Source organism: Hemicordylus capensis, chromosome 4 (genome assembly GCF_027244095.1).
Source record: "Hemicordylus capensis ecotype Gifberg chromosome 4, rHemCap1.1.pri, whole genome shotgun sequence".
In the NCBI taxonomy this organism is placed as follows: domain Eukaryota; kingdom Metazoa; phylum Chordata; class Lepidosauria; order Squamata; family Cordylidae; genus Hemicordylus; species Hemicordylus capensis.
The window spans coordinates 283,241,973-283,383,466 of record NC_069660.1 but is presented as its reverse complement, the minus strand read 5'-3'; the positions used below and the strand labels follow the sequence as shown (position 1 = coordinate 283,383,466).

At 44.5% G+C, this 141,494-nt stretch overlaps 2 protein-coding genes and 1 long non-coding RNA gene across 12 annotated transcripts; 2 read left to right on the top strand and 1 right to left on the bottom strand.

Moving 5' to 3' along the window:
• Positions 1-16,914: 16,914 nt before the first annotated feature.
• On the bottom strand, positions 16,915-43,709 carry NDUFAF6 (NADH:ubiquinone oxidoreductase complex assembly factor 6). Of its 5 annotated transcripts, XR_008307334.1 has the most exons (10): positions 43,405-43,709; positions 38,969-39,068; positions 35,691-35,813; positions 26,861-26,917; positions 25,792-25,894; positions 24,107-24,240; positions 20,965-21,066; positions 18,062-18,177; positions 17,372-17,428; positions 16,915-17,060 (listed from the first exon to the last, which is right to left on the bottom strand). XR_008307334.1 is itself a non-coding variant. In XM_053250890.1 (9 exons), exons 1-9 carry the CDS (start codon positions 43,614-43,616, stop codon positions 16,932-16,934), a joined length of 1,017 nt encoding a protein of 338 aa, XP_053106865.1. In that variant the 5' UTR covers positions 43,617-43,708; the 3' UTR covers positions 16,915-16,931. The 5 variants fall into 5 exon arrangements, 4 of the variants coding, with proteins under 4 accessions (XP_053106865.1, XP_053106867.1, XP_053106866.1 ...); XM_053250890.1 differs by lacking the exon at positions 18,062-18,177 and having other exon boundaries at positions 43,405-43,708; XM_053250892.1 differs by lacking the exon at positions 18,062-18,177 and having other exon boundaries at positions 38,965-39,068; positions 43,503-43,708.
• Positions 43,710-63,098: 19,389 nt separating this feature from the next.
• Positions 63,099-110,605, top strand: LOC128322120 (uncharacterized). Of its 3 annotated transcripts, none has more exons than XR_008305535.1 (3): positions 63,099-63,436; positions 64,336-64,492; positions 110,471-110,605. It is a non-coding gene; the product is annotated as an uncharacterized LOC128322120 (long non-coding RNA). The 3 variants fall into 3 exon arrangements; XR_008305534.1 differs by lacking the exon at positions 110,471-110,605 and adding an exon at positions 73,126-73,195; XR_008305533.1 differs by lacking the exon at positions 110,471-110,605 and adding an exon at positions 67,056-67,160.
• A 1,932-nt stretch (positions 110,606-112,537) lies between these two features.
• Positions 112,538-137,624, top strand: TP53INP1 (tumor protein p53 inducible nuclear protein 1). 4 transcript variants are annotated; one of them, XM_053249211.1, is made up of 6 exons: positions 112,538-112,780; positions 126,237-126,318; positions 127,468-127,555; positions 128,212-128,487; positions 130,226-130,619; positions 132,955-137,624. In XM_053249211.1, exons 4-6 carry the CDS (start codon positions 128,376-128,378, stop codon positions 133,199-133,201), a joined length of 753 nt encoding a protein of 250 aa, XP_053105186.1. In that variant the 5' UTR covers positions 112,538-112,780; positions 126,237-126,318; positions 127,468-127,555; positions 128,212-128,375; the 3' UTR covers positions 133,202-137,624. The 4 variants fall into 4 exon arrangements, with proteins under 4 accessions (XP_053105186.1, XP_053105185.1, XP_053105184.1 ...); XM_053249210.1 differs by lacking the exon at positions 126,237-126,318; XM_053249209.1 differs by lacking the exons at positions 126,237-126,318; positions 127,468-127,555.
• Positions 137,625-141,494: the final 3,870 nt, after the last annotated feature.

Here is a 141,494-nt window from a genome sequence, read left to right as displayed (position 1 = left end):
CCCTCTTTTTCTTTGGCTAAGAACAACCAGGAAGGTAGAAATGGGGACTGAGGCTCAATGGTAGAGTAGCAGCTTTGCATGTCTAAAACTGGAGAACTACTGCCATTCAAAGTAGACAACACTGAACTAAATGGACCAATGGTCTGACTCATTTTAAGGAAGCTTCCTATGTACCTAAGATTTGGATCAGGGCCACAGTGTTAAGATATCAGGTCTTAATAAATGTCACCTGCAGTTTTGCAGCTGATTTTGCTCTTACCCATATAAAACTCAAAACTTTAATCTTGGAATTGCCCACAGCCTTGTAACCACCACAGACACATTACACCTTGTGCAACCACAGCAGCCAGCCACACTTATGCAGTGTCACCAACCTCAAACCACATGCAGTCCTCACACAGCAAGAACCACACACACCCCCCATCTACACATCACACACACAAAACACATCTCTAATCACACTTTAGAGTTTTAGAATTACCAAACATTATGAAGAGGCTTTGATCAAGACTTAACGTTGACACTCTAAACAAATATCTAAATTATGTTTGCCCCCACCCATGCACACCATGTTGGTGGTTGTGGTTATGGTTAGTAACGTCTTAACTGATCCTGCCTAACCTGCGAACTGTTTGGCCTTACAGGGCCTCCTTCCTTTTCATATTCTTCCTCACAGATGTGCTCCAGTCATTACCTTCTCTTGTTCTCTCTCCTCCAAGTCCTTGCCCCCCAAATTCTGCCCTTTGAACTTTTCCCTCATGAGACCTGGATTTAACTCTGACGCATGGTCAGTAATATCACCTCTGGCCATTTTCGTTTATCAGTTAGGAATCACTTAAGGAGGACAATTCTGAAAGTCTGCTTCTGTGGATAATGTGCACCTTAATGTGGATGGTTCATTTGACATATTTGATTGATTGATTAACTGCTGTCAAGTCAGTGTCAACTCTTAGCAACCACATAGATAGATTCTCTCCAGGATGATCTGTCTTCAACTTGGCCTTTAAGGTCTCTCAGTGGTGCATTCATTGTTGTCCTAATCGAGTCCATCCACCTTGCTACTGGTCGTCTTCTTCTCTTTCCTTCCACTTTCCCTAGCATTATAGACTTCCCAAGGTTGCTGGGTCTTCACATAATGTGTCCAAAGTATGATAGTTTGAGCCTGGTCATTTCTGCCTCTAATGAAAATTCTGATTTGATTTGTTCTATGATCCATTTGTTTGTTTTCCTGGCTGTCTATGGTATCCTCAAAAGTCTTCTCCAGCACCAACGTTCAAAAGCGTCAATGCTTTTTCTATCTTGCTTCTTCAAAGTCCAGCTTTCACATCCATAGAGTGTCATGGGAAAAGCCATTGTCCAAACGATTCTAATCTTGGTAGGTGTAGACACATCAAGGCATCTAGTTATCCTTTCCAAGGCCTTCATTGCAACCCTACCAAGTGTTACTCTGTGGCATATTTCTTGACTGCTGGATCCTTTACTGTTGACAGTTGATCCTAAAAGGCAGAAGCTATCCACCACTTCAATGTCTTCATTGTCAATTCTGAGGCTGGTTGCAGTACCAGTTGTCATTACTTTAGTCATCTTAACATTTAGTCATAGTCCCATTTTTTCACTGTGCTCCTTGACCTTCATTACTAGAGCAGATCATCTGCATTCTCAGCTATCAGAGTGATGTCATCAGCATAGCACAGGTTACTGATGTTTCTTCCTCCAACTTTAAAACCACACTGATCTTCTTCCAATCCAGCTTCTCTCAGTATAGGTTCAGCATATTAGCTGAATAAAGAAGGAGAAACTAGACAGCCTTGTCTTACTCCTTGGCCGATTTGGAACCAGTCTGTTTCACCATGTTCCATCTGGACTGTGGCTTCCTGACCTGTGTATAAGTTTCTCATGAGAACAATGAGATGTTCTGGGATGCCCATTTTCCTAAGGATATTCCACAACTTGACATGGTCAACATAATCGAAGGCTTTTCTGTAGTCAATAAAGCACATATTGATGTCTTTCTGGTATTCTTTGGCTTTCTCAATTATCCAGCGTGCATCACCAATGATGTCTCTTGTTCCTCGGCCTTTTCTGAAACCAGCTTGAACATCCGGCATTTCCCTTTCCACGCAAGGCTCTAATCTGCATTGGATGATCCTGGCATTATTTTGCTAGCATGTGAAATTAAGGATATTATGCGATGATTTGCACAATCTGTTATGTATGTCTCCTTTCTTTGGTATGGGTATGTAGACTGACCTCTTCTAATCTGTTGGCCACTGTGGTGTTCTCCAAATTTGCTGGCATAGTTTTGTTAGAGCCTAGATTGATTCTTCTTCTGTTGCCTGCCATATTTCTGTAGCTATTCCATCGATTCCTGTAGCCTTCTGATTTGGTAATGACCAGGGTGCTGATCTAACTTCATCTTCATGTATTAGAGGTTCTTGCAAGTAGGGAATATCTTCTTGAGGATCTTGGGTGTTGACGGCCCTGCTGTACAGATTTTCAGTATACTCCTTCCATCTCTGTTTGATCCTCTCTGAATCAGTTACTATCTGTCCTTTAGCATCCCTTAACAAACCAAAGGTTGTTAAGGTTGGAACCTCCCTCTGAGTTCAGAGATATTTTGGAAAACTTGTCTTTTTTTTCCTGCGTGTTTCCATCCTCAGGGTCTTTACAGATGTTATTGTAATAGTGTTTCTTGTCTCTTCTAACAACTTTCTGAAATTCCCTATTAAGTTTCTTCATGAGGTCTTTATTTTTCTTGACTTCAGCTTCTCTTCTCTTCTCGGCAATTTCCGTCTGTTCTGACATATTTACCTCATCATAAATACCAGCAATTATGTTTATCATCCCTGTGTTCAGTGTAAATACATTCAAATTGTTTCACAGCCCATGCTATGCCTTCACTTTTCCTGGAAATGCCTGCTTGAACTGAATCCAGACTGTAATTTAATGCAGAGCAAACATTAAAACAATAAACTGTTTTTCTGCTTAGCCTCCCAGCAGAAAGTGGCTTGTGTGGACACCTAAGTCAGACATATCTGGTTTCTCCTTTGATATCAATTTCAAAAGCATAGTTGGATTATAGGCAGAAAAATCTTGTACTTTGCAGAATTTATTAGTTGATAATGTGAAATTGAAACCTATTCAAATGCTTATAAATGAGTCCGTTCAAAAACCTCCCTGGTTTCAGTATATTCAAATGGGTCCAATTGTTCAATACGAATTACATCGACAAGGAGAGAAACTTAGGGATTTGACTGATTTTGAAAAATTAATTTTAAAAAATCCTGATTTGCTTGGTATGGTCTATAAATTGTTATTGAAACATGAGACTGAAACAGAAAAAGTAAAGGTGTTTATGGTTAGATGGATGCAGAATATAAATAAAACAATTTTAGTGATTGGGAATATCAATGGAAGAAAGGTATTAAATTTACCCTCAGCAATAATTTGCAGAAAATGTTTTTTCGGAGGCATGTGACTCCTATGACTATTCATAAAATTGATAACAGTTTCCCAAAAGAGTGTTGGAAATGTAACCATTACATAGGGACATTTTATCATATGTGGTGGACATGCGATAACGCCCAATCATTTTGGAAACAAATACATTGTAGAAATGGAGCAAATCTTAGGTATCAGATTTCCTCTTCTACCAGAAATTTTTCTTTTAAGTTTGACAAAATCTTATATTCCAGTGAAGTATACTGAATTGTCTCTATATATGATCACGGCAGCGAGGAGTCTTTATGTGGCCAATTGGCGTTCTTCTATAATCCCCTCTTTAGCTGATTGGTTTATTAAATTATGGGACTATGCCTCTGTTTCCAAAGTTTCGGCTTACATGAATAGCTCTTCACCAGAATCCTTTTTTATTAACTTGGGAACCTTTCATAAAATATAATGTTCAACAAGGTTATTCTTTGTTTTCGAGATCTGGTTTTGATCTGTGATCTATGATTTCATGATTGAAATCCAGTTGGTGGAAGTTGTCTGTTATTTTTTTTATTTCTCTTTTTACTTTATCCTCACTATTGATTTTTGGCGTAAAACTTTGTATGCTTTGATTTCAAGAGATGGAATTTCTTTCTTCTCTGTAACAAAAAATTAAATTTAAAAAAGAGACATTATGACAAATAATGTTAAGCTAATTACATCATTTCATGGTTTTAGTTGGTGCAGAAGTTTCTTCCTCATAACGGACAAATTACAAATTCCTCCTTGCCATGATGTGTTCTCCTTTCACTTTTCTTTGGATTTCTTTTGATGGTTTCCTCTGCCAGCTCTTAACAGGCAAACGATGACATCTTGCAAACTACTATACACATATTAGCCAGAATGTAGTTTCGTTTCACTCTCCCTGAAATTTCCCGAAGTTCTATTCTTCTTCGCACATGGTGCCATGTATCTGTCATAAGGTTCATTTTCTGTTGCAATGATTTCATTTGCAAGCTCCTCCGGACTGGCACATGATTATCTGACACATTTAGCCTACTACAGGTCTCTTTTTTTACCCTTTTCTTTTTGAACAACATTTTATCAAAGTATTTTATCTGCTACAGCAGAAGAGACAAAATATGAATCTAGCTGTAAAAGCTAAGCCAAAAACTGCACCACAGTGTAACACTTACACAGCTATTGACTATAGGATATTTTCAAACTGACTCAGAAAATATATAGAACAAACAAAAAGAGAACATTATAAACAAGGCACAAACAGCAAATGACCAGTCCCAGCAGATTTCTTCTGCTGTTTGAAACTCCAGTATTAAAAATAATTTATTTATTTATTTGTACACCCACCTCAAACTTTGGTCTCTGGATAGTTTACAGCAACTCACATTTATATTCTCAAAGCTTAAATCTGGATGCTCAGGTTTATCTGCTAAGGGTCACAGACCTACAGAAACTTCAATTTCATTACTGGTTGCCCAATCACTTGTATTTGGCTAGTTGAATTCTGCATAATTTTGGTGTCCCATACTCTTAAAACCCATTTGGAGGGATAGGTATTGTACTATTTTCCCCACACCCCCACTCTCCGCCTGCCCCCCCCCCACACCATCTAGTGGCAATACAAATTTGAACCTTTACAGTTATCAGATCAAGCTTTTCAGATCCATGTGAAAAGGGTCAACTTAAGACTGGGAAGCCAGTGTGGTGTAGTGGTTAGAGTGGTTGACTAGGTCTGGGGAGACCCAAGTTCAAATCCCCATTCAGTCATGAAACTCACTGGGTGACTCTGGGCCAGTCACTTATCTCTCAGCCTAACCTGCTTCATAGGGTTGTTGTGAGAATAAACATAACCATGTACACTGCTCTGGGCCCCTTGGAGGAAGTGCAGGATATAAAATGTAAAAAAATAAATAATAAAATACAACTTGAGGCAAGAGGTTATAGAGCAGTTTATTATTTTAGTGGAAACCCGAGTCCAGTAAGTTTGAATGTAGGATCAAATACACCTACAAGTGCTTGGCTGCCCACATCCTTTCACAGTCGGGAAATGACTTGCCTAGCAAGCAGAGGTTGCTGGTTCGAATCCCCGCCCGCATGTTTCCCAGACTATGAGAAACACCAATATCGGGCAGCAGCGATACAGGAAGATGTTGAAAGGCATCATCTCATACTGTGCAGGAGGCGGCGGCAATGGCAAACCCCTCCTGTATTCTACCAAAGAAAACTACAGGGCTCTGTGGTCGCCAGGAATCGACACTGACTCAATGACACACCTTTATATACTATAGATGTGACCAACAGTGACTTAATTTATACTGAGCTTCTTTTAAGTCAACCCATTGATAGGCCGGCATTGCAAGAAATAAGGCGGTTCACGCAATCAAAAACAAGCATCCTATCGAGCTTTGGGAGAGGTGCGCACTCCTGATCTTTGATCATGTTTGAGCAAATAGGTAGAGGGAGGAGAGAGTGATCGTGTGTGTGTGTGTGTGTGTGTGTGTGTGTGTGTGTGTGTGTGTGTGTGAGAGAGAGAGAGAGAGAGAGAGAGAGAGAGAGAGAGAGAGAGAGAGAGAGAAGGAAGAGCTCGGTAGGACAGCACTATCCCACCCAGAGCTCACAACTCAGCATTTTAGCAAGATAGGAGGAAATGCTGTATCACACATGATTACTCCCTCTCCTCCTGCCTAGTTGTTTGCGCTCTCTCTCTCAATCTCTCTCTCTCTCTCTCACTCACACACTAGGAGCCCACACTGCTCCCGGAGTTTTCAGTCATGTGAACTGCCTCAATGTCTTCAAAACCTCCACCCGTTTCTCAGCCCAGTAATTTGTTGTTCAAAGGAAAGGTGAGCAGAATCAGGCCTGTAGTATGGGGGAGGAAGACTTTAACCCTCTTCGGATCCAGACTGCTTTTTCCCTAGCAAAATAGCAGTCACAAGGGGAAGGCGAACTATGTGTCAGAGGAAGGTGCAGTTTGGCTCCAAGTACAACTGCATGCTGGTGAGCATTCGATAAAGTGGATCACTAATGTGTCACTCTATTCCTTTTATTTGCAGCTGGCCCAGTTTGTTTCTTGGTAGGGCTGTCCTTAGAGAGCCCTGGTGGGTGCAGGGCCTGGGGCAAATCAGTCAGTGTGTGTGTGTTTGGGGGTGGTGATGTCCCTTGCTTTTAATTTTAATGGAGATTTTAAAAAACCAGGGCCCAGGGCAGTCACGCTGCCCTAAAGACAGCCCTGTTTCTGCCACTGCCAGCTTGCTACAAATACCATGGTGGTAACAGGGAGCTGTAGTCTTGTGGAGCTGGTCTTGTGGTAGCAAACATGACTTGCTCCCTTTGCTAAGTAGGGTCCACCCTGGTTGCATATGAATGGGAGCCTACATGTGTGAGCACTGCAAGACATTCCCCTTAGGGGATGGAACTGCTCCGGGGAGAGGATCTGCATGCTTGCATGCAGAAGATCCCAAGCTCCCTCCCTGGCTTCTCCAAGATAGGGCTGAGAAAGACTGCTGCTTTAGAAGATGACCCTGCTTTAAAATTATGGGTTAAATATAGGTTATACTTTTTACCCAGAAGGAAGATGACCCTAAATTTAAGACAACCCCCCAATTTCTAATATCAAATAACTTGGGGGGAAGTCTAGAGCCCATTCTCACGATTAAGTGAGAGGGCTTGAGGGTGGGCAGTGATGAAGGCAGCAGAAACTCACCTTCCCTACAGACAATCCCTGGAGTTTTGCTAGGTGTGCAAATCACATGCCCGGACAGTCCATGGCTGCCATGGGCAGCGCAGAGCTGAGGGGGTCAGGACACGTCATCCCAGCCCCTGGAAATCCCAAAATGCACCACGTGAGTGGTGGGGGCAGCCGGTGCTCACACACAAGCACTTAGCCCAAGTTCAGGGCATGCTCGTACCCTTAACCTCAGCTAACTGGTGGGCTTACTGCCGGGATACCACCGGGATTCGCGCAGATCCTGGTGGTTCTCTTGGGCGCCCAACCTGGTCTTGGATGCTCATGAGAACAGCCTCCTAGACTTGGATTAAGGCAAATACAGTAACTGACAATCAGTTAACTCCAGCTGCTGCAGGATAAGCCTGGAATCCACCCACTCTTACACTCATCAGTTTTTATGATTGTAGAGACTTCCCTAATCTCTTCTGCCACAACTGTGAATTTATTTTTACATGAAAGCTTCAAAATAGTGCTGGAAGTGACACCAGAAGTCATTTCCAGCCACTCAGCAAACACGAATATGTGAATTTTACCTATTTTTGTACTGTGGATAAAGAAACTGGGTCTCTAAGACCTGTCCACAGCAGTGGCGGCTGGTGATTCCTGGGATTTGGGCGGGGGACTGCACTTGACAGGGTAGGTGATAGGTGGAGCCAATTGTGGGCAGCTGTGGAAATGGAGCCAGGACTAGGCAAGTGCCTGAGCAACAGCTGGCAAAGTGTAGATTTGTAGCTAACAAGTGGGATCAATACACAAACATGCACACAAACCTCAATTGCTCATCAGCAGAGATACAGAGAAATATGGATAACATATTTAACAGGACAACAGTAGTGTGTAGATTTGTATCTAACATGGCAGGATCAAAACACAAGTGCGCACACACAAACTGTACAAGCCACAAGTAAAGCACAGACTAGCTAAAAAGGCTGCTTCTGTGGAGAGTAAATGCATTCTGAAGCCACCAGAGTAGCTCTGTCTGCCTGATGATTTAAATATACTATTAACAACCAACAACAAAGAACTCTGAGCCAGAGTGGTACAGTGGTTAGTGTGCTGGATTAGACTAACAAAATCCAAGTTCAAATCCCCATTCAGCCATGAAACTCACTGGGTGACTGAGACAGTCACTTATCTCTCAGCACAACCTTCCTTCTAGGGCTGTTGGGAGGATAAATGTAACCATGTGCACCACTCTGGGCTTCTTGGAGGAAGCACAGACTAAGCTCTACATATAGAAGTAAATAAATCTATATAAGCCACAGGTAAAGCAGAGACCAGCTACAAAAGTGGAGAACAAATACATTCAGATCAGATGTTACAAGGACAGCTCTGCCTGCTTATTTCAAAAATGCAGATAAATAATAGAAAAATTGCAGGCTTTTCAGTTATGCTTGCTGCAGCTATGAACCATCTTCTGTAACTTAGAGGACATGAAGCAAAGTGGACACCCTCTCCCTATTCCATACCTGCTCAACAGCTGGATGCCACTCTCTGCCCGTCTTGAGTGCCCACTAATTAGCCTGGGTGTCCAGCCTAACAAGCAACAAATGTTTTATTTATAGAGATCACTTCCTAAATCCTTGCCCAATGAACTATAACCCAGGCTATTAATATTGCAGACACTGGCCACAATCCAGAGAAAAACCTGGTTCGCTCTCAAATTGATTTTTCAATTCAAATCAATCTCAAATTGATTTTAAAAAATATTTTCCTTCCAGCAAAATCCATTCCTTCTCTACATGGAAAGCCACTTCTGCAATTATTTGAAAGGCAGTTTGGACTCAGAAATCCATGCATATGCCCTATAAGAAGTTTCTAGCTCCTTATGACAGTTTCTAATCTAATTCAAGAAACTTAAGTCTTGCTCAAGAAAACCAAGTCTTAACCTTCCAATGTTTTATGGCATGTCATTTTGGGAATGGGCCATAATGCTTTGAAAATAGATCAGATCAGAGAGCAAGGGAGAGAAAGCAGAGGTTGCATTCCTCCCCTCCAAACACACACAAAGCAGCAAGCAAAACAGCCAGTCAGCCTACCTGCTCTGTAACCAAAATGGTGATTGGATTCTTCTGCGTACCTAAAAGAAAAAGACTTGCCCACTCTCTAGGCACTCTGATTGGCTGTTTGATGAGTCAATCAGCCTAGTGCCTCCAATTGGTTTTTCACTTTGCAAAACCAAAGTGAGTATTTGTCTTTCGAGATTGGTGCTACCGTTGCCCACCCCCCAACTCTTAAAGCAGCAGCAGGTTGCAGGCAAGAGCAGCAGGGAACATCAGAGCGAGGCAGTAAGCCCACAAACTGTGAGCGCCGCCCACTTTGCCCATAGATAAGATCTGCCCCTGGTCCACAGATGTGCAAAACCACAGGAGCCAGGGCTGCAGGTAATGAGGGCCACCTGTATATCTCACAGGGTTTGTGTGAGGATCACCCCTGCCTTCATCCGAGTTCTGTGAAGGAAAGACAGGATACAAATCGGATAAAACTAGAAACAATAAAAAGGTGTTATGCTATCCTGCTGAAGCAGACAAGTCTAGGCAACCAGTTAACTAGTTTTAGGCATGTCTTTCATCTAATACACATAGCTTAAAGGCCTCTTATGTATTTGTACAGAGAGAAGCGGAATGAGGGGATATATTGAGCTACATTTGTGGACAAAGAATATCCAATGATGAAATATCTTGAGTGGGAATGATTCTAAGGGATCAGCCAGACTTTGAAGCTGGTGCATAGAAGCCTTTCAAAAGTATGAAATTCCTTGATTAATTCTGTAAACAAAGATGTCAAGTAGCATTGAGATCCTTTAGGCATCACAAAGTGAGCAATTATGCTTTTAATTACTCCCCACTCCTGTATTCCTACATTCCTTTCATGTTTACTGAAGTGCAATAGTCTCAGCTGAAAATGCTGATGCTTCAGCATAATATTATATGCTATTAAATATGCTAAAAGTATTCAGATGCACTTTTTGCAACACAAAATAGCAACTCCCCATATACATTCTTTTTGTATAAAATTAGTTTTATGACTACATTACACCATATCGTCAGCGTATTACATTCTGAATAGTGTACCACAGAGAACACACAATGTGCCAAAAATGATGCTAGGAAGTCACATATAAGCAAGTGCATAATTATGCAAGCATAATCAAGGGCGATCAGGCCCAGCTGCTGGTGCCCCCCCCCCCAATTTTTTCCTACACAATGCCCTTGTTCGGAGGCTTTGGACTGGTGTTGTGGAAACTGCCACTGCTGCACTGAAAACCACTTTTCAGAATGAAGGGGTGCTGGGGTTGGGGGGACAGCTGCCTGTCTCATAACATGGCACAAAAGGGGTAAAAGGATGCTGTTTGATAGTTGGGAAGGGGGCATAGCTCATTGATGGAGCTCATGCATTGCACATGTAACGGTCCTAAATTTAGTCCCTCCACGTGAAGCTGGGAAAGACCCTGGACTGAAACCCTAGAGAGCTGCTGTCAAATGTAGACTATACGGAGGCAGACGACTCTGTATCAGGCCACTTCATATGTGCACACCAACCTCTGCATTTGCCCAAAGAAGCTCTTGAGTTCCAGCCATTGAGATAGTATTGTACTAAAGATAATTCAATATTTTAATTTTCCCATGTGTCAAAGTTAAACAAGGAGAGTGAAGACACAGGATGTTTGTATGTGTGGTACAAGACAGTGGGGCTGGGGAGATAATAAAAGATGGCAGTATTAACAGATGAAGCTAAGAGAATGGGCAGGATGATTAACTTGAACAGGAGGAGAAATTATGCTACCCATTTTGAGATTGAGGAGTTCATGAATGAACTGGAAAAAATAGTATTCAGCCAAAAGGAAAAATGGATCACTTCATCCTCCTTTGATGCAATCTAATCCATGCTGAGAGTTTTATACGCCAGTCTCGGAATGATGGGGGATATTTATATGGGGTAGATTAAGGCAGCTTTCTCTCTCATGGGTCTGTTACGGAATACTAGATTGCAATAGCATTCCCAAGGTAGAACCTGAGAAGCGAGAGAGATGTTTATGTAGATGAGTTCAGAGGCTATCTGCATTTTGGCATGTGACTTTATTACTCTCTATGACCATACAATCTCACAAGACTACAAACTGTTGTAACTCCTGAGCTCACATCCTGTTTACTCACTCATTTCCGAGTTCTATTAGCACGTGAGACTTTGCTACTCTTCTTTCCAACATCAAACAACATCCCTCTCCTTCCTTCACCCCCTTATAGATATCTACAGTTGAATTTTCCACTTATATACCAGAAGGAGTGTCTTTATAAGCACTGGCATATACATTCCTGGTTTTTCATTGGGATTGCACAAGATCTCCACATCAAGATAGTTTAAGATCGTTTATTAACTGATCCACAAGGAATCAGAGGCCCAGTAGCTGTTTTGGCCTGACCAAAGTAGTAATGCTATAATTCTCTTGCACCAACTAAAGTGAAAAAACGCAAAGTTGGATTAGTGTCTCTCTCACACACACTCACACACACACGAAAGGCAGCATATAACTCAAAGGGGAAAGTGTTTCAAGTGAGCTTTTGAACTATACAGAATTATTTTTCAGGCATCAATAATCAAAGCAGTATGTTTTATCTCTGTTTTACCCTTGTCTAGGCTGCTGTTCACCCAGTAAAACTGAGTGTTCTGTAAGAGCCAATGCCAAGAAAGTGTTTACACAAGAAGCATGCTAAATCTAATTAAGGAACCACAATTGCTTCATATTTCCTGGCCGTACTTCTTGCCCTCAGTCAACCTTTTGCAATTTTTTGTATACCTCTGAAAGGTAAATGTAACTTGATCACTCTAAACAATGCCTGACAGTAATCCAAGCAACCCTGTTCTTAGTTAAGCCTTTCTACCCCAACCCAGCTTTATCAGTGTGGCAGCCACCTGACCATACAGAAGCCATTTTAAGTTTTTGCTTTGAGCACATATGGCAGAACAGTTTTGTAGATTATGAAAGCCTTCACCCAGCATTATTTTATTTAAAAGTATGTCTACCCCACCTTGCCCTCACCTCTTGCCTGTGGGCTTCTCAGGGGTAGCTGTTGGCCCACTTTGTGAAACAGGATGCTGGACTGGATAAGCCTTGTGCCTGATCCAGCAGGGCTGCTCTTATGTCCCATTGCAAAAGGCTCAATTAGGCTTACAAAAATAAAAATAAAAATACACAACTCATCAACAAAACCAAATAAAACAAGATCACACACCTCTACCACTGGCCTTTTTGGGACAGGCCCAAACACTGTCCCAAAAAACCACATGCTGGAAAGACAAGTCTGGCGAACACTACGCTTCTGAGGAGGGCATTCCACAACACACACACACAGAGCAGTTGAGAAAGTCCTATCCCACTATACCTCAGAAAATGGGGGCACCATCAGCTGGGCATCTGCGGCATGCAGTAACCAAGCGGGCTCATAAAGCAGGATGTGGTACTTAAGATATCCTGGACCCAAACCAACCTTGTCCCAAAATAGAAAATTGTTACAAATTCCTAACACAGGCACAGTTAAACATGGACTTGTGCCTGGAAAGGTGGGGAGGAAGAAGAAAGCAGAAGAGCCCTCCAGACAAGGCTTGTCAGAGCTTGGCAACTGAGTGCAGCCACAGGAGGCCCAAACCTCTGCAGTGGGGTGGAGGGCAAGGGCAAGGCAAGCAGCAGCCTTGGAAGGTGAAGACCGGCACTTTGGATTGGGCCCAGAAGTAAGTTGGCAAAACTGTGTAGCTGCTGGAACCACCTTGGAGTAATTGGATTGTTCCGTTCTGAACCAGATGATGCTCCTAATGCTTTTCAAAGGACAGTAGGTTACAATATTCTAATCTGGACGATGAAGGACTGTGGCCAAGTTAGATTTTGCAAAAAGTGACTGTGTTACGTCCTCTGCATCAAATTGCTCCTGTCAGCACTGTATGCTGGGAAGTCAGCAGCAGATTCTCTTAGCCTTGGGCTTCAGCGGGTAGACTGTGACCTCCAGCTGGGTCGCACCCTCAGGGTTGCACCACCGTATTTTTGCTTGTTTGTTGCTAAGTGTGAAGAAGAGGATGAGAACTATGCCTGGAACTGCTTTTCAGACTTCCTGGAATGTCATCACCTCTTTCCTTAAATTCTTCCCTTACAACCACCTTTTCCATTAAGCCTTTAGCTCAGCCCTAGTCCCTGTTCCAGACTGTAACTCAATAGCAGTTGAAATAGGTGTATATTCTTCCCAGTTACTCCTTGACCCTCCATCACCTTTCTCTTCCTCTGTGCTGAATTTTAGATTGCCAACTCCTCAGAGCAGGGACTTACCCACTCCTTCATAAAGCCCATGTCCCTTGATAGAACTAAACAAAATGACTGATGAGAAAAGGGAAGATAAAACAGAAGATGACAGCGAGAGGAAAGAACAGAGAACCATGTCTGCTGCCGTAGACACCCTGGAAGGAAGCTGCAAGTTAGAGCTATTGTCTGTGTGTCACTGCACATCAAGTAGCTGAAATGTGCTGCTTCCAGTTTCATGGGACTCTGCCAGCTGGGGAAAGGTGATGCAGAATAGGGTGTAAAGGAATTCTTGGAATTAGCCTCTTTAGTAAAGTATGAATCAATAACTGGGGAATTATAGCATTGCCAAACACATCGTCCAGAAAAAGACACATCAGTTCCCAAAGCCCAGCTTAGAAAGTTCTTTGAATTAAATGATTATTTTTGGACTTTTGAAGTTTCCTTCAGAGCAACAAACCCTGATTGAAAAAGCAAAAGGATCTTCCTCTTAGATGAACTCATTACATAGCACACTGTGCACTAAAAGCACAGGATGTTGTTGCACAACAAGGCAGCTGGGGAGATTAATCCCGATTAAAAAACTGGGGTGGGATTGAATGCAGAAGTTCATTCAAAAAAGGATAACTGCAAAGTATAATAGGATAACACAAGGATAACTGCAAAGTATAGAAAACAAAAACAGGTGTCAAATGGATACATTTTATAGAATGCAGGTAGGGTGCATTTTGGGCTTTGCCTTGAGCTGGGTACAGTCAATCATTTCCCAAGTTCTGACAGCTACTTCCCCTCTTAACAGCACAGCACTACCCACAGCACTAGTCCTAATCCACTTTTCCTGGCTTGATATGCTTGTACAGGCATATAGAAAGGGAGAACTTTGCTGTAGGGCAAAGTCTTATTTATTGCGATCCCAGTTATTCCTGCTTCTGCTACTCCAAAGCAGGTCAATACAAGACAATGGACTGGTGGGAGAGACTCATCCAGACTGCCAGCAGCTTCTAAGTGAGGTTGACTTGAGGTGGAGAGGAGAAGATTTCCCATACATATTTTTGCAAGTTCAGTTGAGCAGATGTGTCCCCCTCTTCAGGTAACTACGCTGCAAACTGCAGCACAAGACAACTGGTTAGCAAAGATTCACAATCACAGTTAACACAATTATCCTAATCAATGGCAGCAGCTATTTTTCCAATAGCTTTTTGCCAGAACAGTAGCTGACACCCTAAGTTACTCAATGGAAATCCTACTGAAATCTAATCCTTTGGTAGTACTATTGAGTAACTTAGTCTGGATGTCAGTCACTGTTTTTTTATTATGAGAAGTCATACCCTGCTTAAGTGGATCAGATTGTAGGACAGAAACCTCTGCACTGATGGTACATAAAATACACAAATGTAAACTAACATGAAGGCAAATCGTAGGCTTTTATACAGCCTGGGTTACTTTGAATATGCTGAACGCAGCCATCCTTAAAACACACATTTCTAAGGGGCATTGACACCTAATAAAGTATTTGGTACTTCTGTGTAGACTGTTCAGAAGGATATCACTAGGCCTGTATATGGGATGTTCCGATTCCAATAAAGCCCCTAGTGCCATGTGGTGGGGGTAGGCTTTTCACTGGAACCAGAGATGTCCGATGCTGGCCAGGATCGAGTGTGGGAATGCAAGGGGAAGTGCAAAAGGGATGCCAAGGGACTCCTTCGAAGCAATGGGAGGAACCAGTTCCCAGATATCTTTACACATCTCTTTTCTGTCCTCCCATCATTCCCACACTCACTACTGGCTTTCCCTTCACTTCCTCCCAGCCAACATCAGGGACCTTCAGTTCCATCACCACCCCTGTGTCACATATGAAAATACTGCCGAGGGAGAGCCACAAGGAGACTGCCCACCCCACATGGGAATGGGTGGTTACTACCAATTCTTCAACCTTGAAACATCCACCTCACAGGCCTAGTATGCATTACTTCTTTACTGTTATTTAGGATTGTATTCAGCTACCCAACCCAGCTGTGGATATCCCAGCATTCGTCTGGCTCAGATCTCTCCTCAGGTGCCTGTGGAAGATCAGAGTCCGTTCCTAATTGCAGAATGCTCACAAGTACAGTGTGTGGAGCAGCCTTATGCACTGGTCCATTCAGCCCGTTATTCTATATTCCAATTGGCAGAGGCTTCCCCATCTTTAAGTGAAGATATCAAGAACTGAGCCGGGGACCTTGTGTGGGAGAAGCATCTGTTCTACCACTGACTTATTGCCCTGCCTCATGTAGAAGCCTCCAAGAGGCATCCCACAGGGCTGATCGTTCTTAGCTTTGTGTTGTCCACTCAGAAAGCATTAGAGCTTTGATCTTCACTATTTTTCAAGTGGGGACCACTTTGGCAAAAAAAAAAACCCTTCAAAGGGAGAGCCATTTGCCAATGTGCTGACCTCTGCAGAATACTGTGCTTTTCTAAGCACTGGGAAGGCCCTTAAGAGAGATGGAGCCCTCTCTTTTTTATGGGGAAAGTGCTAGGAAAAACTATACTTTCTGGGGTTCTGTGCATGCCTTCCAAGATGGAAGGGGCTCAAGAAGGCTCAGTTTCCTTTAAAAGGAGCCACCCCCACCCCCGTCAGGTCCAGGGCAAAGTGCAGCACTGCATGGTGAGAATGGTAGTCTCTGCATGGTACCAGAAGGACTGTGCAGAGTATTCAGCTTTGGCCAAAGCTTCACACAGGCCCAATAGTTAGTCAGGAGTGATCCACGCTTAGGGTTGATGGGGGCTGTCACTGGCCTCCGAGCCTTACACTGAAGACCACTGAATTAGAGCATATAGAATATGGTGTATATGTACATTCGTGCATGTGTATAAACTATATATTTCAGAATGGATGTTTGAGAAGGCTCCCCAGAACATGTCACTGGCTTCTGGTTCATATCTGTTTGTACAGCTCCCCCATAAATCACAGAGTGCTCCAAAGCAGGCTGTTAGGATGCATGCAACAGGTAGCTTTCCCAAGCCTCCCTGTTTTCCCAAGTGTGCAATGAATATAACAGCAGAGGAAGAACAGGAGTTGACAACCTATGTATTTTGTAACAAAAGTGCCACTCCTACTACACTCCCACCAGTGTCTAATGATTACTCCAGTGTAGAACTAGAAGCAATGTGGTGTCATGGACCATGTTGGGCAAGATTCGAGTCCAGATCCTGACTCAGCAATGAAGTTCACTCTGATGCTGACCTAGTCACTAAGTCCACACTCCTAAACACACTTATTGCCCCATTGAACCAAGTGAGGCCAAGTAACATGGATAGGATTACACTGCACCTCTCCTAACATACAGTACTTCCCAGAGTCATAGGGAGGATAAAGGGGTGCCCAAAGCAACTTGGAAGAGAGAGAAAACAAACATGTAATAAGCAAGCCACCAAGTGGAAGGGGAGAAAAGAGAGACCACCTTCAATCCTAAATTAACACACTCTTTAATAAGTCTTTTTCCAGGATCTAATATACAAATACAGAGGTAGTAAGGTGTTCTTCCGATGCAAGCTTGGATTAAATATATTGAAGTCAACCTTTTGTATTTTATTTAAGTAGTCCTCAAGAGCTGCCTAGAAAAGAGAGAGACACATATTTTATTACGACATTAAGCCTCGTCTCAAGGTAATAAGAAGCAGCAGCAGCAGTCATGACAGGAAGAGATCAAACGTTTATTTAACCCCATAAACAGAAGTTGTCAATTTCAAAAGAGTCCTCTGGGGCATACCATTGCTTTGTGTAGTGAGCAGGTTTGCCCAGATCACAAGTGGCCCATGCTCATCTCTCTTGGAGTAGTCCACAAAGGACAACACTGCTTCTCAAGGCAAGTTCTCATGCCACTGGTTGCCCACGGGTGATGGGTAAAAATCAAAAGCCCACTTACTGTGTAGAGAAAGGCAGGAAATGCTTTAATGGGAACATTCTTCTTGAAGGACCTTGCCTGGAGAGAGACAGAGAGCATGTTACAATTCAAGGTGTGCCTCAAAAGTATGTAGTGTTTCCCAAGATTTCTCAAGAACTGGATGCCATCATGTCTGGACACACTGTCATACACAGTAAGATTTATTATGCATGTCAGAACAAAAGCCTGGCAGCAGAACAGGAGAAAAGACACAGAAAATTATTTGGAAGTGCTCCTCATCCCTCCTGGGACTGTTAGTAGCCTATGACTAGCAGAATCACCATGTAAACTATTCCTTTTGCACCACACATTTTCTTCCTGCCATACTGTCACCATGATTCATACCTACTCAATCCACTATCAAAACATTTACATCCATTAGCGCTGCAGTTACAATCCAAGCATGAGATCATGAGGCAGGCAGATATCTGATCTGTGCATAATCAGAATTGCAAGTTTGTACTCTGCTCCTACCTACCATGGGATCTACATGCAGATGCAGAGGTCACTAGAAGAGAGCACACTCATGTTGGGTTCTAACCAAGGTGATAATCAAGTAAAACCCGAGACTGGCTAAAATCTGAAAGTTGTGTAGACTGACTACAGACCAGACACAATACGAGCACATTATTTAAGTAATGCAGTAAAACAAGCCTGCAGTTGGCTACTCACCAAACAACTAGAAGAGCGGGGAACTGGGGAATTTGCTTCTGCCCCTTTCTAACTCTAACACAGCCATTCCTTCAAAGTGGAAAGAGCACCAGTCTTCTCCTAGCTGTCTGTTCATTCTATTGAGCCAAGACAGACAACCAGAATATCCCAGCTGGAGGAAAGCGCATGGCAACAGTACTGGGGTTCTGCACATGCTCTCCCCCACCCCCACCCTGCATGTCCTGCGACACTCGAAAATCTTCTTTAGTAAAGAGCCTCCTTAATTCTGCACTGATCTTTCTGCTGTTAAAGAGACACAGCACTGCAGCTAGGCAGGCTCGGACTGGCCCACAGGGCAACAGGGCATATTCCTGGGGCGCCCCGACTCCCACTCTTAATTACCCATTCTGTTCAAAACCCAGCACCCTCCCACATACATCCCACTGCCCTCTCAGTGCCCCCAGTCTGGCCGTGCAGCTGGGAAATCACCGCTGTGATGAGGTGAGAGAAATTAAGAAGTGAATAGGTTGGTTAGGAACATAGGAAAGTGCCATATACCGAGTCAGACCACTGGTCTATCTAACTGAGTATTGTCTTCACAGACTGGCAGCAGCTTCTCCAAGGTTGCAGGCAGGAATCTCTCTCAGCCCTATCTTGGAGATGCCCGGGAGGGAACTTGGAACCTAGATGCTCTTCCCAGAGCGGCTTCATCCCCTGAGGGGAAAATCTTACACTGATTACACATGTAGTCTCCCATTCAGATGCAACCAGGGCAGACCCTGCTTAGCTATGGGGACAAGTCATGCTTGCTACCACAAGACCAGCTCTCTTCTCCGTAAGGTTGTGCAGAGGACGTTGAGCAGGGGGAGAGAATGCACTAAGTACCCTGCAGGAATTATTAAAGGGAAAGAGTGAGAGACAAGCAAAGGCAAAGAGGCAACTCTAACTGTTTGCAAGAGTGAGGTGAGTATTTTGGCATCCTTCATAAGGGAGCTGCAATTTAATATTTCCCATTCTTTGTTACCAAGAACACCAATAAGAGGGGTTGCGGGGGGGTTTCAAGAAATCCTTCACAGAAAACAAGTTCTCCAATAAAAGGAATATTAATAGGCTGGAACTCAAACTGCAACAGATGTTAAGTCTTTTGTAAAAGTTACTCCTATTTCATAGATTCACAGAACTTTAAATTGGAAGGGTCTTCTAATCCAACCCCTGCTTAGCGCAGAAAGCGGCAACTGTATCCCCAACAGATGCCAGTCTAATATTTAGAACCACTCAAAAGACAATCCTCAGCCCTTAGCAGCAAAACCTCTAGAGTCAGACACGGAGAGGCAGAAGGAAAAGAGGATGAGTGAAGTAGAACATGCATTTAGTTCAGTTATACTTAAAGTCATCCTCACCTACTGAAAGTAAACTTAGGAGTGTGCAGTTAACCCTTATGTCTACTCAGGACTAAATCCCATTGAGTTAAGCAACACATTCTCTGAAGTGTATATAAGATTGCAGCATAAGCTAAAGGTTTCATAGGGAGTTTCTGAGGAGGGAGTTGAAGGAAGAGTTAGCATCACAGGTGGCCTTGGAAGGAGTTTTAAGCATAAGGGGCCACAAGGGGTAAGGGCAGAGTCATTTAAGGGAGTAGAAGAGTTTTGGATGGCTGAGGGTGGTGCAGCTGGAAATGATTCACCTGAGCAGGTATTTATGGGATGTGAAAGTAGAGAAGGCCATGGAGGGCTTTGAAAGTAACAAGGCGTTTGTGCAGGAGTGAATATGGAAGCAAGTAGAGGGATTTAAAGAGGAGCAGCAGCACCTTCCCTGTTCGGGGAAGCCACCAGACAGAGGTATGTGTGACCAGTAGATGCCCTTGCCTTTTGTCTCTTTGGGCAACAGTATCAAATCAAATTCTTTATTGCAGTCACAAACCAGTACAATAGTCATACATACACACAGAAGTCCAACAGAGTAAACTTTTAAAGCCTCCAAAAATGACGAGCCAAGAGTTCTGGGCCCCAAAGATCCAGGGCAAACTCATTTGAATGGCTAACCGCATCACAGCAGGAAAATAAAAAGGTACAAGTCCTGGTTCGTCAGATACTAGGTGAATCTGAAATGTGTTTGACTGTAAATTATTGCACTTAGCAAACCAAGACAAACTATTGGCACAGAATAGCTGAGAAACACAAAAACTAGTATTATACCATTCTGTCCAAAATGAAGATGCACACGAGGAAGGGGACGCAATCAAGCTGTTTTCAGGCATTACAGTGTTTAATAGGGCTTGCTCTGCAACTGTTAACATCAATTTGCAAAAAAAAATTAGAAGGCTCTTTGAAATAAGTAGAAGACTTATTGTGCCCTCTGCTGGCCATAAGTGAAGATAGTTCGTGACAGCACTTCACATATACGAACACAACAAATATTGTGTGTTACTGACTTCGGCACTGGCAGGCTAACGACGGGGGCAGGGGCGGCAGGGAGGAACGCTGCCGCCCCAGAATCTTTATCAAAAAACACAGCACCGGAGGGGGAAGAGCGGTGGCGGGGGTGGGTAAGTACCACCCCCCTGCCCTTAAAGCTACAACCCCCCTCTGTGCCGAACCGCCTCGGAACTGGACCGGTTCGGAGGCCTCCAGCATGGCCTCCGAACCGGTTCAGGCACATCCCTAAAGTGCAGATGGATTCCTATCCCCCCGAATCTTCTTTTTCAGAAGGGCACGAGGGGGAGAACAAAGAGCAAGCTGTGGTGAGGACCCAGGATATCCCCCCACTTCAGTTATAGCTGCACATCAAACACTATAAATCTAGGCCATATTTTTCACAAAGTTCCAGGCTATATATGAAGTCAGAAGAGAAGGGGCACTGTGCATACTCCGACTATGTTTACTACAATATTGTTTCAAAGCTTTCAATAAAAATGAGAAACTCACGTGTTCCAGATGAACATGTGCCTGACTGGCAAGGTCATATACAACATCTTTTACATTTTTCGCCTGACTGCATCTTATGAAATCCTCTTGTGAAACACCATGCTGATGCATCAGGAAGGGGGGGGGGAGAGAAAGGTAAACACATTTCTGGTAAATAAATTAAGAGGCAATCAAATGACTGCCCTGAAGGCATATTACAAGCATGCAGTTACAGTACAATTTAATTTAAGTAGTGCTTTTAATGTACTAAGTGCTTTGCGAAGTTTATCCTGACATTATGTGAGGACAGGATCCTAAATTTCTCTCAACAGAAAGAATAAGAGAAAGAAATAGCAGTCTTTTGGATGAGGGGCTATTACAAAGACCATTTTCTTAAACCTACTGTAGGATCTTTTTCACAAAATGGAATATTGTAGGTTACTTAATGTCAAACCTTCCAAAGCCTCTCTTAGGATACCATACTTGCTACTCATTTTAATCTAGTCCCGTTTTTGTTTTCTCCATTTCCATCTTGTCTGTGTGACATAACCAAGAGGGCATGTGTAGTGAATTAAAGCCGTTGTCTCAGAGCAAGCTCACGCGAAGGAAAGAAATGCTGAATCCTCCCTGCTGAGCTGCCTGGCTAGGCTCCTCCTAGAACTATTCTGTATTTTCAGGAGGTTCAAAATGCTGCCGCCACAACCCATTTTATCGACAGAGTTTGAACTTCCCTGGTCTTGGGGTGGAATCCTAGGGGAAGCTCTCTTTATTTTGCTGTTGGATATGTACAAAAATCTTCCACATGCAAGCCTACACATGGTGAGAAAACTGATAGTTTCTGACCATTTGAGGACATGTTTGCACCAGAGAAATTCCCCTTCTCCCCGAGTTAAAAACCAACTCGGAGAGGCTTATAAGAAGAAAAGAACTTAGAAATCAATTTTATTCAATTACTACAGACTGCTTCCATCTAATGCTTTCTCAGCTTTTAGATATAGTTAAGAATACTTAGTAGGATTACAAAAATAGGTTGTCTTAATGCATGCTTAAATGTTTACAGAGGCTTTTGGAACCGCCTAGGTGTATTGAGCATAGGCTAATGTTTATTTCAATTACGTTGCAGGTAAACTATTAGTATCCAGAACATGCAGCGCACACACAAAGCAATATAACATTCCTAATGCCCAGTCTGACTAAACAAACTGTTCCCTGTGCTAAACTTCCCAAAGCCATAAGCCCTGGCTTCTTGCCTTGAACTCACCAAACCCCTGATTAGAATTAAAGGATTCCGGTCTTTCAAGGATCTGCAGAGTTATTCTCCTGCAGCCAACCTCCATGGTCACATGTCCTCAGCACCTCCAACCTAGCTTCTTCTAACAAAGAACTCCCTTCTTCCTGGCAATAGCTCTCTAGGTCCCACCCACCTGGTGTGCTGGCTGAGCCCTGGAGTTCACCAGCCTGTCAGTCAAGACAGAATTCACTTAACTCTTTAGCAGGAGGAGAGGCTGATCCTCCTTATAGCATGCAATTTAATTGATAAGTTGTGTGTACAAGCACTACATCCATATTAGAACATGTATTTGTGTCTTACTATATTGACATATAATGAAGTCAACTGTTCTTAAAACACGCCAAGGGAGATGCCCAGTGTCTTTTATTGGTATTCTTTTATGTAGAACAGAAGCAGTGCTGCAATTTGTAACTGTTATCCAAGACCCTTCAACAATAGGGACATAGGAAGCAGACTTATATCGAGTAGGACCATTGGTTCATCTAGTTCATGTTCTCTACAGTGACTGGCAGCAACTCTGAGGTTTCAGGCAGGAGTCTCTCCCTCCCTGGAGACGCCCGGAAGTGAATCTGGGGCCTTCAGTAAGCAAAGCAGATGCTCTACCACTGAGCTATGGCCCCATCCCCTAAGAGGAAAATCTTACAGCAGACAATGCTCACATGTAATCACTCATCTGAAAGCAAACTAGGGCAGATCCTGCTTAGCAAAGGAGACAATTCATGCTCACTTCCACAATACCAGCTTTCCTCCCCATGAAAATATGATGATATCGTATCATGACCATTCATTTAGAGCCTGCTCACACATGCCATACATCCCTCAATATTTCATTTCGTAACAACTCAGTTGAAGGTATGAATTGTATCAATTGAGAAGTACCGTATTTTATGGACTATAAGACTCACTTTTTTCCTTGAAAAATATCCGCCAAATTTCAGGAGCGTCTTATATGTTTTAACAGTTTAATATGTTAAAACTCTGAAAAACTGGATTAAAATTAAGGTGCGTCTTATATTCTGTAGTGTCTTATAGTCCGTAAAATACGGTATGTGTTAGAAGCAATATAGAAACTCTGGAGCTGTTTGATCCCCAATGAATATTTCGTGATTGTCATTTAATGCAACAGTCAACAAGTAATTAACATGCATGTTTCTGAACAGGTTCTTAAGTGCATTAGCTTTTATTATGATTTGGAAGGAGGGAAGGAGTGCTAACTATTCATCACAAATCTGTCTCCCCTCAGAAGTGCTGCACCACATCCCTTATGACCACACTCACCCAAATATTACCGCCCATGTCTAGGGCAGGGCTGCACAACTTTGGCCCTCCTGCAGATGTTGGACTACAACTCCCATCATCCCCAGCAATAGCAGCCAATTGCACGGATGCTGGGAACTGTAATCCCACATCTTCAGGAGGGTCAAAGTTGTGCAGCCCTTATCTAGGAGTATCACAATGACAAAGTTTGTTATAACAATTAAGTTACAAATCTTTCAGATGGTTCCTGCTCCTGTACTGACTGTCAGAAGGCAGACAAGCTACATGGCAAGAAAAGTTCATTCAGTGAATGAGCTACACAGTGGAGTATGAAGCACAGGAAATAAAGATTACCCAACCACTGCCAAACTTTACATTAGATCTTGATGCATATAAATGAAATCTCATTTGGAATATGGACATCGTTACAGGTTCTATATTTATCTAAGCTTACATTCCCCTCTGTTGTAAGCTCAAAATGACTTACAGAAGTTCTTCCAAATACTAATGTTTCCATCTCCAAGGGGCTCACAACTGAACTAATTACATGCTTTGTGGGATTTTTAAAAAGCCTAACAAAATATTACTGGCTGGTTCCCAGCTATAGTGTCTTACCAGCATACATATGTCCATTGGCAGAAACACCTTCCTCTTGCTCGCATGGTAGGGAGTTGCTCTTAAGCAGGTTACAATGCCTTGTGCCTTCCCAATGTGGCTGGCCGCGTGGTCTGCATGGATATCCTTCACACCTGTATTTGTAGAAACAGACTTAGAATTCAACCATAGCGTGTGTTTCTCAGCAGAACTTATACATATACATGGTTAGGGCTGGAAGGGTATGTATAAGCAACACTAAAAACAGTATTTTGATTTGCAAGTTGCATAAGAAGAGAACTACATCTTACAGAGTTTCCAACCCGAAGTTTACCTTGTAATGCTAGAGTTAGAGTGGTTTGTTTGCTGGAAATAAATCAATAGACATAAGGGGAATTCTTAACCCTTTCTCCACCCACCGAACTGTCCCTGTAGATGTGCCCCTCACCCTGGTTGTTTACACTCATCCATTCCCCCCGCCCCCGTCAGATTCTGAGACTGGAAATAAGTCTTAAAAGCAAAAAGTGGCTGGAGGAGGAATTTGTAGGGGAAAACCGATGAGCACGAAGAATTAAATTCTCCCCTACAATACCCCCATGCTGTCCACAGTATCTGAAGAAATATGTGCATGGAAACACACATTTGCTGAAGTGTAGTTCTGCCTGCAAAATATAACTTTAAACCGATTTAAAGACCTTCCAATTTCTATCACATTCACAGTGTGACACACAGACTCAAGGGTGTTTTGCTTACTGAGCAGAGACTCATATTTAACAGGAGAGCAACTGCGCCTGTCAAACCCAGCACAGCCCCCCTCCAGAAGCTGCTCCTGGTGCCTACCTTGTGTTTTGTTTTAGATTGCGAGCTCTTGAGACAGGAAACTCTTTTACTATTTCTTCCTGTCTAAACCACTTTGAAGTTTTTAGTTAAAAACTGAAATAAAAATAATCACACACTTCTTACTTGGAAGTAAATCCCATTGTTTTGAAAGGTGCTTACTCCTTAGTAAATGTACTTAAGCAGTATAGTCTTCGTGTTACTCCCAGAATTGTCCCAATACTTATCTAGCTTACACTGATCTAGTTTTCACATTAAGACTCTCTCAACACAAACGAAAAATGGGGCTCAACAGTTAAAGCACTTCAGAAGACTGTTCTGAAGACCTATACACTAAAGAAACAATCTACTTTTCTAATTCTAATCCTCACTTTTCCACAGTGCTAGGCAATATCCAGGACAATGCAAGGCTTATCAATCCAAGAGTTCAATTCAATGCCACACAACAGCAGAAAGCATAGCATCAAGCACTAGACTCCCAGCACAAACAGAAAGAAATATTATTACACTTTTCATCTTATTCATTCTATTGAGGAACTCAGGGCAGCATATGCTGTGCCAACCAAGGTATGGCATACATTGTGCCATATTAATGACAAAGCTGGTTTTATACATAAGGGGGAGATGTTTGGTCAGCATCATTACCAATTAAGCACAAATCTACCAGTTAGTTCAGAGATCTAAGTGATTCACTTCAGGCCACCTTCGCAAAGCCCACATTTCTCTTGCAGTAGTTTAAACTACAGTGCTAACTTTGCTGTGTGAAACGGCAATTACATACAGATATAATGAACAGAGTCTTCTTCACACACACACGCGCGCACACACACACTGAAGTGCTGGACAGGATAAACCAAAGATATACCTACCGAGTGTTTCCAAAGTGAGATAAAGGAGAGCACTCTGAGTGTTTTCAGCATATGCTTCAAGTTCCTTGATATCCCGATATGCTCTTTCATCCAGATTTTTCTCCTAGGAGTTTGAACACAGAATAAAGCTATTGCACAATAAGGCTTTCCCACTAACCTGCATTGTCATATGGCTGCCAGCAGCAATGGCACCATATACTAGGTGCCTTCTCAGGTACCATTCATGTAAAACACAACTCTCATTTCCTACCCTAAGTATATTTTTAAAGGCTTTGAAATTCACATGAGGAAGAGTAGTAAGGCAGAACAATCATCTTTGACCAGCTGTGCTTTACCACTTTAATCTGACTGTACTATCAGCTTTTAAAAGCAAAGTTGTGGTTAAAGAATCATATCAGGCAATGGAAGGATGAAAACAGAAAATACAAACACAAGAACTATCAGTCACATAGCCTTTCTGAACATTTTTCAGCCTTTCAAAGACAAAAGAGCGTCTCTTCACGTTCACCATACGGAGTCGTCGTAATAAGAACACAGAACATAGGAAGCCGCCTTATACTGAGCTGGTCCCTCTAGTTCAGGATTGTCCACACTAACTAGCAGTGGCTTCTCCGAAGGTTTCAGGCCTTTCCCAGCCCTACCTGGAGATGCCCGGGGGACCTTCTGCTGAGAGCTGGGACCTTCTGCATGCAAAGCAGATACTCTGCCACCGAGCTACAGGGGAAAGTGTTAACAGATTACTCAGAAGACATACATGTTGAAAAGAAAATCTGAATATAATCCTCAAAAATTAGTTATTCAAAAGTTTATATCAGTTTTAGACCAGTTCAACTATCATAGCTACTCTCAAAGCATCCTAGGGGCTATATTACACTCATCTGAATTCTGTGGGGAGAAGAAACAACTGTTACACCTGCAGTACCACTGTAAAGCCCACACTTCTGTACTAACAGAAGTCTATATTCCTATATGGAGGCCAATCTTCTGTTTTCCCATGCTTTAAGAGCACAGGTCTCAAAAACCAAGTAAAAAGTGAACATACACTGATCATTACATACAAAAAACTTACCCTTTCATCAATAATCTTCATAAGCCATCTTTTGGTTAAGTTTTGCCTCTTAATTGCCTAGAAGGAGTTGAAAACAATGTAACAATTTAGGAGGGAAAGGACAAAGCATACCAGGATATAGATAGATCAGAACAAAAAGCCCTGAAGAAGATGCACAATAGCAGCTTTTATTAAAAGATCAGGGTTTTTTTAGTTGCACTTTGTTTTATTCTTTCTCTCACTTTTCAATGCAGCCACTGATGACTTATAGAAGACAACTTTTATATGAAGCAGCCACTAAAGCAAAGATTGTGAAAAGGTTAGCACTTTAAAATCAGACAATCCTGTTCCTTTGTTCTCCTAATAAATACCTTGAACTCATCAATCTTTCAGCCAGGTGCTTAATTAAAAAAAAATAGTTTAAGATGAGAGTTAAGATGCGATGTGCATCCCCAGTTGATGACCCATTTTGAGAGAAGCTTCAAAATACTAATGCAGGAAACATCCAATGATTTAAAAAGCATGTATTCTTCTATGATCTAAGTTTTTAAATACATTTTAAAAGGACAAGATTTAAGAAGAGACACCATAAGTGAATAGAAGATTTAGGTTTTATGACCGATAGAATAATGGGGCTTATAACAGTGGAACGAAGTTTCTACACCTCACTTTAACTACACAGGCCAGTATACAAGCTAGGGTTTCTAACTTAAGCAAACCCAGATGCCAACTCTGTCACCAACGCGATGCTATTACAGAACCTAACAACATTAGCCAGACCATCAGGGGCTCATTCATCTGCTTGTGTCACTATCATTCTCCAATGGAACATATGCTACCATCAGCAAACAGTAGTTCCTGATGAAGCAGACCATAATCCACGCAAGACCATGCATTGCCTCATCTCCTGTCCAATGCATGGATATACTTGTCTCTTGAAAACACCCCCTCTATTTATTTATTTATTTATTTATTATATTTATATAATGCCCAAAACTTGCGTCTCTGGGCGGTTCCCTTATAAGCATTTCATACAGGGCTTTTAAAGCCCTTTAGCTTTAAGTTCCCTTCCCTTATAAGCATCCCCATTTGTTGCTCAGCTACGAAGCCCACACCGCAAGACAGAGGAGCAACTGTGTGAGAGGAAGATTTCCAATCTGGGACTTCTCATAGCTAAATGGAACCTTGGTGCATTGAAACAGCATACTTTTGAAGTTGGAAGCATACAATAGGGGAAAAGCCATCACCTTCATGCCCTCTTTGAAAGCTTTCAAAAGTATCTGGCATGCCATTTTGTTGGAAACAAAATTCTGGACTAGATGAACTTTGCTCTGATCTAACAAGGAAGTGATATACAGGTGAAACTCGGAAAATTAGAATATCGTGCAAAAGTCCATTAATTTCAGTAATGCAAATTAAAAGGTGAAACTGATATATGAGACAGACACATTACATGCAAAGCGAGATAAGTCAAGCCTTAATTTGTTATAATTGTGATGATCATGGCGTACAGCTCATGAAAACCCCAAATCCACAATCTCAGAAAATTAGAATATTACATGGAACCAAGAAGACAAGGATTGAAGAATAGAACAATATCGGACCTCTGAAAAGTATAAGCATGCATATGTATTCAGTACTTGGTTTGGGCCCCTTTTGCAGCAATTACTGCCTCAATGCGGCGTGGCATGGATGCTATCAGCCTGTGGCACTGATGAGGTATTATGGAAGACCAGGATGCTTCATTAGCGGCCTTCAGCAATTCTGCATTGTTTGGTCTCATGTCTCTCATCCTTCTCTCGGCAATGCCCCATAGATTCTCTATGGGGTCAGGTCAGGCGAGTTTGCTGGCCAATCAAGCACAGTACACTGTATACTTTTCAGAGGTCCGATATTGTTCTATTCTTCAATCCTTGTCTTCTTGGTTCCATGTAATATTCTAATTTTCTGAGATTGTGGATTTGGGGTTTTCATGAGCTGTACGCCATGATCATCACAATTATAACAAATTAAGGCTTGACTTATCTCGCTTTGCATGTAATGCGTCTGTCTCATATATCAGTTTCACCTTTTAATTTGCATTACTGAAATTAATGGACTTTTGCAAGATATCCTAATTTTCCGAGTTTCACCTGTAATGCTGTGGATGGAAGGGGTATGGAAGGAACTGGGCATTCTTCACAAAGGCTTTACAGCAAGTTTACTGCTAGGCTTTACTGCTAACTCGAAGTTGTCCCCAAAAATGGATGGATATAAATCAGACTACACTAATGCATAGTGAAAAACCCGAATTCTGTGTGAAGTGCTCTTGATAGCTTGAAGGAACTTTGGGGTAAATCTGCCTAATATGTGCACACCCTCCATTCCGGAGGCGATGCGGGCTAAAGAGCTTTAAAAGCCCTGTATGAAAGACACCCTGGGGTGGTTTTTTTAGCACAATATTGTAGCTTTTTCATTACTGATCAGCAGAACCCCCTTGCAAAATTAGAGCAAGACAACAAATGTAAGAGAAAGGATTAAGAGGGAAAATACCACTCCTAGTCACTTCATGAGTATTACACCTATCTTGGGGCAGCTTCACTGGTTGCCAGTTTGCTTCCAGGTTAGATTCAACATACTGGTTTTGACCTTTATAGCCCTACACAAGGCAAGAAAGGTGGTGCCTGGGAGCTGTTGTCATCGGCTCCTGAAAAGATCATCTACAGCAGTGTTTCTCAACTGCCGGTCCACAGACCGGTGCCGGTCCACGGAGAATCGAATGCCAGTCCGTACGCAGATAGAACAGTCCCTGGACAATCTGGGCATCACCTGTGTGCAGCCACATCATCTCCACCCGTACCCCCCTGGGGGTTATTAGGTCCCCTTGGCTCTATCTGCTGCTGGGCAAGGGGAATTTGCTCCCTGGAAAAAGCCACGTGTGAGGTTCCGAACCTGTGGCGCTGAGAGTATTTTTACCCAGCGCGGTTCAGCAACACTTGGGACGGTCACTCCGGAGGGAGCGCCTTGAGAAGGGAGCGCTGGTGTCCTGATCAGCCATGTGGGCAGGCCGATCGTGGGCTCCCAGAAACAGCGCTCCTCGGCTGCAGTCACTCCTCACTCCTGAAGGAACGCATTGAGGAAGGTGGTTGTGGTGGCTTCTAAGGGAGTGCTTTGAGGAAGGGACGTGGGACAGGCTGGTCATGCAGAAACCAGCGCTCCTCAGCAGCAAGTTGATCGACCATGTGGCCGAGCAGGAAGAGACCAGCCAGAGAGTGTCCGCAGTCCCTGCTGTGCCACAATCGCCGCCCCTGTGCTCAGGGGAGTTGCGGCACAAGTCGCTCCTGGTTCCCCCGCGCTGCTGCTTCTGGCTGGGTTCGGGGCTGGAGGTGGGCTGCTGTGGCCATTCAGCACCAGAGAAGCCCCCCATGGTGGCTGCAATCTTGTTTGCCTTCCTCTTGCCCTCCTGCGATTTTGGCAGGAAGGGCCAGCAGTAATCGGCACGCTCCCTCAGGGTCAGTAGGCTTAAGGAGCTCTTAGAGGCCATCCCATTGGGGAAAAAGACAGGCAGGGCAGAGGAAGAGCGAAGGGGAGGTGGCGGATGGTAAGGAGAAGGATCGGGCTGGAAGCGGGTGTAAAGCGTGGGAAGGAGCAAAAGAAAGAAAATGGTTTTTTTTAAAGAAGGTAATATTGAGGCAGAAAGAGGTAAAGAGGGGTAGAACAATCAATAAGGGAGAAGACGAAGTCGAGGGATTGCTGTTTATTCGAGTTACCAGCTTATCCCTCTATCCCCATTCGTAATGCATTCAGCCTTTCCCCAAACCTGTAAACACCTGTGCCATGGTAGAAGCAGTTTTGTGGTGCTCGAAAGGATGACATGCATGTTAAGAGTGATCTTAGCAGATCTGTATGATCAGAAAGACTTAAAACATAGAGCTGGGTTTGCGAACCCGTGTGAACTGGCAGAAGCCTTAGCATTGCACCCTTTGATTCCTGCTTCAGAATCCCTCAGGCAGACTCTTGGTAAGGTGGCCACCCCACTGCCTGCCATACCTGCAATTGTCCATTCAGTTTTGTGTTGAAGGTCTCTTAATATACCTACTCAAAGCTCCATATTTTTGAGTTCCAATTTTTAGCCTTTATTTCCTTAGCTGTAGTATTGCTGCTGACACTTTTAGGGTAGTGTTTTGAAAACGAGCCAAGGTTGGTACTGTCATTTGTGCTGCTAGGTGAGACCTGTTGAAGTATAAAGCCACCTTACTACTATCAAAAACTGCTAGAATAAAACATGTGGATTCAAAACATAACTCTTCTCTCTCCTGTATTCAATAATGTCTCTGCTTAGGAAATGGTTATCAGTGTATTGTTGGGTTTTTCCATTGTGGCTTTTGGATAGCAGCTGTTGCTCCACCTGTGTGCGTACACAGAAGTTGTCTTCAATTGTAAGAGTAATTGTAAGAGTGAGCGAACGGTGGGGAGGGGGCAGCTGAGCAATAAAGCGAAGTATAAGGTTGCAACATATTTTTAAAAGATGGTAATGTTAAATCTGGACTTGACAAATCTCAGGTGCCAGGGAGCCATGATGCCTCATCCTCCCCCCCCCCCCACCGCCTTTCTGATCTTCTTATCCAAAATTATGAGATTTATAGTTTTAATATTTAATGTTTGTTTTTAAATTATTCTAATTTTAATGCTTATATTATTTTAATTGTAAACTACCCAGAGATGCAAGTTTTGGGCAGGTATAGAAGTCTGTTAAATAAATAAATAGATAAACTTAAACTTGAAACCCCTTTACTAACTGCTGGTCTGGGAAACGGCACACAAAGAATTTACCAGTCCTTGGCTCCAAAAAGGTTGAGAAACACTGATCTACAGCCTAAGACAACTTTGCTTTGCAAATCCTGTGTAATATTTTGAATATTGTAAACTGCCATGGATGCCTTTGGCAAGGCAGAAGAGCAGTATAAAAATGCAACAAAGCTTGAAGCCGGGGTGTCTCTCAGACCACATTTGCCCATACAAATGTGCTGTCAAACAGATCACAATAGAGCAAAAATATTCTTGTGAGCTGCTGAAATAGGATTGTGGATGGACAGGATAAATATTTTAAATAAATCAGTTTGCTAGTTCTGTTTGGCTTGCTGTTGCTGCTACTGATTTTTAGCTTTTATTTGGTATTTTTTATCATTTTGATTTAATTGTACTGTAAGCAGCATTGAATTCTTTAGTTAAATATAAAGCAGTATATGAATTTAGTATAAAATATTCTTATATTTATTTGACAAGAACTGTAATGCAACATATTGCAACCATATACGCACTTGCAAACAGAACTTTTCAAAAGCTGATGGTGATCAGTGTATCATTTCCCTTGGGCAACGATATGATCACTGTATGCGTGTTGACTGAAAACTGCTGCTACTGTTTTTTCTGCGTTAGAAAAATTTAGTTTGCATGGAGGAAAGCACACTGTTTTTACACAGTACATTTACAGCAATATAAGTTTCTCTTTCACAGAGTGGACCTGAGCTAAGAAACTACTGTTGTGCTTATTAGCTTTCTAAATGCATACTGAAAGCTATCCAAATTTTTATCAGGCATACTTAAAAAAAAAAATTGTGACAGAAGAGAATTTATAAAGAGGCCTTGAAATATATGTTCACATATTCTGAATGACAACTGTTGCAGAAGTATATTAAGCTTGCTATGCCACCAAACTTAGTATCCCTGAAGGAGAAAAACTGAAAGGATGCCAGCCACACTGTACATTCAGCATAAATGATCAGTTCATAGCAGTTTGATAATATGTGTAATTCCACATGTAAACCAAGCAATAAAAATAGGCTGTGATGAGAAGGAGTCACAGAAGAAATCCTTATTACATAAACAAGACCACTGTTTTGAGCGATTTCCCTTCCTGACTCAGAAACAATAAAATTGTGACTCAAAGGGTGCTCACAAACAAGTCTGGACAAGCCCACAGCCAGCATGCACACTAAACATGCTGTTTCAGATCTGGAAAGGAAAAATCCACACTCTCAAGACAACCTTTGAAAAGCAATTTGGCACAATTATCCAAGGTGTTTCCGGAAGGAAGGGAGACACCAGTGGTTGGAGAGAACAAACAGAGCAACTTGTTCATAAACATTCTGCCTTGGGTTCACATGAGCAGTTTTGGGTTCACATGAACAGGGCAAAGACAAAGACTAAAAGACAAACAAACACCTTTAGAATAGTAGAACTTCTCTGGAAGTAACCTCACTGCAAGAGGCACCCATTCCTCTGCAGGATCAAGCTCTGAGAAATAGCGCTGAAAGTTCAAAGTGGAAACCACCAGTACGAGCAGGGGATTGGTTGATCCACTTTTGATGTCGCCAAGAAACTTTCCCCACTACCCCGGAGCAGCTTCGCGCTCTCTGTCAAGTCTCCAATTTCAAAATATCAATAAGGAATTGCAATTTTATTTTTTTTTAAGGCAAGTACTGCATTGACACCCTGCCTAAAGCATAAGGGGAAATACCCGACTGACAGCTGAACCACAATTTTAATTCATTTTTACTAATGTTATCACACACACTATAAATAATGAATTCTCACAGAAGTTTACAAAAATATTAACACACAGTTTTCTGGTATGCACTTCTGCCTTTTCAGTTACAAAGCCCTTCCCCAAAAGCTGAGGAAGATGCTGTGAACTGTTTTAATATTACACCTGTCTTCACCCTGAAGATACCCAGACAGCAGTATAGCCTCTTTCATATAAGATGACCACCAAAGCTTCCATTTCTACAGTAGCAGTTCCAAGCTTCTTATAGGAGAACTTCAATCCTATGAACCATCACATTATCTTAGATAATGTAGTCAGCTTTTATAGCTATTGCTATGTAGCACAGCTTTGGATTTAACACTCCCTGTATTTACAAGCTTTAAGAAAATTTCCTGGGAAGTGAGTTTTGCTCATTTCCATATATGAGGCTTAGCTGCCAAGTAAAAATCTTAGAACTGCACACTTACACTCCTCTCCCAAGACACATTAGATGGCAGTTGCATCAATTTCAAGGGAATGGACATTCATGTCATGTTTTATGACTGGAAAGCAAACTATTTTTTCCTGGAATATCTAGGGATCATGTTGCAAAATACTAAGCAAACCATTTAGTATTCCTTGTTTACTTTTCCTCCTGGCAGACAGCAAGCAAATAAAATGTTCAATTGTTTTGCACATTAGCTAAATGTATTCAACAAGTTTAATAAGGTTTGTTTTTTTAAAAATAGGCAGTTTGGGGGGAAAGGTTACAGATATGGGAAAAACAACAGTAGTGTGACCCTTAAGTGTCCTATTATGAACACCCCAGGAGGACAACACACATGGAAATTTGGCAGCCTCAAGCACTGAGCTTGTCACAACCATACTGATCAGGCTCAAACTGAAGCGGCTCAAGAGCTAAGCCATTTACAAGACCAAGATGCATTCATGTGAGGCAACTACAGAAGTCCCCCCATAAAGGAAAAAGCAGATAGGTTAATCCACCCTGTCCTTAAATGGTGCAGACAATAGGCAAGGAACTCCAAAGGCTCTCTCCTAACCATAAGGAAGGCTCTTAGTAAGCAATCTGATGTGCATATTGAGTTAATATTTATTAGACCTCGTACAACCACATGCAAGTAGAGCTTTCTGCCTGGCTCCTGACTCATACAGTCCATTAACTTAAAAACAAACACTATGCAAACCTTAGGGGGGTTCACACAATGATTACTAGATATACCCAGCTGCTGCATGAGGGAACAGGAAAAGCCCTCTGACCCAGCTGCTGATTACTACACAACCACAGAGGGAGCCTCCGGCTTTATTTTCCCCTCACAGATGGTCAAATATTATGAGCACACACAGCTCTCAAACTAGGGTCGGAGGTATCTCCTACCCTAGCAATCATTGTGTGAACCGTTCTCTCCTTATCTGGCTGCAAAAAAAAAAGTGGACCAATGCAAACATAACACTGTCCTATGTCTTAACCCAGGTTAGGAGATCATACAATAATAATAACAGACTTTGTTAGCCACCCCATGAGACAAATTGTTGTCGGGGCGGCTCAGAATACAACCATTTAAAAATCCAATTAAAAGACCCAAGACGCACTGCAATAGAAAATACAGTACACAACACATTTCAAAACCAATTTTAAACAGCCTGTGTGAACAGAGAAGTCTTCAACTGGCATCTAAAAAAAGTGCCACTACCAGAGGAGCCTCACTGGTGAAGCTATTCCATAGACAGGATGCCACCACTGTGAAGGCCCTCTCTCTACCCGCCTCACTTTGCAGATGGAGAGCAACCCACAGGCTCTTATGCTTTTTTCTCCCATACCACATCATTGCCCTTCCCTTGTTTTTTTTAGTTCAACCATAGTTAGTTTTGTGTGCATCAATCTCAACACTAACCATGCTAAATTGCAAACTAGAGTTTGCAACTATGGCTAGAACCAGCTTTGTAAATTCAAGTTCGAGCTTACCCTAGTTCCATGCTACCCATAGTTGGCACTGAAAAGGCTGGGTAGGGAAGAAACTGACGTGCAAATGGGGAGCAAAAGGATGAGTGGATAAGTCTACTTTCAGTCTCCTAACCATAGGTTGAAGATTGGCAGAGGTCTACCAGTGTTGGTTTGACTTACTAGCCTGGCATGATGACTACAAGTTACATAGGAACATAGGAAGCTGCCATATACTGAGTCAGACCATTGGTCGGTCTAGCTCAGTCTTGTCTTCACAGACTGGCAGCGGCTACTCCAAGGTTGCAGGCAGGAATCTCTCTCAGCCCTATCTTGGAGATGCCAGGGAGGGAAACTTAATTTTAAGACAAATATATGTTTTATACCTTCCACAGTTCTATAGCAACAGGCTGCTGCGGTGGATTGTCATGGTACATGTCTTCCACAGCTGTTCTCCAAAACTGTATTCGCATCAAGCCAATAGTCTTCTGAGTTACAGAGTCCTTAATCTGGAACAGAAGCACATGTTGGAGTGAATCCGACAGCAGTTTCTTGCTCTTACACAACATTTGATACAGTCAGAAAGATAATCCAGCAATTACATTTCTTCTGCATATACCAGTTCCTTATATCGGTCATATTTACTCACCACATACTTGTTCAAGTCAACTAGCATGGTGATATGTGCAGCTATTGTGCTACTTAATCTTATGTAATTGAAATAGATAGCAACCAAGTTTTGGGCATATTATTATGCTAGATGGGGGGGAATAAACTCTAAAAACTGCCAGATGGTTCTTGCAAAATGAATGCATTCTTAGTGCATTTCCAATCTGCTCTGTTAAGTACCTGCTGATAATAATAATGCCATCTAAACAGACTGGGATGGAATCACAACAAAGACAATTTCTAGATACAGTCAGTGCTTTGGAACAGTTTGACTTAGAACAAACTGCACAAGGAGATATAGGTTTGATTACATCATAAACCAGGATCGGAGGCCTGCTAACCATGGTTAACACAGCCTGCTAACCGAGGTTTGCATCTGTGCCACCCCCAGTGTAAGCTAATGAGATAGAGTGGATAGAGTGTTTGACTTTGACCTGGGTTCAGATACCTGCTCAGGTACAAAACTACTTCGGTTAGCTGGGGCCAGTCACTCACTCTTTCAGCCTAAACTACCTCACAGGGTTGTTTGAGCATACAGCGTGTTGGGTAGCCATGTATTTCACCTTGAGCTCCTTGGAGGAAGAGCAGGATAAAAGTGTAATGCAATTGCCAAACTCCTTGTCAAACAAAGCAAAAAGCACAGGAGAGTTAAAAATTACCTTGGAATTCTAATACAGTCACATTTAATTTCAGAATTAGTTAAAAAGGTTCAATTTGAAGGGTCAAACCCCCTCAGGAAACCTTGAAACATATCACTTGCAATATTTAAGACAACTACAATAGATGCTCAGATAAAACAAATCGCTCAGATTAAAGGCACAAGCCTACAGGGAGGCTACATAAGGCAAGATTTCCGTTTTTGTTCATTTCTTGCCAAAATGATAAAAAACAAGAACAGTACACACTCAAGCCAAACGGGTGTAAAGCTACAACAAGACAAGACAAGAAGAAATCTGAAGAGCAAATTGCTGAATACCGAGGAATTAAGAACAGCAGAAGCCACCTAGAGGGCCTATTCGAGGACAAAGGTGTACTTCAGCAAGACAGGAAAACTGCAGAGAAGCTAAATAAATTCTTAGCATCATTGATGGTGATGCACCTGAAGAATTATGCCAAAACAAATGCGCCAGAGAATGAAGTTTTAGAATTAAGTTGATAAACTAAAAATCAACAAGCCACCAGCCGAGATGGTATTCCCCTGACTATTCTTTTTAAAAAGATTCTGATGTAAAATAGCCAATCTATTAACCAAGATATATAACCAACAACTGAAATCGGTTTCTTTACCGGAAGACAGTCAAGCTAACCTCATTTATTTAATTTTACAGCATCAGTTGGGGCTTGTTAGCCCACCTTCTGGGTACATTAGTAGAAGTCATCAGTACTAGAGTTAAGCCCTCAAAAGAATCAACCTTGGCAAGCAAAAGGAGAAAAGATCAGCATGGTTTCTACAAAGGCTGTTTAACATAACCAACCTTTAAGAATTATTTGGGACATCATATATACACTGTAGGCCAGCTTCACACAGTGGGGACATAAGATATATCAGGAACTTGAAGTTGACACTGCAGATGGTCATATCTCTTGGTTTGTTGGGAGTAGCCAAGTTGAGCCATAGGTACACCCCCTGTCCAGGCCTCCCAATAAGGTCCTGGATGCTATCACAGCCTGCCTTGTGCTGCCCTCCGACTGGCAAGTCTTCCCTATATCAGGTCTCTCACAGCCATTAGTCCCAACTGCAAAGGGGCCTGGCTTGTCTGGAACAAACCAGAGGCTCATGAAGAGTTCAGACACAACACATGCCTCAGGGAGAGCAGCACTTGGTTTCGGAAACCAAGATCAAATCATGGTTCTATGTTGCAGTTTGACACTACGAGCAAAACTCAGGTTCCTGCCTTGATGTGGATTCATACAGTTTCAGACAAGTTGGTGACTGACTTTGCAAAGAGGTTCTGCATTGTGTGTGAACCTGCCCATAGTAAGTAGTGATCTGACAGACATTCTGTACCTGGCATCTGCAAAGCGCCATTGACAGAGTTCTTTGTCAAAGGCTCCTAATCAAAAATAGCAGTCATGGGGCAAGAGGATGGGTCCTTTTATGGATCAGTTACTGGGTGAACACTCAGAATCAGAAGTTAGGAATCAGTGCAGAAAATTCATAACAAGAAAATTGTTAACTATGATTCCAAGTTTAAAAGATTGTTCTTGATCTGGTATTAAGAACAATCAGTAAGATAGTCAAGCTTGGAGTTTACACAATTATTCAGGACTGTAAGATCTCAAACGAAAGTGTTCTCAAAGGATCTTGCCAAACACACTTGCTGGACTACAGAATAGCAGATGAGATTCAATTTATGTTCAGAGTGACACATACACATTAGGATTTTTGTTGTCCATAAGTATATGGCAGATAAACTAATGGCATCTGTGTTGGTTGAACCCATAGGTGCAATTCATTAAAAAAAAAAAAAGACTTGGGGAGCATAGCAGAAAGCTCACTGAACAGATTAGTGCAGAGAGGTTCTCAGTCTTGAGTTCCCAGATGATGATGGACTACAGCTCTCATCACCTCCAGGCACAATGGTCAAAGGCTATGATGGAATGGGATGATGGAAGTTGTAGTCCAACAAAATCTGGGACCCAAGTTTGAGAACCCATGGCACTAAGATGTCACTAGCTGTACATTTGTTTGTTCGTCTGGCCCCTCTGCAACTCGCAGGCTCCGAAAGAAGCTTGCCATTCAAATCCATCAGAAGAAACTGTACAGCAGAGTTTCTCAAACTAGAGTCTCCAGATGTTGCTGGAGGACAGCTCCCATCATCCCCAGCTACAATGGCCTTTGCCATTGAGATGATGGCACTCCAATCACCTCTGGGGACTCTAGTTTGAGAATTCCTGGGTTAATGTATTGTGGCAATGAAAAAAGGCAAATTCAGTGTGAAAAAATAATATTTTTTCAATTCACAATTTCACCAACTTATAGTTTGATACCTGCCTGAGCCAGTTCTGCATTGAAGGCTCTCAGGGCAAATGCAGACGGTCGGGATTCTGCAGGTAAGAGCAATGAACAGAGGAATCCCTCATAGTCATGTTTCCTAAATGCAAGAAACCAGAGAGAGAGAAATAATTCAGAAATATACTTATATTACAATCTCATTCAACACAAGTGAAGTTAAACACAAAAGCTTTTCTCGTGCAGGCAATACAGGATGTAATTTCAAGTTTTCTTCTCTCCTTAAGACCACAAAAGTACCCTGTGGTAGATTTTATGGCTGAAGTTCTCAGAACTGATGGGAATGAATGCCTGCCGTTACAAAACGCTCCATAACTCTCCACCAAAAGTCACTCACCTCTCGACACTGACCATGACATCCCTCCTTAAATCTGTACACTGGCTTCTGATCTACTCCTATATCCAGCACAAAATCCTAGACCTTACATTTCCCTGCCATCTCTCCAACTGTGTATCTCAATAAGTCCTTCCCCTTGACCAGGGGCAGACAACCTTTGGCACACTCCAACTGTAACTACAACTCCCATCAATCCCAGCCACAATAAATTGTGCCTGGGGATGATGGCAGTTGTAGTTCAACACCACCTGAAGTACCAGATATGCCTAACCCTGCAATTCTACTGTCTCCACCCATCCAAAGGTCTCCTGTTTCCACAAACAACTCTCGCCCTTCTCCCTTTATGCCCTTTATGCCTAGAAGCCCTGCTCAGAACATTATGATGCTGCTCTCTCCCCCACCTGCTTTAGATTCATTCTCAAAACCCACCTTCCCCAGGAAGCCTGAGGCACATTCCCTTGGTCCTCCTTTCCCTATGCTGTAGACCTAGATACCTGTAACTGAAATTGCCCATTCTTCTTCCTTGTTTACCCCTGCCTCCATCTGGCATATCTCCTCCATGTCAAATTTTAAATCATACGTTTCTCAGGGCAAGGTCTGGTCTTATACTCTGTAAAACATCATGTATATGGATAGTACCACATAATATTGTAATTCTTCTTCCTCTTAAGGCACAGATTAAGATCAGGTGTGCCCAATTGTGCATACAACTTCAGCCTCACTAAGAATCACTAACACAGGATTCTAAGTTTTGGCTGAAACCCTAGACATGACTTGGCACACCTGCAGGCGCGGAGCCTGACCACCACTGGCCTGTGTGTGGCTGCGGCAACGGCCCCGCTGACCCCACCCCCCGCGTCTGATGTTGGACGCAGGGGGTGTGGTCTGGCTCCTGAACCTTGAGGCTCAATTCGGGAGTTGGAGTTCAACCCCCAAAGTGGCTGCGTGGCCCCTTCGGGAGCTAAACTAAGGCTGGCGCTGTGAACGAGGGGGCGTGTTGGGCCCGTTGTCCCAATGGTGGCTCCACCCCTGCCTGATTTTAAGAGATTTAAGAGCACCTAACTCTGTGCTTAAGCAGCACAGCGAGGAAATGATTGACTAACAAGCAGAAGGTTGCCAGTTTGAATCCCCACTGGTACTATATTGGGCAGCAGTGATATAGGAAGATACTGAAAGGCATCATCACATACTGAGCAGGAGGAGGCAATGGTAAACCCCTCCTGTATTCTACCAAAGAAAACCACAGGGCTCTGTGGGCGCCAGGAGCCAAAATCGACTCGACGGCACACTTTACCGTTACCTCTAACTCTGTGCAGGACCAGGCCAAGTGTTCCACTTAACTATTTGTTGATTCACAAACTGTATGCCAACTATCCTAAAGCAACATTAGCCCTCTCCAGACATTAAAAAAAAGAAGGGGGGAGGCTTGTACTCATGTACAGCACACCAAGAATGCACCAGAAAGCCCCACCCCAACACAGACATGGCAAGAAGCCCCCCACCACTGTGCTCCCCCTACTTACAACATTTATCTGAAGAGGTAAACACTCTAAGTCTGATGGTGGCTGCTTCCATAATCCAAGACTGGGGTGGGATTTCCAGGTGTTCTTGGGACACTGCACATCAGTACAACATCCTTCCTCCTGCCCCCCAAAGTCTGAGGAGCACTGCTCTGTGTGTTGCATGGCACCTCAATTATCCTATCGGCAGCACACAGAGATGCGGGAGAACAACATGAAAGTCTGTGCAGAGTAGTGTGTGGAGATTTCATGCCTTAAAAAAGGGGGGGGGAGCATCTAGCCAATGAGAAATTACCCTTAAAGACTGACCCAAACATAAGAGTACATCTTCAACCATATTCTACCACCTGTTGAACACAGGATTCAAAAAGAAAAGTTTAGTATTACAAGTGCAAAATATTGCACACAAACAATTACAAGTGGAAAATATTGCAGAGGTTTCTGGGTAGAGGGGTGTTGGGGGCAGGGTCCCTCTCTCTTACAGTTAGGCTAGACATTAGAAGGCATTTCTTAATTGTTAGAGTAGTTCAACAGCAGAACATTTTCTGCTGCCTCATGCAGCAGTGGGCTCTCCTGCTTGAGATGTTTCCAAACCGAAGGGCTCCCGGGGGTACTCAGAAACCTCCTACCTCCCCACTCTGCTCATAAGAAGTCTTAATAAAATTAATGGAACACATTTGCTTCAAATGGGAGTAACTTCAAGAAGTTTAACAGGTGTACTCTTGAGTAATAGTTGGGATGTAAACCAGCGACTGGAGTAGCCTGTCTCATAACTGTAACGTGTGTGTGTGTGTATGCATACACAAAATCTCTAGAGGGTACCTGAGCTAAAGGTCTGTGACAGAAGGGGAATACTTGTTTAAAGAGGTTTGGAACTTCTGCCATAGACCAATCCATATGGTGACCAAATAGCAAAGGGAACTCTTAATTCTTTCATAATGAACAGCTTGGGTCCAGGGTACTGCCTTCTTTTTAAACTGTTTTGTTTTACTGAATTTTTAACTAAGCTGTAATTGTAACTGTTTTATTTTTACTGTGTTTTAAATGGTTGTACACTGCCTGGAGATTTCCATGTCAGACGGTTTATAAATATGACTAATAATAATAATAATCTCTTACGCTTTGTCCCACATGATCTAACACTGCAATTCTATGCACATCTACTTTGAACCAAGTCCTACTGTATTCAGCAGGGCTTACTCCCTCATAAGTACTGCAGCCTAGTTTTGACAAAACTGACACTGTGCACCCATCAATACAATAAAGATGTTTTAAGTCTCACAGATTCACTCAGAGTAGGGGCATTACAGGCAGAAAGTTGAAACTCGTGGAATTAAGGTGGTAGGATAATCATACTACATAACAGATGAGGAATGTCACTTCTGAATGCTCCCCGTTAAAAATAAGGCATCCTTGAAAACAGAAAACTAGCACATGAAGGAAAAGGGTTCTAATCCAGCCCTCAACTAACTGGCCTAGTTTCTCACTAGGAGATGTAGGGAGATGTTTCCTTCCCCCCCACCTTTTTTGAACACATGGTACCACTAAACAAATGTGATCTTTCTACATTTAGTCTGAAATGGTATAACCCCATCCACCACCTCAGCATTATACCACCTCATTCTACTGCATGCAGTAATGATCTCATCCAGTACTGTATTTACCTGAATGCAAGACTTGATTTTCCCTAAACTCTCTGATGTTAGAAACTGGGGAATTCAGGAACTCAGATTCCTGTTCCACGTGGGTAAATAGGTATGACCAATATTTAACTTCTATTTTTAAAGGGGGTCATCCCAAATTCAGGGTCATCTTCTAATTCTATTCAGATAAATATGGTAGCTGAAACAGCTTTACACCACTTCAGACTGCAAGCGTACATCACAAGTTATGAATTCTTTCCCACATATGAAACACCTTCCAAGTAGAAAGTGAACAGAACAACAAGGAGGCTGGGAAAGAACCCATCTCCCTAGAATGCTTGTTTGTTTAAGACAAGCACATTACCTGGGAAGCATTCAAAAACAGAATTATTTCCCCACTTGCAGTCTGAAGTTCTGCAACCCATCCTGCCACCTCATACTCCCACGTGTGTACAGAGAGCTGGCTCAAAATGACGCGAGTAGAAGAAAAGTCTGGCCAGCCTTTGCTCAGGTGGGCATCACCACCATTCCCCTAGAGAGAGCAGGGCTTAGAAGGAAGATGGGGGGAAAGGCTATTTACTACCCCTCTTCCTAAACCGAGGTCCAAAGGAACGTTCTTCTCCAGAAACAAGCGGGAGAACGTCCCCAAAGAGTCAATAACGTGGGCTCACCCCAACCCGCTTGTTCGTGTGAACGCCGCCCGAGAGGGGCGGGCACCCCTCTCAGGGCCGTGTCACTTACGTCACGTGGATTTGACTATCTGCAGAGGAGGCTGGCCAGCTGGGAAGCCACACAGATGCTGCCGGCCCTGCAAGAAGCACCACGCGACTTTTCCACTCAGCGGGCGAAGGGGCCTAAGAACCAGCGCCGTATCCGCAGGAAGGGAGGAGAAGCCGGGGGTCACCCTGGGGGACTCACCGCAGCAACTCCACGCAGTAGCGCTCCTCTTCCCCTGCACCGTGCCGGCTCGAAGCGGCCGCCGCGGCCATTGCCGGCGCCCTCCCTCCGCAGCTCACCGGGCAGAGCAGCCTCCCGCGGGCGCGCCAGTCCCGAAGCCGGCCAGAAGAAGCAGCCGCTGCGGAACGGAGCTCGCGGCGGCCTAGGGTTACGGAGGCTGCGGCTGCCGCCATGCTGTAGGCCACGCCCCCTCCACTGACGTCTGTCAATCCGCCCCAGATTCGATTTTTTTTTCGCTCCGCCCCTTTTGGCAATCGGCGCCAGCCTAGTCCCGCCTTCTCCTCTCCCCAGGGCGCCGGCATATACCGCAGAAACAATCAAGTAGAAAGGGCGGGGGAGAGGAAGATATAGCTTGCCTGTCTTGTATGTTGTAATACAGGGGTGGCCAACCTGAGGCTCTGCAGCTGCCTTTAGACTACAACTCCCATCAGCCCCCGCCACAATAACTGATGGGAGTTGTAGTCCAAAAAGAGCTGGACAGACTCAGCTTGGCCACCCCTGCTAGGCTATGTTTTGCTCACATTTAGGAACACAGGAAGCTGCCTTATACTGAGTCAGAGGGTTGGTCCATCTAGCTCAGTATTGTCTCTACACAGACTGGCAGCGGCTTCTCCAAGGTTGCAACCTTCTGCATGAAAGTATGTAGGTGCTCTTCCCAAAGCAGCCTCATAGCTTGCCGAGCTCACATGTAGACTCGCATTAAAATGCAAACCAGGGCGGACTCTGCTTAGCAAAGGGGACAATTCATGCCAAGACTAGCTCTTCTCTATTTGCATAGAAATGTCATTTCATAGTTTTGCCTTTTGGCTCCACCATTTGCAGTGTGTGCCTCAATTCAATGCAATCCATACTTTATTTCAGTCTCTGACCAGCAAAAATAAAGTAGACAAATAAGAGAAAAATAAGAGCATTTAAGCATTAATTAACTACATTTTTTAAAACATTTTTTAATATCCCGATCTTCCTCCAAAGAGCCCAGGTGGTGTACTACATTCTTATGTTTCTCCTCACAACAACCCTGTGAAGTAGGTTAGGCTGAGAGAGAAGTGACTGGCCCAGAGTCACCCAGCTAGTTTTCATGGCTGAATGGGGATTTGAACTCAGGTCTCCCCAGTCCTAGTCCAGCACTCTAGCCACTACACAACACAGGATCTTAGCAATCTATCCTATACTATGCCAGTTAAGTGTGAATTTACTGTCTGTCTAATTCTATTGACCACCACACAAAATTTGGCCGCATTATATGAAACATCAGAATCCTTGTCAGAGAGAGGAAAGCAAACATAAAATTAATATGAACAGGGAAATTTCTTAATAAAGGAAATATGAGAATCTCTATAAAAGGTACAATATAATGAAACATGGGCTATCAATTTGACTGCTCCATCTCCACATGTGCATAACCTCACCACATAAGGGATCCTCTCAAACCTGCCCTCCAAAACTGCTGACAGAAGAGCATTAAAACATGCAAGCAAGGAAAACAAATTTGCTTCCTTCTCTAGATGATTGTTATCTTAAACTTTGAGATTATGCATCAATGGCCAAAATTACTGCATATATTAAGAACAAATCTGAAGATTTTTGTTCTCAGACATGGGAACCATTTATTCAACATGGTTCCCCACCCGAGATTTGGTTTCCTTTTGTAGAGAAATTTAATGCTGAATGCTCTGTGTAGATAACAGGTACACTAATTATTGACCTTACTGTTAATGTTTCTAAACTTGCAGCCATTTATCTTTCAGATTGGAGAAGGGGAGAGGGAGATGATGGTGTAAAGAATTCAGGTGGAAGTATACAGATTGTAATGAGAATCATTGTAACTGCATCGTTTGATCACTTTTTGGGGGTTTTCCCCCTTATGTTTTTCTGTTTATATTATAGATAAAATAATAAAAATATTTAAAGCAGGGGGGGAAACATGCCAGTGAAAACATTCTTCTGTACCTAGTACAGTTAGTATACTAAGGTACCTTTCTGGTTTGGTGTTATATCATTGGATCCCAAAATAGAACTTATTTTGTAACATAGCTTAACTCATTTTAGCATGTGATATCTAGCAGCCAGGAGTATAGCTGTAACTGAGCAGATGGGTTCAAAGAACCCGGCCCCCCCCCCAGCTCCTGAGGGCCCTCCAGTTCCTCCCTTCCCTATTTTCTTCATTATCTCCCTCAGTCCAAGGGGCCGCCAGGAAGGGGTCAAACATAGGCCCCATCCCTAGCTACGACCCTGCTAGCAGCCTTTGTTTAAGGATACCTGTACCTGTTTCTGAGTGTAGGGGAAGATAGACAGACCCACTAAAAGGACCTTTTCAATGAAGGCACCACAACCCTGGAATGCCCCCCTCCAAGGACATTGGACTGGCTCCCTCTTTCACCATCTCCAGATGGAATTTTAAAATGTTCTGGTTTCAGAATAGCTCTATGCAAAACTAACTTTGTCCTGAGCTTCTCTACTTTTATCTACTTTTCTACTGATGGTTTTTAAATTCATTCTTTTGTCAGGGGCATATCTAGGGTGGGGCAGGCAGGGCATTTGCCCTGGGTGCAACTTGAAGGGGGGCACCATTTTTCAAAATGAAAAAAAAAATTTAATGGCCACCGAAAACAAAATGGCCACCACACATGTTCAAATGGCCTCTGTGAGGCCCTAGGCCATGCCAGGCCTTTCAGAGGCCATTTGAGCATGCACGGTGACCATTTTGTTTTCGGCGACCTTTATATATATATATATATATATATATATATATATATATATATATATATATATATATATAATGGTCCCTGCGAGGCCCTAGGCCATGCCAGGCCTCACAGAAGCCATTTCAGCATGCGTGGCAGCCTCCAAAATGGCCACCAAGCTGATCTTTGCAGGCCCAAACAGGCCCGAAAATCAGCCTGGGACAGGCTGCGGCGGTGAATTAAGAGGCCAGCGGGGGAGGGGGGATCTTTGCAGACCCTGTGTGTGTGTGTGTGTGTGTGTGTCACTGTACACATATTCAAATTGGCACTATGTACAGAGAATCAGGGCTTGTGAATACTGAGCTGAAGCTTATGAGCTAGGATTGTATTCATTTGCTCTTATTTTGCTTCTTGTGATAAGTGAGTTAAATGTGATGTCTTAATAATATGGCTATTAATGGTGAGTTTGTCTTTGAATCAGTGTGAAATCCTTAGTATTAAGATCCACTGGGAGTTTCTTGCTCTCTTTCTCTCATTTTAACTGTCTTTCTGAAATACTGGAATATATTCCAAGCAGTGACACAGTTTACTCTGCATATCCTTTAATAATTTTCAGAGTATCTGGGAAAAGCCAAATTCTCCATTTATTTTTAAAACTTATGTAATAGTGATGCTACAATGCATACTAGAGAATTAGACAGGCTTGTTTAGTTTTTCAAGTACACCTCCACATAGTATTTGGGTATTTCATGAGCCCCAGCATACTGAAATTTGTAGTTTTCCAGCATTTTTTGGTCTGGCTATGTCCAGTGCTAAATAGTTTTTGAAATATTAAATAAATAAATAAATAAATAAATAAATAAATATTAACAAGCTTAACATATTTTTGAGGTGGTATTATGGTAAAGTTATCTGAAAGATGGGTGTCGGATGTTTGGGCAGGGGGTGCAATTTCCGTGCTTGCCCTAGGCACTATTTTTCCTAGATACGCCTCTGTCTTTTGTGTATTTAAATAGTTTTAATTGTGGTTTTTATATTATTTTGTTTGTTTTGTAAGCCACCACTTTGGAATTTTAAATGAAAGTGAGCTATACATCCAGATACAAATAAAGTGGTGTAGACCCCAGAAAATTGAGCAAAACTCAGGGACATTGAGGCCCTGTTCAGGTGTTATTGCATGAGGGGAGACAAACAGGAGAACTCCAGCTGACCATGTGTGTAGACTCATTGCCTACACCCCTAGACCACATGTTTGAAGTTTGTATGCCACGCAGGCACTTCATCATGCTTGAGAGTAGCCATAATTCTACATTATAATTGAGCGTTTGCCCTTTAAATCTCTCTCTCAATCTCTCTCTTTTTAAATCTCAGATGCTGTTCTTGCCTTGTACACTGCCCTGAGTCTGTGGATTGGGCGGTATATTAAATATCTAAATAAATAATGTTTTGTTTTTATGCTTGTGTTTTAAATTTTTTAATCAGATTTGTTTTATGTTTTAGCTTAATATTTTAATTGTGTCATTTTTACAATTTTGCTTTTAAATTCTCCTGTAAACCGCCTTGGGATTGTTTTAATGAAAGGCGGTATATAAATTTAACAATAAATAAATAAATAAATAAATAAATAAATAAATTTCAATGCACATAATCTAGGCTCCTTCAGAAGGATCCTTCTATGTACACAGTACATGTGTAGATCTGAACACATGTCCAGTTACTCACACATGTTCACCACATGGACAGCAGTACATGTCCACATGGACAGCTGTATCTTATGTGTGAGGGGCCTGTACCTGAGTTCAAATGAACACTGATACAATCATTCATACAAAAGCAAGTAACCTCTGCTAACTGAGCAAAGAGGCGCCTTGTTAGTGGTGATTGATTCTCTTGTAATTAGTGGGGGTGGGGGGAGCAAATAGCCCTCTCCAACCCCAGCACAGCATCCTTCCAGTGGCTGTTGCTGGTGTCTACCTTATGTTTCTTTTTAGATTGTGAGCCTTTTTTTGAAAGGGGACCATATTATTTATTTAGTATTTATTTTTCTATGTAAACATTTTTTAAAAAAAATTCTATGTAAACTTCCAAAAACATTGACACTTCTGTTGAAACATGGTATATAAATATTAGTAGTAGCAGCAGCAAGTACACGTGTACAGACACCTGTGTGTACATACAGCATAATGGCTGAATAGGGCTTGTGACTTGTGCAACAGTTAAAATAAAAAGCTCTCCACTCATTGTTCCAAGGAAAGGCATCTTTAATATTTTCTTTTTCAAATTTCCTTTTACAGTAACGTGGCAAAACTAAGATAGCTTCCAAAAACAACCTTGATTTAGCTCCACTGCTGAATCAAACAAAGCTTACATTGCTTAATTGAGGGTGCAGTTCTATCCACATTTACCTGTGAGTATGCCTACTGAATATAACTGGACTTACTTCCATGAAAACATACATAGGATTGCACTGTTGATCAATTCAAGTGTGCAGTCCTACTTTTAAATAAATGTAGGAGACGTTTTCATGTTTCAAGAGGTTATTGTCTATTGATATGCATGCTTTTGAATAGGAGTGTGCAAGCTGGCTCGATTTGAACCGCCGTTTGAATCAAACCGGTCCTGTTCAGGCAGTCCAGGTTTGAACTGGACCAGCCCCAGTTTGAACCAAACTGGTTCAGACCGGTTCAGGGGTATACGGGTAAAGGGGAATCCAGTGAGGATTTCCCCTTACCAGTAAAGGGGCAGCGGGGGCTTCCCTGGGCCTAGAGGGTGTGGGAGGGGAGTCTGTAGTACTTACAAATAGCAGCAGCTGTGGGGTGGCGGAGGCTCCCACCCCCCTGACGGCCTGCCCCAGAGTAGCCAGAGGCGGTGGTGGCCCAGTTTGGGTTTTCTCCATCCCGGTTTTGGCCTCTGCACATGTGCAGAACTGGGCCATAGAAGGCCCGAACTGGGCCACCACCGGCCCTGGCTACTCTGGGGCAGGCCGGAAGGGGTGGGGGAAGTAACCACTGCTGCCCACAGCTTCCCCCACTCCATTTGTAAGTACTCCCCTCCCACCCCCTCTAGGCTTAAGGAAGCTCCCCTGCCCCATTACTGGTAAAGAGGAATCCTCACTGTATTTCCCCTTTACCCGTATACCCCCAACCAGTCCAAACCGGTCAAGTCCACAAACCAGTTTGAACTGGTCCGGAGGTCAAAGAGGAACAGAACCAGTTTAGGTCTCTTTGAATCCAGTTTGGATTCTAACCAAACTTGCAAAACCAGTTTTGTGCACATCCTGAGTGCTCTCCAGCAAGGTTATTAAACTCAGGTGCCTTCTCAGTACCATCATGACAGAAGACAATACAAAGAACCTTACTGGGTCAGACTCAATGGCATAACCACCACTGAGCAAAGGGGTACCCAGGCTGTGGGAATGTGAGGGCCATCAGGTTGCCCCTTCCCCTAGGGCACCCCTATCCCCTATCCCACGGCACCTCCTCATGTCCCCGGTGCTGTTGCAGCAGCAGTTGCAGCCACTGCTGTGACTGCCCATCTGTCCGCCTCTTCCCACTGTTGCCACAGCTGGGCACCATACCTGCCCCCCCCCCTCTTTGCCACCATGCCCAAGGCCCAGGCAGCCAGCAAGCACTTTCTTCAGAGGTCTGGCTGGGTGCTTCTTTGTCTTCCTCACAAACAATATCTACATGAAACCGCTGGGTGAGGTCATCGGGAGATTTGGTGCTGGGTGTTATCAGTATGCTGATGACACTCAAATCTACTTCTCCTTTTCATCTTCAGGAAATGGCACTCATTCTCTAAATGCCTGCCTACAGGCAGTAATGGGCTGGATGAGGGAGAACAAATTGAAGCTGAATCCAAGCAAGATGGAGGTGCTCATTGTGGGGGCTCAGAATCTGAGGGATGAGTTAGAGCTCCCTGTGCTAGATGGGGTTACACTCCCCCAAAAGGAGCAGGTGCGCAGCTTGGGAGTATTCCTGGACCCCGGCCTCACCCTGGTATCTCAGGTGGAGGCCATGGCCAGGAGTGCTTTCTATCAGCTTTGACTGATTCGACAGCTGCGCCCATTCCTCAGAGAGGATGACCTCAAAACAGTGGTGCATCAGCTGGTAACCTCCCGGCTCGACTACTGCAATGCGCTCTACGTGAGGCTGCCTTTGTACATCGTCCGGAAACTTCAGTTAGTTCAGAATGCGGCATCCAGGTTGGTCTCGGGGGCAACCTGGAGAGACCATATGATACCTGTTTTGAAACAGCTACACTGGCTGCTGATATGTTTCAGGGCAAAATACAAAGTGCTGGTTATTACCTTTAAATAACTCTGCTAACTTGGCAAGAGGCACCTTTTAACATGGTGATTCTCTTTATTTAACAGGGGGAGAGTAACTGGCCCTATCCACCTCCAGCACTGTACCTCCAGTGACTGGTGTCTATTTGATGTTTCTTTTTAGATTGTGAGCCCTTTGGGGACAGGGATCCATCTTACTTATTTATTATTTATCTTTGTAAACCGCCCTGAGCCATTTTTGGAAGGGCGGTATAGAAATCAAATAAATAAATAAATAATAAAGCCCTGAACAGCTTAGGTCTGAGTTATCTAAGAGAGTGCCTTCTTTTACATGATCCCCACCGCACCTTAAGATCTTCTGAGGAGGTTCGTCTCCAGTTGCCACCGGTTCGTCTGGTGGTGATGCAGAGGCGGGCCTTCTCTGTAGCTGCTCCTGGGCTGTGGAATGCACTCCCAGCAGAAATTTGTAATTTGAGATCATTGCCGTCCTTCAGGAAAGCCCTTAAAACCTACCTATTTGGCCTGGCCTTCCAGGGTTTTAAATGATTAACTGTTTAAAATTATTTTAAATTGTTGCCCTGATTTTCAGGGCTTTTAGCTGTTTTATTGGTTTTATTGTGTTTTAATAGTTTTTAATTGTTAATTTGTTTTAAAATTTTTTCTCATGCTGTGAACCGCCCTGAGCCATTTTGGAAGGGCAGTATATAAATCTAATAAATAAATAAATAAATAAATAAATAAATAAATAAATAAATAAAAAAAAAACAAGGGAGCAACAAAGAACAACCTGCCAGACTGGTGAAGAAAGTGTCCATATGTCCGTGCCCTGCACTCAGTGCTCCCTGCGTCTGACAGAAAGGCATGGCTGGTGTAGAGTAGTACCCCCAACAGCAGAGGGGAGCAGATGTGGCTCATGTTGGGGGGCAGGTGTAGTACTCACCCTTGATCAGACCAAACAGTCCTTGTAGGCCAGCAGCATCCTGCTTCTCACACTAGCCAACCAGATGCCTACGGGAAGCCCAGATAGCTTCCTCCCACACTCCAGCAACAGCTGTTCAGTGTGGCATACTGCTTTTGTACATGGAGGTTCCACAGAGCCATTAAAGACCAATCCTCTATTAATCTGTCTAATCCCCTTTTAAAGCCATCTAAGCTAATGGCCATCACCACTTCTTGTGGCAGCAAATTCTATTCTATGATGTGTGAAGAAGTCTTTTGTCTCTCCTGAATGGTCTGACACTCAGTTTAATTAATTATTATGGGAGAAGAAAAATTGCCAGGATTGGTTCCTGATTGTTCTGAGCCTCAAAGCTGCAAAAAGAGGTGGCAGAGATCCCTTTGACCACCATGTTATCATTTGGGAATTTCTTCTGTCCCATAAAAAGTCCCTTGTGACTGCCTCCGTTGGTGGGGTCCATATAAAAACTTTGATTTTTAAAAAAACATTTGCCTTTTTATAATTAACTTTTTTATTACCCTGGCCATGGCTCCAGAAGTGCAGTAAGTGGAAGAAATACTGTTTTGTTCCCTCTTGTTGCCTGGGGTGACATGCCACAAACAGCAGATGGAATTAAAGAGAGCATTTGAATGGCATGTACAGTGTTTACACTTTCTAGTGAAACGAGATAAGAATCATTCTGCCTGTGGTTGGTGCAAATGTTTTAATTATGAATGCTGATATTGTACTTAGCCCTTATCTTGCACCTGTTATTTATTATAAAGGACTTAGGAAATACTTGCAGGTGATCTAGTCAAAACATTCAGCCTCTTTGAACTGGCTTTTAACAAAACAACCTAAGAGTTTCTACAGGAAGAAATGTGCATAAAGGGTCAAACTGCACATCATATTGGAGCTACATGATTTTAACTCGTAAAATATATTTATTTTACTAAAATCTGCAGGGTCCCCTGATTTGGATAGCACAGAAGGAGGGCGCGGGTGTTCAATATAGATAACATGGTGTGGACTCTAGCTCAGTGGAAGAGCATCTGATTTGCATTTAGAGGAACCTTGGTTCAATCCCTGCCATCCCCAGGTAAAGCTGGGAAAGATCCTTGGCCGAAACTCAGGAGAGCCACTGCCAGTCAGTGTAAATACTGAACTAGTCTGATTCAGTATAAAGCAGCTTTGTATGTTGTTCCTATGGAGGAGGCAGGGGTCCAACTTTTTTTTTTTTTTTCATGATGCGGTCATGGGCGTCCGCAGGGCATTTTCTATGGGGAGGCAAAGCCAGCACTCTCCCTCACTGGGAGTATGCACCATTGAATTAAAAGGGAACTGGATCAATCAAGGGGGGGTGGACTGCCCCCTCTTGCCCCCGTCCCCGGATGACCATGACTGCAGCCCCAATGAAGCTGCTATTACATGCAGAGGGGGGAAGTTACGAGCACAAAACAATGTTTTTGGTTTTTAGACAAAATGTATTATAAGAAGATTAATCTGATTAATCGACCGGATGCTACAGCTCCAGTACTGACTTGCATACTTGAAACTTCACATTGGCCATTGACCCTTTTTAAAAATTCTTCTTTTGCCCTTTTCCTCTTAAGGAGTCTTCTGCTAATGGGTGCTATTTAAGTATTTCCCAGCATGGTTTAAACCACCCAGAGACGTAAGTTTTGGGCGGTATAAAAATGTTTTGATAAATAAATAAATAAATAAATAAATAATGAGATCTCAAGAATTGTCCTCTGTCCAGTGTGAACATTGTGAATGGACCTCCAAATCTGCATGCCACTAAAACATGGAGACAAGAGAGAAGGCAAGTTACCCTAAATAATACACTGATGACAAGATGCCCTTAGAAAGCACGCTGACACAGAGAGCAGTCATCGGTAAATGGTGATTTATGGGTGCTGAAACAAGCAAATTATTGAATGCCTTAAAGCGGGGGGAGGAGGTCTGCCCTGGGATTGAGGACTCAAAGCCACAGGGAAGTAATTCTTTCTTCTCTAGAAAGCAAAGTGTGCTTTTAGTCCCATGAAACAGGTCAATATAGGTCAATGCCTGCATTAGAAGCATTAAGCCAGGCAACCATTTCTCTTCTCCTTTGTTTTGGCCCCTGCGTCCCTTCTTGTTCCTCAGTCACTGACAAGAGACTGAAACCAGTTTATTATATTTTGGTGTGGCAGCACCCAGACACTGACCAAGACAGAGTGTATTCAACAGGGAGAGTTAAGCAGTATGACTCCTGAGCTGAATGCAAGCGTTGTGTACGTGGCGGTATAGATACAATCATCTCCCTCCCTATTTCCTTCTTCAGTGAAATTATTAAGAGTAGGTCAGCCAACCAGGAAGATGCCTGAGAGAATACATAAGGGCTGAAATCTGAAGCTTTAAAACAACTGCAGGGTCAGGATTCTGTAGTAAAGAGGTAGCTCTGCTTGTTCTCCTGCCTCAGTTGGAACATAGGAACATAGGAAGCTGCCATATACTGAGTCAAGCCATTGGTCCATCTAGCTGCCCAGACTGGTAGCAGCTTCTCCAAGGTTGCAGGCAGGGATCTCTCTCAGCCCTATCTTGGAGATGCCAGGGAGGGGACTTAGAACCTAGATGTTCTTCCCAGAGCGGCTCCATCCCCTGAGGGGAATATCTTACTGTGCTCACACATCAAGTCTCCCATTCATATGCAACCAGGGCAGACCCTGCTTAGCTAAGGGGACAAGTCATGCTTGCTGCCACAAGACCAGCTCTCCTCTCTGCAGCAGTTGCTGCAGTTTCTCTACAGCAGGGATTCCCAACTTGGGTCCTCAGATGCTGTTGGACTACAACTCCCATCATCCCATTGTGTATGGGGATGATGGGAGTTGTAGTCCAACAACATCTGGAGACCCATGTTTGGGAACCTCTACTCTGCAGGTAGCTTACCCAGCATTTACTTCTGCAGCAGTTGATTATTAGCTTATTGAGGCCCTTTCCAGATGGCAGTGAAGTGTGGGGGTTTCCCCCCAAGCTTCCGAACTAGTTTCTTATGCCATCTCACTCACAGTCCAGATACTTCTGTAGGCTTGCATAAGTTCTTGTGTTCTGTTGTACTGTGATTGGCTCTCTGGCCAGATGTTTAGCATGGACCTTGCACATTTTTTGCAGCTCCACCTGCTGGCCAGCACTTGCAAACCTGATTGTTTTCATTACTACTTTTAAGTACAGGTGGGTGGTCCTCGTTAGCTGCGGTCCTGGCACCCGCATATCACATATATTTCACATATCCACAGTTGGGTCATTGGGACCAGGTTTTTTATTTGTGGGGAGAAAATGGGGTTATTATCACCTATCCGTGGTTCTTGAATGGCCGGAAATTACTTCTGATATCATTTTCTGTCACCATTTTGTAGTACTGAGCTATTTGTGGCTCTTTGCTTAAAAAAAAAAACACCCTAAAAAAAGAACAAAAATCAGAGGATATGGAAGTTTTGGGGGCATTGCTCGAGAGCTGGAGAGGAAAGTACTGTGCTTATTTCTGCTCCCTCCTGCCTTTTCTTGAGATTTTCAGTACATTTCTGTGTGCTTAGGAACCTAACCCCCAACCCCACCAATCCCCATGGGGTTAAGGTCTCTTTATTTGTGGTTTCATTATCTGCTGAAATAGGCAGGAATTGAACCACCGTTAATGAGGGCCTGCTGTAGTAATAAAGCCACTTATCATAACAGTTCTTCTAGCTTCCTTTCATCAGAAGCTCTGTGCTTTCTTAGCTCCCTATAGGACTTCCAGCAACACTCTCCTTGCCTTCTAGGGCTAGCCTAGGATGAGGAGGCACTTCAAGTACTGATTAAGCTTTTCCTTCTCTGGGAAGCTGTTCCATATAACATTACAAATACAGTTTGCTAAAACAAATATTACAGCAGGGATGGTCACCCCTGAATTACAGCTAACGGTTCACCTAGGAGCTTATTGCTACTCTCTACCTCAACTCCCACGATCCTCTTGCAGTTCCCTCTCAGTATGTAAATAAAGGCCTTCTGAGGCTGCTTCCATGCAGTAACTGCTTTTTCCTTGATAGATTTACACCAGTCCTAGGCATCCTTTCTGAGGCCTACTGACCACATGCCTGCATTATCCTGACATGACTTACCAGATTCTGGTGTGATCTGGCTTTCTTCTAGCACTTGCTAGGCTTGTTCACACGGTCAGAAACTGATAGGACAGGCATCCTACCCAGTTTCAGGAGCTGTGCACACTCCCATTTTTGATTGTGTGCAAGTGAAAAACTAGGCAGGAGGCAGGGAGCATGACCGTCTACTAAGCTCCAGATGGGTAGGACGAGTGATCCCAACCCAGATTCCATCTCCAGCATCTGAATGAGATAGGAGGAAAAACCACCCTATCCAGATGGGGCATGATCACCCTCCCTACCTCCTACCTTGTTTTTCACCCACATGCGACCAAAAATCAGAAGTGTGCACAGCTCCCAAAACTGGCTAGGGCACTTGTCCTACCAGTTTTCGATTGTGTGGTTGCTGTTTGGTCTTTGATTCAGTTCAATTGAATTACAGTCAATTGAGTAGCAAGGATCTTCTTTGGTTTTTGTCTTATTTTGTTTTACATTAGTGATTACATTTGTAATTTGTTCTATAATTTGTTCTGGTTTTCTATAAACCCCCTTGGTTGGCATTTGCTGGGAAGATGGGTTTTGTGGGGACTTTTAAAACAAACCAAAAAAGTTCATTTTTCTTCTCATCTGCTCAGCCTCACCACCCCCACCATTGCCCCCTGCCCTTGATGTAGATGCATTGACAGATATCAAACCAGCTCTAAGCCTTCATGACCTGATGATTGTTTTGTTTCAACAACACAGTGAAAAGGATGAATTGTGTCTCTGACCCAGCTGTCGGCCCTTCTCCCAAGGCCAGGTGGGTCACAGCCTGGCAGGCAGGCTTCTGCCAGATATCTATAATTATGTCAACAATTCCAAACAATTAAGGGAAGAAAAATGGTGTACTCCCTCAGTGACTTGTAGTAAAGGACATTAGATAGTTCCCAGAGAAGGCATTCTCCAGCCTCACCAGCACACATATGTCCCTATTAGAGAGTGGTGACATTCCTCTATAGCAAACAGAGCAGAGTTTGGGTATACTATTGTGTAAGCATTAATCTTCTAATGTGTAAAAAGTGATGAACAGAAATCCTTATATGCAACAAGAAGGCAAGGAAGAGAGGACAGAAGGCATACTCAGAATAACCCTTACAGATGTTCCAAAACTATCTTCTCTCTATAGAAAAGCCTTAGGTGGTACGTGGCAAGCCCTGTCCTCGACCTGCCCTTGTAGTGCTAAACCAATCAGGGCACAGCTGGAACGCACACACTCTCTTGCTTATGTGCACGCTCTCAGGAAAACCCACTCCCGGCAGCTGCCATGTTGGAGCTGAGGTGGTGGTGGTGGTGGTGGTGGCGAAGCTCCAAGGGGCTGGCAGCGGAGGAGGAGGTGGTGCTGCTGCCTGGCCAGGCCAGCACTCATAGCACGTTAAGGGAAAGCTGGGGTGTGCGAAGGAGTGCAGGTGAACGGCACACCTTGCTTGGGTGCCCCAAGGAAAGGTTTGCACGTAAGGCGAGGACTGGGCCAGGGCTGCTGATGCCAGAGGGGAGGGGAGAGGGGCAGGCGGGGGAAGAGGAGAAAGAAAGAAAGAAAGAAAGAAAGAAAGAAAGAAAGAAAGAAAGAAAGAAAGAAAGAAAGAAGAGGGGAATGGGAGGGGGAGAAAGAAAGTGAGGACAAGGAGAGAGGAGGAGGAGCAGAAGTGGAGCTCAGGTGAGGGTGGGGTGAGGGAGCTGTGGCAGGGGGCGTGGAGAGCAATCTACTAGCGCGCAGATGCTCTGCACCAGTCAACCACACCACCTACTGAGATCATTAGGAGAGGTTTGTCTGCAGTTGCCACCAGCTGGTCTGGTGGCTATTCAGGGACGGGCCTTCTCTGTTGCTGCCCGGAGGCTTTGGAACACTTCCTGCTGAAATAAGAGCCTCCCCATCTCTTACAACTTTTAGAAAACCAATTAAGACACATTTGTTCACCTAGGCTTTTAAGTAGATACTGTTTTAATCGTTTGCTTTTTAATAGTTTTAACCTTTAAAATTTTAAATTAGCAATAGCAATAGCAATAGCACTTACATTTATATACCGCTCTATAGCCGAAGCTCTCTAAGCGGTTTACAATGATTTAGCATATTGCCCCCAACATTCTGGGTACTCATTTTACCGACCTCGGAAGGATGGAAGGCTGAGTCAACCTTGAGCCCCTGGTTAGGATCGAACTTGTAACCTTCTGGTTACAGGGCAGCAGTTTTACCACTGCACAACCAGGGGCTCAAATTACTGTTGTTTTAAGCTTTTTATTTGTTGTCTTTATTGTTTTGTTGTAAACCGCCCAGAGACTTGCATTTTGGGCGGTATAGAAATATATTAATTAATCAATTAGTTGTGAAAAAGAACCTCGAAACTGTGTGGGAAAACTGCTAAAGGAAGGGAAATTTAACTTGGATAAAGTTATGGAGATGGCTAGGAGGATGGAAAATGCTCTTCACTGTGCCAAATTGCTCTCTTTGGTCAGAGGCGCTCAAACCTCCAGACCTTGAGGCCCCAGTCCATGGCCTCCAAAGTCCAGGGGGGGCCTCCAAATATCTAGGGGGACTCCTACAGCCACCTCATGCCTGCCCACTGCGGTGAACCTATGCGGTGAACCTAAGCCGCTGCGTGGCAGAGGGGTGGCTGCTGTGGGGGTTTAGTCGAGCAGTCAACCTCCACTCCCCCCACCCCACCCCCAGCAGCAGCAGAGGGAGCAACCGCTGGGCACGGCTTCTTGGCCCAGCGGCTGTAGTGAACTGTGCAGGCACACCTTGCAGTTCACTACAGCCGCTGGGCGGAGAGGACGTGCCTAGCAGTTGTTCTCCCTGCTGCTGCCGCCAGGGGAGAGAGAGGAGGCGGTCGACTGCATGGCTACCCCGCCCCCAGCAGCCACCCCTCGGCCGCATGGCAGCTTTTATTAAAAACAAAACACTCGTAGGTTTGCCAATCACTGCAGGAGGCCCCCCAAAGTAGGCTTCAGGGTCCTCGCAAGGGGGGACTCGTGGAAGGGCTGGTCCAGGTCCGAAAATCACCTAGGTGCACCCTGTCTTTGGTACCCCAAAAACCAACCTACTGAAATCCATCCAGGCTGTTCGTTCTAAAGCCTTCCAAGCCCAAACTTCTCATATGGCCCTGCCCCCGTAAAGTGGCAGCACAAGAATGGAGGAGCTACCAACCAATGCTACCGATTTGGAGATTGTGCCCACAAAGCCAACTTTGCTCACTGTCCTGCACGGTCACTTGCAACAGTTGCGCAAAAGAGGACACTTTGTTAAGGTTTGCAAGTCAGCTGTCCACTCCATTATTGATTCACCATATGATAAGGATGAGGCAGATGAACCACTTCCTGGCAGCGTTTTAAGTGTGACAGACTCAGAGCTTTGCATTGTCAAGTAACACTTTATGGCCATGAAGTGCAGATGATGTCTTGATTCTGGCACTCCATACACTATCATTTCCCATATGCTATACAACAAACTGCTTACTACATCAGAACTGCACCTGCAGCCTTCAGACATGCACCCATGGGAATATGGAGATTCCCCTATTGCCATAAATGGATACTTCTCTGCTGTCCTGGAATACAAAGGACTTACTGCAGAAGGGAAAGGGTATGTGTCACAAAAAGGAGTCTCAATACTGGGCTGGAAACGTGAGGAAAATATAAGGATAGTGTTGGACCCAAATAGCACGGAACCTGTATTACAGATGATGGAGCATCCATATGCTGATATGATAGCTGATTATTCAGACTTTTTGCTGATATTCCTGGCACTGCCATACATTTCAAACATAAAATTCAGATGAAGACAAATGCAATAACCATACTACACAAAGTGAGGAATGTATGTATAGCATTCTGCCAACCACTTAAAGAGGAAGAGCATGCTGACACCATAGAACCTGTTGATTCATCAGAACGGGTATGAATTCTGCCTTTAAGGTTATGAATTCTGCCCAGAATTCACCAGAATAGCTCTTTTTTAGGACTCTGGGAGTATTACTCTAAATTTGTTAGACAAAATTTGCCTCAGAAGTTGCTCCATTGCATCTTCTTTTTTAAAAGAATGTAGGATTTAATTGGGATGCATCTTATAAGGCTAGTTTTCAGACAATCAAGTCGGCCATTTCTGAAAGCCCTGCTCTCACTTCTTTTGACACCAGCAGGCACACTATTGTGACCATGATGCTTCTGAATATGGTTTGGGTGTTGTCTTGACCCAACAAAAAGGGGACCAGCAAGTTACAGTTGCTTTTGCTTCCAGAGTGCTTACTGCATCAGAGAAGATGTATTATGTCATTGCTAAAGGAGCTCGAATATGTTTCTGGGTGGTGAGGTACTTCAGGACTTACTTGTGAATGGGCAGGGAGGAAATTCACTTTATGGTCAGATCAAAAACCATTATTTGATTTATTTACTACTCAAGTTGAGCAACCCCAAGAATAGCCAAATGGATCATCAGGCTTATGGACTTTGATTTCTAGGTGGGATATCTTCCAGGTCTTTGGAATACAACTGCAGATTGTTTATCTCAGCCTCCACTTCCAGGCCAAGAGGAGATCCCAGAAGAAGAGGTTGAAGGAGTAGTAACTGCACAAATAGCTTCAACTACTCATGGAGTGATCATGTCTTCTGAGTGGAAACCGGCCCTCAGTGCTGATCCAGTGCTTACTCAACTTAAACTTACATAACTAATGGATGGCCATGCAAAAACAAGGTACCTGAACATCTTTAACCATACATATAGGTAGCGAGTGAGTTGTCCTTTCTCATTGAGTTGGTACTGAGGACTGATCATTTGATGGTGCCAACCAAATAATCCTTACAAGCAAAAATGATCAAAATTGTCCACGAATGTCACCTGGGCAACTAAAAGGCAAATCAGAGAAAGTTTCTGGTGGCCAGGTATGGACAAACATCTTGAAAATGTAATCAGGCACTGCATGGCTTGTGCTGTATGTAGATCGCAGAAGATGTTTACCACCTCCTTGACTCTAGCATAGTAGCCCAATGGTCCCTAGGAAAAACTTGCTGTGGATATAATGGGGCCTTTTGATCACCAACCCACAAAACAAAGTTTTGGTATAGTGATGGTGGATTACTATTCCAGATGGCCAGAAGTTTCATTTGCTGACAACATTGCAACAAATATGGTGATCCAGTTCATGGCTGCAGTTTTTGCAAGAAAAAGTCTTCCTAAATAACTAGTCACTAACATTGGGACACAGCTTACCTCCTTTGAAATGGAGCAATTCTTGAATAACAATGGAATAAAACACAATACTATTTCCTTGCACTCTCCTTGGCTTAGTGGAAAGAATGAACAGGTCAGTGAAGGAAAGTTTACAACTGGCTACTACACAACAACCCTGGAATGAGGCAATCCATGAAACTCTATTTGCTTATCCAACTACTCATTCTACTACTGGAAAATCACTATTTAAACTGCTGAGAGGATGCAAAGCTACCACCAAACTTACTCAATGGCAACAACTGATAGAACTTTCCATACCATCTCACCTTGCAGATGCTGAGATTCATGATTGGGTAAGGGAGAAGCAACGAATATATAAAATGTATGTGGACCAGAAATAGGGTGCGAAACAGCAAACATTTCAGGTGGGGAGCTTTGTTTGAGTACTGTTGCCTTATAAAGTGAGAAAGGGGTGTTCCTGATATTCTGGACCAAAACAAATAATCAAAATCTGAGGAGATTCAGTCACATTAGATAGTGGAAAGAAACGGAAGAGTCTGAGACTTTCCAGCCTACATACTATGAGACAAGAGGGAAGGGAGTCTGATCTCAAGAGAGGAATTTGATCATGCCTCCAGTTTTGACCTCACAGATGAGGCTGATGAAAGGGATGGACAATTCTCAGTACCAGAGGAAAAATCAAAAACAGCTCCTGTGCCAGAGAACCCAAGACTTAGGAGAAGTGTGTGTGACAGGAGACCACTTCAAGACTTTGTCACTAAATCTTAATCAGCTCAATTTGGGTTGTTATAAAGGGTAAAATTATAAAATGGTGATGAAATGAGCATGACAACTACAAAAGTTACAAAGGAACCTCTGTAATTTGCAAAAACATGATGTTGACACTGAAATAACAGCTAGTTAAATCCTGACTATTAGGAGTGTGTGGAACCGGGTTCATTTTGAACTGGTCAGGTTTGAACTCAAGCCGGACCGGCCTCAAAAAAAGGGCCAGTCCAAGTTAAAACCAAACCTGATTCAAATCGAGCCGGTTCAATTGATCAGCATGGCAGCGACCATTTTGTCTGGCGTGTTTATAGGTTTTCGTCCAAACCAGTTCGCGGACCAGGGGTTCAGTTCAAATTCGAACTGAACCATCAAAAACTGTTCCATATACACCTCTAATGGACATTCTGTAATTGTTACTACTGAATGGACCTTTCATTTAACATCATAGACAGAAGCTGAAACGTTTTGCACATTATATCTGTTTGTTAATCAACAGTACATTTATATATTATTATATTATATGTGATATTTCTGGACTGCAGGCAGTGATTTGATAGTGTTCTGCATAAAAACAAATCTCTGGGCTAGATACAATGCTATGGCCTCTCAGAGGAGAAAGTCTCCTGGTTGTAGAGATGAACGAATCAGAGATTCCTAAGGCTTATTTGTGGGTATAATGCCCCCAGTTCCTTATTTGTAAGCATTGGTTGTGCATATCCTGTATCAACCTATTTGGCACAAAAACTGGACTTCGGGTGAGGCTGAATCCTTGGGCATCTCATAGAGGACAGTCTTCCAGTAATGGGAATATAGTATTGTCTACTCTGACTCATAGTGGCCCTCCAGGGTTTTCAGAAAGGTATTTCCCAACCCAGGAATTGAACCTGGGGCCTTCTGCATGCAAAGCAGATGCTCTACCACTGTGAGCTACAGCTTCATCCCCAAGTGGTGATGAGGAAACTGATGTCCTGGCCTGCTGAGAAATAACCAGCAGCCACTGAAAAGCAATAAAATATATGCATGGAAGGGGGTGACTGGGCAAAACTACAGTCATCCTTCTTGCCATCCCTAGTGAAACCCAAGGAAGCTGTATAGGCTGTTGACAAGGGAGGCACTGTGGTTCTTCTGGGCAGCATGCTTGTACATTGTGTATGGGTAAGGCAACATCACTGTGGCATTCATGCTGTTGGTGCATGTTGATTGGCAATTTCCATATGTGAAGGCAAATGGGGTGTGTGTGTATGTGTGAGGGTGTTATCAGTGAGCAAAGTTGTGATTGGTGGGTGGTAGCACAGTTGGGTAGGTGGTAGCAGGGAGCGTGTGCTGGTGTTGCCTGTTTCTGCAGCTGGGTTTGTGCTTTCTACTTTGCTGCTAGAAATGCAGTGGATCTGTTAAGGGGTGTGAGGAGAAACATTAAAATCCTCAGACAGCAAAGTATGCTCTGGTGGTAAAGAAGTTTCGCCCAAGAGACTATCTGGAGACATTAGGTTGAGTTAAACATATATATAAAGATTTATTAAGAAACTTTTAAAAAATCACATCCTGAAAGAGAGTCTTTGAACAACATACTCAAACAGGCACTAGCCTTCAAAAACTGTACAGTTCTAACTGACTCTAACTGACCAAGACAGAACTATTAACATCTCATCATGCCTCTAGTGGCCAGAAGAGGTTATTGTGGTGCTCAGAGCAATATTTTAGAATTATGACTTCTAACAGGATCATGGTGGCATTCCTCTTGGTGTAGCCGCTGCCAGGCCTAACAGACCATAAGAGGGGCCTGCCAGCCATTTCCCCTCCTCAGTGTTGATTTTTTTTTTTTTTTTAAAGAATATCCGAAGATATGGACATGTAACAAACCACTCATTGTATATCTCCAGGAGTCTGAGAAGTAAATGAACCTCCAGATTTTCACGGAAAGCTGCAATATTTCAGTGAACCATGACTAATGAATGCAGAACATGGCAATTATTGCATGAGGTAGCTAGGAAAAGTTTTGTTGTTGTTTTTTAACACTTGGGAGTGTGAGGTTTTTCCTTCTGCCAGACCTTAGACACACTTTACACAGTCTTTTTGTCATTAAAATATTCTTATGTAAGCCTAATTGACACAGTTAAGAGCTATTACTCACAGATGTCTGTTGCTATAGTAATAGGAGAGAAAGGCAGAATGCTCTTCACACTTAGCAAAATAATACACATTATCATATGTAAAGGCATTGTGTCCTGTTTGTAAAGCTACTCTTCAGAAGCCAAGCACTTTGTACATGTTGTAACAAGGATGAACTCTCATTAAAGAGTTCATATAATTTTTAACACATGCCAAAATGATAGAGGCGGAAGGAATTCAAATTATAAGTCATAATGTTCCAGGGCATGTCTTTAAATGCGCTGTGATCTCAACATTTTTGTTTGAGGTTTCAATAGTGCTGGATTTAGGCACAAGCTAAGTAAAGTACAGCTGAGGGCTTCACATTATGAAGGGTCTCTGAATACCAACCCCCCCCACCGCCCCCCCCCCAAAACCCAACTACATTTCAAGTTTTAAATAATTGTTTTCATTTAAAGGTATTTCTAATGCAAATAGGCTTATTGCAAGATGAGTTTTTGTTAGATTATTAGTTTTTTGTTGCATCTTTGACAAGTAAAAATAAAGCTTTATTATTTCTATTTTCATTGTCCCTTTTTAAAGAAGAATAATATCTTTTGTAATTCTGTGGGCTCTTTTAAACTCAACATATCTTAGGGCCTCAGCATGTTTTAATCCAGCCCTGGGTTTCAGGGAATCAGTTCTGTTCCCATGGAACTGAGGCTAGTGTCAGGCTCCAAAAAACACTATTTTTATTGTTTATTTTGGTCTGCTCTTGCTCTTTCTCCCAGGAATTCTGGTGGCATTTTTAACATAGCCAAGGCTTGGGTTTGATGGCACATGAAGCTGTATACTTGCTAAAACTAAGCTCATCTGGATCTGGTTGGGAAAAACATTTAGGATGTCCTGTGCTTCTTCCAAAGAATATTAACTTGCATTGATTAAATGGTAAGTAAACTCACATTTGTTTCAATAACTCAAAAAGTTGAAGGTTTCTATACTGAGGATTTCTACACATACAAGTATGTAATGTGCAAATTAATTGGCCAATGGATCGATTAATAAGCAGATTATTTAGAGCCAGTGTGATGTAGTGGGAGTTAGACTTGAACTGTGAAGAGCAATATTCAAATCCCTGCTTTAAAATCTCTCTCTCTCTCTCTCTCTTGCTCTCTTTCATATCTATCATAAAGGTTATTTTGAGAAATTAGGAGGCTGGAGGTAGAGATGTGCACAAAACTGGTTTTGCCGGTTCACCTCGAATCTGAATCGGATTCGAGCTGACCCGGGCCGGTTCAGTTTTGGGCTTGGTTGAACCAGATCCAGTTCAAGTTCAAACCGAGCCAGTTCGAACTGGCTCAGAGCTCTACTGATAAAGTAGATAAAGTAAAGGGGCAGTGGGGCTTGCCTAAGGGTAGAGCAGGCAGGAGGGGAGTAAGTAACTACTTAAAGTGCCGGCAGTGATGGCAGTAGTGGTGGCGGCTCTCCCCACCCCCCCTGGCATCCCCAAGAGTAGGCAGGACTGGCAGTGGCCTGGTTTGGCCTGGTTTGGGCCTCTGCACATGTGTGGAGGCCATTTTGGTGACAACCACAGCCACCACTTAAGCAATCCCTTAGGTTATCAGTGGCATTCCATAGCACCGACCATGGTTTCCTTCTGGACTGCTTCTCAGGTATAGCGATCGGGGGTGGTTCATTGCAGTGGTTTCAATCCTTTCATGGGGGGAGCTTCCAGAAGGTGGTGCTTAGGGACTTCTGCCCCATGGCTTCTGGGGTCCCACAAGGCTCAGTATTGTCCCCCATGCTACTTAACATCTACATGAAACTTACCCCTGCTAACTTACCCCTGCTAACTTGGCAAAGAGGCACCTTTTAACGTGGTGATTCTCTTTATTTAGCAGGGGGAGAGTAACTGGCCCTGTCCACCCTGAGCACAGTACCCCTCCAGTGACTGTTGCTGCTGACTGTCTTATGTTTCTTTTTAGATTGTGAACCCTTCGGGGACAGGGTTCCATCTTACTTGTTTGTTATTTCTCCATGTAAACCGCCCTGAGCCATTTTTGGAAGGGCGGTATAGAAATTGGATGGATGGATGAATGAATGAATGAATGAAACTGCTGGGAGAGGTCATCAGGAGGTTTGGACTGAAGTGTCATCAATATGCAGGTGACACTCAGTTCTACATTTCTCTGACAAGAGTCCAGAGAGCATGCTGTTGTTCACACACTGCCTAGGATCTTGTCCACTTCCTCAAGCTGCACTAACAGAAAAGGATCCATCACAATCAGACTAGATGGTTGCCGAATCACGTCTCCTGGAACTGCCAAAATCCTGGAGTCCAAATTGGCACAAATGCGAGCAACTTTATCTGTGAAGTGACAAGCAAACTGTTTCTTCCCCTGTCACACAGAGGCCTGTGTGAAGCAATGACTTTGCCACACAAAACAGCTCCAATGGCCTACATTGGGCAGGCACAATGGAGGAGAAAAATGTTTCTTCGCTGCCCCCATTGCCACAGAGTAGTCCCTAAAATGGGCTCTAGCCCGCGTTTGGAAAGGTTCATCACGGTTCTTCCTCCAGAGTCACTCTAGCCGTTGTCTTAGTGTAGCTCGTGCACATAGCCTGCACTGCTACAACACATTTTCCTTGTTTGTACACACATAATACTTTGCTGCCTAGAGTCACAGTCCATGCCATTTAGAAGCCTACACAGAGTGAGGGGGAAATCCTCAGAACTTGGAATTTGGCAGTACTATTGCAGAAGAGAGTTATAGTCATTGTAGAATACTCTGTGGTGGAGAGTAGCAGTGGAGTCTGCAGGGAGCATCTTTGGCAGAGGGAGGAGAAATGGGTACATTTGATCAGAGTCTGGGTTCTAGAGCAACCTGAATTACTCACATTACTTTTTTCATGGTTATTAGTCACTTTTTACATCATCTAACATAATACAATTTTTGCATGACTTGAATTGCTGAACTGCACAAATATACTTCTAGAACTGTACTTTTTGGGAGGCAGAGCTGCACATTGTGTGTCTGATTACACTTTTTTTTTTAAAAAAGGCCCTGTTTCCACCCTACCTGAAAGAAATGCATATTCTTATTATGGCACTGGAATAACTATCATTATTACACGAATCTTCCAATCAGTGTTCTCTCTCATTTTTGTCATCTCTATGCAGAAGTAGTTTTGTTCTGGGCAGGAGCATCAAGGCAGTGTGTGCACACCAGCATTTAGAATGGGGCCTTCCTGATTCAACCTGAGCGGGATCTAAAATTAAATGAGCAGACATCAAAAAGCTTGTGAGCACAGGCATGAGCACACGCCTTAGAGGGAAACACTGCTCCCAACACGGACAACTTTGACTCTAGACCACCATATTTGTCAGTGGATAAGCTCTGAGAGAATTGTGTCTTCTTCAGAGACAGACAACCAGTCTGGCAACTAGGAGGATGATATAAACATGCTCTGAGGGAGCAGGCCGCAAAGACAGTCTGTTCTTCCTCCACAGGTATATGCAAATACCATTTTGTATTTCCACATGGGATGCTAGGCAGCACCTGACAGAAATGTTTCCATCCACATAAGGCACTACATAACAACAGAAGTGGAAGAAACAAAGTTGCATTGTAAAAATTAAACAAACAAGTTGTAAACAAACAAACAAAGTGTGCTTATTATTATTATTATTATTATTATTATTATTATTATTATAGCGCTTGTGTGCTTCTCTCATGCCATTTCTATGCACCTGGTAGATATGGGGCAGAAAGGGAAGAGAAGCATTCTAAAATGAGATTGGGGCGAAGCCACCATTGGGCAAACAGATTCAAAGAACCTGGGCCACCACCAATCAGGGGCCACAAGCACGGCCCCAGACATGCCCCCTCGCATCTGACGTCAGACACGGGCGGCATTATTTCGGTCCAAATGGGGCCACACATCCTCATTTGGAACCGAAACCGGCCCACACTGCGTTGGCAGCATGGCCGAAGTGACTCTCCCTGCCTTAAAGGCAGAGAGAGCTGCTCCTGGTCTCTCTTCCAACGCAGCGAGGCCGATCGAGCTCCCTCCCAAATGGGGCCGCACCGTTTAGGAGAGAGATTGGCCCGCGCTGCATTGGCAGAGGGGCCGGAAAGGTTCTCCTTGCCTTTAAGGCAGGGAGTGTAACTCTAGCTCATGCTGCCCAATGCAGCGTGGGCCGATCTCCCTTCCAAATAGGGCTTCACGGCCCCATTTGGGAGGGAGACCACGCCCCCGTGTCTGACATCAGATGTGGGGGCTGGGCTATGGGGGCACACACAGGCCACTGCCAGCCTCCCTACGCTACTGAATGACATGTATATTCTAAACCTATTATATTGCTGTGGTAAATGACTGGATGGGAGACAACTAGTAGGGACCCCTATAAATGCTACCTTATGAACATAAGAACAGCCCTGCTGGATCAAGCCCAAGGCCTACCTAGTCCAGCATCCTGTTTCACACAGTGGCCCACCAGATGCCTCTGGGAAGCCCACAGGCAAGAGCTGAGGGCATGCTCTCTCTCCTGCTGTTGCTCCCTTGCAGTTCCCTACCTTGAGTTCTGTTGGAGAAAGGCAGGCTGGATAGATAGATAGATAGATAGATAGATAGATAGATAGATAGATAGATAGATAGATCCTTACAACAACCCTGTTTGGTAGGACAACCTAAAATATTGTGGTGGTGGTGGTGGTGATGAAGAAGTAATATTTATATACCACTTTTCAACTCAGAAAGTTCACACAGCATTCAAAAAGGTAATACAAGGGAGACACCAGCAACAGTCACTGGAAGGGATGCTGTGCTAAGGACAGTTGCTCTCCCCTTGTGAAATATATGAGAGTTGCCACTTTGAAAGATGCTTCTTTGCCCAGTTAGTAGTGGTGGCTTGACCCAATGGATTAGCCCAAGGCTTAGGCCACCCAGTAAGTTTCATAGCTGAGGGTCAAAGTGTACATAAGGTGGGAGATTAGATCTGTGGTTTGATTTCCTGGCATCTTTTATTTGCATTAAAATTATCACAAGAGGTTTTCATATTAATCAGGGCTGTGGTGTGAGGGGATGCGAGAGTTTTTAAACATCTTTCTCTAACTTAACTTTCCCCCTTTAAAGCTGATTTTAACCTCAGTGGTGAAAAAAGAGAAATATAATATGAGTCTCTCTCGCTTGCATGTAATTTCATCTTCATCTTAATGTAGCCATGCAGAGGAAGACTATACAGGAGAGAGGGAGCAGCTTCTTAGCATTTCCGCACTAAAAATCTAGCTTTTTTCGTTATAGCATTTTCTTCATGCTGCTTTCCTGCCTCCCCCACTATCACAGGAACTACTTGGAAAAACAAAAACAGGCTAGCCTTCCCTTTTATGCCCTTTCCCCCTAATCTTTGTGCCTGAGAGGGAAATAATGTGTGTGAAAATAACACAACTGGTGAAGTGTTAAAAATAGCCAGGTTGATTTTAATGTTATGTTCAGTGTCCTGTAATGAACCCCCTTTTCTTTCTGAAACTGACTATTTTCAGACTGAAAGCTTTTAAGAGAGAAGTGTGAGTCAAGAACCTGAAATGAAGGTTCTATTACCCCTGCTAAGTTGGCAACAAGGCACCTTTCAAAGTGACTTTCTCTATTCCCTTCCCAGTACCTGTTGCTGGTATATCTTTATGTTTCTTTTTAGACTGAGCCCTTTTAGTACAAGGAACCATATTCTCATTGCCTTTGCTGTGTCAGCCACTTCAAAAACTTTGCTGATCTTGTTGAGTAGCAGTGTAAAAGCATTCTTAAAAATAAACTTTTTTTAAAAAAAAGTCCGTATCCTTAACGATGTTATTTTAAAATATATTTTAAAACATAAAACATAAAACATAAAAACACAAGGTTCTATGTTACTATTGTGCAGATACGAGCATCTGCCCTAAAACACATCTGTAAGCACAGCCTGCTTTTTCTTCTTTTGCTTTATTCCTAGAAGCTCCACTAGTATCTCACTTTTTGTTTATTATTCAGAGATGTGAAAAACGGGGTTTGTTCCAGCCCAGGTACAATATGTTCATGTTCCATTTACACAGAGGCCTTCACTTCAGATACTATGATGTATTTTGACCTGACAATGCCATTAACAGCTCGGCTTGTTCTGATAGTGGGACGGTGTTTGCTGTTCCTGCAGGTCTGGCAATTACACCTCCTTACACCATTGTCGGTCTGATATTTACATTTTCACTGTTCATGCTTTGAATTAAGTCCCAAGGGAAGTCTTGAAATCAAAGTGCATTTATAGAACACCTTTCTCAAGCAGTCACTTCATTCTTAAAAATGCATTCCTGGCTTTTCTCCAGCTATAGCTGCACTATTTGCTAAAGCCCCGGAAAACAGGACTACAAGTTTTAATTATTAGATCAGTCCGCTAAAGCTTTGCTTGAAGATCAGTTTTAAACTGAGTTAAGAACACACTGGTTTGTTTTGAGGCTATCTTGATTCTGGTGTATCACTGTGCTAAGGAAAAAGAAAAATTAAGGATATATTTTCCTTCTTCCAGTGAATATCAGCTTTTATTTATTAAAATTGTAAATTATCTCACTCTTGCTTCAGTATCTCAAAAAGAGGCCTGTACTGATTTATTCATATCCAGATAAAATGTATTTAAGTCTGACCAACAGATAGATTAATCAGTAGATTAGAGCCAGTGTGGTGTCGTTAGAGTGCTGGACTAGGACCGGGAAGACCCGAGTTCAAATCCCTATTCAGCCATGATACTTGCTTGGTGACTCTGGGCCAGTCATTTCTCTCTCAGTCTAACCTACTTCACAGGGTTGTTGTGAGGAGAAACTTAAGTATGTAGTACACCACTCTGGGCTCCTTGGAGGAAGAGTGGGATATAAAATGTAAATAATAATAATAATAATAATAGCCAGTAGTTGAACTTGGACTGGGAAGGCTAGATCAAGCCTCTGCTTGATAGTGAAGTTCCCTGGATGACCTTGCCCTCTCCACCTCTCTTTCTCAGCATTATTTATTTATTTATTTATTTTTACATTTATATCCCGCGCTTCCTCCAAGGAGCCCAGAGCGGTGTGCTACATACTTGAGTTTCTCCTCACAACAACCCTGGAAGTAGGTTAGGCTGAGAGAGAAGTGACTGGCCCAGAGTCACCCACCTAGTATCATGGCTGAATGGGGATTTGAACTTGGGTCTCCCCGGTCCTAGTTCAGCACTCTAACCACTATACCACACTGGCTCTCAAATCTACCTCAAAATTGTTCTGAGGATTAAGTAGATAGGGTGCAGTGGTGGGACCATGCAGACTACTTTGCATCTGAGACAAGAAGGATGAGATTCAATATTATAAACTCAGCTTCCACACTACCTGAATGGAATGCATTTCACCCTTGCTTGCAACCAAAAGACAAAATCTGCTGTTAGAAATATTTCCCAACACTGATCACTTTGATTCTAGTCCACTATATGTGTCAGTGTATAAACTCAGTGTCTGAGAAATGCATGTTCTTTAGTCACGGAAACCCGGCAAAGAGGATGATGCTCTAAGCATCCTATGAGGGAGCATGGCACAAAGGCAGCCCATTAACCTCCTTCACAGGTATATGCAAATAATACTGTTTTGTATTTCCATGCTGGATGCTGGGCAGCAGCAAATGGACATTTTCCCATCCAAATTGGAGAATGCATAGGAACATAGGAAGAACAGAAGTTGAATTTTTGCTTAAATAAAACAAACACACATTTTTATTATTTATTAAAAAGCTTTTGAGTACCTTTGTGCCATTTGAATGCATCCAGGAACGTAGTAAAAATGGAGCAGAAAGAGAAGAGAAGCATTTTAAAATAAAATGTAGATTCTAAACCCATGACATTCCCCTGTAATTTCTATCTTCTTAGGCAGTGTGTAGTTTTAATATGACTACTATTAGCTGACATACTGAAGAAAATCACTCAAAGTAGTCTCAAGACAGCCTAACTCGTCCTTTTAATTTCAACCAAACAACTTCTGAATAATTTCCCTCAGTATGTCAGGCAGTTTTATTATCATGCCATTTGGTGTACATAGCAATTTACAGAGTAATATAACCATGACGACCGGTAAGGTCCCTGCCCTGTTCCCCTGCTAAATGGGCAAAGAGGCACCTTTTAACATGGTGCTTCTCTTTATTGAACAGGGGGAGAGTAACTGGCCCCGTCCACCCCCAGCACAGTACTTCCAGTGACTGTTGCTGGTGTCTATCTTATGTTTCTTTCTAGATTGTGAGCCCTTTGGGGACAGGGCGCCATCTTATTTATTTATTTATTATTTCTCTCTGTAAAACTGCTTTGGAAACTTTTGTTAAAAAGTGGTATATAAATATTGTTGTTGTTGTTGCTCCATGGTGCTTACTACGGTGTTTTTGGTTAACCCGTTCATTAATCCAGGCCAGCTTTTGAATGATGCTTTAGTTACTTTTCTACTAGTCCTGGAATAGAGGCGGGGCTCACAAACAGTCAGCAGCAAGAGCACTGAAAAGCTGTCTGCAGTTGCCTCTCTGTAAATAATACCTATCTCATTAAACCATTAATATTCCTGATTCAACTCCACTGCCTTGTCCTTACATCTTCATTTTGACTTGGGGGGACAAGAGCAGGAGGAGCGGAAGCAAATTAAAGGCAAACCTAACAGGGGAAGAATGGTTGACATCCAGGCTAAGTTACTGAATGGTACTACTCAGAAATTTAATCTCAACAGGGCTGCCCAGGAGTTATTTAGCCTAGCTGTCAGTCATTATGTGCAAATGTAGTTGGTTTATTTTCCATAGGGGATATACACTAGAGGACCATGCAATCTGACTTACAGACAAGGGAAATACAAAAAGCATGTGGATCATGTATGAGAATACAACCTTAAACTCTTTTTCAGTCTCTAATGCAATGATTGTAAAAGGTAAAGTGTGCCGTCGAGTCAGTGTTAACTTCTGGTGACCACAGAGCCCTGTGGTTGTTTTTGGTAGAATACAGGAGGGGTTTACCATTGCCATCTCCTGCACAGTATGAGATGAAGCCTTTCAGCATCATTCATATATCGCTGCTGCCTGATACAGGTGTTTCCCATAGTCTTGGAAACATACCAGCAGGGATTCGAACCAGCAACATATGGCTTGCTAGTCAAGTCATCTCCCCGCTGTGCCAATGATTGTAGAAAGCATTAAATCTCATTGCCTCCTGCATAGTTAGGGAATGGGACTGTAGCTCAGTGGCAGAGCAACTGCTTAGCATGCAAAAGGTCCCAGCTGCAATCCCTGGCAGGTAAGGTTAGGGAAGATTCCTGCCAGGACCTGCCTGAAATCTTGGGGGGCTGCTGCCAGTCAGTGTGCAGACAATACTGAGCTCGATGGACCAATGCTCTGACTCTTTTTGGCAGTTTCCTATGTTCCTAACCCATCCCACAGAACGTATTCTATCTTTTGGCCCAGGGTACTAAGAAGCCTTTTGTGTGAACAAAAGGGGGGAAAAGGCTCAAGTAAATTCTGGAAATCTGAAATACACAGGTGTTGATGTTTTGTTTTGTTTTGTTTTTAAGTGGAGAAAAAAATCAGGTGGGAGGATGTCAAGCGTGGAGAACCACCAAAACAGCTGTCCATTCCTAAGCCAACAAGAATGTATGCACAAACATTAGCAGAATAAACCGTTTGTCTTCCTGACCAGCTTGCCTGTTAATGTTGCCTTTATGGAAATGAGAGAATGTATGTCCACAGTGATCTGGTCATTGCAAACCCTCAGGATAGTAATAAATGTAATGGCAACAGGTGTCCAATGGAACTGAGAAATGGATTTCATGTGCAGCTGCTTCTGCCTGGGAGAGAGTTAATTGTTTTGCAGTCACAGCACACATGTAATGGACAGATGAATGTGGGTAATGGTGAAGGCTGCCATGTTGCTTTTTTAATCGTCAGAGGCTTCTTGGTGTTATAAATTCCACGGAAGGCAGAAATTCAACAGGCAATGATGGGGGAAGAGGGACATCTGCAAAAGTCTCTACTTGGGGGGAAATTGTTTAATTGTTTGCCATTGCAATCAGACTGGGCCTGAGTTCAGGACATGCTGGTCCCAGGAAGAGTCTTCTTGTGTTCGCTTTAAGCTGCTGCAACCTACAGCAAGCCAATTGTGTTCATCTGACACTGCAGGCAGGCTGTTGGTGCACCCACATCGCTTCCCAAACATTTGCGATGGCATGCCAGACGTGGGAGTTTTGCATATTACTCAAGTGCAGGTGTACGCTAGGGAGCGGGCGTAGCGCTGTGGTGAAGAGCCTGTGCAACGAATCAGGAAGTCTGTGGTTGGAACCTTACCTCTGCCAAAAACTCTCTGTGTGATTTTAGACAAGCCACCCGCTTTCAGCCTTAGCTGCTAAATGAGGATAATAAAACCTTGCAGGGGTACTTCTAAGGATCACCATGAGATAATACACGTGGAGTGCTTTAAGCACTTGGAAGCTGGCATACCGCGCAGCCAGCTAGCTGTCTAAGTGACGGAAGTTTGCTGCTTCCAAGCCCGTTTCAACCCAGCTGACGCAGCTTGCGAAGACTCGAAGGCTGTGTGTTGTTACAAAGGCTCTGTGGCTACAATGGGAGTAGCAGCAGGAGTGGGAAGATGTGGTCCTTTGTAGCCAAAGAGTCTCCCTGCCTTTGCAAGCCATGCCGATGGGCAATATGCCAGCCAATAATCCGTAGCATATCCACATGCTTAAAGCCCTTCATGTGCAGTATTTATTTATCATATTTATCATATTTCTGTGTCGCCTGATATGTGCATCTCTAGGTGGTATACACAATTTAAAACACAACAAACATAAAACAGAGTAAAAACAATTGACACAATTTTACGAAATAAAGGGTTAGAACAATCTCATAGGATAAGGATAGGAATGATTAAAGAGTTTCAAATTAGTTTCTGTCAAAAGCCTGAGAAAACTGGTGTGTCTTGAGGGTCTTCCTAAAAGCAAACAGAGGTGGAGATGCTCTTTGATAGGGAGCAAATCCCAAAGCCCTGGGGCAGCCACAGAGAAGGCCCAGTTCCGAGTCATCACCAAACGAGCCAGTGTCAACCGTAACCAGACCTCTCTAGATGATCTTAATAGGTGACAGGGTTCATGACAGAGAAGGCGCTCTCTCAAGAACCCTAGACCCAAGCCATTGAGGGCTTTATAGGTAATAACCAGCACTTAATATTTCACTTGGAAACATAGCAGCAGCCAGTGGAGTTCTTTTCAAATCGGTGTCGTTCAGGTTGTTGCAGAGACCAGTCTGGCTGCTACATTCTGTACCAATTGTCATTTCCAGACTATGCACAAAGGCAGCCCCACGTAGAATGTATCACAGTAGTCAAGCCTGGAGGTTATCAGCATATGCACCACTGTTTTAAGGTCATTTCACTCCAGAAATGGGCATAGCTGATGTATCAGCCGAAGCTGATAAAACGCGCTCCTGGCAACTGCCTCAACCTGAGAAACCAGAGAGAGTTTTGGATCCAGGAGCGTTGCCAAGCTATGTACCTGATCTTTCAGGGTGAGTGTGTAACCCCCTCCAGAGCAGGCAAATCTAAACCATCTCTTGGGTCCAACCCCCCCACAATCAGTAAATCCGTCCTATTTGGATTCAACTTCAATTTGTTATCCCCCATCCAACCTACTACTGCCTCCAGGCAGACAATTAGGGAAGTTATGCCATTTCCTGATGAGATCAATATGGAGAAATAGATCTGGGTATCATTAGCACATTGATAACACCCTCCACCAAACCTCTTGATGATCTCTCTCAGCGGTTTCATGTAGATGTTAAAGAGCATTGGCGACAATATGGAGCCTTGTGGAACTCCATACTTTAATTCTTGCTTTGCAGAGCAGCAGTCTCTAAGCTACCCCATCTGGAATCTACCAGAGAGGTATTATCTCATGGTAATCCTTTGAACTAGTCTGTAAAGTTCTATAGAGAGTTCTTGGCAGAGGTAAATTCTAACCACGGACTTCCTGATTTGTAGCGCAGGCTCTTAGCCACAATGCTACACCACATCAGCTCTCTAATGCACCTGCATTAGAGTAATGCACACAACTCTCACATTATCACCGCCACTGTTATTATCATTGGCTTGGCATAGATTGAACAGAGTGAAATGCTTATCAATAGGGGTTCTCAAACTTGGCTATACAGATGTTGTTGGACTGCAGAGGAAGAGAGCTGGTGTTGTGAGGAAGAGAGCTGGTCTTGTGGTAGCAAGCATGACTTGTCCCCTTAGCTAAGCAGGGTCTGCCCTGGCTGCATATGAAAGGGAGACTAGAAGTGTGAGCACTGTAAGATATTCCCCCTCAGGGGATGGAGCCACTCTGGGAAGAGCAGAAAGTTTCAAGTCCTCCCTGGCTTCTCCAAGATAGGGCTGAGAGAGATTCCTGCCTGCAACTTTGGAGAAGCCGCTGCCAGTCTGTGAAGACAACACTGAGCAAGATGGACCAGTGGTCTGACTCAGTATAAAGCAGCTTCCTATGTTCCTAACTCCCACTGTCTGCAGCCACATTGGGCTTTGTGGCTGTGGATGATGCCAGTAGCAGCACAACATATGGAGAGCCTCAAGCAGGCCACCCAAGGGCAGAGCTGTAATTGGGCAGATGCGTCACCAGAACATGCACTGTACTGCCTCTGGAGCCACCTCAACCTGCCTTACTGGCTTTGCCCACCTCCTCTCCCCGGCTGGCCAGGCACTCCTGCTGCCACGTTTTCCTGCCCTCTTGCTGCCTGACACGGCTCTCCTTATAGCCTTCTCATTTCAGCGCACTGCGCTGTCCATCCCCAGCACTGCAAGGAAGGCCGGGTGGTCAGCAGCAATCTACGAGAAGATAGTTCCAGGAGCCAGGACTGGGAGTGCCAGCCACTGGAGAGGCCCATGAGCTGGGGCTGTGGGGCGAGACAATACTTGGAGGCCCCTCAGACCCTGTGGGCCAGGGGACATTTGTTCCCCCTTGCCCAACGGACCCTACTCCTATGACCAGGAAATTCTTATGTTTCCTGTTGCAGGGAAAGGCCAATTCATGATCCCTTATGGTGGGACTTGTCCAGGGCTTCAGGTCAAGTCTTGGCCTAGGCCCCCGCTGCAATACAGTAGGTTGCCACAGGGGGCAGCAACACAGTGAGCAAACAGCTCACAGCCCTGCTCCTGCAGCCCACCGCTGCTTTCCAAACATTCAGGGTTCTGACCCTGAGGTGGCTGGGAATGAGGCCTCATGCATGCTCTTCACTTCCAGCCCCCCAGGGTTAGACCCAGATGGAGAGCAGCACGCGGGGGGTAGGAGTATGTTGCCACCGCTGCCGCCACCACCACGGCCAGGGTAGGGAGCATGGCGCCATCACTGCTGCTGTGGGAAGGCTGCTCCTGGGGGCACAGCCCGCTGATATAACCGTGAAAGCCAGTTCTTTTCTGGGTGGTGCACGATGCCAAATAATACACACACACAGGGAGAAACTTATGGGATTTTGCTGCTAGCAAGTAAGGCTTTTGGGGTTCACCCAAATCGAGAGCGAAGACCCCCAGTTACAGGTAAGTATTTATACACAGAGGGTAGCTTAGTCATCTATCATGGTGTAACAAAAGCCTTAGAAGGAATGCAAAGCCTATCATCAGTGCAGATCCACCTTTGTTTACATCAGAACGAAACAATTGACCATCCCTTAACTTGTATCAGTTTCCCAACATCCGCCCTTTATAGCCTATTCTATTTGCCCCTTCCCTTATCTTCCTAGAGGTGTCAGTGAGTTATATGGGCCCCTTGTCTATGTTTCTCTCAACAGCTGCAGCAGATTTACTCCTTAAGAGGTAAAGGCTACCTCCCTGGGCAGAGAGGGCTGGGGGAATTAACCCCTTAGTTTCCAGTGTGGAAGAGGCATAGAGAGATATGGGACTTCATATTAAGATGGCTAGGCTATGGTTCCCTAGGCCTTAATTTTAGGTTAGACTGCCCTCCCAACGTGGATGGTTTGCATGGGTATATCACCGCCAAAGCCCTTTCTACACCACTGTGGCCATCCCTGGCTTCTAGCTGATACTTTTTTTGGACAGCTGTACACACAGGCCAACTTCGCACTATTAGCTGATATGAATACGACAAATATTTATATACCACTTTTCAACAAAATTCCCCAAAGCTGTTTACATAGAGATAGACAGACAGACAGACAGACAGACAGACAGACAGATAGATAAGATAGAAAGGACTCCCTGTCCACAAAGGGCTCACAATCTAAAAAAGAAACATAAGATTAGATACCAGCAACAGCCACTGGAGGGATGCTGTGCTGGGGATGGATAGGGCCAGTTGCTCTCCCCGCTAAATAAAGAGAATCGTCATGTTTAAAAGGTCCCTCAGTAGTCCGGACTGAACGACTCCAAACTACCATGTTGTTCACCTCATGGCATAGTCACTCCTGTAAAGAGCAATTCCTATCCATAGAAAACTAGCACCTCAGAGAAGGCTCGGCTCAGCTAGGTAGGACTGTTATCCTTGACACACTATAATAGTACTTCTCTTGCCACTGCCTACACCTGCTCTTGTTCTCCTTCCTCTTAGTGCCAGCACATTTAAAAATCAGATAAAAGAACTCCTTGAACAATTGCTATTCTCTAGATTACCAAGCGCCCACTAAACGTCATAAATCAGAATTCTCACACAAAAGAGCAGGGCAAGCCTGCACACCCTGTGACCCACCAAACACAGTCCTGCACCCCAAGCGTTGTGGGGATTCTGGACAACTTTCCTGTTTTGGCAGTTTGAAGCAGAGAAGGCAAAGAGGTACTCCTCCCTCAAGCAACAGACTGGCGACTCCACATCATATCCCTGGAGAGAAGCCTTTCACCCCAAACAAGGATGACTCCAGGGGGCGAGTACATCAGAAAAGTATTTTCCCCCACCCCCCAGTTGCATGCCCCCATCATGATTTCCTTTTCAGAAATCTAACCTGTGGGATACAACTTGCCCGCCCAGAAATTCACTTTGCCCCTCCTCTGCCCACCTCAATCTTTTTCCCCTGGTGCTACCACTGACCCCAAGGTGGATAATTTTAAAGCAACTCATAGCTCCCCCTATCCTTCTTGGGGGGAAAGCATTATTATTATTATTATTTTATTATTATTTTACATTTTATATCCCGCTATTCCTCCAAGGAGCCCAGAGTGGTGTACTACATACTTAAGTTTCTCCTCACAACAACCCTGTGAAATAGGTTAGGCTGAGAGAGAAGTGGCTGGCCCAGAGTCACCCAGAAAGTATCATGGCTGAATGGAGATTGGAACTCAGGTCTCCCCGGACCTAGTCCAGCACTCTAACCACTACGCCACGCTGGCTCTCATTAATCATATTCCTGTTCAGACATACGGCTGGTTCAGATGAGACAGCTGCTGGCACATGTGATAAGGATGGGGTTACCCAGAGAACATGTCCCCTGTGACACTGGTGAAGGATGTTCCAACACTTTCTTGGCTAATCCTAAAGTCGGAGAGCTGGTCATGTGGTAGCAAGCATGAATAGTCCCCTGGTTAACATTTGAATGGGAGACTACTTGTGTGAGCACGGTAAGGTATCCGCTTAGGGGGTGGGGCCACACTGGCCTGATCCTGACAGTTCTCTCATGTAGCTTAACCCAGGCTGGGCTTCCTAGCTTGGGTTAGGATGAGCGTGAGAATAGCCTCATTATGTTGCATATCAAGTGTACAGTAACAAGTGTCTGTATACATGTCCATGTGTTTGTGTGACTGTATGAATGATTTTAAAAAGTGAATCTAGGTACAGACCAGTGTTCCCTCTAACAGGGATTCCCAGATGTTGTTGACTACAACTCCCAGAATCCTCAGCTGCAATGGCTTTTGCTTGGAGATTATGGGACTTGTAGTCAGCAACATCTGGGAATCCCTGTTAGAGGGAACACTGGTACAGCCCCCCACCCCAATGCAGGGTGCAGATAGGAAGTGAACTACTGTACATGCATTGAACATAATGTCTGAATAATTGTACATGTGTTCAGAACTGTACATGTGGGCACTGTACACAGAAGGCATATGTGTTCAAAATAACGCGTGAATAGAACTCATGTTATTCATCCTTGTGCGTTCATCTTTTAAAATGAACGTATTCAAATAGAAACCTTGGAGTCCAATCAGGTGGTGCACAGAGAAGGCACATTTACCTTTTTATTTTTGAGCTGCTGCAATCTCAACAAAAATGCCCATGTCCCATGGGTGCGGTTTGCCTTGATAGGGAAGCTGCTGGTGGTGCAGTGGGGAAATGTTTGACTAACAAGCAGAAGGTTGCCAGTTTGAATCCCCACTGGTACTATATTGGGCAGCAGTGATATAGGAAGATGTTGAAAGGCATCATCTCACACTGAGCAGGAGGAGGCAATGGTAAACCCCTCCTGTATTCTACCAAAGAAAACCACAGGGCTCTGTGGGCACTAGGAGTCAAAATTGACTTGACAGCACACTTTACTTTACCTCATGCACTATAGTTTCCAACTGGATCCCTCCCCATCTCCACCCTGCTGTTTACAGTTTTAAAAAGTAACCTCACAAGAGCCAAGGATGATCATCATAAAGATCGGCTATTTTCCACTGCAAAACTCCAAAACTTTTGTTTCTGAAAACCTCTCCCTCCTACCCCTACACAATCTGCCAAGCACCAGTCTTCTATCCACCACCCCTGCAGCTGAATTGCTCATTTAGAAAACACCCACAGCTATTAAAGATCGTTAAGATTCTTTTATGTCAAACCCTCAACTCCCACCTTAAGCAAAACAAGAATGAAAGACCCATTCAAAGTCAAACCCATAACCTAAATATCTAAACTAGGTTGGGATGGGGGAAATCCCATGTTCCCAACAACAAAATTTGGTCATGGGGTACAGATCCCCCTTGCCCATAGCCAGCCTAAAAACTGTGGGGCGTAGGGGGTCATATTTCACCCCATAGTAAATATAGTCGCTTTCTATTACATTACAATATAGCAATTTAAAAAAATATTTTGTTTTAAAAACTTGGGGAGCAGAAAAAATTAGAGGGCAGAAAATTAGAGGGCAAGCCTGCTCTAGCCACCCCAGCTATATTTGATGAGTCCCCCCCCCACATTGTACTGAACTCTGTCCACCAAAATAATAACCCTCTGTCAAATAAAATAACCCATATCTATATATGGAGAGTGCTTATCAGAGCAAGAAATGCCTCCGCAGGGCTACTGCGCATGTGCAGAAAACCCCAATTGTGGGTGAATATTAACCGGCGAGATCACCTGTTACAGGAAGACCCTCAAGACTCTCCTGTTCTCGCAAGCTTGTAATTAGAATTTTAATAATTTTAATAATTTGTTTTATTAGCTATTTTATACTATTGTTTTTATTATGTCTTGTGTATTTTAATCTGTGTTGATTTTTAAATATTTTAAATTTGTACACACCACCTAGAGATGTACATATCAGGCAGTATAAAAATATGACTGATAAATAAATAAATATGTCCCCCATTAAAAGTATATTTTCTCTGCCCCACAAAAAAATTAAGTGGGGAGTTGCTCCTCAAACCCTGTTAGTCTGAAGCCGGGAAAAATGTGATTTCTCCACAACAGAAGTGCCATCTTGAAGAATGTTGTTTGTACTCCTGCTCCAAACAAATACAAAAAACCCAACAATGATTGCACCTTTCTTTTTATCAAAAACTTGTCTTGAGAAATGCTCAGATCATGATGCACAACAAGCCCCGCCCACAACATTTCAATATTTCATACCAATTCAAAAACATTATATCAACTGTGTGCATATCTTTCCCACATACTCATCTTCCATCCATATCCCTTTAAGCTTAAAAAACGGTAAGGTAAAGGTGAAATGTGCCATCAAGTCGTTTTCGACTCCTGGCGCCCACAGAGCCCTGTGGTTGTCTTTGGTAGGGGTTTACCATTGCCATCGGGGCCGCGCAGTATGAGATGATGCCTTTCAACATCTTCCTATATCTCTGCTGCATATCAGTCCCAAAATGCTCTCCCGCGCCACACTTCAACAGTGATTCAAAAGCAAGAAGCCAACAAAAAGGGAAGACAGACAGAATCCATAGCAGCTTAAAATAAACATATCTTTGTGTAGGGAGCTAAAATATTGAAACTGCATTCCATTTTTAAGATTGGTAACCGAGACAAACACCTGGTAATAGTCCAGTGAATCGTGTTTGACTGTAATTATGAACAGAAGTTTTGCTGCTTGTCCCTTTTTCTTTTAGTAACAGGGCCACCACAGGCACACAGTGAGGTTAGGTTAGCCTACTACAATACATGCGTTTGGAGCTTCCAAGCCTAATGCAACTGAGCTATGCCTGCTGTGCACACATTAAAGAAACAAGGACATTTACTTCATAAGCCAGAGCTGAGAATTTGTGCTACACAATCTTTTTATTCTTTTTATTTTAATCAGTTGTAGTCAACTTCTAAAACATATCAGTTGTAGACCAGAGATATGCCCTTGTGAGCGAGACTACACCCCCACCCACTCCCGCAGCTGCTTATTTCTGTTTGGACTTTTGCTCTAACAGCTCATAACACCACTGAAAACCAGGTTCTAAACATCTGGAAGTGTCTAAAGCAGTTTGACTGCTCGGCTGGGTGAGGGAAACAGCTGTGTGCGCACACTTTTCAGTATGGCACACAATAAGGGCTTGCTAGATAAAGGCATTTCCCTTTAGGATGAAGCCCTCTTGGATTTCATCCAGTTTATTTTTATGCAAGAAAATGTTAAAAATGCATTTGCATGAAGGTTTGGGCTTAAAGAAAAAAGATGGGTTAAGCGCCTCTTCAAACGTTACTATTTCTGTATGTAAATCGCTTTGGAAACATTTCTTGAAAAGCGGTATATAAATAATTGTAGTAGTAGTAGTAGTAGTAATTGCTGTATGAGGGGAAAACACTCATGTATAGTTTTGTCTCAAGGGCCGCACAAGGGTTTTTTCCACAGCAAGTACAGGAGTTAAGAGGTCCATTTGTATACTGGCTTCCCAGTCACTTGTGTATCGGGGTGGGGTGGAAACTGCCTGGTTTCCTCAATGTAGGAGAAAAGCATTTGAAGGCTCTAGTCTAGTACATTAGGCTCAGTGAGATTTATATCCAAATATTATTCTTAATGTTTGTTTTAATCTTACCCTTCTTCCTTGGAGGAACTCAGTGAAGTACACATGGTTCTCCCCCTAACTTTTATCCCAATTAGTGCTCTAAGATAGGCCAGGCTGTGTGAGAGAGTAAGCCCAAAGCTGAGTTGCCCAAAGTTATCTATCTATCTATCTATCTATCCTGGGTGTGCCAGGGAAAAATGTGTCCCGGAACCCCAGCTGATTGGCTGAGCTGCGGGGGCACCTGATTGGCTGGCGCACCCAGGAGAACAGCGGCGGCGGTGGCCATGGCCGCCGGCAGGCCCGGCCTGGCAGCGATGGGGACAGGCCGAGGAGCCAAGGCGGCGGGCCTGGCTGGGCGAGGCGAGGAGGTGGCGGGGGAAGCCGGGCAAGGCGGTGGCAGGCCCGGGTGGTGGAGGGCCCGGCCGGAGCCGCGGGCGGAGGCGGGCCCAGCCGGGAGGAGGCGGCGGGCCCGGGGGAAGCCGGAGGAGGCGGCGGGCCCGGCTGGAGGAGGCGGCAGGGGAAGCCGGGCGAGGTGGCGGCGGGCCAGGGCAGCGGCGGGCCCAGCCGGAGCCGCGGGCGGCGGTGGTGGGCCCGGGCAGAGCCCAACTAGAAGCACAGATGCTCTGTGCCCAGGCCCACTAGTTTAACATATTTCTATACCACCCCAAACTAACGTCTCTGGGAGGTTTACAACAAGCAAACAAAACAAAAAGTTAAAACACTAGTTAAAATAAATGACAACAGAAAACTTAAAACAGTAGTTAAGACAAAATAAATGATATAGTAAAAGTTAAAACATCACAACAATTTAAATTTTAAAACAACATTTTAAAACGATGTTAAAACTGTTAAAGCAATATTTAATTAAATGCCTGGGTAAATAGGTGTGTCTTTAAAGACTTTTTTAAAGTTGTCAGAGATGGGGAGGCTCTTATTTCAGCAGGAAGCACGTTCCAAAGTTTTGGGGCAGCAGCGGAGAAGGCCCGTCCCCGAGTAGCCACCAGACAAGCCGGTGATAACTGCAAACGGACCGCTCCTGGTGATCCTGATGAGCATGTATGGCGGTCACTGGCCTCCATGCGAGTACAGAGGCCCAAACCGAGCTGCCACTGGCCCTGGCTACTCGGGCGGGGGGGGGAGACCAGTGGGGGTGTGTGCTGCCACCACTGCCCCCTTGGCCGCCACCTCGGCCAGTGGGGGCTTGAAAGTAGTAACTGACTTCCCTCCCTCCCGCTCTGCCCTTTTACTGGTAAAGGGGATTCCCCTTTACCAGTAGAGCTCCAGTTCAAACCGGTTCAACAAGAACCAAAACCGAGCTGGGCCAGTTTTGGATCCCAACTTCAAATCCAGTTTGGATTCCAACTGTTTTGTGCACATCTCTATTAGCCACTATACCAGTGGTTTGCCAGCGTCCAGGCCCCTTCCAGCTCCTTGCAGGTGGGATTTGAAGCTGGGATTTGAACCATTGTTTCAACTCTAAAAGAGTAAGCTGATGCAACTACTGTACCTAATAAAAACAGAGATCAGGCACTCTCACCAAAACCTTATCTAATGCCAGTAGTGAGTCAGCCATTATAATAGTTACATGAGCTTTCCTTTAGTATCTCTTTCCTTTCTTTATCCCTAACTGCACATTTCAGAAAGTGAATTCACACGAAGGAAGCAAAGGATAAATGGATGATCAGTTTAAATTGTTCAGCTGGCTAAATGACCCAATTCATTTCACTTGGAAGATCAGTCAGAGTGACCTCTTCACTCTGTTAACATGAAATACTAAGAGGTACTTTTTCTGAGTCTCACTCCTGTTGTTTATGCAGGAGCAGCTTCAGGGGTCTGCCGGGTGGGGCACCTGCTGAGGGCCCACATGCATTAGAGGGCTCGTTCGACCAGGCTTACCCCTGAAACAAGAATCAGCAGAGTTGATTGAGAGGCTACATATCAGAGCATCCTCCACAGCAGAGTTGGCCAACCTGAGACTTTCCAGCTGTTGCTGGACTACAACTCCCATCATCCTCTGCCACGCAGTGTGGCAGGAGATGATGGGAGTTGTAGTCCAACAGCAGCTGGAGAGCTTCAGGTTGGCCATCCTTGCTCCAGATGCCCCTGTATCATTATAGGGCCTCTAGGGAAAAGAGAACCACCTAATGGCGCAGTGGGGAAATGACTTGACTTGCAAGCCAGAGGTTGCCAGTTCGAGTCTCCGCTGGTCTGTTTCCCAGACTATGGGAAACACCTCTATCGGGCAGCAGCAATATAGGAAGATGCTGAAAGGCATCATCTCATACTGCGCGGGAGATGGCAATGGTAAACCCTACCTGTATTCTACCAAAGACAACCACAGGGCTCTGTGGTTGCAGGAGTCGACACCGACTCGACGGCACACTTTAGCTTTAGGGGAAGGAGGGAGGCAGGTTCTGTGGGAGCAGGGGAAGGAGGAACTGCCAGACCAGACTCTTGGCCAAGTGACTCATGCAGTAGTTCCTCCTCCTCTACTTCCCACCAACCAATAGGCTTTCTCGCAAAGGCTCCTGCATCCCACAGGGGGCTTTAGGAGAATATCAATTGGCCAGTGAGGGCAGTAGGAGGAGAAGGAGCTGCCGCCAAGGGAGTTGGCTGTGGCAGTGGCTCCTCTTCTTCCCCTCAAAAAAATCGGGACAGGATGCAGCGGGTGACTTTTCTTCCTCCTGTCCTCCAAGGATGGAAGGGAAGGAGCTGTCACCCCCACCAGAGATTCACCAGTGGGGAGGGTGGGAGGAATTGCTGACTGCCACTGAGTACAGTGGGTGTCATGTACCACACCATAGGTAGGGCTGAGGGTTGCCAACATCCCACTGCCCGAATAAGGGACACGAGGCAGGGAGTCATGGGAAGCCTGAATGCTGTGTGTGGGATGTTACCACTTTCAGCTTAACCCTACGGTGTAAGTTACTGCTTAGATTGCTTCTCTTTTGCTTATTGATATAACCATGGTTAACCAAACTGGGTGTGATGCCATTTTGTTTTCTAGACAGAGAAGTGTGCTTAGCCAGTAAAAATAGGTTTCACACATGAGCACTGTCTAGCAGTCATCGCTTGCATGGTTTTCATGATCCTGATACCTGGATAATGTACATCAATCAATGACTGTACATCAATCATTGATGGCTGTTAATAAGGGACAAATGGCATCCTGTAAAGGACATACCATTTTGGGCTAAAATAAGGGATGTCCCTGCTTATAAGGGATTGTTGGTAACCCTAGACCATATTTTCAACTTGAAAAATGAGGACATCCTTCTCAATGCCTTTAAAAAAAAAATAAAAAGAATGGAGGCCAATTGACTTGAGTGGGCCAGTGGCAGTGATAGATCTGGCCTCCAATGCACTGGGTGGCCAGTTGTGTCTATTGTTTTGGGCAAGGAGGTGCCCTGCCCCCGTATCCCACTTAAAATAAACATTTATATACCACTTTTCAACAACATTTCCCAAAGAGGTTTGCATAGATATATATAAATAAATACAATGCTCAGTAGACCTGGGCACTGGAGCAACAGAACCCACACAGCATAAAATTAATCTATGAGATTCTTTGCCATGGGATGTGGTGATGTCCACTAGCCTGGATGGCTTTAAAAAGGGCTTAGACAAATTTATGAAGGACAGGTCTATCTATCAATGGCTACTAGTCTGGTGGCTATAGAGGCAAGATGCCTCTAAATAGGGGTGCAACAGCAAGAGAGAGGGCATGCCCTCACCTCTTGCCTGTGGGCTTCTCAGGGGCATCTGGTGGGCCACTGTGTGAAACAGGATGCTGGACTAGATAGGCCTTGGGCCCGATGCAGCAGGGCTGTTCTTATGTTCAGATGTACCCAAGGATTCCTGCATGCAGCAGGTAGACCTGGCCTCCTGTGCTGGGGTAGCCCCAGCCACTGGCACAAAGGTAGTTTGATCTACCTGCTGGCTTTCTTTCTTGGACTGGTAGCCCTGGCATCCAAGACCTGGCTGCTAGCTCAAAGGGAAGGGGGGTTGCATGAGTGGGCGGGCAAATATCAGACAGATTGCCTCAAGGACATTCTTCTTTTTCATGAAAATGGGGACATGTCCAGGGGAAATGTTAGCCCTAATCAGCGGGGCCAAGAGGAGGGATTTTGCCCCAGGGCCCAGATAGGTATCCAAAGTGGCTTACAAGTGGTGATACAATTCTATGATGACATGACAGCTAAGAGGGACATTGAGGGAATATGACATTATTTAAAAACCTTTCCCCAGGTCCCACTCCCTGGTGCTTCAGCTGTCACTGTCACTATCCTTAGGGGTTTGTGGGGGCTCAAGTACAGCCCCACTCCAGCAGAGGTGGTCCAAGATCTTGCAGTGCTGGAGGTGAAGCACCAAATGCTCCCTTACCCTATGATCCTGCTGAGGCCAGCACTCTTTCAAAATCGAACTTTGCAAGTTTTGAAGGTGGTGCAAGGGAGTCAGGAGTTGCCAGCAGCCTCCTCTTCTCTCCTTGTGCTTCTTGCAAGCTCTGCAAGGAGTGTGAGGAGACACTCTCCTTGAAAAGCTTACAAGGGTCATAGGTACACAGGAACAAAGGAAGCTGCCATATATTACTGAATCAGACCATAGGTCCATCTCGTTGGTGCACAAGTCAAATATTTTGGTGGGCCGGAACCAACCATGACTTGGTATGAAGGGGCTGAGGTAAATTTTCAGCACATTAATGATTATATTAAAATTAATTATTTAAAATATTAATGAAAGCAATTATTAGTTACCCACAGCATGAGAAGGTATGAGAAGGCTCCTAGCAACCTTTCCTCTTCCCTGTCCCTCATGTTCTTTCAATGCTTGCAAAGGTCAGTTTTGAAAGGGGGCTGACCCCTACCAAGTCCATGGGGCAAGGTGGCATTTTGCACCTCACCTCAGGCAACCCAATACTTTGGGCCACCCCTGGGGCCATCAAAAAAGTCCCTGTGGGCCAGATCTGGCCCCGGCCCTTGTGCTGTGCAGGCCTGGTCTACACAGACTGGCAGCGGCTTCTCCAAGGTTGCAGGCAGGAATCTCTCTCATTCCTATCTTGGAGATGCCAGGGAGGGAACTTGGAGCCTTCTGCTCTTCCCAGAGTGGCTCCATCCTGAGGGGAATATCTCACAGTGGTCATATTTCTAGTCTCCCTTTTATATGCAACCAGGGCAGACCCTGCTTAGCTAAGGGGACAAGTCATGTTTGCTACCACAAGACCAGCCCTCCCCCCTAGGGTCAGATTGATCGCAAAGATCGGCTTTAATGGGGGGTGGGGGTGCATCTTGCCACCCTGCTGGTGCCCCAGTAACTAAACTATTGTCTGGGGTGACTCCTACACTTCACCTTGCAACTGTCCCTCAGAGACGGGGCTTCTCTTCATGCAGGCCAGATGGAATGCTGCTCCTGGGGTGTCTTTGGTGATGAGGCAAGTGCAAGAGGTATTGGAAGGACAAACTCTCTGGTTAGGAGCGTAGGGAGGCTGGTGGCAGCGTGTGTGTCGCCGACACTGTGGCCCCCTGGCCCCGACCCCCGCATCTGATATCAAACGCAGGGACTCAGCTAGCCACACCCCCGCATCTGACATCAGATGTGGGGGATGTGGTCTCCCTCCCCAACGTGGACTTGTTTGGAAGGGAGATCAGCCTGCGCTGTGTTGGGCAGCGTTGGCTGGAGCAACTTTCCCTGCCTTTAGGCAGGGAAAGCCGTTCCGGCTACACTGCCAATGCAGTGCGGGCCAAACCCTCTCCTAAACAGGGCAGCGTGGCACCGTTTGGGAGGGAGATCGATTGGCCCCGCTGAATTGGCAGCGAGACCAGAAGCAGCTCTCACTGCCTTTAAGGCAGGGAGAGTCACTCCAGCCACGCTGCCAAGGCAGCGCAGGCCAATTCCGACTCCAAATGGGGCTGCGCGGCCCCGTTTGGGACCAAAATAATGCCTCTGCGTCTGATGTCAAATGTGGGGGGCGTTTCTGGGGCCACGCTCGCGGCCCCTGATTGGTGGCGTCCTGGGTTCTTTGAACCTGTTTGCCCAATAGTGGCTCCGCCCCTGTCTCTGGTGTTCCTGTTGCTACCACCGTTGCCCTTAGGGGGAAATAATTGCCGCTACCACCCTTGTCTTACACTGGGGTAAAAATTTTTAAAAATAAATAGCCAGGAGACAAAAGGTATCTTTCAGGTAGAATATCTGCATATTGGGACCTCACTGAAGTGCCCTGCTTTTCAGTGGCCTTAGGAAACTCTAATCAGATCATTGGTCTGTCTATCTTAGTATTGTCTATGCCTGCACAACATAAGGCCCGGGTGCCGGATCCGGCCCGCGGCGACTTTTTTGCTGGCCCCAAGACTGGCCCAAAGTATTGTGGTGCTTGAGGTAAGGTGCAAAATGCCACCATGCCCCATGGACCTGGCTGGGGTCAGCCCCCTTTCAAAACTGACCTTTGACGGCATTAAAAGTGCATGGGGGACAAGGAAGAGGAAAGGTTGCTAGGAGCCTCCTCTTCCCTCCTCATGCTGTGGGTAACTAATACTTGCTTTCATTAATATTTTTAATAATTAATTTTAATGTAATCATTAATGTGCTGAAAATTTACATCGGCCCCTGCCCACCAAGTCATGGTTAGTTCTGGCCCACCAGGGTATTTGACTTGTGCATCCCTACGTGAGTGTTTGATAGTGGCTCTCCAAGATTTCGGGCAAGAGTCTTTCAGCCCTAGCTGGAGGTGTCAGGGATTGAACCTGGGACTTTGTGCATGCAAAGCAGAAGCCCTACCACTGCTACAGCCCCATCCTTTTCATTTTAAACTATGCCATATTTATTCAGTATGCAGAGCTTTGGAGTAGGAATGTCACAATTTTTATATCCCACAGAAAGAGTGAACCTATGTCTGATTAATGATCTAGCATTTTTCAGTCAACAAGGTGCCTAGTATGCCTAGTATAAAAGTCACACCACTGAAAGAAAAGGGAGCAATAAAGATATCATAGCACGGGACACTTTAGCCACAGAGGATTGCTTTATTATCTGTGATGGTTTTCAAGTGATTTATAGTCACAGGTATAACCATGATGTATACTGTAGAACAGTGAGTTCACGTCAGTGCTTATCAGCCAGTAACCCAACATTCAGTAATATCTGAACACTCTGATAAGAGTCAGGTGACTTCCCCATATGTGTAATTTTCGGCTCCCACTTTTATAACAATTTATTTTTCCAGGGTTATATTAAAACACCATGCCCCTGTTCTCAGACACTTCCAATGCCAGAACCCTGCTGTTATATAGGAGACTCACTTTGACAAATGTGCACATGGTGGAAATGTAAATACATGAGAAAAAATAAAAGGTTTGGATAAGCCCAATGCTATAACTGTTTATTCATAAGTACATCCCACAGGAGTCCCTAAGCAGAATTGACATTATCAGATCTGAGCTGAACAGAGTCTGGGAGTGGCTAGCAGCACTCCTTTACCCTCTTACATTACTGTATTCATATTGCTTTGCCAATCCCAGCCTGACAGGGTCTTTTACTCTTTTGAACAGGATCTGGTTTGCATTTACACTCTGCAGAAAAATTGGCACTGCTCTCTCTTGCATTACTGGGCCTTGTGGCCTCTCTTGCAGAAACATGTTTCCCCACCACCACCCTTCTGTGTGTGTGTAAATATGTGTGAGTGTATACACACACACACACACATTATATATATACACACTAACTGAGGATAACACTTCATAAACCTGACTATAATCTCATTTACAGGTGGGTCCAGAAACATGCACAAGAAAGTCTGTTTTCAGAGTCAAGAATCTGGCAGATGCACCAGGGTCTTAAAAGTACAGCAACAACCCTTGTTTCAAAGACACGGCCTTTGACATGGCTATCAGAGATAGATGTGTCCCGGGAGATTTGAGGGAGACAGGAAATTGGCTTCTCAAAGACGTGCTCTCTTTATATGTGTGTATCACATATATCACTCTGACAAAGTGGCTTCTTACCCTGGAAAACATATAACTATTTTAGTATTTAAGGTGCCACCAGAGTCTGGTGGGTTTGCGGCAGACTAATGAAGCTACCCTTTGGTATCCCCAAGGAAATGTGGATGGAATTTCAGCCTTAAAGCAAGGCATAGCTATAAGTGAACAAGTGGGGACAAATGTCCCTGGGCCCCTGAGGGAGAGGGGACCCACCAGCTGAGTGACAGCTTGCTCCTTGCTCTTCTCACCCCTGCCTCTTCAAAGAAGAAGTGGGAACACAGGCCCATCTTCACTTTTTGTCCCAGGGCCCATTCCAGCCTTGCCACGTCCCTGCCTTAAAGATTTGGTGCCAGGCTCCTTATTACACTTGCCATGTGAAAAACAGACAGCTCTGCCTGTCCAGAAGAACTCTCTTTTTTCCCCTACAGGCAAGGAGAGGCACACAGGAAAGGAGCCTGCAGCCAGGCCATTTCCAACAATGCTGTTGTGAGTAGAAGCATAGATTCCTGCGTCCTTGGACAATGCTGGGTGGGTTCAAGATCCACTGTCTCACTTTCACTGCTTAGATTTTGGTTTAGTCTGATTAGTTATTTTCCATTTTGCCAAATAACCTTTCTCATGAGCAAAGATTTTGCAGGGGGAGGGGGAGTCAATCCTGTCATTCTGGAAGTGCAAGTTGTGACCTCCCAAGTGTGTCCTGAAATACCAGACAGCAAAGTTTGTACAGACAAACTGCAGACTATAAATAGTATATGCAACTATCAAGCAAACAAACCCACTCCCAAAGTGGTTTACATAGAAGAAGACGAAGATTTCCTGTTCCCAAAGGGCTCACAGTCTAAGAAGGAACACAAAGGAAAGGAGGCACCAACAATAGCCACTGGATGAATGCTGCACTGGGGTTGAATAGGGCCAGTTCCTCTTCCCCTGATAAATATAAAAGAAAGTGAGGCCAGTCGTTGACCAGGCAGTCATTTTGTGTTTAAAAATGTTATTTACAGCTTTCCCCCAGCATATTCCGGTGTTAAAAGTGGTGCATTCAGCTACTTTATGTGACAGGATTGTTTTTGCAAAATTTAGTATCTGTAGGTAATTGGGAAGTGTGACTTTATTTTTCACAAATAAATCCACTAACAAACTCTTCAAAATAGATGATATAATTGTGTTTTTTTTAATGTAAGGGTTTTTGGTTTTTTAGTTAATGTGCTTGCAAAAGGGAAGTAAAAGAACAATTTGAATTTTGTTGGATAACTTCAAACATTATTCATGTTATTGAATAACTACCACATATGGTAAATTTGAATCATAGTAAATTTGAATCTAAAAGAAGAGCTCTGCTTCTCTTCGATGTGATGTCATTCTTAAATTATTGATCTGATTATTGAGTGTTAAAAATCTGTTCAAAACAATTAACAGGCAAAATACTTTTATATTCTGAATTCCTTCCTTAAAAAAAAAAAGTTTCCCCCAGCATATTCCAGGAATTTCCATGGCAGGATTGTGTATACAAAATTTGGTATCTGTAGGTAATAAGAAAGTTTGACTTTCTGCACAAAAATATACCTGATATTATATATCAAAATAGATAATAGATCAACACTTTGAAAGGTGCCTCTTTGTTTAGTTAGCATGGGATATGTTTTTACATGAGGTGTATGTGAGAAAACATTCAAAAAAGGAACTCTTCATGTGAAAACTGAGGTGACGCATGAAATAACTAGAACATAGAGCCAGTGAATTTTGAAACTTCTGCTAGACTTTAGCAGACTTCAACCCATTTATTTGTGGGTATGAGGGCCAACAAGTTAACCTGTGTTCTGAGGTAATCAAATTTGGATAGACATATTGGCTTCTTAAGCCACAATCTATCTCTTTTGACATATCCATTTGGACCTTCTGAGGTAATTTCTGGTGACACCATTTTTGGCACCCAGGCCCGCTGATGTAATCCTGATGCATATGGATCACTGCAATTTCTTGATTGAGAGCACATAAAAAACCTGCATGCTGATGATATCATACTCTGTTCATGTGTCTGCTTTTAGCAGTAATGAAATCATAAAGCTAGTACCGGTCTCCCTCTACCCAAAAATGAAGCAGAAGCTTGACAGCCCACTTCTCCTCCCCTGAGCACACTGGGGCACTAACCTGCCCAAGTCATACAGGAAAGACCTGTGCTGACATCATGGCTCCCAGACGGGCTCTTTGGCAACTGCGCAATCCACCTAACTCAGGACGGTGATCTAAATTATTTGCATAGTCCTGCACTTTTGTCTGTGTAATGCACACCACTGGGAAAGTTTAGATCATTATCTCCTTTGGTTTTTTACCCAATATATGAGAAAATAAGAAAGAAATATTTCTCTAGATGTTTGACACAGATTCATCATGAAAATATACCAATATCACTCTGAAATGCCTTCTGTATTATCTTGAACATATGGTCACAACCAGTGTTTGCAACAGGGGAACAACATACAAGAAGTTCCCCTGTGGAAAATGCTGAATTTAGCCAGGTAAATTTTATGATGTTCTTCATATTATTATACTGTAATGACCTGTTAGGAAACAAATATATATGATAAGATAAGCCTATTTTGTTATGATCTGCTTGATTACAACTGTTATTTTTAACCTACATGATTTGGCTTGTTCACTCTGGTGTCAAGAGCCGAGGTTATGGAGAGTACATACAGGATCAGGCTCACAAAGACAGAGTAATTCACAGTGACAGGATTTATCCAGAGCCCTGTCCACATGTTTGAAAACAGGGTACACTGCACAGTGGTAGAGGGGAAACAGAAGCATGGAAGCTAGGCACTATGGCCTCAGACAAATGGGTTCAGCATTTGTCTAAGGAGGGCAGCTGGGGCACAGCCATCATTGAGCAAACAGGTTCAAAGAACCTGGGTTGCCAACGAAAAGGTCCACTAGAGTCCCCGTTGAGCATAAGTCACACGCACAGGGGGTGTGGCCCAATGGCCCAATGGCTCATCCCAGTCCTCCCCCTCGAATTTACGGGAGAGGAAGGGAAATAAATGCTGTCAGGCAGCAAATGCCTGAAATGAGAGAGGGAGAGCTCACTTGGGACTCTCTGGAGGTAGAGCCATGCCCCTATGCATATGACATCATGTTCACGGGGGCGTCACTGGTGAGGTCACCGGGCGGGGCAGAACATAGGCTGCTGTTCAGCTGGCTCTGCTTCTGGAGGGCAGCACTGAATCCAGAAACACACCCTTCACTCTTTTTTGAACCCTGGGATGCTTCCATTGCGTAATTTAGAACCCTGGGCATTCCAGAGCTCAAGATCTCTAAAGCATCCTCGGGTTCAGCACTTGTTAGATTCCATCCAAGTCCTTCGGAGGCAAGGAGCCATCCTATTATGTATTTACTTTTTGTGTAAACTCCTTTGAGCAATTTTGTTAAAAAGTGGTATATACATTTTTGTGGTTGCAGTAGGAGCAGCAGCCAGGGCCACCTCAAGCACCTGTGCCACCCGGAGCATCCCGCCCCACTGCCACATGGGCTGTTGCTTCACCTGCCTTGATGTTGTTGCTGCCACCAGTCACTGGTAAAAACAGGGAGCCAGAGAGCAGGAGAGAGAGAAAAGAGAACCCGCACAGCTGGCAAGTACATAGAAAATGGTGACGAGCAGCACATGAGCCCTGCTGCCAGCCGCACTTCCTAACTCCAGTAGGTTGGCATCAGGGTACAAGCATGGCCCACTGGAGGCCAGATCAACCAGCCAGAGGAAGGGACTGCCAGTGATCAGGTCTATCGAGCTAACAGGGAGACCTGGTGGCAGGCAGCAGCAGGGAGATGGCAGTGGTCAGTGGCAGGGAGTGGCAAGTGGCAAGGCTGGTGAGAAAGCCACCCCCTGGGTGGGTGGGGGACAATGTGCAGGGTGCATGAACTGCATAAGGCCATTGCCTCACCTCATTGGGGAGCCACAGTGGCAGAGCCTGACCGCCGGCGGCCCCGCTGGCCCTGCCCCCTGCGTCTGACGTCAGACATGGGGGCGTGGTCTGGCTCCTGATCGGAGCCTTGAGGCTCTGTTTGGGAGTTGAACTCCCGAAGGAGCCACGCAGCCCCTTCGGGAGCTAAACTAAGGCTGGCACGGCATTCACAGCGCAGCCAGGAGCAGCTCTTCCCTAGGGAACAGCCGTTCCTGGCTGTGCTGCAAATGTAGCACCAGCCTTAGTTTAGCTCCCAAAGGGGCCACGCGGCCCCCGCTCAGGAGCTAAACCTGTACCCCCGCATCTGACATCAGACGCAGGGGGCATGTCGGGGCCGCGAGGCGTAGCCCCTGATTGGGCCCGGCTCGAGTTCTTTGAACCCATTGGCCCAACGGTGGCTCTGCCCCTGGTGAGCCACCCCTGGTAGTAGCACTGCTCCCCTCGGGCACATGCTGAACCCTGGGATGCTGGAAGGCATGGCTGAGGGGGTGTATCAGTGCCGGGAGTCAGCTAGCCAGCATGCTTCCATTTCTCCTGTAGCTGGCTGTACAGCCAGTTCCTGACTGAGTGAATAGGGTTCAAGTCTTTGCAGAATCACAAAGATACAGTAGCATATCTGCAGAGGGCCTCCATTAGGGCAAAAACAGAAGCAAGGGCAAAGCAGTTATTGTGACCGCTTCAATGTGCAGATCTTCAGACCAAGGAAATTTCCACACTAGCTTCTTCCCCCAGTAGTGAATTTGTTGCTGAGAAGCCAGAGAACATTTTGTTCTAAGTAAGAGAATCCAGAGAATAGTTTCTATCGTGGACTTTCTGCTCCCCCCACCCCCAGTCATGACTGACATGATGAGGAAAATTACTCAGAGTAGTCCCATTGGAGTGAATTTCACATAGCCACTGTCCTATGCTTTGTTGTTTTGTTTTGAGTTACTAAAGATTTTCAGAGCTTCCATTACAATGATGGCATGGTCATTTGAGGCCCACTCTGAACTCACCTGGCATGAGTCATGCTGTAGCAGGTGCAGTTTGCAATGTGGGATGTTACTGTGTGGAATTCTACCTCTCTCCTTTATCTGCCCCCTTTCTATTTCCTTTTCTAAAGTGCTGTCCTTCCTTTAGTTGCTCCATATTATTAATACATTTAATTAATTTTTATTAAAAGGTCACTTTGCTCAAGTTGCATTGACAGCAAACAACTTGGCCTTGTGTTCTTTTGGGGGTTGTGTGGTCCAGTTCAATGTGTATGCCTTGCAAGATATTTTAAGGGGCGTAGGGTTGAAATGAATCACTCATTTCTGACTTTTCAAGTGTAAGTCTATGAATAGAAGTTGCAAGAGGCTAGAGGAAATGAAATGAGATGGATAAATATGTGGGGAATTAACAGACACAAAATTTAGGACAACAAATTATGGAAGAATATTGCATGATGAAAAATATTCAAAGGACCTTGGGCACCCCAAGAGTAGAATCTACAAACAGGGTGAAGTCAAGGAGCAAGAGCAAAATAGACCAATACACAGAGAATAGAAGAGTAGGCTGCTTTATCTTCTTGGCAGCCACAACATAGGAACATAGGAAGCTGCCATATACTGAGGCAGACCATTGGTCTATCTAGCTCAGTATTGTCTTCACAGAGTGGCAGTGGCTTCTCTAAGGTTGCAGGCAGGAATCTCTCTCAGCCCTATCTTGGAGAAGCCAGGGAGGGAACTTGAAACTTTCTGTTCTTCCCAGAGCGGCTCCATCCCCTGAGGGGAATATCTTACAATGCTCACACTTCTAGTCTCCCTTTCACATGCAACCAGGGTGGACCCTGTTTAGCTAAGGGGACAAGTCATGCTTCCGACCACAAGACCAGCTCTCTTCTCCAAGATGCAGAAGAGTCACAAGACTGAAGGAGGCATGTCTCTCCCCATCCCTGACATGAACAGTGATGTCAAGGGTGTGGCCAGCAGCAGGGAATGTGGTCAGTGGCATCTTGCATGGGCTTGGGCAACTCAAGCACTCATGCAGGGGCTGGTCTGGAATTCTCAAGACCAAATCTGGTTCCTGTTTAGATGTAAATTGCCTTTTAAAGTGTGAAGCTTATTTTTCAAATGATATGTTCATTACTATAAGATATATATGCTATATAAGTAAAAACAGATTATATGATTTGACATTGTCCTTAAATGTAATAAGGCCCATTTTCCAGCACATTTAATCTAGAGAACCCTTCTTTTATACATTGGTAGTAGTAGTGCATTGGTCCAAATCTAACTACACAAGTACTGAGGTAAAAATGTGAAATGTAATCTTGGGTTATTTCTACTGGTAGAACTACAACACCCCCTATGTGCTTTGTATTTGTGTCAGTCTTTTTAAGGTAAGGGTAAAGTGTGCCGTTGAGTCAATGTCGATTCCTGGTGACCACAGAGCCCTGTGGTTTTTCTTTGGTAGAATACAGGAGGGGTTTACCATTGCCATCTCCTGTGCAGTATAAGATGATGCCTTTAGCACCTTCCTGTATCGCTGCTGCCCGATATAGGTGTTTCCCATAATCTGGGAAACATACCAGCGGGGATTCAACCTGGCAACCTCTGGCTTGCTATTCAGGTCATTTCCCCACTGCGGCATTAGGTGGCTGTCAGTCTTTTTAGGTTTACTCAAAAAATCTCCAGTTAAACATTCAGATAAGTCAATGTGACACACTGAAATCTAATGATACATCCAAAAGAAATTTAAGTCTCAAGCAACAGGCATTGTCAGGGCCGGATTAAGGGCAACTGATGCCCTAAACACAGCCCAGCAATGGTGCCCCCCCAGGCCTCCTCCATTGCTTAAATGACAAGACATTAAAACTCAAGCAAATTATTTACTTATACCTTAAAATTTATTTAAATTTTTAAAAGTTTGCTTCTAGATTTTTTAAGGTAAAACAAAACAGTTCCTCTGCCTATAATTTCTTATAAATAGACACAGAAGAAGAAATGATTGAGAAAAATATTTCATCTTCTTTTACAATCATCTTTTATGTAAAGTTTTATCAATATTTTGTACTGCTCTTTATAGTAATCTTTCGCAAATCAATGACTTTTTACTTCAGATACATAGTTTAGTAGTTTCTCAAAACTTTAGTCACTCACCAAGCCAAAGAAAAAGGTTTTTTTAACAATGCAGAGTAAAGTTGAACACGGCAGATAAAAACAATTACAAAAAATCAACTAAAGTTGAGTGTGGCAGTGAAATGCAAGGTGGCAAAAGAAATGCAATGTGACAATAAGGGAGGCGAAAATAGAGTTTGAGGAACATTTAGCCAAAAGTATCAAGGGGAATAATAAAAACTTCTTTAAATACATCAGAAGCAAGAAGCCTGCCAGGGAGAGTGTTGGAACATTAGACAATGTGGGAGTGAAAGGGATTATTAAGGAGGATATGGAGGTTGCAGAGAAGCTCAATGAGTTCTTTGTGTCCATCTTCACGGCAGAGGATACAGAGCATATACCTGTTCCTGAAGCAGACTTTTGGGGGATGGAGGCTAAAGAACTGAGTCAAATAGAAGTGACAAGAGATGATGTTCTAAACTGTCTGTAAAAACTGAAAACTAACAAATCGCCAGGGCCGGATGGCATCTATCCAAGAGTCCTCAAAGAACTCAAATGTGAAATTGCCGACCTCCTTGCCAAAATATGTAACTTATCCCTGCAATCAGGCTCTGTACCGGAGGACTGGAAAGTAGCAAATGTAACACTGATTTTCAAAAAGGGATCCAGGGCTGATCCGGGAAATTACAGACCGATTAGCTTAATGTCTGTTCCAGGCAAATTGATGGAAAGCATCCTCAAGGATAAAATTGTAAAGCACATAGAAGAACAGGCCCTGCTGGGGGAGAACCAGCATGGCTTCTGCAAAGGTAAATCTTGTCTCACAAATCTTTTGGTGTTCTTTGAGAGTGTCAACAAGTGTGTGGATCAAGGTGATCCAGTTGATATAGTATACCTGGACTTCCAAAAAGCTTTTGACAAAGTTCCTCATCAAAGACTCCTGAGAAAACTTAGCACTCATGGGATAAGGGGACAAGTACATGTGTGGATTGCTAACTGGTTGAAAGTCAGGAAACAGTATAGAATCTGTACTGGGACCGGTGCTTATTAATTTATTCATAAATGATCTAGAAGTTGGGGTAAGCAGCAAGGGAGCCCAATTTGCAGATGATACCAAACTCTTTCGGGTAGTGAAATCCAAAATGGATTGTGAGGAGCTCCAAAAGGATTTCTCCAAACTGGGGGAGTGGGCGACAAAATGGCAAATGCAGTTCAGTGTTGGCAAGTGTAAAGTGATGCACATTAGGACGAAAACCCCCAAGTTCAAGTACTGTATACACTGATGGGATCTGAGGTGTTGGTGACTGACCAGGAGATGGATCTTGGGGTCATGGTGGACAGCTCGTTGAAAGTGTCGATTCAATGTGCGGCAGTTGAGAAAAAGGCCAATTCCATGCTAGGGATCATTAGGAAGGGGATTGAAAATAAAACTGCTAATATTATAATGCCCTTATACAAAACTATGGTGCGGCCACACCTGGAGTCCTTCGTACAATTCTGGTCACCACATCTAAATAAGGACATTGTAGAACTGGAAAAGGTGCAGAAGAGGGCAACCAAGATGATCAGGGGCCTAGAGCACCTTTCTTATGAGGCAAGCCTACAACACCTGGGGCTTTTTAGTTTAGGAAAAAGACAACTGCGGGGAGACATGATAGAGGTCTATAAAATCATGCATGGAGTGGACAAAGTGGATTGAGAGAAATTCTTCTCTCTCTCACATATCACCTGAACCATGGGTCATCCCATGAAATTGATTGCCTGGAAATCTAGAACCAACAAATGGAAGTACTTTTTCACACAACGCATAATCCACTTGTGGAATTCTCTGCCACGAGATGTGATGACAGGCAACAACCTGGATGGCTTTAAGAGGGGTTTGGATAACTTCATGGAAGAGAGGTCTATCATCGGCTACTAGTTGGAGGGCTTGGGGCCACCTCTAGCCTCAAAGGCAGGATGCCTCTGAGTACCAGTTGCAGGGGAGTAACAGCAGGAGAGAGGGCATGCCCTCAACTCCTGCCTGTGGCTTCCAGCAGCATCTGGTGGGAAACAGGATGCTGGAGTAGATGGGCCTTGGGCCTGATCTAGCAGGTCTGTTCTTATGTTCTTATGTTCAGTGAAAGAGTTAAAGGCATGATAGGTAGGGCTAAAATTCTGTGGTGCCCTCCTGCCCTTGATGCCCTAAGCACGTGCTTGTTTTGCCTTATGGTTAATCCAGGACTGGGCATTGTACTAATGCTACAATAATCTACAGACAAGTCAAGGCTGCAGTCTTTTACACACTTACTTGAGAGTAAATCCCATTAGATGCAGCAGTACTTACATCTCTGAGTAAGCATGCACTATCAGTCTAAGTAAACTGGATCAGGCTGTCCATCCACTATGACTAGCTTGTATAGTGGGGCAGATCTTATTCAGGCAAATTGAAGCTCAAGTGGCAGATTTTGCAGAAGCATTAAAATCTATCTATATAATTCTCTTAGATGTACTGTACCTGTTGCTAATCCCTTGCGTGGCAGCTCTCATAAGAGTTCAAAAGCAACGGTGGCAGGGAACATAAGGCCAATGGACAGGCCAGCAAACAGGCAGGCAGGCGGGCGGGTGGGGAGAGAAAGTGGCGGCAGTGGCGGGGAAGAGACAGTCGCAGGGGGAAGAGAAAGTGGTAGCGGTGGGCGGGAAAGAGAAAGTGGCAGCGGGGGAAAGAGAAGGCGGTGGCAGGGGGAAGAGAAAGCAGCAGTGGGGGGAAAGAAAGTGGCCACGGGGGAAGAGAAAGCGGTGGGGGTGGGGGGAAAGAGAAAGTGGTGATGGGGGAGGAAGCAGCAGTGGTGGGGTTGGGAGAAAGCAGCAGCTGGTCAGGTGGCCATCCAGAGAGAAAAAACATTGGAGGAGGGAAGAGGAGGGGGGAGGGCTGAGAACAAGGGGCCAAGAATGAAGGAGGGGGGTCGAGAACAAGGGAGAACTAGAGGCGCAGATGCTCAGTGCCCGGGCCAGCTAGTTATCAATTATTTTATTATAATGACTGTTTTACCACCATGAAGAATACCATTTGGATTTTCTAATGCAGGTACCAAATTGTGTTCAGCAGTCTCTGTTAGAAACACTGGCTGACATCCAGAGCAATGAACCGCATGCAGAACAAGCATAGCTGCACTAGCACACGAGTGTTGTGCTTCTAGTAAATCCATTCCTTGATCAGGCCAGGTTCTAGATTAATTACAATTTTAGTTCAGTCCTAGACTGCAGGTGGGGCCCGGCAGACAATCCACAAGCAGCCTGGAGAACAGAAAGCAGTCTGTATCTGCCTTCCTGTAATCAAATTAAACTGTTTATATTTATACTCCACTGCCTGGTCTTTGAGTGCCACAACTCTTTCCTTTGGATTCTACAATGAGGATGGCTTATTTGCTCTAAAAAGGAGGGAGGATTCGCAGAATTGTGCTACAGTGCTCTTGTGCAAAAGCTCCCCTGCAACAAATTGGGTGTGCCACAGTTTGGTTGCACAACACTAGTCTGGAACACAAACCTACCACAACTAACTAGCACACAACATCCTTCCGCATGTGTTTGGTTACTCTATATGTCAGCCACTATCTTCACCTGCATGGCAGTGAGACAGTTATTTGTAATGTTGATCCTATTTTTCATTTTATGAGGTGTTGTATAACACTTACCTATCCTCACAACAGCCCTGTTAGGTAGGTTATGCTGACCCTTGTTGGCAATCACAATCACAGTGCATGGTCAAGGTTTTGCTGCGAGATCTCCGAAGCCCAGCCCTGCAGCCCTTGGGGAGCAGGGAGGAGTACACTGATTGATTCGAAGCAATTTGGGCTAATTAAGTCACTACATCACCTCACTTACAGCACCCACCAAACCTGTTTCTCTGGCCAGCCAGATAGCAAGATTTCCCAAGGAAAAAGCAGGCAGCTGATATATGTCTAGCCCAAAGAGAGAATTTCTGTTTCACTGTCAGAGGTCGTTTGGATGCTAGGTTGTGTTTGCACATGTGGAAGGCATTCCTGCTTCTGCATGAGCAACATATCATTTGGCTGATAACCCATTGATCTCGCTATCTCATTATCAGACATGCTTTCCTTTATCACTATCCCCTTTGTGAGCACACATGGGCCTGGCCAAGACCTTGAAAGCTATGTGTGAATTCTGCTGAGTACTCAGCAACTATTCTGCTCCTAAACTGAAGGCTTGACTGGTGGGCAAGTGGAAGTCTCTTCAGTGTTACATATTGCCAGCAAATCTTTTTCCAGTACTGCACAACGGAGCAAAAAGGTCATTCCAGCTTCTGTGCCTGAGGCAGAAGACGAGGCACAGATGCCTGGGGAAGGAGCAAAGCCCTGGCTTTAAAAACACAACTCTAACAACTGTAATGTTTGGGGAGGAGAGCTGGTCTTGTGGTAGCAAGCATGACTTGTCCCATCATTTATTATTATTATTATTATTTATTTACACAGTCAGACAGGTGTTATTGGCTGGTTTGTTTTATCCAGACATCGAGTCCTTCCCAAGGACCTGAGATGGCTGAATTTTATTGTCAATTGTTATAGATATCGTCACAGAATATAGGCTGTTCCCAGTAAAGTTGCTTTTTGTAATTGGCTGGTGGTGATTTCTGTGGCCCCTATGGTGTTGAGGTGCTCTTCAAGGTCTTTTGGAACTGCACCCAGGGCGCCAATTACCACTGGTCTTTTTCTGCCACAGCCTTTCAATTTCAATTTGTAGATCTTTGTATTTGGTGATTTTTTTCTATTCCTTTTTCTTCTATTCTGCTATCCCCTGGTATTGCTATGTTGATTATTTTAACTTGTTTTTCTTTCTTCTCAACTACAGTTATATTGGGTGTATTGTGTGGCAGATGTTTGTCTGTTTGTAGTCGGAAGTCCCATAATATTTTTGCATCTTCATTTTCTCCCACTTTTTCAATTTTATGGTCCCACCAATTTTTGGCTACAGGTAGCTTGTATTTTTTGCAGATGTTCCAGTGTATCATCCCTGCTACTTTGTCATGCCTTTGTTTGTAATCAGTCTGTGCGATCTTTTTACAACAGCTGATTAGATGGTCCACGGTTTCATCTGTTTCTTTACAAAGGCGGCACTTGCTGTTTGTTGTTGATTTTTCAACTTTTGCTCTTATTGCATTTGTTCTTAGTGCCTGTTCTGGTGCAGCCAGTATTAAACCCTCTGTTTCTTTCTTCAAGTTGCCATTCTTAAGCCATTGCCAGGTCTTGGTGATGTCTGATTTTCCAGTTATATTGTACAAATATTGACTGCCCAGGCTTCCTTCAGTTGTATTCATCCTCCAAAATGGATGTGAGTATTAAGACTAGGAACTACCAGAACAGCATGTCTTTCTCTAGTACCATTAAATGACATGCATCGTCCATAATTTACAAAACCTTTAAAAAAATAATTTAGGATGATGTTCTTTTGTGGCACATAGGTGTTATTTTATTTATATTATAACAAAAAGCATATATATATATATATATATATATATATATATATATATATATATATATATGCTTTTTGTTACCACTGTTCAGCCTCATTTAAGATTTCTTTACTTCATGGGCTAAGCTTCAGTGGGGGGGGCATTTTAAAATCTTGTCTCTGGGCCCACTCCAACCTTGCTACGCCCCTGCTAATGATCCAATTATGCCAAGCAGGAAGAAAAGTAGATAAGGTAGTGAACTAATGGTCTCCCCATCACAAAGAAGATGAGTCAGTGATGTAGACTTAGAGATGTATCTACTGAAAATTATTGATAGGATTACTGTCAATCAGGGAAAGGGCAGTAGGAATTTGCCTCCAAGGCATGTTTTGGGATATAAGTATCCCCAGCACCACACTCAGTGTGCTCCCTTGGGTTTGCTACCTGGGACTTCATCCTGTACGCCCCCGTGCATTTCACTGGGGACTCCAATGCTACAACAAGCGCTCCCTTGTGCCTCCCACGTGGGACTGCATTGGACGCTACTTACGATCTTGGTGCTCCTTCGTATGCTATATCTGGGATTCCACTGAGCACTCTTTTTGCTCTCCTGCAACCTAGAAATAGCTTGAAATCACTAGCCACCTTTATGGATCGGTCCCTTTGCCAATCCATCCAGCTTGCCTAACCGCCATAGGAAGCTGGCCCCATGGAGATACCCTTCTTGTGGGCACCTCTCCCTCCACAAATCTCTGCAACCCTCTGGCTTCCAAGCACGCTGAGGAATGAGACTCTGCAGTCCCCTGGGGCCTTGTTGTCCAAATCAGGTGAATATGAGCCTTTGCCCCCTCTTTGGGCCCAGAAACTCTCTCTGCTCCCCTTTCTTAAATCCAACCCCATCTCTCTCTCTCTCAAGCCTCTTTCTCTTGCCTGCCTGGAACTTACACAATTCAACTTTAAGCCAAAATGCCTCAATGCAGTTGGTTTATTTAGAAACGTATTTTTATTAGACTTTAAGCTAAAATACCTCATAGTAGCAGATTTACCGTATTTTATGGACTATAAGACTCACTTTTTTCCTCAAAAAATATCCGCCAAAATTCAGGTGCGTCTTATATGTTTTAACAGTTTAATATGTTAAAACTCTGAAAAAACGGATTAAAATTAAGGTGCGTCTTATAGTCCGTAGCGTCTTATAGTCCGTAAAATACGGTATCTAGAAAAGGATTTTTATTTGCTTTAATCACATAGTTCTCTTTTCTGTATCCCCCCCTCCCTCAAATAAACTTTTTCTTTTGAAATTCTCAATCCAATCATTTATCGAGTCCAAACATTTGCACAAATTAAAACTGGTGGAGCTGACCCCCTTTAAGAGCTAATTCCCCCACAAGGCCCTAACATTGGAGTGCTGACCAAACACCCCAGGGCAGTTCCATTAATACAGCAGAGTGGCAAGTTGCCCCCTGCCATTCATTCCCCAGTGCCTCAAACAAAATAAGGAATTGTGCGTGAGAGGAGAGAGACAGCAGCATTTGGTGCCCAGCCTCAGACATCCTGAGTTCAGGGGCGGAGCCATCATTGAGCGGATGGGTTTAAAGAAGCCAGGCTGCTGCCCTGCCGTCAGATGCGGGGGGGGGGGGTGATTTAGCTCAAAAATGGGACTGCACGGACCCGTGTTTGATCTAAAAATTGGCATTTACAGTGTAGCTGGAGCAACTCTCCCTGACTTTGAAAGGCAGGGAGAGCTGTTCCGGCTGTACTGCAGATGCAGCGCTGGCAGAGCTAACTCCCAAATGGGGATGCGCAACCCCGTTCAACCCCCATGTCTGCCATCAGACGCGAGGGGCGTGGCTAAAAGCTCCCTGCGTCTGATGTCAGATGCAAGGGATGGGGCTAGAGGGCCATGGCGGTGGCAGAACCCGGGCCATTGCTGGCCTCCCGCTGCCCCTGGCTGAGGTCCTGGGCCATCCACCACAACTGGCCATGTGATGTTGCCCAGTGGCAAGGCTGGTCCTAACACTTTCTGCTTTTACCTTCGGCAGCTTGTCAGTGTCTTAGGCCTGCACAACATAAGGCCCGGGGGCCGGATTTGGCCCACAGGGACTATTTTACTGGCCCCCAGGTATCTTGCAGCAACACAGGAGCTGGAAACTGCTTTATAGAGCCATCCTGTGCATGCTTTCTCAGAATTATGCTCCATGGTATGCCCAGTGAGGCTTACTCCCATGTAAGCATGCCTAGCATTCCAGCCTGAAAGCAACAACAATTTAGTGAGAGGAGAGGACTTGGCATTTGTTTGGGGCTGGCATGCACTCTAGGGGTCCCACTGATTGAGCAGGGACAGGGCCTATTCTCTGGCCACTATCCTTGGTTTAAACTATGGGTCCATTGACAGGGGGAACAGATCCACAAGTAACTAATAATATTTTTAATTTTAATGTAATAATGTGCTAAGAATTTGACCTTGGCCCCTGCACGCCAAGTTGTGGGTGGTCCCGGCCCACCAGGGCATTTGAGTTGTGCAGCCCTGAATGGAGTGAGGGAGGAAGCACTTCACACAATGAGGTCATTCACACATTCAAAAACTGTGTTCTACCCGGGTTTGGGAGCTGTGTGTACTCCCAATTTTTGATTGTGTGGAAGCAAGGTTAGAGGAAAACCTGGGTAGCTTTTTCTCCTACCTTGCTTCCACACGATCACTTCTACACAGGTTTTCCTCTAACCTTGCTTCCACACAATCAAAAATTGGGAGTACACACAGCTCCCAAACCTGGGTGGAACACAGTTTTCAATTGTGTGAATGACCTCAATGTCTAATGCATATATGGAATGCATTAGTGGTAGAGCATCTGGTTTGCATGCAGGATATCCCAGATCCAATACCCTGCGTCTCCAGGTATGGCTGGGAGGGATTCATGCCTGAAACCTTGAAGAGCCATTGCCAGTCACTGTCGATAATACTGAGCTAGATGGACCAATGGCCTGACATAACTTTCAGCTTACAACGTTCAGCTTACAATGTACCTGAAATGTGGTGAGGAGCACTGACTTAGATCACCTATCCATGGCTATCAGTGGTTAGGGTGATGATAATTATCTGATCCATGTTCAGAGGCAGCATGCCACTCAATTCCAGTTGCCCAGGAGCAACAGTAGGGAAGGGCTTTGCCTTCAGGTCTTACTCCCAGAGGCAGCTAGTTAGCCACTGTAGGAAACAAAATGCTGGGCTTGGTAGACCTTGGGTCTGATCCAGCAGAGCTTTTTTAATGGATGGTATTTCAGTACAGTCATCCCAAGTGTGCCAGTGTATTGCAGTACAATCATCCCATCGTATTGCCCTTTGCAGGAGAATTCCCACAGTTTTTTCTTCAGTTACGATAGTGCAACAACCTGACCACACATGGCAGGAGATAGCCATAGGGAGGGAGCTCTTCTACAGTTTCCTCTACTACAGGTAGGGTTGACACATTCATAGCAGATAATTCCTGGAGACAACTGTCAAAAGGGACGGTTGCAGATACAACGCTTTTGATTAGGTGATATGTGTGTCAGCCAAGAACATATACTTCATCTGAATGCCTGTGGTACCAGGCTAGATTAAACCAAGGATTGTTCAGACAAGTCAAAAAGAAAATGGGCTTCGTTTCTCTTCTATTGAGGCTATTCCCATGATCAACGAAAAGCGGGCTATTGCGAGCCCCTGATGGCGCAGTGGTAAAACTGCCGCCCTGTAACCAGAAGGTTACAAGTTCGATCCTGACCAGGGGCTCAAGGTTGACTCAGCCTTCCATCCTTCTGAGGTCAGTAAAATGAGTACCCAGAATGTTGGGGGCAATATGCTAAATCATTGTAAACCACTTAGAGAGCTTCGGCTATAGAGCGGTATATAAATGTAAGTGCTATTGCTATTGCTATTGCGGGAACCACCAGGCTCGCGGGCAAGCCTGGTGCTCCCAAGGTGGCTAGCCCGCCTAAAACACCCTCCCCTTAAATGAGGTTAATAGAGCGAGTGCTCTGTTAACCTCATTTCGTTGCTTGTGTGTTGCCGTGGCGTTCAGCGACACACGAGTAGCCCTGTGGCTGGGAGGCTACAAGCAGCCTCCTGGGCCTGGGGTCTCTCCAGGATGTTCCGTGAGCTCACACAGTGCATCCTGGGATTTCCAGGGGCTTCTTGGCCTCCAATCCCTGCCGCCCCCACTGGTTCCATGACTGAGCCGGCAGTCGTGTGGGCAGCCGATCTGGCCACCCAGGGCTCTGCCACTGATCGTCTGCGGGGAGAGTGGGCCAAGCCTGCTCTCCCCGCAGACCACATTGAGGCGCTTCACAGCAATCGTGTGAAGCGCCTCAATGTCTTCATCTATCTAATCTATCTATCCTGCTTTGGGAATCTTTGTCGGAAAGTAGTTGTAGCTGATTAAAGCCCTTGTCTGTGAGCAAGCTCACATGAGGAAAAGAAATGCTGAATCATCCCTGCTGAGCTGCTTGGCTAGGCATCTCCTAAAACTATTCTGTATTATCGGTAGATGATGATGATGACTACTATTTTTACATTTATATCCCGCTCTTCCTCCAAGGAGCCCAGAGCAGTGTACTACATACTTGAGTTTCTCTTTCACAACAACCCTGTGAAGTAGGTTAGGCTGAGAGAGAAGTGACTGGCCCAGAGTCACCCAGAATGCTGCTTCCACTACCACCCGTTTTATTGACAGAGCTTGAACTGCCCTGGGCTTGGGGTGGAATCTCAGGGAAAACTCTTTATTTTGCTATTGGATAAGTACAAAAACCTTCCACGTGTAAGCTTATATGGGATGAGAAAACTGTAAGCTGCTGAGCGACTGAGGATGTGTTTGCACCAGAGAACTCCCCCCTTCGCCCTCCCCTTTCCTGAGTTAAAAACCAACTCAGAGAGGCTTGTGAAAAGGCTTAAAAACAGTTTTATTCACGTACTGCATACTGCTTCCATCTGAGGCTTTCTAACTTTCTTAGATACAATTAAGAATACTTAATAGGAAAAAAAATAGGTTGTCTTAGGCACGTTAAAATGTTTATAGAATCTTTTGCGATGCCCTAGGTCAGATGGGCATAGGCTAGTGTTTCTTATTTCAATTATGTAGCAGGTAACTATACTAAAATGGTATCAGCAATATGCAAAACACACACACAAAGGAATAGAAGTTCTGATGCAAAGTCTGACTAAAACTTTCCCCTAAACTCCCTGAAGCCATAAGCCCTGGCTCCTGACTCACCAACTCCAGCTGAGTACCAGGCTTCCTGCCCCCTGTCTCTCAAGGAGCTGCAGAGTCATTTGGTCAGAGAAATCTCCATGCTGGCTTTGACCATGAGGGAGCAAAACTCCATTGCCCCTCACTAAGCATTTCCACATGTGCTTCTCCCCCCCAAAAGAACTCTTTTCTTGTTCCCAGAATTCCCTGCAACCACTATCTAGGTCCCACCCACCTGGTGTACTGATTGGCTGCCTTTAGAGGGAGGGGTGGCTGATTATTACAGTGGTATATAAATATTTGTCATATGTGTCATATGTCTCTCTCTTTATTTGTTTTGTTTTGTTTTTAACATTTGTTATTTGCATCATTATTTTATATTTTAAAACCTTACTTTTAAAATTGGATTGGAAAGAGTGCTCAATAGTGGTGACTGGTGGCTATATCACACATTTCCCCCTGTAGAGATATTTGCACAGGAGAAGGTTAGGAGCGTTTCACCTCCATATACCCTCACTAACTCTGGGAGTAATCCAAAAATTAGGGGAAGGGGTTTACTGAGCCATATACAGAGAGTCAATCTCCTCCCGCCCACTCCCCTCCCTTTTCTTTATTGGAATAAGGTCAAAGTATAGAAATATGTCTAGGATAATGATAATACAGGGACATATAACTAAAAAAGAAGGGGGGAGGACTCTTAACACAGTTTAATATGATAGGATGCAACCAACCAGAGGTGCACCTAGGTAATTTTGGAGTCCGGCCCTAAAGGCCTTTGGAGCCCCCACCCACAACGCTGCAAGTTAAGCATCGTTTTTTTTAACGTGTAGGTTCTTGAAGGCACAAAACACACACCCCAGGACAATTGGGGGGGGCAGAGGGTGTGGAGGCCCTGGACATTGGCCCCAAAGTCCAGGGGTAAGAGTGCCTCTGCAACTAACACAGGAGAGAGAAAAGGAAGAAAATGAATTTAAAAAAAAAAATCCAAAACCACCTTCTTGCAGGATATTTGGCTTATGTTTCAAAGCACAAGCAGTTCATTGAAGTTCCATCAAATTGCTGAGAATTTTTGTGGCAGCCCTAACAGGGGTTCTCCAACCTGGGTCCCCAGATGTTGTTGGACTGCAACTTCCATCATCCCCAGCCACAATGGCTGTTGTGGAGTGCATCATCATCATCATCATCATCATCATCATCATCATCATGATGTACCTGTAACACTTGCACAACCACATTCCACACAGCACTCAGCCAATATGCTCTCTGGAGGAAGTATTGCCTTTTCCTAACCAGAGGCACCCCTGGACTTTGGGGTCAAAGTCCAGGGCCTCCACACCCCCTGCCCCTCCCCATCTTCTTTAGTCTGTCCTGGGTGGTGTGGTTTGTGGCCCTCAAGAACCTAGGTGCTAAAAAATGATGCTTAACTTGCCGCAGGGGGAGCGGGGCCTCCAAAGGGCTTTAGGTCCAGGCTCCAAAGTTACCTAGGTACACCTCTGTTCCTAACTGCAAACTACTGTGATCTGAGTCCATGTATTGTTTCTACAGGAGAAGCACAACCTTGAGGAAAGGCTTAGTTACATTCACTTGATTTAGTATGGGTTAGTAAATAAGAATAATTTCCTCTCTCTTTAGCACTCTGGGAAATGTAGTTCTATGAGAGAGGACAGGGGTCTCCAACATTCTTAGCACCCTCACCAAACTATAATTCCCAGGATTTTGGGAGGAGAAACCATGACAGTTAAACTGGTTGGTAACTGGTTTTAGGTTGATAATGAAGATATGCCTATAAACAATGTGCAACACATGAGAAACAAATATTGATTTACTACATAATAAACGGATGGGATGGAAAGACCCAGCTATACATAAGACTCAGCATGCTCCTTTTTGAAGGAAACTGACCCTAGAAAGACTTCCCTTAATTTCCCACTATTTATAGAAGTGCAGGGAGCATTTCTATGCAAAGAAGCAAAACACTAGGAAGCAAACACACGTTCTGAATTTGTATCCCAGTGTCCTTATATGAACCCTTTTTATTGGCTTTCTTGCTTTCTTCTCTGCAGACTTTGACCACAGCCTACTGGAAATTTCTGCTGCACAAGCCACAGTGCACAGCTGCCATTCATCTCAATGGGAATTTGTGCCGAATAGGATTTGTGCAGAAGTACTTGGTGAGGCAGGGCTATTGGACAGTAATAACCACACTGCCTTTTTTAAACTCTCAGTTTTAAGATAAGATGTCTCCATTTGTATTATTTCATTTGCATGTATTTTCTTGTGTAGATGTATGTAAATTGTTACATCTTGCATAAGTTTTCCCTATTCCCATCCTTGAAATCAATCTTGAAATCACCTCTTTTTACTCTAAACTAGCTGGGCCAGGTGCAGAGCATCTGTGCCTCTAGTTTGTCGCCTGTCACAGCATCCTCCCTGCTGTTGCTGTTTTGTCGCCCGCCCGTTTCCACCTCCTTCTTCCCCATCCATCCCCGCCACCTCCTTCTGCACATTGCCTCCACCATTTTCTCGGCGCTGTTTCCCCGCACCACCCCATTTTTCCCCTCCCACCCATCCCGTGGCTAGCCTATCCGGCAGCTCTCCGCACTCTCACAAGAGCTGCCACGCATAGGATTAGCCACGGGTATGCCGTAGAGAATTAAATATATAGCAAGATAGCTACACTCTCATTCCTGCTAATTGAGAATGTTCTCTCACCACAACCAGGGCCAGATCTGGGGTTTTTAAGGAAGCTGTCTTGTATAAAATCAGACCATTGGTCCATCCAGCTCAGTATTACCTTTACACCAGGGCTTTCCACTTTGCAGGCCAGGGAATGTGGAGGCCAGAAGCCTGCCTACCCACCCATGAGTAAATAGAGGGGGAAGTGTAGTGTGGCTTGGAAGTAGGGGGCATGGCTTCAGCACTGGGGCACCCAAAACAACTTTGTCCCTGGGCTGCTGGGAGCCTCCCTGCACCCCTGGTTGGAACCTTCTCCATGCAAGCATGCAGATGCTCTTCCCAGAACAGCTCCACCCCCTGAGGGAAATATCTTACAGTGCTTACACATGTGGTCTCCCATTCAAATGCAAACCAGGATGGCCCCATCCCCTATGGGGAATATCTTACAGTGCTCACATGGAGTCTCCTATTGAAATGCAAACCAGGGCAGTGGACCTTGCTGAGCAAAAGGGACAATTCATGCCTACCACAAGACCAGCTCTCCTCTGTGTTAAAATGGTAGTATGGGCAGCTGCCATGGTGAAGTTGCTCCAAGTGTCCTGGTGTGTGATAATATCCTGAATAAGCCACTCAATGGAAGGTCTATTGAAATTAGTAGTCCTTTAGAGCAGGGGTCCTCGAACTTGGGTCCCCAGATGTTGTTGGACTACAACTCCCATCACCCCCAGCTACAGCAGCTGAAAGGAAGTTGTTTTCCAACATCTGGGGACTCAAGGCAAAGAACCCCTGAATTAGTCCATGAACACTTATGCTTCAAGAAACCTGGCAGTCTTTAAGGTGCCACCGTTCTCTTAGGCATGTTTTTTTTTTACCTAATTGACTAACAGGACAGGTAACCCTCGGGAATGAATTGGAATCCCTCAAGGAAGAGCCTCTTTATTCCTCAATCAAGTTCTAGAAAATGTCTACTTCGCTGCTGAGCGGAATTCTTAAGTGGCGTGCAAGTTGCCCAGCTGCTGAGATAAGGACTTGAGTTTTCCCACCATGCGATGTGTCTGTATTATTCTGAGCAGGAATGACGAGGATGGAAATAAACAAGGACGGAGCATTTCCTGGCTTTCCCTCCGGCCTCCATCCTCCCCTTCTCCTCTTATCTTGTATTTTTCCACTTTGTCTCCCAAACACAGTTCTTCACATCTCGTCCCCCCGCTTCCTGCCTGGCTCTCTCCTCCCCCCGTCATTCCTCCCCCCCCCACCTCGAGCGCTCTTCCCCCCTTATCCTCCTCCTCCTCCTCCTCCTCTTCTTCTTCTTCCTTTTGTTGCCCGGGCTTGCTCCCGGCTGCGGACTTGTCTTGCTCCGTGGCTCAGCGCCGGATCACGTGCGTTAGTGACAGCCTGTCCCGGCGCGGCCCCGAGCACCGCGAGGCTCACATTGGTGCTGCCTGCGTCGTAGTCCGGCCCCGCGCGGGATGAGAAGGGGGAGCCGGGGCGGGGCCAGGGGCGGCCGCTGCCGATCAGCTGTTCGCCGGATTCTATAACAACAAAAGACTCAGCGGGGAGCTGAGACTGGCCGCTGCAAGAAGACTTTGGGCGTCTGGCAGCCAAAGCCTTCGGAGGGACCATCGCTTGTCTCCGCTCCGCATCTACCTCAATAGCTGCCGTCCCGGTTCTCTTTGCCCTGGTGTTTGCGGACGACGGTGAGTGGAGGCTGCTCGCCGGTGTCCTTTTGTCCCGTGAGGTTACCACAGTGACCTTTACGTGCTCGGCGCTGTACTTGGCGTTAGAGGCGCGCCGTGCCGTGCCTGGGCATGTTCCCGCTGGATGTGCTCCGACCGCCAATGCGATTCGTCTCCAGCATTCTGGAGGCAGGGGCGCTTGGGGGGGGGGGTGCCTGAACGGGACACCAGGGGATTTCCAGTTCAGCTGCTGACCAACTTGGGCTTTTTATACCCGGCTGAGGGCAGGAGACTCACTCGGGCAGGTGGGGCTCTCTCCAGGCGGGTTTCCTCCGGCTGCCCCTTCGGTCCGTGGATGGAGCACCGCTCTGTGAGACGTACCGTTACTATACAAAGTTGTATACAAAAGCGGGGGAAGCAAGACTGGAGTTTGTGTGGAAAGAGCTAAACTAGAATTTTAAAAAACCACCCTTTTTTCCCGCCGCTCCCCACTTGCTCAAAAGGAACTTGCTGCTTAATCCGCTCACACAAACCACTTGTGGCGTAGTTTTGTTAGCAAGTCGTACTGCCTCGATCCTGAACACGTTTTCCTGAGAGTAAAGTCCATTGAACACAATGAGCCTTCCTTCATGACCGCTAGGATTGCAGTCTGAGTGTGCATTCGTTAAAAGCTGCAGTTTAACTCCCTTACTCTAGAGTAGCCCCGCTGACTCAAATGCAGCTGCGCTAGAAGTGGTGTGGGACGACTTCTCTTAGAATCACGATGTTCTCTTGATAGGGTTTAAGTCCCAATCCACACTCCGTTAATCCAAAATTGTAGGATTTTAAAAGCGATTTAAAACTCGCTAATAAGCACGTTTACTTGGCAGTAAAGTCTCACTGTTTTCGGTGACACTCGGTTTAAAATAGAGGAGTATACATGGCGGTCCTGTGCACGTTTACTCGGAGGTAAATTCCGGTGTGTGCAATAGGATTAAATGCGCATGGGATTACTGTTGGCCAAAGAGGATTAAGCGGGTTGGAGTTCGGCGCTTGCAGCCTTTTCTTTCCTAAGAAAACGCGCTGCAGGTCCAAGCGTGCGTGAAGTGGGCGTCACGCTGCGTGCTCCCCCGGAGTAATAGCCGTGGGGGACAAACTTTATGTAAAGGAAGAGAAGGGAGCGTGTTGTGCCTGAGCCGCGCGGGCTGCCTGTTGCGTTGGGCATCAAAGCACGGGGCGGCTCTGCGCGAGTGGCGCCCGGAGAGATCGGCCTCCCTCCGGCTAGCGGTCTGGCATGCAGAGAAAGGATTCTCCGGCCTTCGACATCTCTCCCAAGCGGACAGGTCACCTTTTCTATCCCCACCCCGCTGCCTTCTTCGCCGGAGCATGGAGCGTCTGGCCCGGTAGAAGCACGACACGGTTGTGCCTCGCAGCGACGATCTTGTTTTATTTATGTTCTCAACTTCCTCTCCCCGCTCGCAACCGGCCGCCGCAGTAGCTGCTGCATTCGCAATTTGACCCCCTTCTTGTCTCTGCCCCCTGGAGGGGCGGGGGAGTCGGGCAAGGGAGGAGCCGAGGGTGCCCGATCCATCCGAGGGGCTGGGACTGTATCGGGTTGCCTGCTCCTTTGCATATCCTGTTTTGTTGCAGGGTCTAGGGACCGCCCAGGCTGCTTCTCCCCCTGCTGCTGTTTCTTTGTGGACGGATCTTGGACACACTTTCTTGAGCTGCGATCAGGTGTGACTAACCTCGGAGAAGCAGCCAGGCGGCGCCGCCCAGGGAGGGGTCACTCTGCGATCAAAACAAACCAGATGTGTGACTCAACTGCTCCCTTTCCCTCTTCTTTTCTTCAAGGATAAGGGCAAGCCAGGTCATCACATTTCATGGAGATCCTATTCTGGTACAGGGAGGTTTATAGGAGGGAGGAAACGGGAAGGTGGAGTACAAACTTATGAAATATAAGCGAAGCCCTATATACATTATGAAAATAAACACAATAAATTTAAGTGAAGCCCTGTTAGCCATCATCAAACACCAAGCTGTACATACTGGTGGTAATAGTACACGCATTCCCAAAGTTTAGCCAGGTTTTTTTCTTTATTCTTTTTCTTTTTCTTTATTTTTTTCCCTTTAATTTTATTTATCTTTTCTTTACCCACTTCCAAGCATGTCTACTTGGAAATAAATTCACTTGAGTCTCGTTTGTGAATAAGTTCGTTTGCCCCTGGGAGGCAAACGTCTATGCAAGTGTGTCTGGGGTTGCATTCTTGCTATCTCAATCATCTTCGTGTCTACTCAGAAGTAAGTCCCATTGGGTTCCTTTCTATGCAAGTTTGCATAGGATCGTGCTGTAAGGCTCTTGTCCCATGCAGCATAATTTGGAAGCAAGTCCCTTCAGGCCAGAGGCGTTTACACCCAGGTGAGTATATACAGGATTGATCCAGCCACATAGGAACAATGGAGGGAAAATCCCCGGGCTGCAGGCCATGGGGGCCACCAAAGCACCCCCCGAACCTCCCAGGACACCCCTCCCCCCCACTGCTTCCCATCCAACCCCTGCTGTGGAAGCTGGGGGGCTACCGGCCACACTCCTCCCTCTGCGTCATCACAAAGATGCTTCTGCTCTCTCCAGCCTGCAAAGTGCTTGCTCCACGGGCTGGATGGTTCTCTTTTGTCGCTCTCAAGCACACTCACTCTCCACAGTAGCAACGGGAGGGGAAATGCAGGGGCAGTGGGCGATGTGACGGTGAGCTGGGTCACCGCCCAGCTTGCTACACCTCTGGGCTTCTCCCTTGCATCAAAGACAACTTTGAAGAGTACACACACGCATGGGACCCCCCCGCCCCCCGGGAATAGCCTACTTCATCAAGCTGCTTAGGGCAGGCAACCGAAGCAAAAAAAGGCACCTGCCTTTTTCTGAATGGGTAAACTGGCTTTCTGTAGACAGTGGTGGCATAGAAGCCATTGCAGTATGACTTCCCTTGCAGCACGACACTAACAGGAGGAGCCCTGAGTTGTGTGGGAGGAGACTCCCCTGAAGCTGCTCCCCATGCCAACCTTGTCCTTTCCTGGTGGGGGAGGGTGATGGCATGGGGAGGAACTGTAAGCATGGAATCTTCCCATGTCTCCTGGTGTTTTCTCACATGACCCAAGTAGCATAGGAACCACTTGGGCCATGTGAGAATCGTGGGGGGGCCAAGAGTCAAACTAGACATTCACACAAATGCATGCTGTTGAGGCATGCTTTGAAGTGGCATAAGAACCAGCCGGGGTTCTTATTTTATTATACCAGCTACAGGAGCTTCCAGTGCTGAGTGGAACCAAGAGTGGGAGGTTAACCTGAATCAGCAATTTGCTCCACTGCATCAAGGTCCTTCTCAGCTTAGGCGGTGGGGTGCGGAACCAGGGCTGTCTAATGAAGTAAGAGACACTTGTGGTTTGGAGCATACCTCTAAAGCAGGCCTGCTCAACTTAGGCCCCCCAGCTGTTTGGACTACAACTTCCATAATCCCCAGCCACAGTGGCCAATAGCCAGGGATTGTTTGTTTGTTTGTTTGTTTATTTAATTTGTATACCGCCCCAACTTTAGTCTCTGGGCAGTTAACAATGACATTAAAACAGATATAAAAGGTTAAAAAAGTTTAACAATTTAAAAACAGCATAAAATTATGGGAGTTGTAGGTCAACACCTGAGCAGCCCTGCTCTGTAGCATATGTTTGCAAGCACCGTTTGACCCTCAGGCTAAAGCCATAAACATACATACTAGAGTGGTCTTCATTGAATTCAGTAGCTCTTGCCTCTGAGTAAACATGCATAGGATTGGACTGCATATCTTGATTTGAGTATCAGGTGGGTTCTCAAGCTTTGTGTATATGTTAAAGAAAACCAATCTCAGGAGAAAATTCATACTCTGTTGACCATATTATGAAAGCACCAGTGATGTGCCAGAGCTCGAAGTCCCTGAGAACTGCTGGGCGTGTGGTTTGGGAGGCCACCTGAGGAACACGTTTATCACCCTGATCTACCATGAGCAATTTCTACTTCTGTGGGTCGCTTACTGGAAGACAACAAAGCTGTTAGAGGCGAGAGGGTGGAGAAAAACTCTCACCCAACAGCTTGTGGATTGAGCACTCTTGCATCATCTAACATTGTTGATGCTGTAAGTAGTGACAGCGCCAGTCACTTCTAGGCAGGAAAATGGTGGCTGGACTGGGTCCAGGCACCTTTCCCCCACCTTAAGTGCTGGACAGTTAAGGGAAGAAAGTGTCTGGACTGAGTCCAACCACTGCTTCCCTACCTACAAGTAATTGGTGTTATTACTTCTGAGGCAGAAGGAGGAAGGGCTCCTAGAGTCCTGTGGCTTCCTGCACTGGAGACCTAGGTCACTGAACCGTTTTCACCTTGATCCCTGTGAAGAGGAGATAGCAATTTGTCTCTGTTTCACAAGTGTTTATTTTTACACAGAAGTCTGCAGTATTAGGCAACTTTTCCGGTGAGTTTGTTTTGCTTCACAAAGGCTATTTCACATCATTTTCTGCTAAGTCTGACTCACCCAGCTGCAACCCACAAACTACTTAATCTGGTGCAATATCTGAGAATTCCTATAGGCTTCTGAGGACTTCTGAAATTACTCTGGACAGAGTTGTTTTGTGGGTGGAAACCTCATGATTGTATTTGTTGTTCAGAACTAGAGAATACTTGTAGGATGGATTTCCAGGGTTGGGGTGGTGGGGAGAAGCTTACCAGTTAAGAAAATAGACACACTTTAATTTTTCCTTTGAAACTATATTTTATATTTGTATAGTAGTTCTCAAATGTTATAAGAGAATCCACACACCGTAAACATAGTAAAGAGCGGACAAAGGTATGAACTAATCCTCTACGGCTTAGCTTATACATGGCTCAAAATGAGGTGGTAGAATCCTGAAGTGAAAGCGTAGACTGTATCACGCTGGACTTGCAGGTAGAGGGATTTCTTGTGCCACCTCAAGCAGCAGTTAGTTGCTGCTATTTTTGAATACTTAGTTATTTCAGGACTATATAAATACTATCTCAAACTGAGGTGCACTCTCTGGTAACCTCTAGGCTTGACTACTACAATGTGCTCTATGTGGGGTTGCCTTTGTATGTAGTTCAGAGGCTTCCGTTGGTCCAAAATGCAGCAGCTAGATTGGGCTCCGGGACTTCTCGGAGAGAACATATTACGCCTGTGTTAAAACAATTGCATTGGTTACCATTAGGTTTCTGGGTGAAATACAAAATGCTGGTAATTACCTTTTGAAACCCTAAACGGCTTAGGACTGGATTACTGGGGAGAGCACCTTCTTCTGCATGATCTCCACCGCACATTAAGGTCATAGAGAGAGGTCCATCTCCTTATGCCGTCAGTTCGTCTAGCGGTGACTCGAACAGGCCTTCTCTGTAGTATCTCCTGGGTTGTGGAATGCACTCCCTGTAGACATTTGTAGTTTAACATTTTTAAAGGTAAAGTGTGCCGTCAAATTGATTTCAACTCCTGGCGCCCACAGAGCCCTTTTGGTGAAATACAGGAGGGGTTTACCAGTATGAGATTGTGCCTTTCAGCATCTTCCTATATCGCTGCTCCCCGATACAGGTATTTCCCATAGTCTGAGAAACATACCGGCAGGGATTCGAACCAGCAACCTTCTGCTTGTTAGTCAAGCATTAACATCTTTACCCACCTTTAAAAGAGCCCTTAAGGCACTTTTTTTTAAAAGCCAGAGGGTTTTTTAAAAAATAATTTTGAGTGTTTTAAATTATTTTAACAGCTTGGTTTGTTGTTTTGTTTTTGTGAACTGCCTAGAGCCTTTGGAGTATATAGACGGTATACAAGTTAATAATATATACCAATATTTTGAACGCTTTAGAATGCTCAAATCATTTTATAGTGCATTGTCTTGCTGTAGTGATACAACTCTTAAGGTGGGTCATTATTATTAACCTTATATTGCAGATAGGAGCAAGAGTGGTTAAGGACACCCAGTGAGTTGATGGCAGAGGCACAGTTCAAACCAGGTATGTCCTCCTGTGTAGCTCTGGGTTATGACACCATACCCGTTTTGTAAAAAGCTGTCACATCACTAAAGAATGTTCCCACCCTACTCCCTACTGTGCTAGGAGTTTTATACAGTGGAACACTCAAAATACATTCAACCACCTCATTTTCCTGCATGGATAATGGAGGCTGGGTCCAAGTTATGATTGTAGCCATCGGGTTAGGACCTGTGATTCATGGTTTTGCAAAATCTCTAGGCCAGAAACTAACACATTGTATATGGGGTTATCCTTGAGGGCAGTGATGGCAAGCGGGGGAAAGTCCTAACTGGTGGAAATTTTTTTTTTTTAGATGATTCCAATGTATTTTGAGCCTTGGCTCTTCATATAATTTGTATTCAAAGACAGACCTCAGGCTTGTGAGGTTTGCCTGCAAGATCTGGTTTTTTTTTAAAATATTTCCCTGAGGAAAAGTTGAGACAAAACATACACTGCAATCATTGCAAAATGCACTATTTTCCATTTTTGGAGTCTAATTTTGCTATTTGTGTTGTCTTGAGTTATTCCGTGACTCATTTTGAAAACTACCTGCAAATCTCATCTACACCAGTTGAAAACGTATTACATCGGTCTGTAGGCATCTGCCATTCCAATGGACCTTTGGGGCACACAATTCTGGGTGTTGGTTTTGACCTATAATAGCAGTCCAAGCTGACATACCAGACTCCCTAAGATAGATTAACACCTCTAGGGACGATGCTGGTCCCTTAGATTTCACTTATTGGGCTGCAGAGAAGGCAGAAATTAACTAGTGTAGCTTTCCACATTGTAACACCATGCTAGGGAAATATTTAGCTGTTTAACTTGCCTGCCATGCAGCTCTGAAAGGCAGGGACCTTTATCCATTTCAAATGGAGACCTCATTAGGGGATGGCCCATGGGGCACAGAGCTCCAGTGAACTGATCAGGGCCCTGAATCTCACCAGCCACCTCCCTCTTTCAGAAAGGAATAGCCGTGGAGGCATCTGCATAGAGTATGAAAGTGAGAATGAACTCTAGCTCTCTGCTGCTATATTAGTATATATTATGTTAGACTTTAAACAAGATATTCTTGGGAGTACTTTTGAGTTTAATTATCAAAAGGGAGGTTGTGGGCCTGGTATCTTTTTAAGTACCTAGCAATGCCCCAATTTCAAATGTGACAAGCCTACAGTCACATTAGCCCTGTTCACATGTCATGTTGAACACAGATACAGCACTTTACTGCTTATCTCTATTATGTATTTCAGAGACCTGTACCCAGACTCAGCTTTAACATGAATGTACGTACAGTCATTCACACAAAACATGCATGTGTACAGCTGTCTGAACACAGGCACAACATAATGCATGAATAGGGCTATTCAGGTGGCTGGCATTTGCATCTTTTGAGGCAGTGCCATAGTTCAGTAGTAGAGCATGCAGAAACTCCTGGGTTCCACCAGTTAGACAAGTTGTCACAAATAACAAGTTCTATTAATTTTGGTGAGACTTAGTCATGACTAATTTAATCTGGATTCTCCCCAGTATTAAATGTATTTCCATTTTAAATAAGTGCTCAAGGTAGCTAGCAACATGAAAAATGCAATACCAATTATATGGATAAAGTGGGCTATAATGTTATATACATGATTAAAACTTTGTCTTCCTGTGTGTTGGTAAAAGACCAAATAAATGATGTTGTGCACTCATGTAACAATCAAGTCAATCAGAAGGTCTGGGAGGAGGAAGATGTATACATGTCTGAAGTATATATAGCAGATATCGGGGGAAACACCAGGCAGATGGTTGTCAAACAGGAGGTACCTTGAGAAACAGGAGGCATGGTGGTCATGGAAGCCTAGATGCTTTATTTTTGTCTCCAGCCAGCTCTTGGGCAGAATAGTTCAGTCAATGGCTATTGTTACCATTGTATGCTGTTATCTTTTTAGCTGAAGTTAAGTAAAGGGGCAGACAGATCAGTGGGTGGCATTGGCACACAAGTTGAATGTGAAGACAGAATCACACCTACCTTGAACTCATTACTTTGCTCTCCTTAATATTCCTGTGTTTCCTTGGAATGAGAGTCAAAAAACCAAATGCAATTAACATTTTGTGGAGCAAACGGTACCTGTACCATACTGTATCTAGGGCAGCAGTTCCCAAGCAACTATGCCAGAAGGAATAACTGAACTGAATAATTTGAAGATTTCTGCGAGTCCAAAGCACCCATCCACAGAGGCGACTGTTCACTGTATCTCTGCATGATTGACTGCTTGGGCTGTGCCTTCTTCCAGTTGGCCTCCATTTTGGGTGGCAATTCTGCTGACTGGGGGTGGGATATAGTCAATAGCTCTTTTTGCTGAGATGTAGGAAAGTTACCTCCCTAAGAAGGTCTGTTGAATCTAAGCATGTCTTCTAGCATTCCCAGTACAGTGAATCTTGCAGAAAACGTGGGGTGGGCTCCTCTAAGGGTAGGTAACTCTTACTCTGTCCCACATTTGGGAACACCCATCTAAAACTTATTGGAATAACTTCTAAAACAAGTTACTGTTTTGCACAGTCTCATTCCTTTTGCATGTCTTGTTCTTAGAGAGCTTTTCAAATTGTTGAATCCTCATAATGAACATAGTGTAAAGGTAAAGTGTGCTGTCAAGTTTATTTTGACTCCTGGTGGCCACAGAGCCCTGTGGTTTGTACACAGGTACAATTCGCACGTTATGTTGATAACAGGTACAGCAGTACACTTCCTATCTGTACCCTGCACTCTTAAATGAACACAGGTACAGTCATCCACACAAACACATGTATGAGTGTACAGAAATCTAGACACTTGTACAAAAAGGTCTGAATAGGACTCTAGGGAGAGGAGAGCTGGTCTTGTGGTAGCAGGCATGACTTGTTCCCTTAGCTAAGCATGGTCCACCCTGGTTGCATTTGAATGGGAGACTTGATGTGTGAGCACTGTAAGATATTCCCCTTGGGATGGAGCCGCTCTGGGAAGAGCAGAGGCTTTCAAGTTCCCTCCCTGGCTTCTCCAAGATAGGACGGGGGTTTTTTTAGGACAAGATTTTTTTTTATTGAACCAACAAACTACCAAAGCATACAGTATGTTACCAAAGCACAATTATATACAAAATGGTTGTTTGTGCATCATATATCTACAAAGATTTACAAACAAGGATTTGGTTAGATAGCTCTTTTTAAAAAGAGAAGCAGCTTTGAGGGAAGGCTCCAGTTTGGATTGGAGCCACATGGTACAGGAAGAAGGGATCCAACCCTTTCCCTTATACCATAGTTCTGGTCCCAAAATTCCCCCTTAGAAGCTACTGTTAACCATGGAGGTGGAACATGCAGTCCCATACAGTGTGGTCTGCTTCCTCTGTGGATGAAGATTTGTTGGGCAATTGGTACAGGGGGAAGGGAGTTAAATTCTCCCTTCCTGTAACACCATGGGGTACCTGCCCCAAATCTCACCCTCTAAGTTGCTTTTATAAGAAGCACTGGGAGTTAGTCGCAGTTGGAACTCCAAAGGGATGTAACGTGAGGCTGTTGAAAGCTCTCCTGATGGACTAAGAAAGCACTGCTTTACAGAAATATCTGCACTTCTGAGCCCCCTGCTGGAAGCAGTGATATTGCTGAACTGTAAAGAAACCGAGGAGTCTAAATTACAAAAGAAATGCAAGGGGGATCCTAAAATAGTTGATGGAGAATTTTAGTAGACACAGAATTAAGCACCCCTCACTGCTGCTCTGATCAAACTCATGGTCCACCCCACAACTGCATTGAAATTGGGGCTCCCCCCTCCTGAACCTCAGAAGATGCTGTGTCCTATTGCACATCAGATCTAGTTTTACTCTTTAGAGAAGAGTTCATACACCTAACTGAAGGGCGTGTCTTGACCACTAGAAATGAAGAACTTGACTTTTCCACAAGCTCTCAAACAAATGATTGTTTTTCAGCATCTGCCATTAGCCAAGTAGCTGCGGGAAGCCATTTAATGAAGGGGCATATGTGGTTCCTCCTAAGAAATATCTTTGCCCAATTTGCTTATTCAGAATGCTTACTATTCTTATAAATGGTTAAATGGCCCTGAATACCAGATCTGCATACCAAAGACACATACTTTTTCCTTCAATAAAAAGTTGAGACTGCTTGCTCTCTTATTTCAGAATTACTATATAGAAATGGTGTCAAACTTTTTTTAAAAAAACACAAACTGGATTTTTGCCCCTTAACATTGAATATCAACATTGGAAGCTGCCATATACTGAGTCAGACCATTGGTCCATCTAGCTTACTATTGTCTACACAGACTGGCAGCAGCTTCTCCAAGGTTGCAGGCAGGAATCTCTCTCAGCCCTATCCTGGAGATGCCAGGGAGGGAACTTGGAACCTTCTGCATGCAGGTGCTCTTCCCAGAGTGGCCCCGTCCCCTAAGGGTTTGCTAAATCTAGGTGCCCACCCCCCACTAAAATCCCTTTGCCCCCTCTACAGAAATGTCCCATCATGAAGTCAGCACCCTCCTTGGGTATAGCAAGACAACAACCAGTAGGCCTCAAGGCAGTGGAGGTTAACAAGGCAAAGCTTGCTCACCAGGCAGAGATGAAACCACACAGCAGCCAGTGAGGCTGGCAGTACCCAAGAAGCATAGGCAAGCAGGAAGCCTAGGTAGCAACAGCTGTTGAACCAGCAGAGACTAAGGCAGGAATGGAAGTTTTTATAGCCTGAAGGCACCACACCCTTTCCTGCCTTGCCTGAGAATGTTCTATTTTAAAGACCTCAAAGCAGACGTGCCCTTCCTCCTCCTGAGGAGACCACTGGGGGTGGGGGGGAATGCACTCCTTTTGAGCTGGATCTCTTTGCAGGCATGCCCTCATCTCTCCTCCTGGGGGTGGGGTGGGGGGCTTGAGTACAGGCAGCCGCTGTCCCCTGGGGGATACTGGGGCAGGCCTCTCCTTGGGCGTGGCTACAGGGCTGGCTGCTTCTGAGGGCAGCAAGGGCTCTGTGGATGTGGTAAGCTCAGGCTGCAATATAGCTTCCGCTCCAGTGACAGATGCAGGCAGCAGTGGGGCCTCCCTGAAAGCGCTGAGTTTCGCCTCCTCTGAAGTGGTCGGCACAGAGCCTCCGTGGAAGTGGCTGGCTCTGAGGGAGGGAGATCTAGGGCAGGGATTCTCAAGCTTGGGTCCCCAGACGTTACTGGACTTCAGCATAATCCCCAGCCCCAGTGGCCTTTGTTTAGGGATTATGGGAGTTGGTCCAACAAAATCTGGGGACCCAAGGTTGAGAACCCCTGATCTAGGGGGATGGATGGATGAAGTAGATTCTTCCACAGAATGCGCCCCCCCCTCCTCCTCCAAGTCACTTCTGACATGGAGTCTGACTCAGTCCTGATAAGAAATCTGGTAACACAGCAAATCGCTTGTGAAGATCCTAGTGTTGCATTGCTCTTAAGCACATCATGCAGCATAGATTTTCCCCTGTCCTGTGTACAAACCTTAGGATCTGCATTTCAGTTCTAGTGAGGAATCGTAGCTGTGGAAGCCAGTTCTTTCTCGTACAGCTTTAAAACAAAATGACACAAAAATAGAAACAGGTTTTTGTCCTGATCATCGTGGTGCTGGCTCCGTGTTTGCAGTAGTGACTTTGTTCCTTATAGGACCATCCAACTTAGAGTGTGCCTGCTTTTAAGGTTGCTAAATGGGGAAGTAGCCTGCCTAGAGAGCAGGAGGCTGTTGGTTCGAATCCCCGCTGGTGTGTTGCCCAGAATATGGGGCACTCCTATATTGGGCAGCAGCGATACAGGAAAATGCTGAAAGGCATCATCTCAGACGGCATGGGAGGAGGCAATGGTAAACCCCTCCTGTATTTTACCAAGGAAACCACAGGGCTTTGTGGACACCGACTCAACGGCACAACCAACCAACCAAATGGGTGTAGCAGCACATGGCCCTGCACTAAAGGAGATCCCACCACCTAATAGCTTCAAGGGTCTTTTTGCCATCAAGCCTGCTTATCTCTGTTTAGGACTAGCCACTCCTGCCCCAATGCCCTCCCATGGAAGCATCATAGAAGGTTGTTGGCTCTTTTGATGGCTCCTGGGAAATGCTTTAAAATATAGGCTGCTGTGAGTGTATGGAAGTGATTCCCAAACTGTTGCCAAGGCAAACTAGAGTACCACGAAAGGGGCTGTGTGCCTTGGCAAATGAAGCCTCCATGTTGAATGCTTCCATCACTTTACGCCAGGGCTTCCCAACAGGGGACACTTGAAGGGCTCTGAGCCCTCCTGCCTTCCCAAACTGCAGCCAAGCTATTTGTTCCCCCTGAGGGATTACAGCTTGAAGCTGATGTATCCACTGCAGAAGCAGAGGGAGGAGGGTAAAGACTCCCCTGCTCTGTTCTATAGGAACATAGGAAGCTGCCATATACTGAGTCAGACCATTGGTCCATCTAGCTCAGTCCTGTCTACTCAGACTGGCAGCGGCTTCTCCAAGGTTGGAGGCACAAATCTCTCTCAGCCCTGTCTTGGAGAAGCCAGGGAGGTAACTTGAAACCTAGATGCTCTTCCCAGAGCGGCTCCATCCCCTGAGGGGAATATCTTACAGTGCTCATACATGTAGTCTCCCATTCATATGCAACCAGGGTGGGCCCTGCTTAGCTTAAGGGGACAAGTCATGCTTGCTACCACAAGACCAATTTTCCTGTTGTTCCTGATTGGCTGGCTTCGTGCTGAAGGTCAGTATACCTCTCCCCTCAGCCTGACTGACATACTGTAGAGAACTAGCATGGAGTACTCCCTTTGAAATTGAATGGGACAAGTAAACCTGTCCCATTAATTCTGGTAAGGCTGCTTAGGGGTTATTTATTTATTCATTCATTCAGTTTATATACTGCCCTTCCAAAAGTGGCTCAGGGCGGTTTACAATAAAATAAAACCAGTTAACAATTAAAATCAAAACTATAAAAACAGAATAAAACTAATTAAACATTCAAACAGTTAAAAACCCTGGAAAACCAGGGCAAACATTAAAAACAATTTAAAACGGTTTACAACAACTTAAAAACCCTGGAAGGCCAGGCCAAATAGATAGGTTTTAAGGGCTCTCCTGAAAGACAGTAATTAACTCAAATTGCAGATTTCTGCTGGGAGTGCATTCCATAGCCCAGGAGCAGCTACAGAGAGGGCCCGCCTCTGAGTCGCCACCAGACAAACTGGTGGTAACTGAAGACGGACCTCCTCAGATGACCTCAATGTGCGGTGGGGATCGTGCAGAAGATGAACTTGTGTGCTTGCATGCAGAAGGTTCCACGTTCCCTCTCTGGCATCTCCAAGATAGGGCTGACTCCTGCCTGCAACCTTGGAGAAGCTGCTGCCAGACAATACTGAGCTATGGACCAATGGTCTCACTCTGTATAAGGCAGCTTGCTATGTTCCTACTTGACCTGTTACTTACTGCTTTTCAGTGGGAATACTCGGTGGACACACTGCTTGAGGGATGCATCTGCTTCAAGCTGCTGATCCACAGATGCGGGATAAATAGCACAGGTTTATTCATTACACTTCTCACTCACTCACTCTCAGCAAACCTGAGCTGAGAATTTGCAACTGAGGGGGGTGCACGTGTTTAAAAAAAAGGTTGGGCCCCCTGCTCTATGCTTCTTGGACCAAAAGTAGGCTGCGTTGGTCCCCTAGTGTGTCTGCCAATGCAGAGGCAGTGGCATCATCCTGAGTACTGTATAGATCAACAAAGGTTCCCTGATGCAGCCTGTACAGTGGAGTCCCACAATGTCACTATTGCTCAGAAAGAATAGTCCCATCCTGAACCCTTGAAGGCCCAAAGGGCTCTGGGAAGCAACCATCACTGGGCTATCCTGAAGTTGCAAGAAAATGACTTCCCATTGTTCATGGAGCTGAGAAGTTTAATGTTTGAGAAGTGATTGAGGTGTGTGGGGGCTCTGATTGAGGAAATATGTAGAGAGAGTGTCTCCATCTTTAATCTAGAAAAATGTTGTGCCCTGGTATCAAAAGTGGGGTAAATATTTATGTGGTCAGATGAAGTTTAAACTTAACCTGTGTTTTGGTAGGCTTCAAAAGACACTTTTTTCATTGGATTGAATATTCTGAAGTACCAGTCAAGTGCATCAGCATGGTTGAGATCAGTATGTGCATCTAATTGGCTCATCATGAGCACATGAACATCATGTATTGTCCTCTATTTAGACCCAGAACACCTGCTGAACTTCACAGTCAATCACTTTGTGAAATTTGGCATGGGGGTCTGCTACTCAAAAGGAAGAAGTCAAGGATTCTACCTATGTAGCTCTTTGGATCCAAATCACTGTATTTTTGAGCAGTGACTCTGCGGTGTTCGGGCTCCTCTGTTGTTGCACTTCCTTTTTATCACTCTCCTACCCCATTTTCCTTTTAATTCTGTCCCCCCGCCACCTTCTATATTAAGCATTTTCTGTTTCCTTATTAAATCTGGTTGCTTCTTGTTCATGTTTTCCCCTCCTCCTTTTCTCTGTTGGTGGTCTAGAGTGACAAGGTTTTGTGGGTCATCTCTACTGTGTTTAATTCTCTTTTTAATAAGATCACAACAGTATTACTAATAAGAATCACTTTTAATAATGATTGGTTTGGCTGCCGCTCCATCTTATTTTTATTTGTTTGTTTGTTTGTTTGTTCGATTTTTAGACCGCCCTTACGAAATAGCTCAGGGCAGTTACAAACATCAAAGACCCTTTAAAACAATTTAAGAGCACTGGAAGGCCAGGCTGAACAGGTAGGTCTTTAGGGCTCTCCTAAATTCTAATAAAGAATTCAAATTACGGATGTCTGCAGGGAGCTCATTCCACAGTCCAGGAGTGGCTACAGAGAAGGCCCGCCTCTATACTGAGTGTATAGTGACTAAATCTTGTTTTGTTAGTGGGGAAATGACTTGACTACCAACCAGAAGTTGCTGGTTCAAACCCCTGCTGGTATGTTTCCCAGACTATGGGAAACACTTATATTGGGCAGCAGTGATATACAAAGGTGCTGAAAGGCATCATCTCATACTGCGTGGGAGATGGCAATGGTAAAACCTGGTGGCGCAGTGGTAAAACTGCTGCCCTGTAACCAGAAGGTTACAAGTTCGATCCTGACCAGGGGTTCAAGGTTGACTCAGCCTTCCATCCTTCCGAGGTCGGTAAAATGAGTACCCAGAATGTTGGGGGGCAATATGCTAAAATCATTGTAAACCGCTTAGAGAGCTTCCAGCGGTATATAAATGTAAGTGCTATTGCTATGCTATTGCTAAACCCCTCCGGTATTCTACCAAAGGAAACCACAGGGCTCTGTGGTCGCCAGGAGTCAACACCAACGTTTACAATGTATGGAATGCCCCCAGGATTAACTAACTCATTAACGCTTTTCTTCTCCCTCTGTTTTCCTTTGCAGGGTTTTGTAGCAACTGTTTACAAACCATGACTCCCCGTGTTCCGTGCCTAAGCTGATAAAGTCTCTATGCACTTTAATCTACCTGCGGCCTTGGCTAGTACACTGTGAGCCTGTACTCTTGGATACAAAGAAGTACTAGCCAGAGTCTTGTTATTGCCTTAGTAATGTTCCAGAGGCTGAATAATATGTTTGTGGGAGAAATCAATGATTTGCCCAGCCAAGAGCCAGAGTTCAGTGAAAAAGAAGAGGAGGAGTGGATTCTAGTGGACTTTATAGGTGAGATATCAGTGAAATGTAGAAAGAAAGAAAAGCTTGTAAATAAGTAAATGTACATGTATACATTCGGATCTCTGCTTATGCAAGGCATATTTCATGTGAACATGAATTTAGTATAAGAGAGGAGTAAAATGCAGAATGACTTTTAATTATGACAGCAAAGTGATTTTTTTAAAGCTTTTCTTGGGCCATCTTAGTCTTGCCATACTGGCTTCTGTTCTTCCACATAATCCCCCACAATCCATCTTCACAACTTGTAAATGACTGAACTTGCTTTTTCTCCCCTTCTCCGACCCCAGAGATGTGAGTTTTCTGGTGGTGATGGGGAATTGAATGGGAAAAATTCCCGTGCAAACTTTTCCTGATGTGCATAAAACTTGCGTTAAAGTAGTGTGTTCTGAAAATTGTTCATATGAATTTTCCTGATGCCCTAAATAGATTGTGATCTGATATAGACCTTCACACACTTCCTAGGGATAATCGCCTGAAAAACATTAATTACAACTTTGAAATGGGCAAGCTTGCATAATACTGCATTAGCATCCATTCATTGTTACTAATGAATTTTATGAAACCTTGACAGACATTTGGACTAGCATTGCATGTGTGCAGCAGTGTGAGTTCCAGACTGCCGCTGCACTGACACTTGAGTAGGGGAAGGGGCAATTTCCTTTGACCTCCCCTCTGAAGCCCACTATGTGTTGCCAAAATGTCTCTGAGGGTCACACAACCCTCAGGGACCTATCTTGGTGGTTCATGGTAGACTTCAAAGGGAAGAGGAGGTTGACAAAAATTGCCTCTTCTCTCATTCAAGCAACATTGCAGTGGTAATCTGGAACTTGCATTACTGTGTGTGCATACTGCTAGTATGGATGTCGGCCAGTGAATTTGTAGAATTTGATAACATTCCTTTCCACACCTCTGACTTGTCCCAGTCTTGATCAGTTGGAGAAGATTATAAACCCTCAGTCCGGGTTCAGATGTACAGGATAACTGCAGTTAATCATGGCCAGGGTTACAATTCCTAACTCCATTTCTCACTGCAGACTCCCAGTTGTGGCCAGCAAAACTGCAGTTTCTGGAGAAGGAGCCTCTTCCTGCTGCTCGGCCTCCCAGCCAAGCTGTGGGCAAAGCGTCAGCAGGGCGGCCATGATAGGCTATGATCTCGAAGGGGCGTGCCAAGCACGATTATGCATTTTTGGAGTGTTCCGCCCTCTGCAGGGAAAGGGCTTTTTGAGCCCTTTAAATGCTCTGCAATGCCAGCGCTGCTTCTGCCAGCCATGGTCCCAAAAAGCCTAAGAATGACCATGCTGGATCACCAGATGCCTTCTATCTCTTGGTTGTGGGCTTCCCAGAGGCATGTCCCCTCTTCTGCTGTTCCTCTCTTGCAAGTATTGTTCAGAGACATCCTGCCTCTGAGTCTGGAGGTAGCCTATAGCCATCAAGACTAGTAGCTATCCATAGACCAGTCCTCCATGAATTTGTTTAGGCCCCCTTTAGGCATCTGAATCTGGCATGTGTATTTCCTGTGTTAATCTGTACTCTGCCTGTTACAGTGTTGGTCCTATGCATTCAATATTAATAGTAAATAAATGTGCATAGTGGTAACACATTTCTGTTTGTTCTCAACCCTACGTTATTTTTGTGTTCTATGGATCATATGATTTGCGGCTGCTTCAATCAATCTCTTCCATCTGAACTATACATCTGTCCCATTGCCCATCATAACTCCCAATAGAGTCCTGCACAAATTTCTCAACGGTTGAAGAGGGGGAGGAGGAAGAGGATGACCTCCATGAAGTGTCACCTGTTGAACATTCGCCTGTCTTCTCTTGTCTGCCTACTTCCTTAGAACGTCTGGCTGATGCCAGTGAGTCTTGCTTCGTCCAATTTGACTCCTGTCCCATGGAGGAGAGCTGGTTTATTACGCCTCCTCCATGTTTCACAGCAGGTGGCTTGACCACAATCAAAGTGGAAACTAGCCCTTTGGAGAACCTTCTGATTGAGCACCCCAGCATGTCTGTATATGCCGTCCATAATACCTGTCACAGCTTCAACAAGACCAGTGGTGGGGGGGAGGAGGAGGAAGAAGAGGAGGAGGAGCAGCAGCCACATGATACAAGCACTCCTAGGTAAGTTCTTGTACTGCTGAGAGTAACTCCTCATTTTTGATTCCAACTAGTTCAGTGGATGACTGCTGACAAATTCAGCAGTGAGAATTAAACAGAGAATTCCTGTTTTAAAAGCTAGATTTATCACATTGAATAAAACACACATTGTCAAGCGTAGCCTGCTTCAAACTAAGGACACTATTTATTTATTTTTTTAAATCTCCTGCCAGAATGGTTGGAAGAGGAATTTGTAGGCAGTTCAAATCAGGGTGTTCTCCTCATGAACCAGATCCCTCCTTCCTTTGGAGAACTGGGTTATCCCAGAGTCTCTTTTAAAATTAAAAAATCTATGCCATTTCTCTGTTCTGAAATTATTCAAAATGGCTCACCAGGGTAAAAGCTATTACAGTAGCCTGATTCAGACATTATGGTATAGACTTGTACGTGTGTGTGTGTGAGAGAGAGAGAGAGAGAGAGAGAGTGAGAGAGAGTATACCTGTGTTCATTTTAAAAGTGAACCTGGATACGGGCTCTACAGATGCATGGTATAGATAGGAAGGGTTCTTATGTACCTGTTTTCAGCATGACATGTTAATGACTGTACCTGTGTACACTGTACACTCATTGTACGAGTGTTGAACATGATGTGTGAATGGGCCTAGTGGCTTGGATCCAGAGATGAGTGGAAGGCACTTTTGCTGACACTTCAGCCCTTGCCATTCCAGAGTTTCTTTGATCCTCCTGAGTGGCTGTTCTGCAGCTCGCTGTGCTCCCAAGAAGGGAGGAGAGGGTAGGAAAGTCCCCTTATTGCACAAGTGCAATTACACTTGTGTGTCCTTGAATCGAAGCCAGTATCTGGCAGTAATAGCAGACAGTGCTAACATTGAAGCTGTCTTGCCTGCTATATATCACCGAGGCTTGTTGCACTTCTTCAGTCCAGACAGCATAATCACTGGGAGAAGCCACTTGGCGATCCTTCTGTGCCCCTAGACTCCTAGCCTGCCTGGTTCTTCTCTCTAGGTATTTGCCATCTTTTCAGCTATTGGAGGCTGGGCATCAACTTTGCCAGCTCTTGGATCTGGGCACCACATATGTATGCTCAGAGTAAGGCAAGTTATAGATACCCCCAAAGCAGAGACAAGTGCAGTCTAGGTGCCCCACATTAGAACTATTTCCTACACAATTCCTGAATTGTCCCCTTTGCTAAGCAGGGCCTGCCTTGGTTTGCATATGGATGGGTGATTACATGTGAGCGCTGTAAGATATTCCCCTAAGGGCATGGGGCCATAGCTCAATGGAAAAGCATCAGAAGGTGCAAGGTTCTCTCCCCGGCATCTCCAGGTAGGGCTGATTGAAACTCCTGCCTGAAACCTTGGGAAACTGCTGCCAGTTACTGTAGACAATACTGAACTAGGCAGACCCATGAACTGGCAACTTCCTATGTTCCAAAGTGAGGTTTCTGGCCAAAATGCAAGTATAGAGAGGGCCTGGCATGCTCACATGGCCTGGATTTCTGGATTCGCTGTTGCTGTGTGCTGGATTCGCTGTTGCAGAGTGCATTATTGGTGTGAGACGGAAGAAACATTCCTCTTACTCCACAGTGAAATTCTGCAACTGTACCACACAAACAGACTTGGCATTAGATGTCCAATTCCCAAAACCTATCTTTCTGTGGTGTATGCAGGATGAAATGTATGCCACACTAAAATGCCTGTGAGTCATGCAAAACTCTCCCTTGTTAACCAGCTAGAGAAATCACTAGTATGCCTTTTATGTAACTCCATAAACAGCTCATAGGATGGAGTTGTGGATATACCCAAATGCTAAAAAGGAATTGGTTTTGACAACCTACTCCAAGTCTGTTCTTTTGGGGCTCATTTCTCTGCTGTGTTGACTGAAGGTGCTTGTAGCAGCTGGTTAATAGAACTGCCTGTAGAGGACATCAGGTCCCCAGTAATAGAGGTTGCCTGTCACCTTAGCTCTGCCCCATATGACTTCCAATCTGATTCCTTCAAGCGCAAGGCCTGCCGTCAGTTATCTGGCCTTCATTCCCCAACCTACCATGCTGCCAGCTCTCTTTCTCTCTGCCTTCTCAGGGTACTTTTGCTCATGGACGTTCCAAGCAGGCCTGGAGTCTTGTGGGATTTCCCGTCCTGCAAGACCTTCAGATCCTAACAGCACCTGGAAGAGCTGTCTCCTGGGCATATCATGGCCGCACGTATTGTGGCTACGCTGGCATCCAAGAGGATCAACTGCCTCCTATCCGCCATCATCAGAATGTCCAACCAAACTTGTCCTTGTGTGCAGTTGATCTGTGGGCACGCCATAACCTTAATCCCTGTGCTTTGAATTTTAGAATGGAAGCTCAAAGTGAAATGGGCCAACACATTCGTTGCTATATTGCAGCCCTTGCTGCCCATTCCACCTTTCTGGAACAGACAAAGAGCTTTCGTCCTTCCCCATGGATAAAAGAACACAACAGGCGATACCTGAACAGAAACTGCCTTCGCCGCCAAAACCTTACCAGGAATTGCTACTCTCGGCAACTCAAGAACAACGGATTGTTTGTTCACCAGCCTTGCCAGCGTCCATATAATTACTGAGGGCTTTTTTCATGTTGTCCCCCCCCCCAGAATAATATTGGTTAACTGTTGCTTTTGTTTTTCTGTGTGTAGATAATGAAGGCGAGATCAATCTTAGGCTGATCATCAGTTGTTTCTACACAATCACTAAGTGTTGTAAAACATGTTGACAGAACGGTGTATCACAGAATGCCTTTGAGATATTTTATCCATGGCTCAGAAACATATCAGTACAGTAGCGGTTGTGTGATTGTGAGTGTGACTTTTTAGACACTTCTTACAATGTATGGATGGGTTTGTTTTTATATTGGTATTTTTGACCAAGACAGAGCAAGCAACTTTCAGTCTCGTAGTCCGAATGCAGTTCAGAATTCTCAGGGTCAGCCATACACTTGCAGTGATATTTGTATATTCTCTAATGTTAGAATGCAGCCATTTAAAATGTGACTGAACTCCTACTGAGGAATGGAGTGTGTGTGGCTGGTGGGGAGGGAGAATAAGTCATGTGACCTCATTCCCTCCTATCAACTTGCATCTATTAACCTCCATGATCCAATGTGATTTTCCCCATTTGCTACACAAAGGCGGTACCTCCTAGAAAGAATGAAGTACCCCTGCACCTGAGGGTTTATGTAATACTAGCATATCCTGTGCAGAGCATCTATGTGCTAGGACTTCATTGCTCACTCAGCCTCCCCCACTCGCTCGCTCTCCCCCCTCCCTTCTACTTGCTCGCTCCTTGTCAGGCAGATGGCCAATCTGGGGTGGGAGAACATACTGAGGGCTGGCCTCCATCACCCCACTGAGTCTCCTTGCGAGGAGGGTGGCCGAGCCAGGGCTTGCCATCCAGCCTGCATGGAGGGCCCTCGATCTGCTCTTCCACCCCGGCTTGCCCATCGTCCTTGTGAGGAGATTCAGTGGGGTGGCGCCGGAGGCCTAGTGATGCCACTGCTCAGTGTCTCTTTTCTTCCTCCACCGCGGACGCAGCAGTAGCTGCCCCTCTGTCTGCTGCTTAGCCCTACTCTGTGCCTTTTGTTTTCATGCTTTGAAACTTACATGGGAAAACTCTCACCACATGGATTTTTGTTTTTTGTTTTAATGGCCTACATGGCATTTCTAGCTGTGAAGGGAACCACTTGTGTAAAGATTTTTGGGAGAACGTTGAAACATGCCTGCCTTGGTATAGACAAGGAGTGGAATGGGTAAGGCTTGACTCCTCACATGGCAAGAGGCTTGCCACTTACTTGGAGGTGCAATAGGGAGCTTGTTTAAAGCAATGGCTGTGCAGTAAATGGTCATTATGGGGTTTTTTACCTTTACATTTTAGAGCAGGGGTGGGCAACCTTGACTCTCCCATCTGTTGCTGAACTACAACTCCCATTATCCAAAATATCATATGGCACTAACTCATTGATACTACATCATTCATAGACTTAAATCATACCTAACAAGCCTTATCCAATCACCTAAACTCCAGGAAAAGCAATTCAGACATATGGAGTAGGAAACCTACTTATTCTGGTAAATTACTGTTCCCATTGTTGGCCTGCATTAGGCCTAAGCCAGTGGTCTCCAGCCACATTCCTGAAATGCAGTCTTGGAATTTGTTCCTCAACAGCACCAAGTTAATAAACTGCAATATTTCAATTTTGCAATCAAATTCACAGCTACTTTCTTAAAATATCCTGCTGTAATATGCTTTATGAAAGAGACTGGTGTTTACCTCCATAGAGGTCTGACAGTGTTGCTATCGTGTTGTCTCTTTCCCACCCTTAAATATACCTGAAAGTACTACATATATATTTATATATATTTGAACTAATTTCTCATGGGTGATCTAACAAAGTGCATGCTCTCATGAATACTCGTATCCGTGGCCTAATTTTGAGGGGAAAGGCCTAGAGCGACCTTAAATGCAGTTTTCAATATACTATGTAGCAGTAATTGCTGACTTCTTTTTCTTCTTCTTCTTCTTCTTGTGGCAGTTGCCAGGTTTCTACAGATTAAATATTTGAGTCTTTTACTAATGGTTCTGGATCTCCCCCCCCCCCCAGAACAGTTCATTAGTTGAACTTTGATACCATAAATCCAATCACTGTTTAATTCTCTCCTCCCCCCGCCACACACACACTGCAGTCACTTTATTCCCCCTAATTTTTGTAGCCATCTTATTACCACTGATCTCTTTATTGTGGGGACAAAAACAATGGACACACAATCTCAGGAACCCCCCCCCCCTCTGCCTAGAATCCTAAGTACATCTATTTGGAGATTAAGTTCAACTCTAATTATTAAGTAGATGTGCTTAGCCTTCACCTTCCTCTCCATAAATTATTCTTTGTTTTCAGGAATCTCAAAATGAAGGTCTCCTCCTCCTCTCTGAATATTCCTGGTGAGCAAGCATTTGAAGAGAGAGATTTTTTCTCACTTCATAGGGATAATATTCTAGTAATGGAAGCTCATATCTTTTAAGAAACACTAGCTTGTTGCACATATGTCTTTGGAAATAATTCTATTGTAGGAGAAATTACTGCATACCCAACATTACATCTGACTTCTGTTACTATTATTATCTTGCATATTTATGTTACTAGCTCTGTTATGTGCCTGGAAGTCTTGGACTATTAGATTTGTTGCTTTTCGAATGGTGTGTTTTGTGGGTAGGACACTTTTATATAGGGTTTTTAAAAACAACAACAAAAAACAGTGTATTAACTTGTCCAGTTGGGAGCCTTATGCTGTGTTGAATGGCGATTCATCATTTTTGCTGAAACCTTTTTCATATGTATTATAAACAAAACTGTGCCTTTAAAAAAAAGTGACTTGTACGCAGCGAACTTGAAGACTTAAAAAAGGGGGGAACATTTCTTTTGGGATAAATACTGTACATCAGTCTATGCATTATCAATGGCAGCTTTGTTGTGGAGCCATCTTTGTTCCTCTCTTGTAGCAGTACTTTAGACAAACAAGATATCTTGAAATCATGTCCAGCTGTAACATCTCAATATGACTTGTGCTTCAGTTTTGCTACAGTAGCTTTCTGTGTCGGAAAGGTATGCCCTCTTACACGAAGGCCGTTCTCACAAGCAGCCTAACACAGGCTAGGGCCTGCCCGACTCTGCTTTTAACCCCAGCCTTTTACTGAGGTTAAGGGAACGAGTGTGCCCTTAACCCTGGTTCTGAGGTTGTGTGACACAGAGACAGGTATCTAGAACTTTTGTTGCACAGGGGTATTCCCCAATGCACTGTGCTCATCACATGGTGCATTGTGGGATATATGGAGGCTGGGACACATAGGCCCGGCCTTCGGAGAGCCGTCCTACTTGGAGCAGCATGGATAATCTGAGAGGGTAAGCCAGTAATGCTCCCAGCAGCATTACTTTGATCATTGGGTGGTGGGAAAGGGGGAAGGTGAGTTGGACCATGCCTTTCTCCTCACCCCATCATGATCATGAGTATAGCCTTAACTGTTGGAGCAATAATTCCCTTATGAGTGGTTATCTCAGTACACCAGTTGCATAGCCTAGTGCGAATGTAGTTCTATAGCCCATTCACAGAGCTGAATAGTCCACAGATCTTTAGATGTGCTGTCTCCTTTGCCATGTCCCATTTTATTTTTAGGCCTGGTCTGCACAAAGAGCAGACCACATGATAAATGTCCTGGATTGTATCACTGAGGGTTGGTTTAGAACAACCCACAATGCTCTCTCTTGATCTCTCTATCCATAAAGCTTCAGCAAGCAGTCAAGGCACAGGAGGTGGTGGTGCCTACCTGCCCCACACTGCCCCGTATGTCCTTGTGTGGTTCTAAAGGACACTTTTTCCAGAAGCCTAACAGGACCTTTTTTTAAATGGGAGCTGGAGGTCATGGTTCAGATTTTAAGGACCTGAGATTTTTTGTATGTGTGTAAGACTTCAGCCTGATTATAGCTGGACATGTGCTCACTTCTAAGGTGTTGCCCACCCCAGGGATGGGGCAGGCTAGATATTTAAATAAATAACTGAGCTCCTGGCCCTGTCTCTGCTCTGCCTTATTTCTCAGCCATTCTATGGTTGTAGAGGGTAAAAATTAACCTGTCATCTAACCATGGCTGTGATTGCCTTGTACAGCAGAGTCCACCAACACTGCTGTGCTGGTACAATTTCTTCTATAAATCCAGGACACCAACACAGTGCCATGTGTTGTGATGAGATGGTGCAATGAGTTACAATTGCAAATTATTCTTTTTATGCTGCATTGCAGAGCGGCAGTTTAGAAGGCAATGCTTTAATGTCTCCAAATATTACACATATTATTCCTTGCCATTTCTGAAAAGAAAAAAGACAAACCCTATATTCGCTTATAGACAATGTGTATTATCTGGTATCTGTATTTCATGGTGCATCTTGATCCAGAAGCAGAATCAAATCAATAAAAAGGCCTACTGGTTAAGAGAAACTTTAAGTAATCTGGTTGTTGCTCTATACTTTGGTTCATACGATACGACATCACTTTGTTGCTGTGGAATTACTACTGCTACCAATAACAGCATTTGAGTTGTGTTTGTAACAATCCAAATCACTTCACATATTATTTCAGCCATTTCTTGAAGAGCCTTTGTGTCGTGTCCTCCCCCTACCCCACCGCCCTGCGGAAGTGTATAAACATGAGGTAGACCTTAAGTGGTGCAGCAGGGAAATGCTTGACTAACAAGCAGAAGGTTGCCAGTACTATATCGGGCAGCAGCGATACAGGAAGATGCTAAAAGGCATCATCTCATACTGCACAGGAGGAGGCAATGGTAAACCCCTCTTGTAGTCTACCAAAGAAAACCACAGGGCTCTGGACACCAGGAGTCAAAATTGACTTGACGGCACACTTTACCTTTTACTTCACAAAAACAGACAATTGTGTTTAGCACAACAAGGGCGATGCTGTTATTCTGAAGAGATTATACCAGGATTACAAATTGGTCAGCAACACTGTTTACTATCTAACAAAGCAGATGTGTCCTATCTACACAAATTGTTTGCTAGTCAATAACTGATTTTTTGATAGGCAGTTAATTTAATCTATTTGAATAACTATTTAACCACTCAACTTTTGCTAAGCATAAACTAGGGCTTCATAACTTTGGCCCTTCTGCAGATGTTGGACTACAATGCTCATCATTCATGACTATTGGGCACTGTGGAAGGGGGAGTATGGGGGTTGTAGTCTTAACAGCAGCTGGAGGGCAAAAGTTGTACAACCCTGGTAGAGATGGTGCTGGTGTAGATTCAGCGTTAGCATATGTTATCCTAGCTTCTTTATAACCTATATACCAAATACTACTGGCTAGTTCACACAACTGAAACAAACCCATGAGTAAGTGCTCATGTGTGCAAGGGGGAAAATAAGTGATGTCAGGTCGACACCATGCCAACCCACCATCTACCTGGGCTCCTGAATCTTGGATCTGAAGCTGTTGGTCCTGGGTATACATTGCTGATTTCCCCCCTGGATTCCCATGACCACACATATGAATACAAAGGACCATTTACCAAGAAGGAACTTGTGAGCCACTGTGATATAAGCTCTATTCATGTTACATTCAACACTTGTACAATGAGTGTATAGTGTACACAGGAACAGTTCTGTACACAGCTACACGTTATATTGAGGATGGGTATAATTGTGAATTTCCTATCTATAACATGCATTTGAGGGGGTCTGTGTACCCAGGTTTACTTTCAAAGTGAACACAGTTATTCACACAAAAGCATATATGACTGTACTGATTTTATGTACACTCATACAACATAATGTCTGAACAGGGCTATAGTGGTTGCCTAGAGCTGGGAAGATCCAAATCACTGCAATCCAAAGCTTGCTGCCTGACCTTAAGCCATCTACCATTGCTTCACCTAACCCACCTCACAGGTTTGTGAGGATAAAGTGAGGGTGAGGGAAGAATCAAGCTCATTGAAGAAAGGGTGGGATTACACACACACACACACACATGACTTGTGCATATAACTACTACGTGATCCACCTGTTCCTATGATTCTATCAAGTCAATCATTCCTCTGCCTCCCTGGACTTCTGATAAGTCAGCAAATATTCTTTTTTGTCCTTTTAAAATATATTTGCTGCCCTTTCAGTTAAAAGATTCCCAGGGCAGCTTGCAAGAATGATAAAGCATTTACATCATAATTATCAGGTGAAAAGGTAGCAGCCCCAGGGATGCTCACAGTGTGAAGATACTGTGCTGTCATCATGGCAAGGCCAAAAATGGTTGGATAGACGAATGTCTGCTGTACAGTGAAATCCTATGCAAGTTTATGCAGCAATAAGTCTGAGTTGCAAAGGAAGCGGAGTCCAACCATTGGTCCAGCTAGCTCAGTATCTTCTACACTGATTGGCCGCAGCCCTCCAGAGTCTCGGACAGATCTCTACCAGCTCTACCTGGAGATAGTAAGGATTAGGACCTTCTGCATGAAAAACAGTTGCCCTTCCACTGAGCTAAGGTCCTTCCCCAAAGAAGGCTGGGTGCAGGATTCAAGTCAACAACTTCACACCAATCTATCATACTTCCCTGAATAGAAGGCAACTCTGAATTTAAGACAATGCCTTAAAAGAGAGGTTAAATACCTGCATTTACCCAAAAGAGAGATGACTCCAAATTTAAGATGACACCACTCCCACCCCATATTTAACAGGAAGGAACTGGGGGAAACTCATCTTGGATTCGGGTAAATATGGCAAATGAGATTCTTGCTCCTCAGCCAATGAGTTCCTTAGTGTGGGGGTTCCCAACCTCGGGTCCCCAGGTTGACCCGAGCTCCTATCATTCCCAGCCATGATGGCCAAAGGCTGTAATGTTGGAGAGAGGTATTCCGACAACCTGGGGATCTAAGGCAGGGAATCCCTGCCCTAAGGGATAGCATGGAAAGAGTCCCATGGGGCTTGTGACCCAACACATGTGCGCAGGCAGGACTGTCCTTAGATGCCCTGCTGGGGTGTGGGGCCTGGGGCAAATCAGCCAGTGCGGGGCCCCCCACAGTTAATTATAATAGGGGTTAAAAGAGCAGGGCCTGGGGCGGTCGCCCTGCTTGCCATGCCCAAAGGACAGCCCTGTGCGCTGGGTTGCAGCCTTCATCAGTATCTTATCCATCACTTAGATAACATGCATATTCTGTGCCAGTGCAGTTCTGCATGGAAAAGAATCAGAACTCAAAACACCCCCCAATACACCCAATGGACCTCCCCAGCTCTCAGGTATTTTAGTTTGTTGGTTGCTACTTGTGCTTATTAGTTACTTTTCTAAGTGTTTGTTTATGTATTTGTTTTAAGGATTCATAGCCCACCTTTCCTGTTAGAAACAACCCCTTGGTCCCACTAACTTCAGTGGGCTTGTTCCCATGTTAGTGTGCACACTTATTGGTAGTGAGCCCATTGAACATTGTGGGATTTATTTCCAAGCAAGCATGCAAAGAGTTGCACCATTAGCCACTAGATGACACATGCACTGCAATTTGTAATGTTAACAAGACAATTAATTAAATGCAATTAAATCAACATATTAGAGGGCAGGATCCCAGCTAACACAGTGACATGAACCAATGTGGTGTAGTGGTAAGCACTAGCGGAGCCAGACCATGGGAGGCCCATGTCCAGCTGCCACAGCCCCGCTCACCCCGCCCCCTACATCTTACGTCAGACATGGGTGGTTAGCCACACCCCAGCGTCCGAGAGATATGGGGTGTGTGGTCTGGCGGCCCCGTTCGGGAGATAGATCCAGGCTGGCACTGCATTCACAGCACAGCCAGGAGCGGCTCTTCTCTGCCTTAAAGGCAGGGAGAGCCACTTCTGGCTGTGCTGCAAACTCAGGGCTGGACATCCAACTCCCAAACGGGGCCACGCAGCCCCATTCGGGAGCTAGATTAGTGCCAGTGCTGCATTCGTTGCCCCCGCTCAGGAGCTAAACCAGCACCCCCTGTGTCTGATGTCAGATGCGGGGTGTGTGTGTGTGTGTCTGTGCCATGAGGCGTGGCCCCTGAGGGGTGGCGGCCCAGGTTCTTTGAACCCAGTTGCCCAATAGTGGCTACACCCCTGGGAAAGAGTATTAGACTAGAACTGAGGAAGCCCTGATTAAAATCCCCACTCAGCCACAAAGCTCACAGTGTGAATTTGGGCCACTCACCATTTTTCAGTCTAACCTAGGGTTGTTGTGAGAATAAAATGAAGGGTGGGGAGCCATGTATGTTGCCCTGAGTTCGTGGAAGGAAAGACTGTGCCGTTGAGTCAGTGTCTGCTATAAGATAGTCCCTGTAGGGCAGAGTGTCTTAACTT

Excerpts from the sequence above, each read along its gene's own strand:
- NDUFAF6 (XM_053250890.1), bottom strand. The coding sequence starts at position 43,616 with ATGGCGGCAGCCGCAGCCTCCGTAACCCTAGGCCGCCGCGAGCTCCGT. Across the intron at positions 39,069-43,404 it reads TACTGCGTGGAGTTGCTGCG|GAAACATGACTATGAGGGAT; the intron begins GTGAGTCCCCCA and ends TCTTGCATTTAG. Across the intron at positions 26,918-35,690 it reads TTGCTATAGAACTGTGGAAG|GCAATTAAGAGGCAAAACTT; the intron begins GTATAAAACATA and ends AACTCCTTCTAG.
- TP53INP1 (XM_053249209.1), top strand. The coding sequence starts at position 128,376 with ATGTTCCAGAGGCTGAATAATATGTTTGTGGGAGAAATCAATGATTTG. Across the intron at positions 128,488-130,225 it reads GATTCTAGTGGACTTTATAG|AGTCCTGCACAAATTTCTCA; the intron begins GTGAGATATCAG and ends AACTCCCAATAG. Across the intron at positions 130,620-132,954 it reads CATGATACAAGCACTCCTAG|AATGGAAGCTCAAAGTGAAA; the intron begins GTAAGTTCTTGT and ends TTTGAATTTTAG.